Genomic DNA, 144,179 nt, shown 5'->3' with positions numbered 1-144,179 from the left:
ACCATTATTTTGCAAAATTTCATAAAATAATAGATATAGGCATTAACATCAACGGGCACTAACACTACAAAAATAGAGATAACTAGAAAGTATATGTTTTCTATAGATTTTGCCAAACATCATATAGGATCATGCCAAAAGGATCCAAATTTCTGGACCTAGCAGTCATTTTGCAGAAAGCACAGAGACAAAGGACCATGTTGAACTAGACCGTGAGCATGCAATCAACAAAATCCAGCTTCTTCAACAGGTAAACTATGACAAAAAGAAAGGTGAGAGGTATTATGTACAATATAACTTTATAAATTTATAACCTGAATGGCATTATTAAATTTAACTAATAAAAAATTAATTCCTGCTATATATCTGACGCTATCTTATTTTTAAGTTTCTCTTTAATGTTCGCAACAATCCTATGAGTTAACCATGTTTTTTTTTTATTTTACCAGTTAACAGAGAAGAAAAGGTTTATAAAGTTGAATAATTTGTTTAAAGTAGAAAGCTTACAACTTATAATTCTGAGATTCCAATCTATACAATTGGAATAAAAGCCTACAATTTGAATTCCATGATACATTTAGTACTCTATTATATATTATATAATTATAATGAATTCATGTCTTTAAGAAGTCAGAAACAGTGGAAGGATTTGGAAATTTAAACAAAATACTACAATACAATCATTAAATTTTTTTTACACTCAAAGTAAAGTGCCTTGTATTTCGTAAATGTGTCACAGTTAAGAACTTGAATCATTTTGTAAAAGCAAAATAATACTTTTCCAGTGAGATCATTTGATTCACAGATGAGATGAATTTGTAAAACCTCAAGAACAACTAGAAATTTATTAGATGGTTGGGTGTAGCTGGAAGTAAGGGAGGTCCAGGCAATGCACAGAGCATGTGTAAAGGCACAGAAGCATGGTATGCTCTCGAAACATTCATTTGGAGGAATAAGAATAAAAGTTGTTTCAGCAAGGAAGCTGTAGTATATAAGAATGAAGTCTGATTATATAGAGTCTTATAGTCCAGGAAGGATGTTGATGTTTTAAACCAGAAGATGACTTACTCAGAATTGTAATGTAGCAAATTAACTCAGGATACTATCTATAAGGAAGGAGTTCTTAATTGGCTGCGTGAATACTAAGAGTTCCTTAGACAAACCTTGATGGTTCTGGAGACTTGTAAAATTATAAGTGAAATTTTGAATTGTGTGTTCGTGCATCTCTTTTGGAAGGTGTTCTATTGCTTTCAACTGATTATCAAAGCATTCCATAAAGAATCCTGATATTAGACGTTATGGATGCCACTTGAGAAATGTTACTAGATTCCTAGGGCTGCTGTAATAAAGTAACAAGAACAGAGCAGCTTAAAAGCACAGAATCGTTTTCTTCCACATTCCTGGAGGCTAAGAGTCTGAAAGCAAGGTGTCAGGAGGACCATCCACCCTCTGAAAGCCCTAGGGAAAAACTCTTCTTTCCTCTTCCAGCTTATGGTGGCCCCAAACATTCCTTTGCTCATATATATAAGTCTGAACTCTGCCTGTCTTCCAGATGACCTTCAGTGTGTCTCTGTGTCCTCGTCTCTTCTTCTTTTTTTTTTTTTAAGATTTTTTTATTTATTTCACACACAGAAAGAGATCACAACTAGGCAGAGAGGCAGGCAGAGAAGGGGGGGAAGAAGGCTCCCCGCTGAGCAGAGAGCCCGATGTGGGGCTCGATTCCAGGACCCTGGGATCATGACCTGAGCCTAAGGCAGAGACTTTAATCCACTGAGTCACCCAGGCGCCTCTCCTCTTCTCTTCTTTACAAGGACAACATTCATTGAATTTAGGGCTTGCCCTAAATCCAGGATGAGTTCATCTTGAGATCCTTAACCAATAACATCTGCAGACCCTAAATCTGAATAAAATCATAGTCTAAGTGTCCAGGTGGAAGTGAATTTTGGTTGCTATTAAACTACAGAAAAACCTATTGTTTTAGTCCAGGAGAGCTATGATGCTGTAAAGAGTGGGAAAACAAAAAGGAGAGTGTTTAAAATATGAAATTTTTGAGTATTATTGGATTTAATGATTAAAGGAAGAAAAAATAAAAGATGAATCCCAGATCTCTAGCTTGGTAGATGAAGAAATTGTTATGCAATTAGCTGAGATAAGAAACAAAGGATATAGGGTTGTGAGTGGGTATGTCTGGTGAGTTTGGTTTGTGATTTAGATATGCTCTCTAGAGAGAGATGGCTCAGAAGCTTTGGGAAATAAGCCTTAAACAGCCTGAGTTGGAAGAAAAGTTTTGATAGCAAGACAAAATTGAAGAGGAGGGAATTCAGAAGGTGAAATTCTTACATGTGAAAATCTTTAAAAATAAGGCAGCTCTGGATAAGTTGTTTCACTGATATTTCAGGAGAAAATCCAGACTGCAGAGGAATCAAAATTCGGTGGGAAGAGAGGAAGGTATGACAGAAAATGTTGACAGACTTTCCAGAAAAGTCTGGAAAGAAAATGTTGACAGACTTTCCAGAAAAGTCTGGAGAGTGAGCAGCAGAGACAGGCAGAGGAGACTACAGGATGAATGAAGTTTGTTGAAGTAAAAGAAATATCATTATGTTCTAAAAGGAAAGAATCAGTGAAAAGGAAAGCAACGGAGAAAAAAATAGGGAGACATTTGATGGGCAAGTTATAAGATAATAGAAAGGAATGAAATCTTTAGCACATGGAGAAGTTTTAGCCACATTAAATCTATTCATAAACTATGAATAGAGAAAGCACTAAGCTGATTTTATTAAAAAACAAAAACACAAAACACTAACTTGGTGACAGAGGCAGGAAATGGAACGAGGTCATCCTCAGTGTGGGGAGAAGTTGAAGATGTTGCTTGTGGAGGGTGAGATTGCTAATAATTGCTTGAGGAGTGTGAGGTCAGTTTAGAAGAGTCTGCAACATGAAGAACACCAGCAGAAAATAGGGGGTTGCTACTGAGCTTCTCACTACACTTAATGGTAACATAATCAGGGAGAATCTCCCAGAAGGGTAAGCTTTCTTACCGGGTCTGGAGTGGTGCTCAAAGATTCTTTGGGGTTATTTATCTCTGAGTTGGTAGGTGAAATTGGCTTCCGTGCTTGTCTACAAGTACTGAAGAAAAGTCAGTTTTGTAGTTCATTATTTTCTAAAAGGCTGTTGGAAATTTATTCAGGAGATCAGCTTTCACAGAGCCTACAGATTGTATTTATGTCCCGCTGACATCAAGCAATTTATGAAGCTAAATAGATCAGTCTTGGAAGCAGGGTCATAATATTTCCCCATAGCTATCACCTAAATAAAGTGAAATGTACTAAAGAACTCATTATAAAGAAACTTATCATACACCAGGCCTTGGAAATGAACTCCAAAAACTTGTCAACTACTTTTGAAATTCAAACAATTTCTTAGAGTGCACTTGGTCTTAAATTTACTATGTACCAAAAGGAGAAAGTAGAATCTAATTCATCATAGCACTTTCCAGGGTAAACCACTTGATCAAACAGTGGTTGGTGATTAAGAGAACAGGCACTGGAGCCAGAGGCCTAAGTTTGACTTTGCCCCTTATTACTTCTGTAACCTTGTGAAGTTTACTTACCCTTTCTGTGCCTCAGTTATGCCATACATAAAATGAAGATGAGAAGAGAAGCTATTTCATGTCTTGTTATGAAAATTAAATGAATTTGTATTTATAAACTCAAAGCTAACACCTAGAAAATAGCATTATACCTTTAAACCATCCCAGGTCCTTCAAAGACAAAGAGATTTTTTAGGATAAAAATAAGTTTATAGGGGCGCCTGGGTGGCTCAGTGGGTTGGGCCGCTGCCTTCGGCTCGGGTCATGATCTCAGGGTCCTGGGATCGAGTCCCGCATCGGGCTCTCTGCTCGGCAGGGGGCCTGCTTCCTCCTCTCTCTCTCTGCCTGCCTCTCTGTCTGCTTGTGATCTCTGTCTGTGTCAAATAAATAAATAAAATCTTAAAAAAAAAAAAATAAGTTTATAGGGACACCTGGATGGCTCAGTCAGTTAAGCATCTGCCTTCGGCTCAGGTCATGATCTTGAAGTCCTGGGATCAAGTCCTGCTTGGGGCTCCCTGCTCAGCAGCAAGCCTGCTTTTCCCTCTACAGCGTTCCCTGCTTGTGCACTCTCTCTCTCTCTCTCTCTGACTCATAAATAAATAAATAAATCTTTTACACATATGCACATGTATATATACACTTGCACGCACACATACACACATTCACACATACTCTTGTTTTTTATTTTTGGGTAGTTAGGGAAGAACAATATCTCTTTAAGGTCATCAGGATGCAATTTAACCCTATTACAAAATAAGACAAATAGATTTCCAAATTATTTTTAGTAAATATATAAATGAGTCTCTGGACATTTATAAGAATACGTTCTTACATCTTGTGTCTTCTCTTCCTCCCAAAGGCGTTTAACAAATAATTGATTATTAGTAAATGTAAGATAATAACTTAGGTTCACAGCTTGTGCTGCTTAAAATCTTTTAATTCCTAGAGCACCTGGGTGGCTCAGTGGGTTAAGCCTCTGCCTTCAGCTCAGGTCATGATCTCAGGGTCCTGGGATTGAGCCCTGCATCGGGCTCTCTGCTCAGCAGGGAGGCTGCTTCCCTCTCTCTCTCTGCCTGCCTCTCTGCCTACTTGTGATCTCTGTCTGTCAAATAAATAAATAAAATCTTTAAAAAAATCTTTTAATTCCTTCTAAATGGGTTACATATATTATTTAATATATAAAATAATTTCAGAGGAATAGTATATATTATAAAATATCAGAAACCTTTTAAAGTCACTTATGAAACTGTGAATTTTGCATTTAAATATGCCAAGAGTCTATTCTTTCTGTATAAATTATACTTGTATGTGTGCACAGAATTGCACGTGTACTTATATATGTGTAGTGAAAGCCTGTGTGCGATCTGAACAGTTCTCCAAGATTTTCATTGGTTTCATGACATTTTGCTTTGTTTTCAAATTGGACATCTTTCACTTTACAGCCGATTTGCATGATTTTCACACTGTATTTTAAGCAGTGTACAATAGCCTGCCATCAATGAGGTATAGATCCACAAATATGTTGAGAGCATTGGGAGGATTAATTTTAATCAAAAGGTAATTAGTGAATATGTTTGTCGTATGGGCATTTATGCCTCATTTGTAGTCTCATAACTTTAGGGACCAAAATATAAACTCTTGCTAGTTAAATCCACGTCAGGGTTGCTATGGCTCCCTGAACTAAAAGCTGACCTTAAGAAGTGTAACACTGCACAGATGTTGTTCTCATTTAAGATAAAGAAGAGCACAACATATATCATTAATGCCTGATTTTAAAGGGACCCTACTTTTACTGAAACCCTCACTTGGTTTAATAGTATATAAGCTCATACTACTCTTCATTTGGTTTGGCCATTTTTCTTACTTTCAAACGTAAAAGATACTCTAAAATTTGTGCAAAAAGAATGAATACTGTTACGCTGAAAAAATAAATAAAATGGAAAAAAAAAATTCTCTGGAGTTCCTAACAAGAGATACTCCATGATACCCTAGCATAGACTGCTACCTCATTCTCTTGTCTGCCTAGACACATTCTGCGTATAGAGTAGAACTCAAATTCCCCATCATTCATTAGTGTCCATATTAATCTCTCCCTCTCCTGATTTCCACAGCAACACTCTATGTGCAATAGTTTGAAAATATTTTTTAAATATTCATATCCTAACATGTGCTCTTATTTGGAAATGCCATGTATATATGATTTATTTCCCCAGTTCAACTCTAAGCACTTTGGCATGCCTCATGTTTCTCTTGGATGGGCTACAGAGCTCCCTTCAGTAATTTGCATATAGCGTGAAACAATAAACACTTGGGGAACCAAAATTAATACAAGTTATGCATATGAAATATAGCACTCATGTGTCACTTTTTTTGTCTTCCATATTGTCTAAAATAACTGAGAGACCATTGTACATTTCCCAGAAATAAGTGCATGGTGACTGTTATCTAAGTGATAGCCCCATAGAAAATCTGTCAAGACATTCAGCTGGCTTTAAAGAAATGTGGCAGAGCATAGGAAAAGCAAATTATTAACTTCAAAAGCATGGTAAAATTCCCTTTAGTGATATATAGATGGTATGTATTTATGAGGAAAGGTATGCATTTATAGGAAAAGGCAGCTGTCATGTTGAAGAATAAACATGAAATTTAAAGTCTGATTGGAGTTTTATTCCTGGACCTGTGTTAATAGCTGTGTGATTTTAGACAAGGTTCTTTTTTTTTTAAATTTTCTGAGCTTCTTTTTTATGTAAGATAATGGAAATTGTTTCATAGAATTTTTTTCTAAATAAAGATGTGAAAATAACAAAAGTGATTGTAGCTATGTGAAGTTAGGGCTTCTAGAATTATTTTGATATCTGTTATTTCAAGATAATTCATATTTTAGTTATTAAAAATTTAGTCACTGTCTTACCTAAATTAACCTATAACCACATACAAATATTCTTCACCAATAAAAATACATAAAGAATTGATAATAAAAGTAAATAAAAGTCATCTTGTATTTCTAGAATATTTTCCTTTTTTAAATTTTTAAAAGATTTTATTTGTTTATTTGGCAGAGAGAGAGAGTGAGTGCACAAGTAGGAAGAGCAACAAGTAGAGGGAGAGAAAGTTGCAGACTCCCCAATGAACACAGAGCCCAGTGGAGGGCTCCATCCCAGGACTCTGGGTTCATGGCCTGAGCCGCAGACAGACGCTTAACAGACTGAGCCACCAAGGCGCCCCTAGACTATATTCTTTGTAACTATCTGTAATTCAGCTAGGATTAACTGAGTGCCTACTGACTACAAGACACATGGTTATCTATAAAGAACAGGAAGACCTCAAGAAATGAAATACCAAGTCATCCTCATATGCTATCTTGCATTTTTATTAATATCAGCACTTGAAATGAAAATGAAGACACTGTAAAACATTTATTATATTCCTCATCCATCTCCCCAAGTCCAAGAAAAGTTTGATAAATGCTTAAGGAAATCAGATTCTTACCTATTTTCTGTTGTCCATTCATTTATTCATTCATGTATTCATCCAGTAAATATTTACTGAACATTTATTTTTTGCCAGACATGATGATAAATTCTAGGTATATAGCTGTAAATTACACACACAAATATTCTCCATTTATGGAGTTTATAGTGTGTGTGTGTGTGTGCGTGTGTGTGTGAACAAAATCTGTATAGGTAAATAATATGACTTAATGTAAATTCGATTTGTAATAAATGGAAAAGGGAATAAAAACAGTTCAGCTTTCGAGATCAGCAACATAGAACGTACTTCAAAAAGGGGAAAAAAGTCTTCTCCAGTTAATTGACCTCTCTGTTCAGTGTTGAAGGATCAGAAGTCAGTATAGGAAGAACAGAGGAAGACCTTTCACAAAGTGCCTTAGGAAGGAAATGTCTTGGTTTACTTGAAGGTACGTCAAGAAGTTTATGTGGTTGGAGCAGTGAGAGAGACAGAGGGGAATAAGAGATGACAGTGGAGAGGTAGTCAGGATTGGGATCAAGGAAGACCTCATGTGCCATGATAAGGAGTTTGTGCTTTAGGCAACATGCAAAAGCTAGTGAAGATCTCGGAGGGTAAATAAACTGATTTATGCCTTTAAAAAATTGGACTTTATTTTAAATTGGAGAAGAGGAAATAGGGGAAGCAGAATAATAATAAGAAACCTATTAAAGAGGCCTGTGTTGCCTAGATGACAGGTGATAGTGGCTCGGACTGGTATGGTAGCAAAAAGTAATAGCATCTGCCTTTGGCACATTTTATATTTAGAGTGGAACTGGCAGTAGAAGAAATTGAACTGGGGGTTCACTTAAAATTCTTGAGTTATTTTGGGGAAAGGAGGGCACAGAGGTTTTTGTTAGCTTCACTTTCACTGGTACAAATATATTCATAGAAATCATATCTCTGGTTTGCCTGGTCCTAAAATACTTTATCTTGGAACATTCTATTACTTAAAGGAGTTATGATCTACAGATTGTCAAACATTATTTTTTACACATATATTTAGCACTTTTTATATGCCAAATATAGTGATGGGTGTTTTCTGTATATATTTTCAGCTAATTTCCATAATAACAATCCTACCTCCATTTTTTGAACTAAAGAAAGAAAACAAAAACAAAAACAAAAAACTTGCCCGAGGTCATACCACTCACTACATTCACTCTAAAACTAAATTTCCCTGTGCCTAACTTTAACCTCATGCTTTCTGTCCTAATTTACCAGTTATTTTTCCCACTCCCTCCTCCATTTGCCTCCCTTCCTTCCCTATTTCCTTCCTTCTTTCTATCCTTCCTTCCTTCCTCTTCTTTCTTTCTTTCTTCTTTCTAAAGAAACTATTAGCTTATTCACGTTTCTATTTTTTGACATTGATTTATTTGTATTATTTTATTTATATAATTTATTTTCTGTGTTCTACAAACAATTTCTTAATTTCTTCTTACCATTCTGAAACTCTAAAACACAGAAAGAATGTATTCACTGATAATTCATCCTGAAATAATTCTTAATTAGTGTTTTCATCCCAAAATGTCCAGGCTCCCCAGAGGCAGGTCTGGCTCTGCCCCAGCATGCTGATGGAAATTTGGATAAATTTACCACTTGCCAGTAGAAAAATGGGACACATAGTTGCTTACCAAACATTCCTATGTCTTTCCTACAAATATTTTATGTATTCAAGTGAAATGGCCCCAAAATGAATCCTACTATTTTGATTTCTTTAATATAATTCAATCCTCACAACTTGTTAGTAGGAAAACAAATGGATAAGGAGGTAAGCATTTTAGAAACCTTAAGAATCCATTTGAATGCAATGGGGAATCACCTAAAAGAGTGGTTTTAATACAAACAACTTTTAATAGAAAGATGTATCTTCAACTGATCTAAGTAATGGTTTTTTCAAACACAGCAATATGGACATTTGGGCCTAGATAATTCCAGGGGACAGTCCAGTGCATTATAGGGTATGTAGCAAGATCTATAGTCTCTACCTACTCTACACTCTTAGCAACACATCCCCCTCCACCCAGTTATGATGACCAATGATTTCCTCAGATACTGTCAAATTTATTATGAGTGCAAAATCAGCCCTGGTTGGGAACCATTGGTCTAGAGTACTGGATTCTACTCAGAGAAATACCCCTGCTAAAAAAAGATTATAGAATTCCCAGGATGTTTTCAAAGTGTTGAGTACTGGCTGGGATGTAGGAATGCATAAGAAAGTCACTAAGCTTGGAGAAGGTAAATTAATAACTACCAATGTACAATGATAAGATTTCTGTGTTAGTTCAGAAGGAGAAAAAAAATGAATAATTTTGACTGGAGTTTGGGCTGCTTCAAAGATAGCAGAGTCTGTGTGGCTGTTCTCCAGAAAGCGGGGCAGGGACACTAATGAGAATGATGAGAGACAATAATATTCCAGATAGAAAAGATATACCCTGGACAAAGATACCACTTGTGAGAATGTTTGTCTTTCTTTGAAGAAATGAACATTATTCACTGTTTAGTGTAGGAAAAAAGTTTGGTGACCTACTATTGATTAAATATAAAAAGGGAGGTTATGTCATATTCTGGAGCTAAAGAAAAGTTATTAAAGGTTGCAAGCAAGGATTCTGTTAAATACTTATAGAAACAGATAGATGAGTAAGTAGGTAAGAAAATTAGAACATTTGGGAGTCTATATTAAGGGTCAGCAAACTACAACCTGTAGGCAAAATCCAGCTCACTGCCTCATTTTTGTGAGTAGAGTTTTACTGGAACACAGCCATACTCATTCATGGTACAATGGCAGAACTGAATAGCTATAATAGAGACCATGTGGTTCTAGGGTTTAAAAAATTTTCTATCTAACCCTTTACCAAAAAAATTAGCTCACTTGTTATGGACTAAACTGCCCCCTATCCCCCATCCCCATCAATTAATGTGTTAAAGACCTAATTTCCAATGTGGTTATAATTGGAGATAGGCTTCTAGGAGGTAATTAAGGTTAAATGATTCATAAGGATAGAGACCTAATTTGATATACTTCCCTTATAAGAAGAGGAAGAGACAACAGAGCGCTTGCTCTCTATCTGTGCATGCACAGAAGAAAAGCCATGTGAGGACATAGAAACAGTGGCCATTTACAGCCTAAAGAGAAAAGCCTGACCAGAAATCAACCTTGCTGTCACCTTGATCTTGGACTTCCAGTTGCCAGAACTGTGAGAAAATGTTTAATTCCTGTTGTTTAAGCTACTCGGTCTGTGGCTTTTTGTTATGGCAGCTCAAATAGACATACACACTGTCCCTTAACCTAGATCATTTATTTACTCAGGAACATTACACACTTGCAATGTGACAGGAATTTTATATAGGTTTAAAGTTACAGAGATGAGAAAATCTCCTTCTCTAGATTATAAGCTTTAGTAGGGTAGAAACGATGATTTCCTACTAAGATAGGAAGTAGGGGGAGGGGTAAGATATTATTAGAAAAAAATCTATAGATGAGATTCCAATTATGGGATGATGATAGCACAACAACAATGGTAATAGAAATAAAGAGAGCAGTAAAGATGTAAGAGAGAACTGGAAGGTACGATTGATGAGATTAAGCTACTCACTGAATCTCAGGGAAAGGGGGTATGTGAAGAAGGGATTGAGGATACCTCCTAGAAAGAATGAGTGCAGAGAATTCAAGGTCATAGGAGAGGAAATTTTACATCTCTTTAGGACAAACCCAAGTTTCCAAATGCTTTGTACAAAGCAATTCTGGTAAAAGCAAAGTTTATAAATTGATGGCCATTAGGCTAAAAGTGTTGGTCAAATGGCTTTGTTCCTGGCAACATATGGACAATACTCTCTAAAATCAAAAATAAAAATTTGCCGGGGCGCCTGGGTGGCTCAGCAGGTTAGAGCCTCTGCCTTCGGCTCAGGTCATGATCCCAGGGTCCTGGGATCGAGCCCCGCATCGGGCTCTCTGCTTGGCTGGGAGCCTGCTTACTCCTCTCTCTCTCTCTGCCTGCCTCTCTGCCTACTTGTGATCTCTATCTGTCAAAAAAATAAATCTTTAAAAAAAAATAAAAATAAAAAAAATAAAAATTTGCCAACATTTGTAAAATCTTACAACATCTTCATAATAAATCAGATTTCTGAATCCTTAGGCCTGCGTTCTCACCTAAGAACAACAAAAAACAACTGGAGCTGAATAGTGGGAGCTTCTATAAGATGGGGCACAAGGTCTCCAGGTCACCATTAAGTAGAACTTCTAATTCTGGCCCCAGAATATAAATTTTAAAGCAATCATTTGTTATTATTATAAGTTATACACTCCAAAATTTGCATTCACCAAATAATTGTATAATCTTTACCTCTTCACAAGTTTTATCTCTTCTTCCTACCCATCTTGCTACATCCATGCTTATTTGAAAGTTATTCTCCTTTTGAGCTGAATTCCTCCAATACTAGAAAGAAAAGTGCTAAAGAGCAAGTCCATTTTATCACAGGAAGTTCACTGTGATGACATTCTTCTCCGATCTCTGAAAGTATTAAACTGTTTTGCACCCAACTTGACCCAACAGCTGTAGCTCTTTTGCTCTCACTCCCTAATTTGTTTGCATTTGGCTTATATTCCTAGCTCTTTGGAGTGCTGATAATTATGCTTGTCTGGGAGGCTTAGAAGCTGTAAAAAATCTGGACCTCCTCACATTTCAGCACAAGTAGACAAGACTCAGGCTCCAATTTGGAACTGCACAAACTTAAATGGGGCATATGAGCCCAGAGACATCCACAACAGCCTGCCAGCTTAAAGACGCTTCTCCAAAGCCACTCACCATATGTTTGGCTACAAACTGGACCAAGCTGGCCAAGATGTTACACAGGACTCAAATGGACCTCTGGTAACATATGTGGTTGGCATGGGACAGGTGAAGTGTTGATAGTTAAAACCTCATAATCTCAGTTACAATGTACCAGGGATATTTTCCTTCTCTTAGAAACACCTTCACAGTCTAATTAAAAAGCATCATAAAACATAATGATCATAGAGTGCTTTGAAGAGAAAGAAATGTAGGAATAATAAAATTTTACAATGGGGTTCATTTTTAAGAGATATGGACAAGAAACAATGTTAATATATTTAAAGGACAGTGATCATATTAGTTTGCAAAATTGTTTTTAAGTTGTAGAAAAAATTATTCAGGTATATCAGGAAAATTAATTCTTACTTATCACTTAACCAATAGATAATAATGAATTCAGTACTATTGCCAAGTACCCAGAGAAGTTTAAAACCTAGCTTTTCTTAGATTTATAATCTAAATTGAAAACCTGAACTGTGGTTTAAGTTCATGATAAAATGTTAAAATTTTTAAGCTGGCAGCCCACGGGTTCAGGGATTTGGAAATGTGTTATAAAACATTCAAACTTGGTTTCTTCTGTGTCACAATGACCTAGTCAACGAGGAATGAAAGATGACCTTAAGAGGGGACTTGCTTATCAGTATTGGGGTTATTTCTGTTCAGTTTTTGGAGAAGAAGCAGTCATATTGCTGACAAACTCATCTTAAAGTATTATACTTGTTGAAAGATAAACTAAAACCTTTTAAAAATCACCAAGAATTTGAGACTTTAAAAAAATTTTCCTAAGTGGAACCTTCTTACCTAGATTTGAAATTGACTGACTAGACAATTAGGAGAAAAAGAGATTACTTCTCATTTTTCAATCCCTTCTGTGAACAGAACTATTACCTTATACTTCAGAAATGTTAACTGCTTCAAAGAGCCATTATATTTACTTTTTTAAAAGGGGATTTTTTTGTTGTTGTTATTGTTGTTGTTTTCCAAAGATTGTAAAAATGACCCACCTAAGAGTTATTAATTATCATTAAACAGTGAACACAGACATTTTTAGAGTGTTTCTCAAAATCATGTCATGATTCCCAGGAAGAAGGGGAATTAGAGTTACATCAAGCATGAAACATGTGTTTTGAACAGTATCTTGACTCACAGGACTAGAACTTCACATGTGGGTTTGAAAGACATTTTGTTTAGTTTTAGCACTTAATGAGCTAAAGTTCTCAGTTTTGAAATGTGGCTGCCTTGGAAAATAACATTTGGAGAATGTATGAATCTATAAAAGCAAACACACTCTATAGAGAGCTTTTCAGCATGGCTGGAACTGACGGAAATCCAGATGTTCTTTTTTTATATTCTTGGATCACCACCAAAGAGCAAAAAATAGCATCAATCAGTGCTGACCTATAACACTTGAAGAGGAAGCACTAGCCATAGGACAGCAGGAATTATTTAACATTATTCAACAGTGGGCTGGAGATCCTCACAACTTGACACCACCATTTGCACATGTGAGTCCCAGTTACACTCGCTGTAATGAAAATATTCACTTGGTTATATACCATCTACTATCTAAATTTACTCATATGAGCCAAATTACCAGCTTTATTGAAGCTTCAGCTTTTAAAACAAACACTGAAAAGATAAGGGCTCTGGCTCTTCTAAATCAATGACAACAACAACAAAAAACCCAGAACCTAAGATAAACCTACTGGAAAAGCCAATGCTTGCTTGCTCATCAAGAGTGTGACAGTCTGCCAGTGTGAAGTTCGAACAAAAACACTTATTTTTGCATTCACCACCCTCCTTTTCTGTGTGTCCTCCAAAGGAAACATTCTGACAAAAGTGCTATCTTTTGGGGGGGGATAATTTCCTTTCTCCTCTCATTTTTGTAGAAAAGTAGAATTAAATGATGGCTTAATTAAAAAAGAAAAATATATTGCTAGTAGTTGAGAACAACTCTATAAGAAGATGTTTCTCATTAGTTGAGTGAGTGTGTGTGTAGGTTATTCATAATTTTCTGGAGTCTATGGAGACAAAGGCAGACCAAGTACGGAGTGTGTTGGTGGGTGGGAAGGATAGGCAGAGGATCAGAAAAATACAGAGTGTGGGAGGAAAATAAACAGAGTCTGAAAGCTATGGGAAATCTGCTACCTTTCTCTTCACAGAGGAATGAAATGTCTATGGGAAGATAAAGGACAAAAAAATGGAAAACTATTTCCAAAGTAAAAATAAAACATCTGGGGATTAAAAGGATCAGTAAAGTTTAAATCAGTGAAAAGACAAACTTTTAAGAGGAACACTAGTGACTCAACCAAAATTTAAAGTTAAATGAATAGTAAATTTTCATTACATTTTGTCTTAAAATATAAAAAGTATTTATCTAACATAAAACTTCATAGTAACAATTTTGAGTTACTAATTTTATCCACATATTCCAAAAGATAGAAGATCAAGTTAATAAAAAGGATATGGTCAGATTTTGTGATACTCCTTTCACTTGAAATGTACAATTGTTTATCCTATTGTTAATATATACAGAGAAGGAGTTTGAAGTCACGTACCTAATGAAACACAAGTATTTTTGGAAGACATAATACTACAACAATTTCATTTAAGCCAATTTGTTATGTGGATATTTATGTTAACAATAAATGTCATTGTCCCAATAAGCTTACTATTTTTTTTTTTTTTTTTTAGTTTCCCTAAAAATCATTCTACTTCTGCATTATGTAGAAAATGGTTTGGGCTAAAGTAATGTGTTTTTCTTTTTTAAACTTTTTAATAGTAAACTAAGATGACAACTGTAGAAAAAAGTGACAATTTTTAATACCTTTAAAAAGCAATGTTATTTCTAGATACATAATAAATATAGTATGAATACAAAAGAATGAGTCAAACTTAATGTATTTCATCATAATCCACAAAAAGAATTCTTAATAGGTGGCAGTCCCTTTCCAGTTAATGAGTTGTCTGACTCTCAGGACTTCCATCTGCATCAGCTTTTGGCAGGTTGATAGGCAGGCATTTAACTGGATCTCTAAAACTTGATCCTGTCAGCTAATGACAAAAACAAACTGATGGTATGCAATTATTTCAATCAATCAATCAACAAGAATTTTGGGCACACATCATTTCCTCATCATTGTGCTAGATGTAACAAAAGTATGTAAAAGATAAATAAAGGAAGTATAAGACACAGACCCACACTTAAAAAGCATGCAGATTGGCCTAAAGAGGTAAAAGCAATACACATGAAATAATTAGCAAAGTTAACAGAATATTTATAAAGGGCAATTTATGTTGAAGAGGCAAAAATGTTATAGAATATTAGGGATGGTAAAATAAATAAATGTCAGGAAAATCAGTGGCAATTTCAATACGACAAAATTTGGAAGGGAGTAGGATTTAGGTGAGTAAAAAAAGGAAGAAACTGTTTTCTTCCTAATGAATGGACATGCATAGCATAAACACTGGGGAGAGAAGGAAAATAAGTCTAAATTTGAAAGCTTATAATATGAGATGAACACTTTGATCAATGCAGTAGCATGTATCAGAAAGCAAAGCTAGGTACAGACTGACAACATACGGGACATACACGGAGAGCCTTGATAATCAGCAAGGATTTAGGCTTAATATAATAAGAAACTGGGAGTCAGTAGTAATTTTAAGGCAGGGGAAATCTGACAGGGTAAGCCTGACAGAGAATGCAGAGGAGAGGCAATTAAAGGGGCCATAGTATTCTTAATGAAGGCAGAATATAAACTAATACTACCCTGAATTTTCTAAGTAAACCTGGTCTTCAGCAATTAACTATGCAATGGTATAAGAAGTCAATTAACTATAGACTTAATGTCAGAGACCATTATGTGCTCATTCACAGTATTAGATGTTACCAGGGCTCAGAGAATGGTGATAAAAAGCATCAGTTCAAAGAAATGCTAATATGTTAGGAAATGAACAGTATAAGGGCACAACTTTACTCAGACCCCAATAATTTTACTGCTGACTTTAAGTAGGTGTTGTTTTGTTTATGTTTTGTTTTTGCCTTTGTTTGTTTGTTTGTTTATTTTGTAAACTATCTTCTAATGCCAAAAGTGAAAGAACACAATTTTCTCCATCTGTCCAATAAATTCTACCGATTTGGGAAGAAACTTTCACTGTTCTATGACAATATAACAAAGATCTTTTCATGAAAATATGGATGCAATTTTTCAGTCCATTATATTAGATTATTTATTAGGGCCCATATTAATTAGGTATAACACTATTTGAAAAGCTACTTGATAGAATATTCAAGTTCATTGTTGCTTTGACTGTTTTCGCCCTTTCATTCCTTTAAATGTTCCTGGTCAATTAAGACACTAAGAAATGACCATTAAGAAGAAATTATATATATGGTTCTCTGTTGACACCAAAGGGCCACATGAAAACAAATGTTTGTGCGTGTCTAGATGTAACTGGTTGTTCTTTCATGATATCCACTTTTATGACCACCTTGGGAACCAATTACACTGCAGCACATGTTCATACCTCCTAAAAGCTTTCAGAATGCCAGAACGACAGTAATCTGGTGAAAGCTCATTAGTAACACATCAGTTTGTCATGTAGCCTTAATAAGAAAGGAATTTATCAGTTTGACTCTCTTTTCTCCCAAACAGATGAAGTGAAGAATTAGACATCCAAATGATCAGTTTATGAATACTTAGAGAAACCTGGTAATATAAAAGAATAGTAATTATTTCATTGCTATATATTGTGAATGTATGTTGTATAGGTTTATTTTTTCAGTTCAAATATAGATGAATAACATGATACTAAAATTAGTATCTCAATGCATCAAGACAAAATATATTACAAATAGGTGTCAAAATGGTGCAAGAGACAATGAGAGTATGGGAGTTAGGACATCTTGTTTCTAATATTGACTATATTACTAAATATATACATATACATGTATAAACATATATACACATACATATATACATACACACACAAATAAAATAATAATATAATTAATAAAAATAACAAAAATGTTAATCCTTATGAAAACAAAGTATTTCTTTTCAGGGGTACTATTTTAAAACATCATTAACCATTCTTACCTTAGCTGAGAATAAAGTATTTGGGAACAGTATGAAATGAGAGAGAGACAGGACAGGAGACAAGATATAGGAAAATAATAAATAATAGATAGATTTCCTTAAATGTACTTTACCACCAAATCATTATGTTGAAATTTGGCTCCAGATGCATGGTTCTCTAACATTCTCTATTAAAAAAGAAAGTTCAAATATACTTTCTTGTTATTGTATTTTAAAAACAGGGATATCATCATTATTTGTAATGACAGTATGTTTTCTAAGAGTAGCTAAAACATTTCTTGATGCTATAGCGAGTCAATAAGAAAGTGACCAAGGTCTCAGAATACTTCCATAAGACTGATGAGAATTCTGCCCATATTCACCATAAAATTATAAGATTATTTGTAAAATGGCCAAAAGATACATGGGGAAATTTTATCCCCATCTGAATAGAACATATTTTGTTTTTGAAGTGTAAAGAGTTACTTTTTTTAATGAAAAAAAAAAGATAATTATTATGTAAGAAAAAAAACTGTCTCATAGCAATATAAATGTTGAACTATTAAATATGTGTTATGCTTTTGAAATTATAGTCCCCACAGTGACCATAACCCAGCTGTCTGGTAAATATGTAGGAGTTTGTGATATTTTATACAAAACAATGTTGTGTGCCATAAAATAAAATAATGTTGCTTACTAGTAGCTTTTGGAGTTACTTTAGTTTGAAAGTTTAAAGTTTATGCCACCACAGTCTGAATTGATTCATTTTCAATAATAAATTCACATAATCATAATCTTTTCTTATTTTGTTACATAATCACAATTCTTTGCATTAAACTTTTGTCCAGCAAAAAGGATAAGACAAAGAAGTAGAAGAGGTCATATGTTCCCACTAATTTTGTTATTAAAATTAATACTTTTGTTACTCTCTAGAATACTATTAAAGCAAAATCCAAATTTAATTTCATAAAAGCATATTTATACTTTGCAAGCTATTTTACTCTACTATAGGAAATGAAAAAAATAAATAAACGACAGGTGCTGCTTTAGGAATTAATGCCCCAGGAATTAATAATCAAGTAACTAGATAAGATGGTTACATGAATGAAACCAGGGATCCTTAGGAAAAAGCTCCAAGAGAAATACAAAAGACAGTTACTACATCTACTTAGGGACTCAGAAAAAGCTAGACTTAAAATGGTGAGTTGATCTGGGTTTATAGAACTTAGTGGAATTTCAACATGAGCGTACTATAGATAGATTGTACTTCAGTGTATCATAATTGCATTAGTTACTAGGACATGGTTTCAAAATAGCTGTTCTCTACAATAAGCTCTTTGGATTCTAAATCCACATAATACTCTCCGACAATGATGTTTGTAAAAATTTAAAAGAAACTAACTTCCTTTTTTTCCTATCTTTATTTTTTAACTTTTTATTTAAATTTCAGTTAATTAATACACAATTTAATATTAATCTTAGGTGTACAATCCAGTGACACTTACACACAACACTGGTAAGGGAGCTAACTTCTTAACAGCAGTGTTTGAATTTAGAATCATAAGGAACCATGAATAAACTCATATTCCAAATATATATTACCATCCGTGTATATGCATACACATACAAATATAGACACACACACACATAAATGGCACTAGGCTGCAAGCTTTTTTTTTTTTAAGATTTTATTTACTTACTTGAGAGAGAGAGCACTAGAGAGAAGGGAGCACAAGTTGGAAGTGGGAGGAAGAGGCAGAGAAAGAGGAAGAGGCAGACTCCCCACTGAGCAGGAAACCCTATACGTGACTTGATCCCAGGACCCCAAGATTATGACCTGAGTCCTCAGGACCCCAAGACCATGACCTGAGCCTAAGAAGGCAGATGCTTAACCCACTGAGCAACCCAGATGCCCCCAGACTGTAAGCTCTCTCAAAGACAGAAACAAGCTCAGGTCATTTCATCTCTTCACTATTTACAAAATTCCTTCTATAGGGTAAAGTGCTAAGTGTAGGAATTCAAAGGTTAAAAAGACAGGAACCTTCAAGAGATTAACTTTAAGTGCTCTTTTATTCAAATTACAGTCAGTTCTAGGAGACACCAGCAATGTTTCTACTCCAGTGGGATTTAGAGGGGAGAACGACTCTCTTAGCTGAGATCCAAAGGATGGTTAAATAGTAACCAGACAATATGTAAATAGTGATGGTGAGATATGTTCCAATCTACATAAAAGGGAAAGAATTTTCAAACGTATGTAAGTCTGAGAAACTGACATTAGTTATATATGCTGGTAAATACATTATGAGTTGTAAGAGGCAAGAGATGAAGCTAGAAAGAGAAAACCTAGGATTAAATCATCAAGGGCCTTATAATTTATTTTAAGGATACCAGATATTGGATGGAAAAATTCTAAATGCTCAAATAGAGCTATTAATTATGTAAAGCAGACTTAAAGAAAATATAAGGAGAAAATTATAAACAATGACATCTAGGAGATATTAATTTTATTCTTTCAGAAACTGATATATCAAAAAGGATGTAATTAATACAAATACAGAAATTTTGAACACAACACAGCAAAAGGTTCTGATGGTTATATGTAGATCACATATCCACAAATAGGAATATACATTATTTTCAAGCCCACATAAAACCTTTAATTATGATAAATTTAAAAATAAAAAAACTGATTTTAAAAAGCATGTTGTTGAAGAGTAGATAGAAAGTTAAAGAAATGGAATCAAAGTCAGGTACATGAGACAGTTCAAGTGTATATGTATGTTTTCATTTTCTTTTTTGAAAAATAAAATGTTGAAGATTGACAAGATTTGTAGTAAATATATGATTTTTTATTATTCTTAAAAAAAAAATTGGGGCACCTGGGTTGCTCAGTGGGTTAAAGCCTCTGCCTTCAGCTCAGGTCATGATCCCAGGGTCCTGGGATCAAGCCCGACATTGGGGGGGGGGGTCTCTGCTCAGCAGGGAGCCTGCTTCCTCCTCTCTCTCTGTTTGCCTCTCTGCCTACTTATAATCTCTGTCAAATAAATAAATAAATAAATCTTTAAAAAATAATAATTGCCTATGAACGTTAAATATTTAATAATTAGAAGAAAAAAAAGGTTAGATATAAAGGGAAAAGCTTATAAGAAGACAAAGATAACAGAACTAGAGACAGGTAGATTCCCAGAACATGGCTGTGGAAACTAAGGGAAGGAAAAAGTGTTCCAAAGATGAAATGATCAATAATATAATAATAGTAAATGCATGTGAAATAGCAGATAAGGTAATTGCATACATGCAGGCATACACACACACACACACACACACACACACACACACAGTTAATCTATAGATGAAGATGTTCTTGTTGAGAGATGTATACTATATTGATGGAGCATATGCCAGATTTCAATGCACTGCAGATTGAATGGGGACATACAATATTTTATTAGTTTCAAGTATACTACGTGATGATTTGACATTTGTATACACTGAAGAATGATCAACTAGACAATGTCATTACCATCTATCACCAAACAAAGTTAACACAGTGTTATTGACTATATTCCCCATGTTGTACATTATATCCACATGACTTATTTATTTTACAACTGTAAGATTTTAATTCTTGATCCTCCTCATCCATTTCACTTCCTTCAATCCTCTAGTCTCTGGCAACCTGTCTCTGGCAACACCAGTTGGCTTTCTGTATTTATGAGTCTGGGTTTTGTTTTATTTTGTTTATTTGCATTGTCCTTTAGATTTTACATGTAAGTGAAACCACGCAGTGTTTGTCTTTCTGTGACTGACTTTAACTTAGCATAATACTCTCAAAGTCCATCTATGTTGTTACAAATGGCAAGATTTCATTTTTTTATTGATAAGTAGTAATCAATTTTTTTAATCCATCTATGAACACTTAGGTTATTTGTATAACTTGGCTACTGTAAATAATATTGAAATGAGCATAGGGGAGCATCTATCTTCTCAAATTACTATTTTTATTTTCTTTAGATAGATATCCAATATTAGATTTCCAGATCATATGGTAGTTCTATTTTTAACTTTTTGAGGAGCCTCCATACTTTTTTCACAGTGGCTGTACCAATTTACATTCCCATCAATAGAGCAAGAGGATAACCTTTTCTCCACATCCTCACCAATGCCTGTTATTTCTTGTCTTTTTAAGAATAGCCATTCTGACAGGTGTGAGGGGATTTATTTGTTGTTTAATGATGTTGAGCATCTTTTCACATGCTTTAATCTATATATTTTCTTGGGGAAAAGTTCCATTCAAATCCCCAGCCCATTTATTAATGACTTTTATGTTGTTACTGTTGTTATTGAGTTGTATGAGTTATTTATATATTTTGGATACTAACCTCTTATTGGATATATAAGTTACAAGTATGTTCTCCCACTTAGTATGTTGTTTCTTTATTGTGTTGACAGTTTCCTTAGCTATACAGAAGCTTTTTAATTTGATGTTTCCCATGTGTTTATTTTTCATTTGTTGCCCTTGTCTTTGGAACGAGATGCCAAAAAAAAAAAAAAAAAAAAAATCACTAAAACTGGTGTCAAGGAGCTTACTGCCCATGTTTTCTTCCAGGAGTTTTGTGGTTTCAGGTTTTACATTCAAGTCTTTAATCTTTTCTTTTTTTTTTCTTTTAAGATTTTATTTATTTATTTGTCAGAAAGAGAGTGAGCATGAGAGAGAGAGAGAGAGAGCATGAGCAGAGGGAGGTGCAGAAGGAAAAGCAGGCCCCCCCAACCAAGCAGGGAGCCCAACAAGGCCCTCAATCCCAGAACCCATGGATCATGACCTGAGCTGAAGGCAGATGCTTAACCAACTGAGCTTTCCAGGCACCCCACATCTTTAATCTTTTTAAGTTAATTTTTGTGTATGGTACAAAATAGTGGTCCAATTCATTCTTTTGCATGTTGATGCCCAGTTTCCCCAACACCATTCATTGAAGAGAATGTCCTTTCCCAAGTGTATATTCTTGAGTCTTTTGTGGAAATTAATTGCCTATATATGCATGGGCTTATTTCTGAGCCCTCTTTTGCTCCACTGATCTATCTGTTTTTAATGCCAATACCTTACTGTTTTGATTATTGTAGCTCTGTTCTTTCTCCAGATTGTTTTGGGTATTCAGGGTCTTTTTGTTTCCATATATGTTTTAGAATTATTTGTTCTAGTTCTGTGAAAAATGCCATTGTAATTTTGATAGGGATCACGCTGAAACTGAATATTACTTTGGGTAATATGGACATTTTAACAATATTTACTTTTTCCACCCATGAGCATAAAATATCTTTTCTTTTTTTTTTATTCCAGTATACTTAGCATACAGTGTTGAATTAGTTTTAGGTGTACAATATAGTGATTCAGCAATTCTATACATTACTCAGTGCTCATCACCATAAGTATACTCTTAATCCCTTTTGCCTATTTTATCATGCTCCCACTCATCTACCCTCTGATATTCACCAGTTTGTTCTCTCTATTTAGGAGTCTGGTTTTTTGGTTAGTCTCTTTTTCCTTTTGTCCATTTGTTTTGTTTCTGAAATTCCACATATGAGGGAAATCATATGGTATTTGTCTTTCTCTTACTGATTTTATTTCATTTAGCATTATACCCTCTACATCCATCCATGTTGTTGCAAATGGCAAAACTTCATTATTTTTTATGGATGAGTAATATTCCATGTATATACATTTCACATCTTCTCCATTCATCTATCTGTGGACACTTGTTTTGCTTCCATAATTTGACTATTATAAATAACACGGCAATAAACATTGGGATAAAGATATTTTTTTGAGTTAGTGTTTTCATATTCTTTGGGTAAATCCCTGGTAGTAGAATTATTGGATCATATGGTAATTCTCTTTTTAGCTTTTTGAGACTCCTCCATACTGTATTCCATTGTGACTGCAAATAGTTTGCATTCCCACCAACAGTGCATAAGGGTTCCATTTTCTCTACATCCTTGGCAACACTTGTTTTTTCTTGTGTTTTTGATTTTAGCCATCCTAACAGGTGTGAGGTGATATATCATTATAGTTTTGATTTGCATTTCCTTAGATTAGTGATGTCGATCATCTTTTCCTGTGTCTGTTCACTATTTGTATGTCTTCTTTGAAGAACTGTCCATGTCTCTGTCCCCTATTAATTGATTTATTTGTTTTGTTTTGTTTTGTTTTTTGGTGTTAAGTTATGCAAGCTCTTTCTATATTTTGGATACTAACTCTTTATCAGATGTGTCATTTACAAATTTCTTTTCCCATTCAGTAGGTTGTCTTTTGATATTGTTAATTATTGCCTTTGGTTTGCAGTAGTTTATTTTTGTTTTGATTTCCCTTGCCTTAGGAAACATATGTAGAAAAATGTTGTTATGGTTTATGTCAGAGAAATTGCCACCTGTTCTCTTCTAGGATTTTTATGGTTTTAGGTAATTAATCCATATGAGTTTACTTTTTTTTTTAAAGATTTTTATTTATTTATTTGACAGACAGAGATCACAAGTAGGCAGAGGAGGCAGGCAGAGAGAGAGAGGAGCAGGCTCCCCGCTGAGCAGAGATCCCGATGTGGGGCTTGATCCCAGGACCCTGGAATCACGACCTGAGCCACCCAGGCACCCCAAGTTTACTTTTGTGTATGGTGTGAGAAATTAGTCCAGTTTCATTCTTCTGCATGTAGATGTTCAGTATTCCTAGCACCACTTGTTGAAGAAACTCTTTTTCTTATTACATATTGTTGCTTCCTTTGTTTTAGATTAATTGATCATGAATAGTGAGTATATTTCTGGGCTCCCTATCCTGTTCATCTATGTGCATACTTTTGTGCCAGTGTCATATACTGGAATACAACAGCTTGGTAAATATTTCTTGAAATTTGGGATTGTGATACCGCCAATTTGTTATTTTTTTTTTCAAAATTGCCTGCCTTATTTGGACTTTTTTTTCCTCTGTGGTTCAGTACAAATTTTAGGATTATTAGTTCCAGTTCTGTGAAAAATGTTATTGATATTTTGATAGGGTTTGCACTGAATCTGTAGATTGCTTTGGGTAGTATGTATATTTTAACAATATATGTTGTCCCACTCCAGGAACATGGAATATTTTTCCATTTGCTTGTCTCATTTTCTATTTCTTTAATCGATGTTTTATAGTTTTCAGAGTACAGGTCTTTGATTTCCTTCATTAAGTTTATTCCTAGGTTTCTTTGTTTGTTTGGGTGGAATAGTAAATGGGATTTTTTTTCTTAATTTCTCTTTCTGGTACTTCCTTTTTAGTGTATAGAAATGCAGTGGAGATCTGCACATTGATTGATTTTGCATCCTGCAACATTTCTGAATTAATTGATCAGTTCAGGCAGTTTTGTGGCAGAATTTTTAGGGTTTTCTATATATAGTATCATGTCATCCACAAATAGTGAAAATTTTCCCTCTTCATTGCCAATTCAGATGCTTTTTATTTCTTTTTGTTTTCTGGTTGCTTTGGCTAGGACTCCTGGTACTATGTTGAATAAAAGTGGTGAGATTAGACATCCTTGTCCTGTTCCTGATCTTTTAGGGGAAAAGCTCTTAGTTACTCAAAATTGAGTATGATTTTAGCAATTTTTTTAAAGATTTTATTTATTTATTTGACAGACAGAGAAGCAGGCAGAGAGAGAGGAGGAAACAGGCCCCCTGCTGAGCAGAAAGCCAGATGCAGGGTTGATCCCAGGACCCTGGGATCATGACCTGAGCTGAAGGCAGAGGCTTTAACCCACTGAGCCACCCAGGTGCCCCAGTGATGGGTTTTTCAAATATAACCTTTATTATGTTGAGGTATATTCCCTCTATATCTACTTTGTTGAGGATTTTTATCATGAGTGGATGTTGTACTTTGTCAAAGCTTTATCTGCATCTATTGAAAGGATCATTTTTTTTATACTTTCTTTTGTTGATGTGATGTGTCATGTATGCTTATTTGTGAATACTGAATCACACTTGTATCCCAGGAGTAAATCCCTCTTGATCATGGTGAATGATTTTTTTAAAATACATTGTTAGATTTGATTTGCTAATATTATGCTGAGGATTTTTATGTCTATGGTCCTTAGAGACATTGGCTTGTTTTTTTGTTTGTTTGTTTTGTTTTGTTTTGTTTTGTTTTTGTATCTTCTTACTGTTTTCGGTATCAGGGTAATGCTGGCCTCATAGGATGAATTTAGAAGCTTTCCTTCTGCTTCTATTTAATTCTTCTTCAAGGGTTTGGTAGAATTCACCTGTGAAGCCATCTGTTACTGGTCCTTTCTTTGTTGGGAGTTTTTTGAATACTGATTTAATTTCATTGCTGGTAATCACTCCATTCAAATTTTCTATTTCTTGGGGCACCTGGGTGGCTCAGTGGATTAAGCCTCTGCCTTTGGCTCCGGTCATGATTCCAGGGTCCAAGGATCGAGCCCACATTGTGCTCTCTGCTCAGTGGGGAGCCTGCTTCTCCTCTCTCTGCCTGCCTCTCTGCCTACTTGTGATCTCTGTCTGTCAAATAAATAAATTAAATTTAAAAAAATTTCTATTTCTTCCTAATTCAGTTTCAAGAGGCTGTATATTTCTAGGAATTTGTCCATTTCTTCTAGTTTTCCATTTGTTGGCATATAATTTTTCACAGTGGAATCTTACAATCTTTTGTATTTCTATAGTGTCAGTTGATATTTCTCCTCTTTCATTTTTTTATTTTGTTTTTTTGAATCCTCTTTTTTTATAGGTCTGGATAAAGGTTTATCAATTTGTTGATCTTTTCAAAGAAACAGTTCCTAATATCATCAATCTGTTCTATTGTTTTTTATTTCTGTTTTGTTTATTTCTGCTGTAATTTTTTAATTATTTCCTTCCTTCTACTAACCTCAGGTTTTGGTTGTTCTTCTAATTCTAGCTCTTTTAAGTGTAAAGTTAGGTTGTTTATTTGAGACTTTTCTTATCTCTTGATTGTCCTGTATGACTATGAAATTCCCTCTTAGAACAACTTTTGCTGTAATCCCCAAATTTTGGATTGTTGTGTTCTCATTTTCATTTGTTTCCATGTATATTTTGACTTCCTTTTTGATTTCTTAATTGACCCATTCCTTATTTATTAGCATATTATTTAACCTCTATGTATTTGTGCCATTTCCAGATTTTTTTCTTACGGTTGATTTCTAGTTTCATAGCATTGTGGTCAGAAAAGATTCATGCTATGACTTTGATCTTTTTTAATTTCTTGAGACTTGTTTTGTGGCTTAGTATTCTAGATAGTGTTCCATATGCACTTGAAAAGAATGTGTATTCTGCCTTTTTTTTTTTTTTTTTTTAGGATAGAATGTTCTGAATATATGTCATTCAAAGCCACTGTTTCCTTGTTGATTTTATGGTTGGATGATCTGTCTCTTACACGTAAGATATACATAGATTATTAATGTCCCCACTATTATTGTATTGCTATTGATTACTTATTTTATGTTTATTATCAGTTGCTTTATGTACTTAGATGCTCCCATGTTGGGTACATAAATATTTATAATAATTATATCTTCTTGTTGTATTGTTCCTTTTATGATTATGTAGTTTCTTTCTTTGTTTCTTTCTATAGTCTTTGTTTTAAAGTCTATTTTGTATGATGTAAGTATTGCTTCCCCCGCCTTCCTTTGCTTCCATTTGCATGATAAATACTTTTTCACCCCTTCACTTTCAATGTGCATGTGTCTTTAGGTCTGAAATGAGTCTCTTGTAGGCAGCATATAGATGGCTCTTGCTTTTTTTATCCATTTCATCACCCTCTGTCTTTTCACTGGAGTATTTAGTACATTTATATTCAAAGTAATTATTGATAAGTATGCACTTACTGACATTTTGTTACCTGTTTTGTGATTGTTTTTATAGTTCTTTTCTGTTCCTTTCTTCTCTTGCTCTCTTCTCTCAGGTTTTGCCAGCTTTGTTTAGTGATATACTTGGATTCTTTTTCTCTACTTTTCTCTACTCTCTATTAATGGTCTTTGGTTTGTGGTTCTTATTAGGTTTCTATATAATATCTTATGAATATAGCAATCTATGTTAAGTTGTTGGTCACTTAAGTTGGAACACATTCTATAAGCACTAAATTTTTACTCCTTACCCCCAACATGTTTTACCTATATAAAGCCATACTCTATATCCTTTTATTTTGTGAATCCTTTAACTTTTATATAGATATACTTAATTCTATAGATATACTTAATTTTATTGATTTTTGTGCTTCTTACTTTCTTATTCTTCCCTTTCCAATCAGAGAATCACTTTTACTCTTTCTTGTAAGCCTGGCTTTGTGGTGATGAATTTCTTTAGCTTTTGTTTGTCTGAGAAGCTCTTTATCTCTCCTTGTTCTGAATGATAGCCTTGCTGAATAGAGTATTCTTGGCTGCATTTTTCTTTTTTCAGAATTTTGAATATATCACACCACTTTCTTCTGGTCTGCAAAGTTTCTGCTGAAAAATAAACTGATAGCCTTATCAGGTTTCCCTTATATGTAACTATTTTCTTTTCTCTCACTGATTTTAATATTTCTCTTTATCAGTAGCTTTTGCCATTTTAGTTACTATGTGTCTTGGTGTGGACCTCCTTGGATTGATATTTGGGTGGGCTCTCTTTGTCTCCTGGATCTGGATTTCTGTTTCATTCCTCATATTCAAGATTTTTTCAGCTATTATTTCTTCAAATACAGACATTTCTGCCCTTTTTCCTCTCTCTTCTTTTTTTAAGTTGTCTAGAATGCCAATGTTCTTATGCTTGATAGAGACACTTAGTTCTCCACATCGATTTTTATTTATTATTATTATTTTTCCTTTCTGTTCTGTTTGGCTTCATTAGCTTTCCAATACTCTGTCCTCTAGATCACTCATTAATTCTTCTGTTTCCTCATTCTATTATTTATTCCCTTAATTTTATTTATTGAGTTCTTCATCTCTGATTGGTTCTTCTTTATGTTTTCTATCTCTATTGAGGTTCTCACTGAAGTCCTCCACTGTTTTCTCTATCTCAGTGAATATCTTTATGACCATTACTTGAAATTCTTTATCAGGCATAATACATATCTCTGTTTTATTTATCTTTCTTGCTGTAATTTTGTTGTGTTCTTTTATTTGGGACACACTCTTCTGTCTCCTCATCTTGTTTAACTTTGTGTCCATTTCTGTGTATTAGGAATGTCAGTTATGCCTCCCACTCTTGAAAGGTGTTGTCTAATCAAAAAGAGGTCCTGTACAGCCCTGCAATGCAATGTCCCCTATTCACGAGAAAGTGGTGTTCCCGTGGTATCTTCTGTGTATATTGCATGTACCTTACTGTGGCTGAGGTGCATTTGCCTTCAGTCCAGTCATCTGCAATTGTTCTCTCTCCCTGTCGTAGGTAGAATTTTGTCCCTGTGTTGTTAATGGAGTAGTCTGGGGTCACTTTGGGCTTGAGTTGGGTCAAACTAGGTATTTGCCAGATATGCAGCAGCACCAAGCTGCAGAGTACTCTCTCTGTGTTGGCTTCTGAGAAGCTGTTTTTAGTGGGGAGGGCCTATAGTCAGATCAGATGTCTGCTCCCATTCCAGTGCTGGGATCACAGTTTGAACTTTTGTGTGTAACTATCTTCCCCTCTCTCTGGGGCAGGGGTCACCCTGGAATGGTGTTTGCCCCTCTTGGGGTTGTCTGCTCACTACCATGCTTGTGACACAACTTTGGATAGACTCCAACCAAGGGTGTGTTGGATGGGGTGGATACTCAGGAAAATGTGGGAATGGCACATGAGGTTTTAGCAGGGTTTGCATAACCCAGCTGTGGAAGGGAAACTGGAGGCACTTTGGAGACCTCCTGCTAAGGCTGATTTTGAAAGGGCTGGTCTGCAGAAGACCATGAGGGCAGGGTGCATTATTAGCAATCTAAATGCAGAGTATTCTGGTTGTGCAGTTCCTACAGGTGGCTGTGTATCTAGGGTGGGGGGCAAAGGAGGAAATTGGCACCTGCTAGCTCTTTTGTTCTTGGAGAAGATTCCTAGAGATCACAGCTCCTCCAGCATAAGTTCTGAGATTAGTAATGTATCTCCTTCTGGTATAACTCAGACATTTTTCAAACTTCTATTTCTATACTGTAGCTCAGTGCGACTTTTATTGTGCTACCTCTTTAAGGGTGGGAACCCAGTTTCCTATCACCCTCCAGCTCTTCTGGAGCAGAGCTAACTGATTTTTAAAGGTACAGTGGTTAAGCCCCATTGTTTATAAGAACTCATGAAGCTAAACCCTTCTGGCTTTCAAAGCCAGATGTTATGGGGATTCGCCTTCCCAATGAGAGTCTCCCAAGCCTGGCATGCCAATATGGAATATGCTCTTTTCCCTCTTCTTACCTGCAATATCTTCCCCCCCTGTAGTCTCCTGGGTCAGTTTGGTTCCTGACCATGTCTCTGCCCTTCCAACCTTTTTGATGTAACCTCTTCTCTATATTTAGCTGTGGAGAGTCTATTCTGCCAGTCCTCAGATTTTTTTCTTGTTTCTTTACCCTGATGTGGGTGTTATCTATATAAATCTATGGGATGGGGTGAGCTAAGGTATTCCTACTCCACTGTCTTCCCCAGAAGCTTAAAATATATATATATATATATTTTAATTTGTGCCTTCTTCAATTTCTTAAATCATTTTCTTATAGTTTTCAGAGTACAAGTTTTTCACCTCCTTGGTTAAATTTATTCTTAGATATTTTATTCTTTTGGCATACTTGTAAATGGAATTATTTTCTTAATTTCTCTTTATGATAATGTTATTAGTGTTTAAAAACAAAACATATTTTTATACATTAATTTTGTACCTGCTACTTTATTGAATATATTTATTAATTCCAACTTTTTTTGGTGCAATCTTCAGGATTCTCTATATATGGCATCATGTCATTTGCAAACAGTGACAGCATCTATAATACTTTGTTACACATACATACATAAAAATATATACATTTAGCATCTATAATATTTTGTTACACACATACATAAAAATATATACATACATATTATACACATATACATATATATGCACACACATACATGCATATATTATATATGTATATTTTATATGTGTATGCATTTGATATATTTTATGTAGTATCTAGTTTATACTGTATGTTTTATATATGATATATTTTATATATGATGAAAATTACATTTATAGATTAAAATATGTACAAAGCCCACCCACCATATTTCAGTTTTTTTAGATCTGTTTTATAAAGCAAACTGTTGTCAAGTAAATTGCACCTTCTTCCCACAGAAACTTTATTAAAATTAAAGGCTTATACCAAAGTTATAAATTACTAATATAAAAATCTAGCTACTAAAAGAAAATTTAAAAAAGAATATCTTTATAAAATTGACGGTAATGAAATGATGCCTTAAGTTCCAAAATATTAGCATAAGTGTCACTTTGTAAGGGAGGAATGTGATTAGAAGTGTATTAGACAGCCTGAGGGACAATGGTCTCCAAAATGCAAAACCTATGCAATAGAGAGATTGTGGATTTGGGCAATAAAGAGTAGATTTCTTCCTTAAGTATCAAAACCATCTCTAAAAGGTCTGTAGTGTTATAAACTTAGAAAGATTCACCTTATTGGAAAACTTGGGCATCTAAGAATAAAATTAAAGAATTTTTCCAGAGTCTAGAGCAAAAATCAGAATGATTGCTCTTTCCCAGCCATTGGCCTTAAAAATCAGAATCTCACCTAAAGCCCATTTTCAACTCCTCTGACCTGATATAAAAACCTATACATTTAACATTAAAAAAAAAAAAAAATAGTCATCCCTCCAGTTGGCTGCTGCACGTTATTTGGAGCAACTTACATCAAACTAAGGTTCTAGCTGAGAAAAACTCTACAAACTAGATTTTTTTTTTTTTTAAAGAGGCACTGGAAAACAACCAAAGCATCCAAGAAGGGAAGATTTGAGGGACCAGGATTCTTGAGAAAAAGGAATCAAAGTGGAGTGAGTCTAACATTCTGCATGCAATTATCCCTTCAGGCACTTGCCAGATGTTATAAATGTGGAAGACAAGCACAAAGCACTTTCAAAAGTGTTAAGAAAGTTAAACAGAGTTTTGCTGTTGTTGTTGTTGTTGTTGTTGTTGTTGTTTTAATCTCATTCTCCTGGGGAGAAAACACCTGCTTTTGGGGCTCAAGAATAAAGAGGGGTCCTTATAGACCACCAGTTCTCAATTTAGGTGCTTGAAATATCTGTGGTTTGGGCATAGATCATTTAGAAAAGAAACTTTTTGAAAGTGTTTTCCATGTTTTATTTCCTATTATGTGTAGATAGAGTACATTGGAGCACCAATAGGCCAATTCAAATTGCACTAACGTGATAGTCATTTAAATCCTCCTTCTAACAAATTTATTATTAGAACTGTTTTTACAGAAGTTCTACTGGTTCAGAACCAAGTTATATTTAACATAATTTATCACAACCATGTATATGTCACTGCCAGGGTAATCATAATAATCTGAGTAGAGTATTATTTTGTCAAAATGCATTAGTTTATTAAACATTTGTTTAATAAATACTCATGGCTGGGACACCTAGGTTGCTCAGTCAGTTAAGTGTCTACCTTCAGCTCAGGTCATGATCTCAGGATCCTGGGATCAAGCCTGTATTGGGATCCCTGCTCAATGGGGAGTCTGCTTCTTCCTCTCCCTCTTCCCCACCCCCTGCTTGTACTCTCTTTCTCTCTCAAGTAAAAAAATAAAATCTTTAAAAAAAATACTCATAGCTGACATACAAATGGCTATCAGACACATGAAAAAATGTTCATCATCACTAGCCATCAGGGAGATTCAAATCAAAACCACATTGAGATACGACTTTACACCAGTTAGAATGGCCAAAATTAACAAGACAGGAAACAACCTGTGTTGGAGAGGATGTGGAGAAAGGGGAACCCTCTTACATTGTTGGTGAGAGTGCAAGCTGGTGCAGCCACTTTGGAGAACAGTGTGGAGATTCCTTAAGAAATTAAAAATAGAGCTTCCCTATGACCCTGCAATTGCACTACTGGGTATTTACCCCAAATATACAGATATAGTGAAAAGAAGGGCCATCTGTACCCCAATGTTCATATTTTCCAAGAGACTTCTATATATTTTTTGTCTATATGCACTCAGCATATATAGGACAATACTTTTTGTAAATACAAGTTTTTAAATCTTTGAACTAATAAATAGAATAACTATATCATAGTTATCTTTTAGACAGTATTTATCCTGGAAAAACAATCTATCAATGGTGAGACAGTGGTTACTCAGTACATTTAATAAAAATAGCTTCTTTTTGTTAAATGTTGGTACTTGTTCCTAGAGTCACCATGACCAAATCCATGCTAATGTGAGCTCTTCCTGAGAATGTAAATCTTTCTAATTCTAGTACTAAATTCTAGTTGACATAAAGCAATTTTGGGACTATTATTCATTTACACAAATGTGTATTAAATATCTATAATGTGCCGAAAACATGCTTGGCATTATTTGGGTATAGAATGTATACATATTAATACTCTTCTTTCAGAATTATAAATTCTTATAAAATACTGTTCCTAAAATTATTTGAGAGAGTTTTGAAAGCCATTATAATCACAATAAGAAGCTATTGTAAAAATGTTAATAACTTATATTGAGTATTATTTTTAACTATGTGTTAAGAGGTGGGCTAAATCGTTTAAATCTAATAATCACAATTATGAGGTAGATACTTTGTATCTCAATTTAAAAATTGTAGATACTGAGACATTTAGCTGGAACATGTTTAGCTGGAACATTCCTAACCATTACACTGGGATTTGAAAAAGTAAAAACAAAAGTACTGAAAGTAAGATGATGATTTCATTAGACTGGATATTTTTATTCCGTGCCTGGATTTATGTTAATATATGCTAGATTAATCCAACTTCCACCTCCAAAATCAACCATATTCAGTCAATTCAGATTACACAATTTTTTTTTTTAAGATTTTATTTATTTACTTGACAGAGAGAAGAAGAGAGCATGAGAGAAGGAACAAGCAGGGGAAGCAGCGGAGGAAGAGGGAGAAGCACACTCCCCACTGAGCAAGGAGCCTGATGCGAGGCTCAATCCCAGGACCTTGGGATCATGACCTGAGCTGAAGGCAGATGCTTAAGGACTGAGCTACCCAGGCGTCCGAGATTATACAAAACTTATTATCGATGTGATCACCTTGATTAAGCAAAACAAACAAAAACAACAACAACAAAAACAGCTGATCTGTGCCCATGACTGTCTCCATGGACTTGGATATAATCAGTAATGTATTCGTTAATTTAAAGATAAAGATGTTTCCACTGAATTACAATAATTCAGTAACACACACATACTCATACACCATTGTGAAATCTATTTAGCCATTACATTAGATTTGAGCTTCAAATTCAAATATTTAATCAGGGGTTGTTTTTATCTTTATGTTTTTTATCTTTACGATAACATAAAAACCATGTAAAAAGAGTCATAATGCAATGTTGTATGAGAACAGCCTTTCTTTTTAAACTCATGCTATTTAGCTCTCTCTTTTGAGAGTGAGAGTCAGTTGACAAGAGTAAGCTACATAACACAACCATTCATTTATTGTACTTTTTATTGACATAACTAGGCATTTTTTTTGTTTTTTGTTTTTTTGTTTTGTTTTTAAAGATTTTATTGATTCCTTTGACAGACAGAGATCACAAGCAGGCAGAGAGGCAGGCGGAGAGAGAGGAAGGGAAGCAGGCTCCCCGCTGAGCAGAAAGCCCAATGCGGGACTGGATCCCAGGACCCTGAGATCATGACCTGAGCCGAAGGCAGAGGCTTTAACCCACTGAACCACCCAGGTGCCCCCATAATTAGGCATGTTATTCAGGGAGAGATGACTTCAACTGAAAATTATCTCTAAGCTATAGAGAACATTTAGAAAAAAGTTATATGGGTTTTTGGGTTTTTTTTTTTAATTTTTTGTATATTTATTAGACATTTGTATTTTTCCTACAGTGCTTTGCTGCTTTGTATTTTTTTTTTTTTTTTTTGGTCTCTTGTTAAACTCTTCAAATAAGCTTTTCAAACTATTTACTGTTTTATTTTTTTAATTATTTCCCATCAGGAAAAAAATCCAAGTGTTTTTAAACATATAAGGTGGTAGAAATATGAAATGAGATATCTAATATGAATAATCTGAAACCAGAGTAAATTTTTGTAGGCATCTGACTAAAAAGGTGTTGACAGAAAGTCTACTATATTTGACATTCAAACAAACAGTAAATATTTAGAGAAGCTGTTCTTGTTTTTGAAATATTGATTTGGGGAGGAAATTTTTAGCATGAACTCCAGCTACTTGAAGTTCAAACCTGTGTGCATTTCAAAGCTATCTCAAATAATACAGGTTTCAGTTCCCCTCATATAGTTAAAAAGCATAAATACATTAGAAACAAGAAATAATTGTCATTAACATCAGGCCCAATATAAACATGTAAAATTTCATTGATATGGATAACTCAAAAGGCATTTGATGCCAATGTGCCTAAAACTGTAGAAATATCTAGGTATAAGCACAAAAAATTCCAAAATATTGATTTCCCTCATTAATCAAATAAATATTCCTATTTGTACATTATTCAATATGGTTTATATGTAATTAGATACTATGAACAATTCCTCAACTTAAAATAAAGCCCTTTTTTTAGAATTCTTAAAAAGGGGAAAACCATAGTCTACTTTTTTACTTAATTTTAAAGCTCAAAATTCATCCGATTTTCAAAGTAAAGCCAAAAGAATCAGTAAGATAATTAGAAGAAAAGTCTTTCCCTTCAAGTACCCGAGTAAGTTTGGGGGCTTTTACAATATTACGAACGATTTAAGTAACGATGACCTAAACTGTAAGAACTCTGTACTTGAAAATTCACCTATTTTTCATAGCATGGTTGCTACACCTGCCTGCAATCAGAAGTTTTCCTGTTTCCTTTGAGAAGTTCTTGCTATCTTTCCTCAAATATGCAAGTTCATCAGGTGTGCAGGATGTTAGTTTGACAGCAGAGTTAGGAAATCTTAATGGCGCCTTTCCCCCCTGTCACTTTGAACTGACTTCTTCATCTGTACTGTAACAGACTTGTGGGTAGTGGTGCATTTGTTATGGTCACAGTAAAATATCTTCAATCTACTTTAGACATTTCTCTCTTTGAGCAAAAAGAATGAAAAGAAGTAATTGTCCTTCAGCCACATGGTTTAAATTTTCCATTTCTTTAAAAACTATGATGTTTGTTGTATTTTTTTTTTCTATTGTTGGCTTTCCTTCATTTTCCTTTCTAAAGTTCAGTAGGGACTTTTTTTTTTTTTTTTTTTGCGTTGTTAATTACTTTACTATGAAGATGTGTCCAAACTTCTAAAGAATTTCCTGGTTTGTATTAAAACGCACTTCAAAAAGACCGTGAAAACAGATATTTAGTTGACAGGCTACAATGGGATTCAGAAAAAGACACAGTGAATATAGACTAAGGTGCAATATCATGCTAGTGATTTTTCTTTTTTAAAACGTAAGCCACTAATTTTTTGAGAAAAAAATTTTAAACCAAAGGTTGCATATTAATATTACACACAAACTGAAACATGTGACTTTTAGCACAGTGTATACATGTTTACATAAAACTCAAATATTTACACATTTAAAACAATTTCCATTTAACATATGAAAGTTCTGAAATACATAAAAGCATTAATATTTTCTATAAAACTACAATTAGAACATCAATTTGCTACAAGCATATAAAACATCAAGTGCTTTCTTGGAGTTTCAAGTTTCCTCTTTAAAACAAGATCTTGCTTGCATATATAATCTTTCTCCAGTCATCAGTAAGGACTTATTTTTCCCAAGAGATTATCTTCCAGATACATTATAAGCTCAAGAAAAGGGACCCAACAATTATGCGATATAATTAGGTCGTAACAACTTGATTGCACATATGCTTTAAAGTAGGTTTGGATGACGTTCTCGAACACTTTGGTATATGTTCTTCAGGGACTTCTATTAGAAATAACGGGAATTTTAAGTCCCCTCAACCCCCATTTTGCTTTAAAAATGGACAAGTCTTTGGTTAAAGTTCTGCATTTTGGGCATTTATGATTAATAAAAATGGTTCCCAAACCAATAAATGGCGCTGATGTGATATTATCAGTTCACAAGACTTCATTTAACTTGTTTCTGATGAAGTGGAAGGCTAAAGATATCCATTTATTATAACACATCATTGATAGTTTCAATCTTCCATTTATAAGCAGAGAAAGCAATAGGTGAGTCAGTATTTCTCTGTTCGCTTTGTGTTATAACCTCAACTGTACAGTAACTGCAGTAACTAGAGATACTGTTCCACAGTATATGTGATGACGATTGGAAAGATGTGTAGCATTAAATTTAGAGTTAGCTTACCGAGAGTAAGTCAGTATTAGACTATACAGTAATTCTGCATTAACTATAGAAGGTTGTCAGGTAATGCTTATTTAAAAACCCCATACCATTCCATTTACAAGAGAAATTGTTGCAAATGTATAAAACAGCAGATATACAAGGAGAACACCAAACATACTTTATTAGCACAAAAAAGCAGCCATAACAAGACACAGCAAGCAGAAACGTACATTAGCAGTCAAAGGGTTAGTGTTGCGTACAAATACAGCTTTTCTTTTTTGTAGCCTTGGCAATAGCCATCAGGATGTAAAAGAACTTTGTGTAGCAGCAGGTAAGGAAACCAAGGAGCACTCACCAGTGGTACAGAGCACACTAACAAAAAGACACAAGAATGGATTTGACTAGTGCAAAATGTCTAGGACAGAACTGTAATTTCAGTTCAATACTAAGAAGCAAACACTAGGACTTGGTATTACTTCCAAAATAGCTCACTCAATTAGTATTGCATAATATTCTAAGTGACAAAAAGGTGCTAAGTAAAGTTATTTACAGATACAACGGTTGTACTACCTTTTAAATCTGCAATTAGGGTTTCGGATTTTCCATTAGAAATTAACTGCTCAGTAGGGACTTTTAAAAAGTATGTTAAGAAGCAACATATAAAAACTTACTGAGAAACTTACCAAGTTCGCAAACCAAAATTGGAATGCACTTTTTTTTTTTTTTAACCACTGGGTGGGTAATTATTACTTTTTTTATTTGTTTATTTACAGCATAACAGTGTTCATTGTTTTGGCATCACACCCAGTGCTCCATGCAGTACGTGCTCTCCCTATTACCCACCACCTGGTTCCTCAACCTCCCCCCCCCCGCCCCCTCAAACCCTCTGGTTGTTTTTCAGAGTCCATAGTCTCTCATGGCTCATCTCCCCTTCCAGTTTCCCTCAACTCCCTCTCCTCTCCATCTCCCCATGTCCTCCATGTTATTTGTTATGCTCCACAAATAAGTGAGACCGTATGATACTTGACTCTCTCTGCTTGACTTATTTCGCTCAGCAATGTCTTCCAGTCCCGTCCATGTTGCTACAAAAGTTGGGTATTCATCCTTTCTGATGGAGGCATAATACTCCATTGTGTATATGTACCACATCTTCCTTATCCATTCATCCATTGAAGGGCATCTTGGTTCTTTCCACAGTTTGGCGAATGCACTTTTAAATGTGGTCCCAAAAAGAAAAGTAAAATAATCAATAAAGAAAAGTTTTTAAAAAATACCATTTTTCCCATGTCTCTTCATCTACCAGCCAGAAATTTTAGTTAAAAATGATGAATGGTGTGGATAGTAAGGAAGATGATCTGCATATTTTACCGAGTAATGGAAAAGAGAGAGATGACACAAAAGGTAACTCAATGGTACCCAAAAGTTAACCTGATTAAATTGTAGAGATATCTGTGGCCAAGTAAACTTTTATATAGAATCCAGTAAGAGCATGATACCAGTTGTTACATGTCAGGTTGTCTCTAATGTGTAATTTTGAATATTTCTTTATTTTTTTCTTTTATAAACTTATATTTAAGTATATATCATGATGTAAAAATATTTGCAGGGGAGTAGGAAATTTGGGGACATTGGCAATGGTAGTTTATAAGAGAGAACCATGAAGAATAAGTTAGTGTGGCAATGTAGGAAGGTGAACAATCTTTGTGAGGAATTATTATTTTACAAAACAATGAGCCAAAATACTTATTTAAGAAGATATTACTGAGCATCTGTCAAGGTATGGTGTATGTTGAGTGTTCAAAGAAATATGAGGAAAAGTTTCAATCCTGACTCTTAAAAGACATGTAATACATTTGGAATACAAGATAACAATAGCTTTAGAAAGTCATGATCATGTAGATAAATAAACAGGGAACTCGAATGATAATAATCACAATAACTATAATAATGGTTGTAGTAATACTGACAGTTATTGTAATAATTGGTAGTAGTAGGTGATAGACACAGATTAAGGCATTTTATTTAAACTAACTTAATTCTTGTAATAACTCTCTGATATAGATATCTTATTAAATTTATTTTGAAGTTTTAAAAATTGAGACACAGATTGAACTAATTCACTTAAGTAAAATAGGGAGACCAAATTATAATAATCATATATAATTAAAAGAATAATGATAAAGGCTGTGAGGTTATACAGGATAGGATGAGAACCTAGAATGGTCACACAGCTATGTTTATATCTTAAGTAACAGTCGAACTAGTCTGACCAGGACCTGAGACAGGGTAGGCATTGGCTTTAATTACACACTCTTTTTTTTAATTACACACACTTTAATTACACAAGGGTGGTGCTCCCACCACCCTTGGCTGAGGTTTGTCCTGGGGACATGGGGAGCTAGAATGTGCTCAGGTAGAGAAGATGAAGACAGGTGCTTCATGTAGCATGCTTTGAAGGTATGGGAGATTGTCCACAGCTCCAGGTTAACTCAGGTGGATGCATGGATTCGGGTGGATTTTCAAAAGGGTATCTGCTAGAGCTGTTCTGAAAAACCACTTTCCTGAGAAATCCCAACAGACAATCTGTACCACAGCATCCTGTCAGTGCTAAGAAATTAAGTCTAAAAACTTACAAATTCTATAAACTTGCAAAAATAAACTGAGGTCACAACTGGCTCTGGAGAGGCAAGATCACAAGATGCTCTAGACAACTACTGGTTTGAAAAGCCCAACAACTTGAAAGTGACTTTGGTCTGACTTGTTTCACCCAAATCCTATCTGTGCCCCATCATTCTTCCAAAATCCATCTCCTCAAATCACTCAAGTTCCAACCTTAGCCTTATCTCAGTAACAGCAGTGACAAAGCACAACACAAGACAAAACTTTGTAAAGTCTCCTTTTCAGATGTTTGCAACTCTGTTCTTAGTGTTTTCCCTTGCCAGGCAACAATATGAATAAATCCAGGGTGTTTGTTTGACACAAACTTTCCATATAATTTTTGTTGGGGTATAGAGTAAATGAGACTATTCCTTTCTTTCCCTCTTTAAGATATGTTCTATTTCTTGGGGTGCCTGGGTGGCTCAGTGGGTTAAAGTCTCTGCCTTTGGCTCAGGTCGTGATCCCAGGGTCCTGGGATGGAGCCCCACATCAAGCTCTCTGCTCGGCAGGGAGCCTGCTTCCCTTCCTCTCTCTCAGCCTGCCTCTCAGCCTACTTGTGATCTCTGTCTGTTAAATAAATAAGTAAAATCTTTTTTAAAAATAAATAAAATAAAATAAAATATGTTCTATTTCTTAAAATTGCATATTTCTCATATGACTAACTTTTTGGCTGCTGATATTTTTCATATCATCTTTCTCTTTATGATTTTCATTTACTTGCCAATTGGATACGACATATTGTCTTTTTCTCTGTACAAATTCTTACTTTAAAGAATGTTACCTCTTATTTTAATGTATTTGGCTCAATCATACTTTTAGTTTATTATTTGCTTTTTAATTTTTGTTACTGAATACAGAAAATTAGTTAATTTAATTTTGTTCCATCTATCAATATTTTCCTTTGTTGCTTTGTTATTTTCTAAAATTTTTATAAAACTTAGAAAGCTCTCTTGTTTTTTAAAAAAGACTTATGTATTTATTTGAGAAAGAGAGACAGAGAGAGAGAGGGAATGAGCATGGATAAAGGGAGGAACAGAGGGAAAGAACCTCAAGCAGACTTCTCGCTGAGCTTGGAGCCTGACATGGGGGTGGATCCCATAACCCTGGGATCATGACCAGAGCTGAAACCAAGAGTTGGAGGCTTTATCTGATGATCCAGGTACTCTGAAAGTTCTCTTTCTTTAGTTTTGTCACATTTATGCATAATTGGCTGTAGGTCTTATGATTTTATCACAGTTTTTCCATCAAACTTCTAATTTTTGATTTATAAAAATTGTATTTGGTACTTAAATGCCTTCTTATTTCAAACAATAGGTAAGTATAGTTAGTTAGCCATTTGATTTTACCAATACCATTCTCCTTAATGTTTCTCAGGTACCACTGTTTCCAGAGACATCATAGTTAAAAGTTTGATTTATTCTTTCCTAATATGTTTCATGAAATAAAATACATAGAGTGTGTTTTTTAAGTTTGTTTTAATTAACATAAATGAACATATGTTTTATATATTGTTCTTCAATTTATTTTTCTACTTATCAATATACTTTAGAGTTTAATCTAAGTGTACATAGAGATCATCCTTGTTCTGTTGGCCTTCTGCTATTGTGTGGACACACTATGATTTATTTAAGTACATACTGATGAATGAAATAGTTTCTTTGCAATTATTTTCATACATATCAAGAATTTAAATTATGCTATATATACACACACATTTTTATGGTTAGGTACAAAACGGAAATTTTACAAGATAACTAGAAACAGAGTTGTTAGGTCAATGTATTTGAACTAATTAAATTTATTAGGCACTGCTAAATTGTTCACTAAAAGGACTATTTCAATTTCTAATATTAGCAATGCAGTAGCATATTTATTTCCCATGAATAATATTTTAATATCTGAATGAAAAAATTGGCATTTCAGTGTTGCTTTCTTTAACCCTAAATTGTTATACTAGGTCATACTTACATAAATATATTGACCTATGTCATATTTTATTCTGGAAGTAGGGATTTTTTTACTTTTTATTTTTGTTGATTTGTAGAAGACCTTTCAACATATAATAGTGCCTTCAATAGATATTTAATATATAAAGTATATTATGTATATTTAAACTATAAATGGATTTAAATATAATTTTCAACACATCTGTAATTTTCCGTATGGTTTGATAGTTAGAAGAACATTTATTGAATACCTTACAGGCATTTTTGTTTGTTTTTTTCTGGTCTGGTTTGCAATTTTACCTTTTTCATTAAGTAATTTTCAGAAAAAGACCAGTCAATTTGTAAGATTATTTTATGGTTTCTCTTATTTGTTTATTGCAATTACTTGCTCTTTTAATTTCTATCATATCACAGTAACCCAGTTCTCCTTCACTGTTTACTTTTTGAAAACTGTTTAGGATATTTACCTTGACTTTCTTTGTCAAATATAATTATCTTTATAGAAATTCCTATTGTGGTACTGTTAAGAAGTACATTGAATATATGGATTTATATGGGTGAATTTGCATGTTCAGAATTTTTCCTCTTTTGACTCAGGGTTTTGTCATGTCTGCCCATCTCTTAGCTCTTTTAGGCTCTTTAGTACATTATTATTGTTTTACCTAATAAAGCTTTACTTATTTTTGCTAGTTTTATTCTTAAATATGTTATATATTTTCATGCAAGAGTAAAGTCAATTTTCTAATTTCATATAATTTTAAATTACTTAATAGTGACCTAGAGGAAATACAGTGTACTTCTTTTAACATACCTTAGTAAAAACATAAAACTAAATGACTAACCAAAGAGTGCTAACATCAATTATTAACTATTTATTTCCTAATTAACACTTTGCTTTCTTAATCATATGTGCTAATAGTATTAGTTTCAAAAACATAAATTAGTTTCTGCTTATTCTGTCTTCGTAATGTGTTGTGGGATTATGGTCTTTTCTTTGAGTATAGTTGACAAACAATGGTACATTAGTTTCAGGTATATAACTTAGTAATTTGACAAGTATATACATTATTCTGTGTTCACCACAAGTTTAGCTACCATATGTTCCATTTCATTACTGTTATAATACCGTTGACTGTATTATTATGCAGTGACTTTTATTCCTGTGATGTGTTCATTCCATAAATGGAAGCTTGTCTCCCTCTTCCCTTCACCCATATTGCCCCACCTCCCATTCCCCAACCCCATCTGCTCTGGAAACCATCAGTTTGTTCTCTGTATTTATAGTCCGATTCTGCTTTTTGTTTATTTATTTATTTATTTATTTATTTATTAAGATTCCCCTTATGAGTGGAATCACATGGTATTTGTCCTTATCACTCTAACTTATACCCTCTAGACCCATCCAGATTGTCTTATGTTGTCTCAAATGACATGATCTCATTTTTCTATGTCTGTGTAATATTCCATTACATATATACATACATATTTTCCTTACGCATTTGTTGACTGTTGAACACTTAGGTTGCTTCCCTATTGTGGTTATTGTAAATAATGTTGCAATAAACATGAGGGTGCCTATATCATTTCAAATTAGGGTTTTCATTTCATTAATGTAATTACTGGATCATATGGTATTCCTAATTTTAATGTTTTGAGGAACCTCCTGCTTTCCACATTGGCTGTAGCAATTTGCATTCCCACTAACAATGCACAAGGGTTTCTCCTTCTCTAAATCCATACAAACGCTTATTATTTCTTGTCTTTATGATTTTAACTGTTCTAACTAGTATAAGGTATTATCTCATTATGGATTTGACTTGAATTTTCCTGATAATTACTGATGTTTACATCTTTTCGTGTACCTGTTGGCCATCTGTATTCTTCTTTGAAAAAAATGTCTATTCAGTCCTCTGCCCATTTTTTAGTCAGATTTTTCTTTTAGTATTGAGTTGTATAGATTCTTTATATATTCTGGATATTAATTCCTTATTGGGTATATCGTTTGCAAAAATCATCTCCCATTCAGTAGGTTGACTTTCTGTTTTGTTGATGATTTCCTTTGGTGTGCAAAAGCTTTTTATTTTGGTGTGGTCCTGATATTTTATTTTTGCTTTTGGTTCCCTTGCCTAAGGAGATATATTCATAAGTATATTGCTAAAGGCAATGTCCAAGAGATTACTGCCTATCTGTTCTTTTAGGAGTTTTATGGTTTCAGGTCTTACATTTAGATATTTAATCCATTTTTAGTTTATTTTTGTGTATAGTGTTAGAAAGTGTTGAGTCTCATCTTTTTTACATGTAACTTTCCATTTTCCATTTATTGAAGAGACTATCTTTTGTCCATTATGTATTGTTGTCTCCTTTGTTATATATTAATTGACCATATAATTGTGGATTCATTTCTGGTTTCACTGATCTATGTGTCTGTTGTCTAGTAGCATACTGTTTTGATTAATACAGATATGTAGTATATCTTAAGATCTGGTATTGTGATGTCTCCATTGTTCTTTTTCAATATTGCCTTAGACATTTTGAGTCTTCTGTGGTTTCATACAGATTTTAGTATTATTTATTCTACATCCATGAGAAATGCTATTGGTATTTTGATAGAGATTGCACTGAATGTGTAGATTGCTTTGGACAATATTGACATTTTAACAATATTAATTCCTCCAATCTGTGAGCATGGAATATCTTTTCATCTGTTTGTACTATCTTCATTTCTTTCAGCAATTTTTTTTTGTCATTTTTAGAATGACAAGAGAAACAGACTCTTTCTCCCTTGTAAGTTTGTTCCTAGGTACTTTATTCTTTTTGGTGCAATTGTAAATGGTACTTTTTAAAAGTTTCTCTTTGTGCTACTTCATTATTAGTGTATAGAAATGCTAGTGATTTTCAGGTTTTAATTTTGTACCCTGTTACTTTACTGAATTTATTACTTCTAGCAATTTTTTGGTGGCGTCTAGGAGGAGCCTAGTACTATGTCAAATAATAGTGGTGAGAGTGGACATCCTTGTCTTGTTCCTAGCCTTTTTGTTTCATTTTCATCTTGATTTTTTAAAAAATAAATTAAGATAACTTTTCAAAAATTTAAAACAAAATTAAAGATTAGGGTCGTAATTGCATAATTGTTCAAGAACTTACATTGCAAATATTCAGACTTTCTCTTCTTAATGTGCTAAACCTCTCGTTTTCTTTTTCCATTTTATATAGTTTTGTATTTGATAGCTTTATTGCTTTCTTCACATATGACCAATTCTTTTATTCCTAAGTTTATTCCAACTACTTTGTGACTATATATTGTGAATGAAGGTTTTTTTCCATTATATATTTATGACTAATCTTTGCAGTATAAGAAAACTCTTTATTTTCATATTAGGATTTTTCTTATACCTACCTGTTGCGCTAAATTTTTTTCCAAATCTAACCAATTATCATTTATATATTATGTAGAAAGCTATGCTTTATGTAAAGTCAAGTTCTTCATCATTTAATGTTTTCTTTTGTTTTAAGTCTTCTTACATAAACTATAATATTTAGAAAAATATAGATAATACAGTTATATTCAGGATCATCTACTTATTCCTGAATTGGATAGAAATGCCTCTAATGTTGTAGTAATAATACATGAATGTCACAATCTCCTTTGAAGATCTTAAATTTTCAATGAGTCTTAAATCTTACTTTTATGAACAAATAATTATGGCTGCATTCACAAAATTTAAATGTTTATTGAAGACCCTCGAAGATTATTTACCTTAGTTTACTAGACACAGATATTTTTCATATTTGATAGTCTTATAATGTTATTTTTATTTGAATTTACAAATATGTAAAATAACAAAGTAGAGTCACTGCATTATTATCAGTGTATATATATATAATCTGTTAAGAGTTTTTATAAAGAAAATAGCATCCTTTTTTTTTTAAGATTTTATTTATGTATTTGACAGGCAGAGATCTCAAGTAGGTAGAGAGAGAAAGAGAGGAGGAAGCAGGCTCTTTGCAGAGCAGAGAGCCCGATGCAGGGCTTGATCCCAGGACCCTGTGTTCATTACCTGAACTGAAAGCAGAAGCTTTAATACACTCAGCCACCCAGGTGCCCCAAGAAAATAGCATCCTTAATATTAAAAGAGCAAAAAATATACTATGGATGTTCTTGAATTAGAAACTGGTTATGCATCTATTAAGGCAGGCTTTATTTTAAGTCATTGTTTCACTTGCCAGTTTTAATGTAGAATTCAAGTTTGATCAACTAATGTTGAAACGACACTGTTTAAACTGCATGGAAGAGATAACCATATTCTTAACTAGAAATTATTTAAGAATACACTTTACCCCAAATAGCACTATTTTTAGTACTGTAAACAAGAATAATCATATTGATAATTCTACCCTAAGAAAAATCAAACCAATAGGCACCTTTACCTGGAAATGTGTTGTAAATTTCCTGAATTGCAGGAAGATACTAAATTGGGATAAAGCAAATATGGGAAGTTGGCTGGTCAACTTTCTAAATTCTGCTGAACTTAAATTAAGATCATGATATTAGGCAGAGTCCTTTAGCTCTCTCATGGTTCTTTATCTGGAGAAGCCCTAGATTTTGTAAGTATCATCCTTATTTTTCTACCAGAGATAAAGCAATTATTAGATTGATAGTAACATCCTGAAAAGCAGTGTCTTTGCCTTTTGGATATTTATAATCTGATGCAAATACAGCTGTGAAAGCAGAACAAATGACAATTAAGTGATGCTCTGTTTCCATATTTATGATTCCTGACTTGGGCGCATGTTTATTATGCTTGTCTGAAAAATGTACTTCATCTCTTTCATCTCTCCCATCTAGCTGTGCTTCCTATCTCCAAATCAATAAACCTTAAAAGTGCCTTGTAATAGTTATAGTATGTTTCTCCAGGGAGAAATTGTTGTGTTAGGGTTTTGATGGTTTTTGACACTATACCAATTTCATTTGACAATGAATTGAAAATTGAACAATGCACTGAGCCATGCTGGTAATTTAATACTATCCTTGGAATACTGTCTTTCAAACTCGGACAGGAAGCCATTATTTGTGAAAACTGGCCTAAGCTTATTCTCATATCATCAGTTTGAATCCTACACAAGAGAGATTAAGAAGTAATACCTTACTCTAAACATGTTAAGCTCTTATCATTGTTACTACTGTTAATGTTTTTGAGACTGAATTTCTAAGACAATGTAGTAGATAATAACTCTTCATTAACACCATTCACCATACCTCTACCTCTCTCAGAAAAGCTTTAATTTTCTGGTATTAAAAATAGCCAGAAGACATTGCCCCACATCTCAGCTCTTCCCCAGTATCTATAGGGCCATAAATATGTCATTTCAATGATCTAAGATGCAGTTCCTTTGACCATAAAAGGAAATGAAGATGAAACAAATTTTGTCAAATTGAAATTTTTATACAAGTCCCATCGCCTTAATTTCATTGTCCCAGTATAAGAATCCTGTACTTTAGCATCTCATAAGTATAGCTTATTAGAATCCTTCCCGACCTTTAAAACTCTCATTTCTAATAGACAACATTTCTGTATCAAGAAGTCTAACATAGTAAACCTATAAAAAAAAAAAGATGTTTAAGATCAATATAGCACAGAGCTAAGATAGAGCGATATAGTACATAGACAATCAAAGGAGCTGATGAGAAATTTGTAAACTTCTAATAATAAATTTCCCATAATAATTACAGAAATAAGAACTATTACAGAAGCCAAAGGATGCCAGCGTTGCTCCCAGAACTGAGTGATATTCTAGGGAATGTAAAAATGTCATCTGATAGAAGTAGAAAGGACAATCTACAGGGATATTTTTCTTCGGAGCTTTCTTATAGATCTCGGAACTCTGCTGAAGAGGCAAGATGCAGGAAATACATTGTGAACCCTGATGGTCCTTTACAGTGCCATAGCTTTTCATGATCAATTTATTGATGATCGCTAATCTAATAAAAAATGCAGAGTGGTAATTTAAAATTATGGATATTTTCTGGAGACTAGAGGTGCTTTGGGGAAGTTTTAATTTGGATTTAACTCCTACTGATGATATATGTGTTCAGAGATTTACCAGAAAATAATTTATATGATTCTAGATCTGGTGTCCCTCTGATAAATTTGCATCTGTTTCACTTTACTAATCTAAAAATAAGATAGTGATAAAACACAAACCAAACAAGCAACAAATGTTTATTTATATTGTGCTCTTAGTTTATATTTGTTTATATTATACTCTTTGTTTATATTATACTCTTAGCACACTTGAAAGTTTATTGTTTTCACCTTTGTGTAACTGTGTCGTGGCTAATAACGGGAATGATTAAACATCTTAAATAACTTTGCTCACTGTTAGGAGTTAATTTTTGGAAATCTGGAATGCAAAAAGAAAAAAAAAAAAAAGAAAGGACTTGAAATAATTATTTCAGCAGGCTAAGCCCTTACGCCCTGATGGGAGTTTAAAAGATCAAAGATATTTTCTTATTTATTTCAAAACATAATAAGATATAAATATTTCCATTTGTAAACATCTGGAGAGATATATTCAGTATGTGAATAATTGCCTAGTGTGAAAAAATTGAGAAAATTGAATAAGAAAATATTTAAGCAAGATGAATACTTCACAAGCTACCACAATAATAAAAGCCTTATTTAGAAAATTGTAAATTTCTAAATAAAGTCAAGCAGAAAATTGTTACTCTATTCAGGGAAGTGGTTAAGGAGCCTAACTCTGCCATTTTAATGAGACCAACTGGAATGAAAAGCAGACTAGCTGAATTCTTTATAGAAGAAAAATCTTTGTCAAAAAGTGTGCAAACACACATGCATATGAACACACATGGTTTTAAGTGTCAGGAAGTTTAAAATATTTATTATTTGATTCTGCCAAGGAAATGAGAGAGAATCAGCCTTCCAATACTCAGATTTAGAGAGACACAGGCTTTTCTAAACATGCAGGATTTATTTCTCAAAGTAACTGTGAATTCTCCTGGCTTATACAATGTACAGTGTAAAATAGATAAATGCCTGTCAAAGAATTCTATATGTACCAATGTATAATCAATACAAAATATGATCACTCTAATATATAGAATTCCATGGTGATCATGCTTAATGTCTTCAAATGGAGTGGGAAAAAATAAATGAGTTTCTTAGATTTGTAAAGATAAGAAATGATGTTTTAAATTCCCTGGAAGGATCCTTGGTGTATCTCTTTGTTGGTAGATATTAACATCATTTATGGGTTGAATTGTGTTCCCTTAAAGTTTTTATGTGGAAACTCTGCCCCCTAGTCCTTCAGAATGTGACTGTGTTTGCTTATAAGGATTTAAAATAAGTAATTAAATTAAAATAGGTCATCAGGGAGGGCTCTCATACAATACAAATGATGCCTTACAAGAAGAAGTAATTTGTACAGAGATATATACAAAGAAAGTTTGGTGAAGACACAAGGAGAAGATGGAAATCTAGAAGCCAAGAAAAGAGCCTCAGAAGAAACTCACCCTTCTGATGCTTTGATATTGAATTTTAACCTCCAGAACTGTAAGAAAATAAATTTCTGTTGTTTCAGCCATCTGGTCTATGAAACTTTGTTATGGCAGCTTGAGCCAACGGCATCCTTAAAAGTAAAGGCTATTCCGTTTGGGAATGTTAATTGTCTCCTGTTTTTATCACAGACTGGAAAAAATGTAGTAAGTTGGATAAGGGAGATCTTTCCACACTGAGGTGGTGTGTCATAAGGTAGGACACTTATATTGGGCTGAAATTTCATGTTTAGGGAAGGAGGCAGAGCTTTCAGTGAAGATCATAGCAAACTTAAAGATGCTAAGAAGCCAGATTTTCAAGAACCTTTAATAGTCTTTTATATTTATATAAACATATAAATAATGTTTGAAAGAAACAATTTTGTAAAAATCTCAAGGTTACTGGCTTTTCTTTGAATGTTACTGTCACAAATATTTTATTGATCCATCATTGTCTCTAACCTTATTTATTGAAGTCATGGTTTAACAGAGCGTTGAGGATCTAAGCAAGTACTGTCACATGGTGTAGTGAATACATATTTGTGAAATGAATTTGCTCAAAGAACAATGCTCTACACACATTTTACTACCCAGATTTTATTGAAAAAAAAAGGTTAATTTCTGTGAAAAAGATGACCAAGAAAATTTTATTTTTAAAATTGCTAAAGTTATTCCTCTTTTTCAAGTGTTTACTAAAAATGAAAATTTAACCTTCGTATTCGTTTTTATCCTAGAGAGTCTATTAAATTATATGCTTACAAATTCTTGGCTTTATGTGATTATAGTTGTATAGAGAACAGGATTGTTCAAACAGAATACTGTATCAGTTATACAAATAAATTATGGCATCATAAAAATGTAGAACTGAAAATGTAGTAATAATTACACACATTGACAGGTGATATGTGTTACCATAAATAGTATCATGTATATAACTTTACGTTCTCTTTTTAATTTCAAAGAATTATACAAAACTAGATTTATAGAGAAGGAACTCAGAATTACATTTTATAATTTATTTACTGTAAATAAAAGGATGTACATTTACTTACTATCAATCAAAGACATAGGTAAATATCTTAAAAATTGAATTTCCATTTATTTTTTGAATAAGGGATATTAAGAACCAATTTAAATTGTAAATATTCCATTTAAGCTATTTCTTCTGACATTAATAGGAAAATATCACATTATTATTTAAAATCATTTTGCACAGTTATTTCAGGTTTCTTAAGATAATGAAGAATTATGCATGATTTTTTGATAATTGCTAGAAAAAGCATGGTGACCTTTCAGCAGCTCTGTTAACCTCTTTCAACCTGAGTCCTGATCTATCAACAGGAATAACTATACTGACTTCCTTAGTTTGTAGGGTTTTGTAAAGGTCGAATAAATTGATGTATAAGGAAGGCATTTACATTAAAGCACTATATCAGTACCTAGTTATTACTAACCAGTCTACCATGATTTCTGTAAATTGCTGGGTAAAATCAAGGTTTTCTTGGGCATAATCTAAACCAACATCTTTTCAGATGAACTTCATCATCACCAGAAGAGAGACTATTGTATGTGAACCAAGGAAATCTTTAGAGTATTCTTTCATAGGTAACTCAGTAGTGAAAATTAACAAGAACAACAACAACAAAATGGATGAAAGCCAAAGGGAAAGGTGCTGGCAGCAATGGAAGGGTAAATGGTACAAAGGTGAAACTAGAAGCAAGCATTTCAACGAAAACATGTCTTTTGCCAGAATCATTCCCAATGTAAGTTTATAATAATCCTGGAAATGACTAAATTGTATGAACCAGACCAGACAATTGAAGCAGGTGTCTGGCATTAGGAGAGATGAAAATGGTGTCTCTTCTCTTTGCTATCAAGATGAGGAAGATATAATAGGAATACATATTGATTCCAAGAAGAGCACCATGCCAGTTCTGTATTGCAGATGGAATTGTGCAGATCATCCCAAGTGATTAAGAATGAAAAATAGTCAAAACAAGGACTCATAGTGCACGATAAAATAACTCTTAGCTTTCCTCTTGCATGTCCATTACTTTTCAACAGATGTTGAGACCAGAAAGTGACTGTTTCCACTGCTAATGACCACTAAAACAAAATATTTGGTAAGTTGAGACCTAGTATGAATATTTTTGGATTGATTAAACATAAAATGAATGATAACTAATATGAATAATAACTTTGTACGTGATATTTCCTCCATCAGATGATGGAGGTGAAAATCTGGAGCCACTGTCTAATATAATACAAAAAAATACTTGAATCAACTTATGGTCAGATCCAAAAATTCCCTATTTTCAAAAACTTCTGGAGTTTTAAAAGGTTACTGAAAATTAAACACATTGACATTTATAACACCATCTTCTAATAGATTCCTAATAAAAGGTATTGTAATAACTATTCAAATTCATCTTGATATCAGAATGACCAAAGCTAAATTTTAATTCCAAGCAGAAGAACTAAAAAATAATGTTAAATAATATTTTTCTAGGATATTAACTTTATTCTATTTAATGAAGAAAAAACAAGTACTTATTTTTATCAAGTACTTTATAAGGCACTTAAATATACTTTTATTTTCCTAACCTAGTTTTGAAACCCTGAGTAGAGGCCAGCCAATTCTCCTTCATGAGTTGCTAATTAAGTCCACACCTCAACTTCGCTTATCAGGCTCTCACACTGAAGCCACCATACACCTGTTCTAATTGTCTCAGGCCAAGTTCCAGTAAACTAGAGAGAGCCTTGATTCCCCAGAGCCTGAAAAATTATGCAAATTAGCTGATCTATAGGGAGCCATGGAAACCTTGCTAACCCCATCCCTCTTGCTATATATAAGCTTTCCCTTAGGGCTCTAAATTGCTTTTACTTAGTCTTTGGGTGCAAGTGCCTCTTTGGCAGCCTTTTTTGTTTGTTTGTTTGTTTATTTGGAGACATAGAAAGAAAGAGTTCTTTTCACATATCTGAGTGTCATTGTGTTGTTTCTACTACTAAAAACCAACTTTAACTATTATAAAACAGACATTGTGGCTACAAAGAATGCACATTTCCTATAAGCAAATTTTAACATTATAATCATTCTGTTTTAGAACCCAATTAAGAGCCTATGGTCATTGTTCAGAGGAGGGAGCAAGAAAGAGAAAAGGAGGAATAGTGACAGAGAGAGAGAAAGAGTGAGAGCAAAGGATTCTAAACATGCATAAAGACACTTGGAAATGGCCTGGGAAAACTTTGGAGAAGACTTCATGATGGAGTAAACATTTCCATATAATCACTAAAACCCATTTTATTTTATTTTCCTTCTGGGCACGCAGGCAGCCTAAATTTTCCAACCACCATGCAGTTAGATAAAGTCATGAAAAAAATTCTAGTTAATAAAATTATGGCAGAAAACATATATGCTTTTCTAGGCTTGGTCCATAAAAACCACTGAAGAGTAAATTTCTGTGCTTTCTACTCTTGTTGCCTTCCTGGATGGAGGTGACTTCCACAATGACCTTGGAAACCAAAAGGAAGAGTTGGAGATGAAAGATTTAAAATATTACCTGTTTTTTGACTGTGGTGAGAGTGAGAAGGTATTACATTGAACTGAGCCATGAAGTTTGAGGGGTTTATTAATTACATCAACTAACTTATAAACTGACATCCATACTAAGATAAATGATTTCCAGTAGTTTGGATTTGTGATTAGGGACTGTGGTTGAGGTACATATCAAAATGGTAAATACTCAAAGAAAGAGGTTTGATACATATAGAGGAAGGTACTTTACAATGATCCTTAAAATGACAAGTGACTTCAGGAAAATCATAGTAATAAATGTTATTGTTAATTAATTAAGTTAATTAAGTGTTAATGACTCAAACAATGGATTTATATTTGACTAACAATTCAATTTTTAAAACATTTATACAAAGAATTTTTTTAATGCTACAATCAACAAATGCAAAATCTTTGCAATTTACTACATATTTATTGTATGTTTCATTCATCTAAGCAATTAGCAATAAAGATACAATCTTAGTTTTATTACTAGAGAGCTTACTGCCTAATACCTAGTGAGTTCACCAAATATCAGTTCAATAAATATATGACAGAGTGTAAAAGAACTATTGTGCCTTTGTATCCAAAATCCAATTCTTGCTTACTTGAAGCTTGAATTTCTTCTTTCTATTGATCCCCAGAATTCTCTGTAATCCTTAGCCTACATTACTACTTCTATAAGCTCTGAAAGAGAAAAATATCTAAGGAACATCTCTTAGCTTACTTAGATTTTAGTCTCTTTTATTAGCCAAAAGCAATGTAATCCAGAGCATTTCTTATGGTACAAATACAGCAAAAAATTATACAAGTTCATACAGTTTTAAGAATAAAACTGGCAGCATAAAAAATGGAACTTGTTTTCCAAAAGTAAAGAGTAGAGATATTTTAAGAGACAAATACGATTTTTTTTCCCCCAAAAGTTGTACTTTTAACAGGAGAAGGATGAAGGAAGTTTTAAATCTCATGACTTTTTTTGGTATCACTTCTTCACTGGTAAAAATATTTGCCTAAAATATAATTAGTAAGTGCTGAAGTTGGTGAGCTATAAAATTTGGGGAAGTTTTATTCTCAAATACCATGGGAAGACATGGGATTTGGTAAGCAATTGCTAATCCTTTAGTTTTCATTCCGGTGGCTAACCAAGGCATAGTGAAGGCAGAACAAAAAGGCTAACAATAATACACACCCCTTGACAATAACACACATCCCTCTTTCAAATACTGTGTAATCAAAATTTGAAGTGAATGATGCCCAGAATACACACCTGGGCATCACTGTTAGGTATTTTCCAAATATAATATTTTCGTTAGTGCTTGATTCATTTATAACATTTAAGAACTATGTCTGATCCCAGTAGCATTTAAATAGCAACATATTAGTTTATATCTCCAATGTGAGGCAAAGAGTAAGAATATATTCCTCAAAATCAAAACATTTTTACTCCCTCTATCTATCCAATGTCTGTGCATGTTTTGCTATGGCTGTCCTAGTCCTTCCAATTATGTAATGTTCCCAATAGCTTGAAATTGATAGTTCTTTTTAATCTGATGTTCTAGAAATTTTTCCAGTAAGGTTTATGACTTAGAATATATTTATAATATATACACAAATCTACAGAATCTTCAAAAGTTCATTTTTGTAGACCATATCAGCCACCTTGCTAATCAAACATTTTTTACTTTTTTTTTCATGGCCATCACCAGCTACCATACAAATTACCCGATAATCATGGTAAAGTAAAGCCTTATTTTGGATAGACATTTAGAAACAACAACAACAACTTCATAGAAAATGAATCATCATGAACTAAACTTTGTTGTCCTGATCCTCAAACAAAAATTGATTCAAAACATCACACACATTGACAGTTAAAAAAAAAAAAAAGTTATACCACTTGAGATATATAAAAGACCTCAGTAAAGAGAAACATGTGAGTGAACACATTTCTGTTCAAAGGATTTCATTTCTTAGACATAAAAGGCCCTCTAATTTTCTCCAAATGAATGCCAGTTCTAGTATATATTTATGAGTACCTTCATTGCTGTTAAATCCTGAAATATAATAAAATGACCTTAATATGGGATTCCTCAAAACATTTACTAGACTCTCCAGGAAGTTGTCTCAGCCCCAAATTGGAAGTACTCCAAGATTTTTACTTAGTAGCTTTTGGGGGAGATTTATTTAAAAGAATTTCATCTAAATAAGTAAATCTCATTTTAAATGATTATTTGAAACAGCATTCTTTCACGTTAGTGTCTTCCTCTCTTGAACCCATGTTAGTCATTCTCTGAAGATGGATTGGGTTCTGGCAACTTCTCTGAACACCTGGGAAGAGTAAGCCTTGGCTCCTTGCCATTGTTACAGATGCATTTATCTTCTGTCCACCTAATTAATGAGTCCTTATGCAGAGATCCCAATGTGATATAAGGTGTTAAATGACTGTGGACCACCCTGTGTGAAATAATGTCTACAATAATCACCATGAGGCACAGCATGCAAGTAAAACAGAAAAAAAACAAAATATTTCACCAAGAAGCTGTCATCTTAAATTAATATAATGTAAAATGTCAGAGCACAGATGTTTTGGTGTCTTTTTTATAATTAAGCCCATGAACATAACACTAGGTCCTGGTGTTCATGTTGTGGCAGTGACTTCAACTCAATGGGGAAACAGTGCTTGGATAGCAGGTTCAGAATCAAAAGTACTTATCACTCTCCTTTTTGTAACTATGAAGAACTGTTCAAGACTTGATTATGGATTCCTTTAGTAATACTGCCAGAGACAGGTCCCTTCACTTTTTGTTTGTTGCATTAAAACTTCATTTTTTTTTAAAGATTTTATTTATTATTTGACAGAGATATCACAAGCGGACAGAGAGGCAGGCAGAGAGAGAGAGAGGGAAGCAGGCTCGCTGCCGAGCAGAGAGCCCGATGCGGGACTCGATCCCAGGACCCTGAGATCATGACCTGAGCAGAAGGCAGCGGCTTAACCCACTGAGCCACCCAGGCGCCCCTAAAACTTCATTTTTTTTTAAATTTTGTTTTATTTAATTTTTTTCCAGTGTTCCAAAATTCATTGTTTAGGCACCACACCCAGTGTCCCTTCACTTATACCACAGAACAGGCTTGGGCTTTTTGCTCCCTTTTTTACCATACTCCCACTCCCATCACTTTGCTCCAAAACCATAGATAAGACAATAGGAAGATAACTTGTTTCTACTAGAAGGCAAGAGAAAAAAAAAATGTTTAGAATGGAATTGTCAGTAGGTTAATGTCTAGATTGCACTTAGAACTAGATATTAAAAACTGCCCAACAGAGTCACATGTCAACTTCTATCTACTTGATCTTCTGTAAGGTTCACCCATATAAGCTTGACTTGAGACCATCATAAATATTTTCCAGGCTTATCTCTAGAATGGCAAACTACTACCTGTTAACCTGTATAAATAATCATATATTCAATCTTAGAGTTCTTGATTTCTCCTTCCTTGTCATTGGCTGTTCCTAAGAACTCCAATCTCCCGGTGAGGTTTGACTTTAACTACTTTGTTTTGAACTTGTGGACCTTCACACCTTTCCAGTATACAACCAACAAAAGGGGAGAGATAGCTCCCTGCAGCCATGCATAGGCATCACTCAGATCTCCTATTGTGTGCATAATGTCCTGTTGTAGGACATTTCCATGGGGATGCCTGAGTGGCTCAGTCAGATAAGCATCTGCCTTCAGGTCAGGTCATGATCCCACCATCCTGGGATCAAGTGGTGTCAGTCTCCTTGTTCAGCAGGGAGTCCGTTTCTCCCTCTGCTTGCCCTTTCCCCTGCTTGTCGCTTCCCCTGCTTGTGATCTCTCTCTGAGAAATGAATAAAATCTTTAAAAAAAAAATCCATTTTGATGAAGGTAGAGGGCAGCAGACAGTGTTTGAGCCTTGATTTCCACAGGACATCAGTAAAAGGTCAAAATTAAATACTGTATTTCTCCTTAGATTCTATTAGGCAACTCAGTAATTAAATAGTTACTTTTCCTTGAATAATGTGAGAAATCAATTTTTCAAGAGAGGCTCACCTAATTGCCATTTAGAGTTATTTATATTTGTATATTCAGCACCTAATACCTTTCTAAGGAAAGATCAGTACCTAATAAGTGTTTTTTAACAAATGAATGTTCACTGAATTAACTGATAACAAGTTTTTAATGATCCACTTTCAGTGAAAAACAGCATTGTGTTTATCAGATCAAATTTTATGTGGAAAATCAGATGATCTGTGTTATATTTTTTAAATAAATGCATATTAAAAATAGATAAAAATAAATTTATAGAAGAAATAATAACTAAATAAGCATGAAAAGATTCCCAGGGAGTTTTTTTAATGATTTTTTATTTATTTGAGAGAGAGAGCATGAGAGGGGGAAGGAGTAGAGAGAGGGAGAGAGAATCTCAAGCAGACTCCACACTGAGCATGGAGCCAGACATGGGGCTCCATCTCACAACTGTGAGATCATGACCTGAGACATAATCAAGAGTTGGACACTTAACCGAGTGAGCCACCCAGGTACCCTAAAAGATCCTCAGTTTTCATAATAATATGAGAAATATACACAGATTTATAAAAGATATAGTTTAGCTATTTCTCACCTATCCAGTTAGTAAAAGTGAAAAATGGCCAATGCACTGATGTTAGGAAAATATGTAGAAGCAGACCACATTATACATTTCTGAAGTCATACAGTCTTTTTAGGGGAGTAATTTGACAATACCAAAATTTCAGATATACTCTTCTTTAAATATACAGCAACTCAAAATAAAAATATACAAGGCTTAAGTTGTCACTGTTATTAGTGAAATACTTTCTATATTAGCCATAGAATAGAACACAATACTACCTGTTGAAAAATTAAGAAGATATTCACATACTGATAAAGAAAACATAGTGTGTTGTACATCAGTATATAAATACCTGTTTAATTTAAAAAATGGTTATTTATGTGTGTGTGCATGTGCATATATGTGTGTATGTTTAGCTTTTGTTTCTTAAAAGATTTTGAGAACCATTATTTACAGCATGATTTCGTTTGGTTTTAAAATGATAATATAGGGGCACCTGGATGGCTCAGTGGGTTAAAGCCTCTGCCTTCAGCTCAGGTCATGATGCCGGGGTTCTGGGATCGAGCCCCGCATCGGGCTCTCTGCTTCGCGGGGGGCCTGCTTCCTCCTCTCTCTCTGCCTGCCTCTCTGCCTAGTTGTGATTTCTCTCTGTCAAATAAATAAAATATTTAAAAAAAAAAAAAGAGTGGACATCCTTGTCTAAAAAAAAAATGATAATATATATACTGTGTGCTAATAAAAAAGTCAGGAAAGATATGAATCATATCATTAACAGTGATGTACTTTAGGTAGAGAAGATTATTGGGGATTTTTACTTTGTCTGTTATGAATCTGTATCATTGGAATGTTTTGGTAATAAGCATGAGTTGTTTTTATGAGGAAAATAAAACAATTTCTAAATTCATTAAAATTATTTATTATACTTTTATAATTATAATGCCATTTTCTATACATTTATACTTTCATAATTATATTTTCATAATTATACTTTTATAATTATTACTATACTTATATCATTATTCTTATATTTGTAGCTTTCATTCCATTCTGTGAGTTAATGCTCTTATTTCTATTTTAATAATTTTTGGCACTGTCATTGAGCAGAAAATGCACTTGAATAATTTCAGTTCATAAAAAGTGGTGACTCATACAACTCAATCATGCCGTGTGTGGTTAATATATATCCATATACAGCTAATATAGTGTGTATGTATGTATGCACATATGTATGCGCATATGATTCACATATTTTTCAACTGTTTCATCTATAACAGGCAGGGGACTTCCTATGGACACAAAAATATTCTAAAAATTGCTGCTGCATGCTTTCATGTTCTTTTTAAGTACTGCCTTGTCATGGTGATATAAAAATTTACTACCATTCTGTCTAGAGTTCACCCAGCCTATGAGCACAGAGTCAAGCTATTGAGATAGTCATTCTTCAGGGTCAATTTCAATCTTCACTTTCCTTTTAATGATTAAGACAATTTCATTGCCACCTATGCTTCTAATTTACACAAGGGTACCTCAGAAGATCTCAAGGGCCAATCATCCAATCTGAAGGCAGGGATAAATGATCTATTTTATTTTCTTGAAGAGTTCTAAGGCAGAAACTGACTCACTGGGGGAGTTGCAGAGCTGTTAGGTCATTTCACAGAGAAAGTACTACATTCTTTTGCATGTCTCCCTTTTCCTTCTACAAAAATGATGATTCATACATAATTGAAGGAATGTCATTTCAAGACTACAGTTAAAATTCTGAAAATCTCAAACAGCTTATATATTTTCAGTAGACTACTAATTCTTTTTTAAAATTTCTGGGTGTGGGGGAGGAATGAGAAATTTGGCTTTTCCATTCATGAATGTTCTTGAAAAGAACAACTCTCTATTTACCATACCAGATGGAGGAATAACAGCACACTGAAGTTATTGGCAAAGAGGGAAGAAGAATATTGTAAATCATTCCAAAGTGGAGGCACATGGGGGAATCCCTGGGGAATTAGCCAAGACCATGTTATAGAAGAAAGTGGAACCAGGATTATTTACAAGTTGTTTTTATTCAGTAGATTTTAAAAAAGGCAGATATTCAAGACAAAAAGAAATGTGTAAAAGATTAATATTACGAAGAACAATCCAAACTGAACTGTGTCCTTTTCATAGCTTAGAAACCTAGACAAAAACTATATATATTTGAAAATACCTGTGTTGAAACTGAATTCACTATTGCCGTCCTCCTTACTAATGCAAAAATATAGTGGACTCCTCTTCACAAGGAATACAACAGTTTATTGACAGCATCATAATGAAAGTGGCTTGCTATATACTCTGGGATAAAGAAAATAGGTTTGTCTTAGTTTATCTTCAAACTGACCTCTTTTTAAAATAATAAATTTTTTATCACTGGCCAATAAAGTATTTCCAAATAATTGTCTATCCTGTATCATGAGAGAAAATAATAAACATAACCACTGATATCAGTTAATGTAGCTAAACATAAACTGAGAAATTAATAAGCATTAGAACAGGAAAAAAGAAACCGGTAATGTCAAAATTTTCATTATGGAATGAGCTATCTGAAGTTCAAAAAGCTAAGGAATTTGCCTGAGTTCACATAGCTAATAAATAATAGATCTGGAGCTTAAATGTGTATCTGTTTGATTCTAATGCTTATGTGTTCTATAACCATGGTACTTTGTCTTTCCCATAAAACTGATAAAATTTATTTTTTTTCCGGAAAATTTCAAAAGTGTTTTCTATGCTGCAGGAGAATGAAATTCCATTACCATTTTTATTCTGTCATGTTTTGGACATTTTAAAATTAGTTTCTCTAATGGTATTTTTAAAATTATTTTTTTTAACATATAATGTATTATTTGCCCCAGGGGTACAGGTCTGTGAATCATCAGGCTCACACATTTCACAGCACTCACCACAGCACATACCCTCCCCATGTCCAAAACACAACCACCCACTCCCTACCCCGCCACACCCCAGCACCCTCAGTTTGTTTTGTGAAATTAAGTTTCTTATGGTTTCTGTCCCTCCCAATCCCATCTTATTTCATTTTTTCCTTCCCCATCCCCCAACCGCCCAACCTGCTTCTCAAATTCCTCATATCAGAGAGATCATATGATAATTGTTTTTCTCTGACTGAATTATTTCACTCAACCTAACACCCTCTATCCACCCATGTCATTGCAAATGGCAAGATTTCATTTCTTTTGATGGCTGCATAGTATTACTATATATATATATATAGTGATATATATATGTGATATATATATATATATATATATATCACATATATATCACATCTTCTTTAGCCATTCATCTGTTGATGGACATCTAGGTTCTTTCCATAGTTTAGCTATTGTGGACATTGCTTCTATAAACATTCGGGTGCACGTGCCCCTTTGGATCATTACATTTGTAACCTTAGGGTAAATATCTGGTAGTGCGATTGTTGGGTCATAGGGTAGTTCTATTTTCAACTTTTTGAGGAACCTCCATGCTGTTTTCCAGAGTGGTTGCACCAGCTTGCATTCCCACCAACAGTGTAGGAGGGTTCCCCTTTATCCACATCCTCACCAGCATCTGTCATTTCCTGACTTGTTAATTTTAACCATTCTGACTGGTGTGAGGTGATATCTCATTGTGGTTTTGATTTGTATTTCCCTGATGCCGAGACACTTTTTCATGTGTCTGTTGGCCTTTTGGATGTCTTCTTTGCAGAAATGTCTGTTCATGTCTTCTGCCCATTTCTTGATTGGATTGTTTGTTCTTTGGGTGTTGAGTTTGAGAAGTTCTTTATAGATTTTGGATACTATCCCTTTATCTGATATGTCATTTGCAAATATCTTCTCCCATTCTGTCAGCTGTCTTTTGGTTGTGTTGACTGTCTCCTTTGCTATGCAAAAGCTTTTGATCTTGATGAAGACCCAATAGTTCATTTTTGTCCTATTTCCCTTGACTTTGGCAATGTTTCTAGGAAGGAGTTGCTGAAGCTGAGGTTGAACATGTTGCTGCCTGTGTTCTTCTCAAGGTTTTTGACAGATTCCTGTCTCACATTGAGGTCGTCCATCCATTTAGAGTCTATTTTTGTGTGTGGTATAGGGAAATGGTCCAGTTTCATTCTACTGCACGTGGCTGTCCAATTTTCCTAATACCATTTGTTGAAGAGACTGTCTTTTTTCCATTGGACATTCTTTCCTTCTTTGTTGAAGATTAGTTTACCATAGAGTTGAGGGTCTATTTCTGGGCTCTCTATTCTATTCCATTGATCTATGTGTCTGTTTTTGTGCCAGTACCATATTGTCTTGATGATTGCAGTTTTGTAATAGAGCTTAAAATCTGGAATTGTGTTGCCACCAACTATGGTTTTCTTTTTCAACATTCCTCTGGCTATTCAGGGTCTTTTCTGGTTCCATATAAATTTTAGGATTATCTGTTACATTTCTTTGAAAAAAAAATTTGAACGGTATTTTGATAAGAATTGCATTAAACATGTAGATTGCTTTAGGTAGCATAGACATTTGCACAATATTTGTTCTTCCAATCCATGAGCATGGAACATTTTTTCATTTCTTTGTGTCTTCCTCAATTTCTTTCATGAGTACTTTATAGTTTTCTGAGTACAGATTCTTTGCCTCTTTGTTTAGGTTTATTCCTAGGTATCTTATGGTTTTGGGAGCAAATTATAAAATGAGATATCACCTCACACCAGTCAGAATGGCTAAAATTAACAAGTCAGGAAATGACAGATGCTGGCGAGGATGTGGAGAAAGGGGAACCCTCCTCCACTGTTGGTGGGAATGCAAGCTGGTCCAACCACTCTGGAAAACAGCATGGAGGTTCCTCAAAATGTTGAAAATAGAACTACCCTATGACCCAGCAATTGCACTACTGGGTATTTACCCTAAAGATACAAACATAGTGATCCGAAGGGGCACGTGTACCCGAATGTTTATAGCAGCAATGTCTACAATAGCCAGACTATGGAAAGAACCTAGATGTCCATCAACAGATGAATGGATAAAGAAGATGTGGTATATATACACAATGGAATACTATGCAGCCATCAAAAGAAATGAAATCTTGCCATTTGCGACGACGTGGATGGAACTAGAGCGTATCATGCTTAGTGAAATAAGTCAATCGGAGAAGGACAACTATCATATGATCTCCCTGATATGAGGACATGGAGAAGCAACATGGGGGGGTAGGGGGATAGGAGAAGAATAAATGAAACAAGATGGGATTGGGAGGGAGACAAACCATAAATGACTCTTAATCTCACAATACAAACTGGGGGTTGCTGGGGGGAGGTGGGATTGGGAGAGGGGGAGCGGGCTATGGACATTGGGGAGGGGAGGCGAACCATTAGAGACTATGGACTCTGAAAAACAACCTGAGGGTTTTGAAGGGTCAGGGGTGGGAGGTTGGGGGAACAGGTGGTGGGTAATGGGGAGGGCACGTTTTGCATGGAGCACTGGGTGTTGTGCAAAAAGAATGAATACTGTTACGCTGAAAAAATAAATAAAATGGAAAAAAAAAATAAATGGGATTGACTCCTTAATTTCTTTCTTCTGTCTTGCCGATGCTGTATATAAATGCAAGTGATTTCTTTGCATTGATTTTATATCCTGACACTTTAATGAATTCCTGTATGAGTTCTAGCAGTTTTGGAGTAGAGTCTTTGGGTTTTCCACATAAAGTATCATATCATCTGCGAAGAGTGAGAGTTTGACTTCTTCTTTGCCAATTTGGATTCCATTTATTTCTTTTTGTTGTCTGATTGTTGAGGCTAGGACTTCTAGTACTACGTTGAATAGCAGTGGTGATAGTGGGCATCCCTGCCATGTTCCTGACATTAGCAGAAAAACTCTCAGTTTTTGCCCATTGAGAATGATATTTGCTGTGGGTTTTTCATAGATGGCTTTGATTATATTGAGGTACATGCCCTCTGTCCCTATACACTGAAGAGTTTTTTTTTTTCTTTTACAAACTTTTTTTAAATTTTTATTTATTTTTTATTTTTTTATAAACACATAATGTATTTTTATCCCCAGGGGTACAGGTCTGTGAATCGCCAGGTTTACACACTTCACAGCACTCACCATAGCACATACCTTCCCCAATGTCCATAACCACACTCCCCCTCTCCCAACCCTCCTCCCCCCAGCAACTCTCAGTTTGTTTTGTGAGATTAAGAGTCACTTACAGTTTGTTTCCCTCCCAATCCCGTCTTGTTTCATTTATTCTTCTCCTACCCCCCTAACTTCCCCATGTTGCATCTCCACGTCCTCATACCAGGGAGATCATATGAGAGTTGTCTTTCTCCGATTGACTTATTTCACTAAGCATGATACCCTCTAGTATCCTCTAGTTTCATTTCTTTTGATGACTGCATAGTATTCCATTGTGTATATATACCACATCCTCTTTAGCCATTCATCTGTTGATGGACATCTAGGTTCTTTCCATAGTTTGGCTATTGTAGACATTGCTGCTATAAACATTCGGGTGCACGTGCCTCTTCGGATCACTACATCTGTATCTTTAGGGTAAATACCCAGTAGTGCAATTGCTGGGTCATAGGGTAGTTCTATTTTCAACATTTTGAGGAACCTCCATGCTGTTTTCCAGAGTGGATGCATCAGCTTGCATTCCCACCAACAGTGGAGGAGGATTCCCCTTTCTCTGCATCCTCGCCAGCATTTGTCATTTCCTGACTTGTTAATTTTAGCCATTCTGACTGGTGTGAGGTGATATCTCATTGTGGTTTTGATTTGTATTTCCCTGATGCCGAGTGATGTAGAACACTTTTTCATGTGTCTGTTGGCCTTTTGGATGTCTTCTATGCAGAAATGTCTGTTGATGTCTTCTGCCCATTTCTTGATTGGGTTATTTGTTCTTTGGGTGTTGAGTTTGAGAAGTTCTTTATTGATTTTGGACACTAGCCCTTTATCTGATATGTCATTTGCAAATATCTTTTCCATTCTGTCTGCTGTCTTTTGGTTTTGTTAACTGTTTCCTTTGCTGTGCAAAAGCTTTTGATATTGATGAAGTCCTGATAGTTCATTTTGCCCTTGCTTCCCTTGCCTTTGGCAATGTTCCTAGGAAGACGTTGCTGCAGCTGAGGTCAAAGAGGTTGCTGCCTGTGTTCTTCTCAAGGATTTGGATGGATTCCTTTCTCACATTGAGGTCCTTCATCCATTTTGAGTCTATTTTCATGTGTGGTGTAAGGAAATGGTCCAATATCATTTTTCTGCGTGTGCCTGTCCAATTTTCCCAACACCATTTGTTGAAGAGGCTGTCTTTTTTCCATTGGAAGTTCTTTCCTGCTTTGTCAAAGATTAGTTGACCATAGAGTTGAGGGACTATTTCTGGGCTCTCTATTCTGTTCCATTGATCTATGTGTCTGTTTTTGTGCCAGTACCATGCTGTCTTGATGATGACAGCTTTGTCATAGAGCTTGAAGTCCGGAATTGTGATGCCACCAATTTTGGCTTTCTTTTTCAATATTCCTTTGGCTACTCGAGGTCTTTTCTGGTTCCATATAAATTTTAGGATTATTTGTTCCATTTCTTTGAAAAAGATGGATGGTATTTTGATAGGGATTGCATTACATGTGTAGATTGCTTTAGGTAGAATAGACATTTTCACAGTATTTGTTCTTCCAATCCAGGAGCATAGACATTTTCACAGTATTTGTTCTTCCAATCCAGGAGCATGGAACATTTTTCCATTTCTTTGTGTCTTCCTCAATTTTGTTCATGAGTACTTTATAGCTTTCTGAGTATAGATTCTTAGCCTCTTTGGTTAGGTTTATTCCTAGGTATCTTATAGTTTTGGGTGCAATTGTAAATGGGATTGACTCCTTAATTTCTCTTTCTTCTGTCTTGTTGGTGTAGAGAAATGCAACTGATTTCTGTGTATTGATTTTATATCCTGACACTTTACTGAATTCCTGTACAAGTTCTAGCAGTTTTGGAGTGGAGTCTTTTGGGTTGTCACATATAGTATCATGTCATCCACGAAGAGTGATAGTTTGACTTCTTTGCCGATTTGGATGCCTTTAATTTCCTTTTGTTGTCTTATTGCTGAGGCTAGGACTTCTAGTACTACGTTTAATAGCAGTGGTGATAGGGGACCTCACGGCCATGTTCCTGACATTATCAGAAAAGCTCTCAGTTTTTGCCCATTGAGAATGATATTTGCTGTGGATTTTTCCTTGATGGCTTTGATTATATTGAGGTACATGCCCTCTGTCCCTACACACTGAAGAGTTTTGATCATGAAAGGAAGCTGTACTTTGTCAAATGCTTTTTCAGCATCTATTGAGAGTGTCATATCGTTCTTGTTCTTTCTTTTATTAATGTATTGTATCACATTGATTGAATTGTGGGTGTTGAACCAATCTTGCAGCCCAGGAATAAATCCCACTTTGTCATGCTGAATAATCCTTTTAATGTACTTTTGGATCTTGTTGACTAGTATTTTGGTGAGAATTTTTGCATCCATGTCCACTAAGGATACTGGCCTGTAATTCTCCTTTTTGATGGGGTCTTTGCCTGGTTTGGGGATCAAGGTAATGCTGGCCTCTTAAAATGAGTTTGGAAGTTTTCCTTCCATTTCTATTTTTTGAACAATTTCATGAGAATTGGTATTAATTCTTCTTTAAATGTTTGGTAGAATTCTCTGGGAAGCTGTCTGGCCTCAGGTCCTTGTTTTTTCGGAGATTTTTGATGACTGGTTCAATCTTTTGGTTATGGGTCTGTTCAGATTTTCTCTTTCTTCCTTGTTCAGTTGTGGTAGTTTATATGTCTCTAGGAATTCATGCATTTCTTCCAGATTGTCAAATTTGCTGTCATATAGTTGCTCATAATATGTTCTTATAATTGTTTGTATTTCTTTGGTTTTGGTTGTGATCTCTCCTCTTTCATTCTTGATTTTATTTATTTGATACTTTCTCTTTTCTTTTTGTTAATTCTGGCAGGGGCTTATCAATCTTATTAATTCCTTCAAAGAACCAGCTCCTTATTTGTTTGATTTGTTCTACTCTTCTTGGTTTCTATTTCAATGATTTCTGCTCTGATCCTTATTATTTCTCTTCTCCTTCTGGGTTTAGGCTTTATTTGCTGTTTTCTCCACCTCCTTTAGGTGGAGGGTTAGGTTGTGTACTTGAGACCTTTCTTGGTTCTTGAGAAAGGCTTGTATTGCTATACATTTTCCTCTCGGGACCACCTTTGCTGTGTCTCAAAAATTTTGAACAGTTGTGTTTTTCTTTTCATTTGTTTCCATGAATTTTTAAATTCTTCTTTAATTTCCTGGTTGACCCATTCATTCTTTAGTAGGATGCTCTTTAGCATCCATATATTTGAGTTCTTTCCAACTCCTCTTGTGATTGTGTTGCAGCTTCACAGCATTGTGGTCTGAAAATATGCAGGGAATGATCCCTATCTTTTGGTACCGGTTGAGACCTGATTTGTAACCCAGGATTTGATCTATTCTGGAGAATGGTCCAATGTGCACCTGCGAAGAATGTGTATTCTGTTACTTTGAGATGGAATGCTCTGAATATATCTGTGATGTCCATCTGGTCTACTGTGTCATTTAAAGTCTTTTTATTTTCTTATTGATCTTTTGCTTGGATGATCTGTCCATTTCAGTGAGGGGGTGTTTAATGTTCCCTCTATTATTGTATTATTGGCAATGTGTTTCTTTGATTTTATTATTAATTGGTTTATATAATTGGCTGTACCCATTAGGGGCATAGATATTTAAAATTGTTAGACCTTCTTGTTGGACAGACCCTTTACATATGATATAGTGTTCTTCCTCATCTCTTGTTATAATCTTTGGCTTAAAATCTAATTTATCTGATATATGGATTGCCATCTCAGCTTTCTTTCAATGCCCATTAGCATGGTAAATTGTTTTCCACCCCCTCACTTTCAATCTGGAGGTGTCTTTGTGTCTAAAATGAGTTTCTTATAGACAGTATATCGATGGGTCTTGTTTTTTTTTAATTCATTCAGATGTCCTGTGTCATTGATTATCTTATATGTGTACAAAAATAAGGTAAACATGATGAAGGGATGGAATATGACTGTAAAAATAAAAATTTAAAAAGATTCTAAAAAAGGAATTGATAAGTTGGTTGGAAAATTTTAAAAAAAGAGGAGAGAATGTGATCTGGCTGGAGACTAGAACAAAGACATATGCTAGATTTGGGTATATTTTTATCTATTAGAAGAAATTGTTTCCCACGATTTTAAAGAAAATAAAACCCTATGCATATGTAAAAAGTAGGTGAAATACAATGAAGGGATAAAATATAGCTATAACAATGAAAATTTTAAAATATTTTTAAAATGTATTGTTAAGATAAAATAGTTTAAAATGTTAAAGAAGGAAAGAGGAGTTAAAAAATAGAATAAGAAAAAAATAAGAATAGAATAAGAAAAAAATAAAATTAAAAAAATTAACTTTGGAAGACTAAAGGGTTATGGGGAAAAAGCCATTAATTCTATGCGTTGCTTTCCCCTGGCTCTGGTGTTCCACAGTTCTCTTTTATTGGTGAACTTGATCTTGGCTGGATGTTCTTCTTGATCTTCTGGGAGAAAGCCCTGTTGCAGCAATTCTCAAATGTCTTTGCCCAAGGCAGAATTGCACCACCCTTGCCAGGGCCCAGGCTAAGTAATCTGCTTGGGTTCACTCTCAGGAGCTTTTGTTCCCTGAATGTTTTCTGTAGAGCTTTGGAGGATGGGAGTGAAAAAGGTGGCCTCCCAATCTCCAGCCCAGAGGAGCCAAGAGCTCAGGGATCCTCTCCTCAGTGAAGCCTCAGAGAAAAGCAGTCAATCTCTTCCATCTCCGTGGTCTCTGTCCACTCTCCATGTTCACCCTGCCTGTGACCAAGTATTTCTACCTCTTGCACACAGCCCCATTTGGAGTCTCCAAACCCAGCAGATTCCTGTCATGTGCTCCTATGCCACACTTCCTGAAGGAGGAAGGAGAGGGTATCTCTGGATCTGCCACTTCTGGAGTCTCTGCTCGAAGAGCAGTGGACTGACTGTGACTTGGATCATGGTTTAAGGTAACCCGTAGCTGAGAGCTCACTCCTCAGCTCCATCTCTGTAGCCTGCTTCCCTGCTCTGATACCTGGCAGCTCTGCCATACTCAGATACCCCTGGTCTTTCTGTGATGCATGGGTCTTGGGACCACAGTATCCCAGCGAGGGTTCCTCCCCTGCTTAGCCTCTGGAGTGATGTCCCTCAGTAGAGCAGACTTCTAAAAGTTTTGATCTTGTGCTCCACTGTTCCACCACATGCTGGGAGCCAGCCCTTCCCCCCCATGGTCTATCTTCCTGTTGCTTTGGGTTCACTTCTCCACACATCCTACCTTCAAGAAAGCGGTCAATTTTCTGCTCCTAGAATTGCTGCTCTTCATCTCTTCTATCTCCTGTTGAGTTTTTAGGTGTTCAGGATGGTTTGATAACTATCTAGCTGAACTGGGACCTAATGATATTTCAGTCTTCTACTCCACCACCATCTTGCTCCTTTTCCTCTTTAATGGTATTTTAAAGTATGTAGTTATTTATCTTCTACTTAACACCAAAATAGATTTAAATCAACTTAAAATATAAAAACAACTAAAATTAAAATGACAAGTGTTGTCTTAAGCAAATTTTATCCTTTTATTTCTTTGTAAAGTTTATCCTGGTAATAAAGAAATTACAATTTGTTTACCGAAAACAGTATTCAATGATTGCTGGGCTCACTATGTATTAAATGAAGAATTCACTAAATGTAAACTAATCACCTGAAAATACTGATCATAATTAAATTTTGTGGAAATAAGGAGATAGGTTTCCCAGACTGCATAAGAGATATTGAATTTCCTACCCCTAATTTTCTCAAATCCCTCATTTATTTTATGGAATACTATTCCTACTCCCTCATAGCAGTTTCTTTGAGTTAACTTTTACACTTTATATTGTTTACTAATTTTTCTAATTTCTCTAATCATTAAAAGCAAATTTTTCTCTAATCATGAACATAGCTATAACAAATGCTTTAAAATTTCTCTGTATGATTTCAACAATCTTGTATTTCAACATTAATTTCCATTGAAGTTCAAACTTCATACTATCCCCAGACATTGTGAATATTATTCTGTGAAAATTCTACATTCTATTTTATTCCCCTAAATAGTATTGATTTTTGTAGCTCTTTTAGCAATCAATTAATTTGGTTGGAGTCAAATTGCAAACTCTGTCTTGGATGGAAGCTCAAATCTCATTTTGTTGCTTTCACTTTTGCCCCAGATTGCTTGAAGTCTACCCCACAAATGCATGGTTCAAGAGCCAGTCAGAAATGTGAGTGTACTTTCTACCCAGAATTTAAGGTCCCCTATCTGTGGCTACAATTTTTCTGGGATTTTTCCCCCCTCATTTTCCAACAGTTGTGATTGCCTGACATCTGAAAGACTGTGGGCTTTGTATCAGAGAGTTAGCTGCCCTATATGGCATAAACTGGAATCCTTCAGACTAAAAACTGCAAAATTAAGAAATTCTCCCTCTGCCTTCCCTTTATCCAAGTGTTGATTTCTCTCCTAAATATCCTTGCTTTTTGTTATCATCCAGTGCCTTTGATATTTTTATTTGGATTTGTTTTTTTGCTTATCTAGGGACAAATTTCTATATTTTAACCTTACTTTATTCGTATCAGTTCTATGGCATATTAACATAATTATTGGATTACAAGTAATAGAAATACAACTCAGTCTATCTTAAGCAAAACAGGAGTATATGGCTCCTAGCACTGAAATATTTAGGATTAACTTCCAGAATAGCTGGATTAAGATTCTCAAACAGCATCACCAGGAATTTGTGGGGTTTTTACATACATTATATCTTGGTTCTGATTTGTCTTCATAGGCTTTCTTCTGAAGAGCTCCCTCCCCATATTGTTTTCAAAGCTCCTGACTTACACAATACTAAATTAAAGACCTCAGCAGAAGACAAAGCCTAATACTCACTGGTTCCAGGTGAGTCTTAGAACCAACTTCTGTGTTATTGGTTGATGACCTATTCCTAAACTAATCCCAGGGACTGTGATTGACCCTTTGGTCATGTGTTTACCCCTGGAATTGGCTTTGAGTTCAATCCCATCTAAGCCACAGAGCCTGTGAATACAGAACAGTGTTTCCCTAAAGGAAAATCAGATGATAATACTAAACAGAAGAGGGAATGGTAGATAGGTAAAACAACAGAATCTCTCTATTGGCACAGATAGAAAGAGGAAATCATGCCAAGTTGAGAAAAGGGAAATAACCAGTAACAGATGTGACAATGGTAGGTTCTTGTTCATTGTCAGCTTTCTCCTTACTCCTCTTAGGAACCAAGTCTGAACCCTTCTCTTGAGGACATTCCATTTTTTGACTCTCTTCATTAGAGTTCTGATCTCCCTTCCCTTTGCCAATAGAAACAGGGATTTATCTCAGTTTCATTTTACCAATATAATCAATCAATTTTTCCCTATGCTGCAGCACAACAGCTAGGGACATACATCTGGCAAAACTTGTCCTTTTCTAAGGATTCTGAGTAGGCACAATACCTTTGTTGTCAACAGTGACCATGCTACACTAAGAAAATACAACAAAATCTCTATATAAATTTTTTAAAAATCAGTAATACAGACATTTTATAAATAGGGATAGTTTAAAAAATAACTAGTTCATGGCACCTGGGTGGCTCAGTTGTTTGAGTGTCTAACTCTTGGTTTTGGCTCAGGTCATGATCTCAGGGTCATGGGATAGAGCCACTTGACAGATTCCTCACTCAATGGGGAATCTGCTTAAGAGTCTCTCCCTATGTCCTTCCCCCACTTCCTCCCTTTCTAAAATAGATAAATAAATTTAACAAAAAGGACTAGTCTTTTGGGTTACAAGATGATTTTTGTTCTTCTTGTGATTCTTAAAGATATGTAAAGAGAATGAATAATTTTACTATTATGGGATAAAAAATAAACTCTCTTTTATTTTAATGTGCACATTATAATGGGTGTCAATATTCAGCTAGTCACCACGGAGTCTGTTGCTTCATCCAGGTTGATCTTTCCTGGGTATTGTGCATTTAAAAGGTATCTTTGTAATATTCATGAATTCCAGTGAGTGAATTCAATTCTCATACTATTATTGTTTCTTTTCTCTCTGTTAATCATCTTTATGAGGAGAGATCCTTTAATTATTTTTACTGTTTTTTGAAAGTGTTTTCTTTTCTTTTATTTGGAGAGAGCTACTTCATGTCCCTACATTGATCTCCAGAAGACTGTTCAAACCCTCAGCCTTTTAATCTCCTTTTTACTTTTGTCATAGTCTGTTATAGAGAGAAGCCCAATGTAGCAAGTGAGAGGCTGGTTCTTATTTTTCTATTCTAAGAAGGTGTCTATTAAATAGAACATTCCCTCTAGATTTTTATATTAGAAAAACTAGGTATATATGTATTTCTTCCACTGCTAGGTGTTTCCTGTATAGAGGCAGAACCTCAAAGCAAGAACTGGGAACTGGAGTCTGTTGTCTCATTCATAGACCTTCTGATAGAGACATATTTTTTGCTCTTCCTATAAACAACATCATCACCCTGTAAGAACCATTGGTGCATACTCCACCATCTCAATTTGCCTATACCATTTAGTCAGAACGTTGAGCAAAAAAGGTTTACATTGTGATTGGGCCGGACATATAAGGCCAAAGTATAAACTGATTTTCAAAAGGTGGGTTACTTTAACCATTCACAAAAAGAAATAAACTATAACAGATTTTTTTTCCACTTATCCATGTATCATCAAATGAGAATTAGCAGAACTCTGCCAAACGGCATATATGGCATTTGTGTGTGTGTGTACATGTGTATGTTTTTCCAGTCATCCATACACTCATATAGATTGATATGTTTATCTAATATATATTCTATTACTCTGTGCTTAGTAACAGCATTTACAAAGTCTTCTATCAGCGATTTATTCATCTTCCCTGAGAGTAGTGTTAATTGCTCTATTATACTAATGGTTTTTATATATCCCAAATTTCAAATGAGCTTCATTTAAAGTTGGCAATGCTAGTTTACACCTGCAAAAAGGTGAGTATTTTTATCCTAGCTTGGGAGTAGAGGAAGCTGTTTCTCATCACTTGGCATATGCCTAAAGAATAATATTTTTGTTTGCTTTGATTATTATGCAAAGCCACAAGGCAGATTTTGTATTAAAAGAAATTTGCTAAAGAACTTTAGGGGAAAATCATGGCTCTTACAAAGTAACTACATGTTGGACAGGTGTTTATTTAAAACATTTGTTTGAATACATATGAGGCAGAGAGAATAGAATTACAGATCTATCCTGCTTGTAAATTCATCATTCCATTATTTAGATAATATTTGCCAACCTGAAAAATACACTAATTTTTGCCTTTATCAAGCAATTTTATCTTATCTATCACCATCATCTATCATTTATCATCTACATGTATCTATCTATCATCTATCTATTTTACAAGTGAGGTGATTTATTAACCCAGCATTTTTTTCTAATGCTTCTTGTTGGCATTTGCCACCTCTCCAGTGATTTTGTTTAGATCTCTGTCCCTCAGATGTCAGTTTGCCACCCCCATATCCATCCTTTCTTGTCATTTTCAACCCTGTAGAGCTTGGAGGGCCATGCAGGCCACACTCCTGGAACCTCTGCTGAAATTGCTAGAATGACCTTATTTCCGACATCCCCCATAGATTTTGGTCAAGGAGCTGACCCCAGTGCCACCTTGGTGGTACAGGTGCCATGTTGTGGAAGCAGCTCCTTTGTAGAACTGGTTCTCATTGTAAGCCAGTTTGACAGTGTCTACCCATTCAGGGACTTCCAGCTACCCAGCCTTTTTGAGGAAGGTTGCCAGAGCTCTGACAAACACCTGCTGGTTCACGTCTCTTACAGTAACTCTGGGCATCATGTGGCCTCTGTACTGCCAGCCAGGGGAAAGGCCAAGCTGTTTTATTAATGGAGACTATATTTTCTTGCTTTGTGTAACATGCATAAACAGCATTCAGCTATTCATAAGTAATCTCATTCTCACACTTAATTTGAATACCATAGATTAAATGATTTAGAGATATGTGGGGTAACCTAATTCCAGAGCACAATTTGTGACAGTTAAAATATTGTGTACTAGCAATCTCCACTGGCCTAAGACGAAACAGTATTAACGACGTGGAAGGCTTTCAACCATCCTGTGACTTTCAATGTGATCTTTTTATTTCCCATCTCAATGCTAAGGTCATTTTAAAGCTGTTGATCAACATGTAAGCTCTTTGAGGGCAGGGGCTTGTCCAACTCGCACATGTCTATATGCAAAGTCCTTAGGATGCTACCTGGTTCAATACATACCTGCTTAATAAGTAAGTGAGTGCATGAAAAAGAAAATCTAAATATTTATCTAGAATTTCAGGGTATGTGTGTGCATGAATATGTACATGCATGTGTGTGTTTGAAAGAGAGAAAGACAAAGAGAAACTGAATATTCACCGAGATTCCATTTTTTTTAACATTAAAAACTATTCTGTCCTCAAAAGTTCAGTGAAATCTTTCTTTTTATAAGAATTGTTGAGTTGATGATTCGGAATGATAAATTCTGATTGTGTTTCTTTGTTGAGTAGTTGTATCTTCCGAGAGTTTGCATCAACACAGTGTTTATTGAACATCTGCTCTGTGCCCACAGGGACTCTGAGAGGGACTAGGGATATAAGGTGGAAAAGCTTATATGTTTATCTCATTATTTTCATAGTATGATAAATAAATGTTGCCTTAAACTAACTACTTCAGCAAGTAGTAATATTTTAAGGTATTTCCTAAGGAGTTTTAAAAAAAGAAAACAGTCACTAGAGTGAAAAGCATTGCTATTAGATTCAGTTAGTTCTTTTCCATTACAATAGTTTAGTTTTCTTTTTCAGGTCTCCAAATGATTAACAAGATAATAGGTGAGATAGAAGAAATGTTGATCCCTTGATTTCATCCCCACTGTTTGTCTTAATAATGCTTTCATGAGTTACTCAGTATGACTGTTAAGATAAATCCAGATACATAAAAAGTGTCTCCTTTCTGTGTATAAAGCCAGTTAATGCAATGAATAAAATGGGTGTACTTAGGAAAAGAAACCAAGAAATACTTTTTATTGTGACAATAACTGCAAGATAGCAGAAGTTGCTAAAAACCAACATAGATTTGTTTTTTCAATCAAGTTGCCTAGATAAGTAATGATTCAAACTTAGAAGAGCTTCTGTACTATGCTGGTCTGAATGGAGAAAATAGATGCACAGATCATAAATTAATGCCTGGAAACAGACCATGAACTTTTGCCAGCAACAGCTAATTTGCAACAATGGGGGCTTGGTGAAAATGACAGTTTCTGTCGGCATGGGGAGGCAAGCAGAGCCATTTGAGAGGATGGAGAGCATTGCGCCTGCCAATTGATGTTGGCAGGGGATTGTCAACCCACTGAGTACCAGGACTCATCAGCATATTTAATGTTATGAGCATAGACATTGTCTTTTAAAACATAAGCCATGAGAGGGCAATGTGGGCTGCAGACTGCAGACAATAGCATTTCAGGCAGGTGGATGGCACAAACACTAATTCAAGTTGTGGCAAGTGGGAAATAGAAATAGAAAGGAGCCAGATACAAGGAGAAAGAGGTGAAAAGCCCAAAGTAAAAACTAAAAGTAACAAATGTTCAATGCAAAAAAGAGAAAAAGACAAATAATAGAAATTGCAGAAAAGCATGAAGGGAATAAAAGTTATTGTACCACTATCACCACAAATAGTACTGTTAAAACTTTATTGTAAGATTCTTTCAGCATTTTTAGCTCAAGAATTTAAAATAACTTTAAAAAGTGGCATTAAGAGTTATATTGGACAGATCTATTATAATGAAGATAATATTAACATTCCCCACATGTCTTATATTATGAGCTAATGTGTAAGTTAGAATAGTTTCAGCCTACTACAACTATCAAAAATGTTATGGAGGGGCGCCTGGGTGGCTCAGTGGGTTGAAGCCTCTGCCTTCGGCTCGGGTCATGGTCCCAGGGTCCTGGGATCGAGCCCCACATCAGGCTCTCTGCTCCGCGGGGAGCCTGCTTCCTCCTCTCTCTCTGCCTGCCTAGTTGTGATTTCTCTCTGTCAGATAAATAAAATATTTAAAAAAATATGTTATGGAAACCTTCTACTAATTTATAATCTTACCTACATGACAGCAAACGTATTTTGAGAAGAGTTGCCCATGTGTATATATTGATAGAAATTAATGAGACTATAAGCCAGTTATAATTACATTACATCCCTCTGTTTCAAAATACTTGTGAACAGGTGTTCTATGTCACAAGATAATCTTTCAGTTGTTCAGTAAACAGTCTTACAAACTTTTACATATGTCATACTTTTCATTCAGTATTGAATATATAAGTAATAATATGTAATCAGGTATACTGGGATAAAGTTGCAAAGCAATAACTGATGAGTTTTCATACTTTGGGTTCCTGCAATTCCTTTATCCATTGAAATTACAATTTTTCCTAGAAAAACTATACTTGTAGAAGCAGTGACCCCCATCTGCCCCACAAATTTTCCATTCTCAAATCCAGAATCAGTGAGGATACTCTTTCTAAGGAGAGATGAAAAGAGGTTAGAGAAAGAGTAAAAGTAGACTCCAGGGGCTTTGCAGAAGTGGAATGAGATTCTGCAGTGTAACAGGATACCTGACTGGGATGCTGAAAAAAAGTTGGAGTGGAGCTGATCTTTCCACATTCTTTGCATCCCGGAATATCATGGGGAAACACACACACACACACACACACACACACACTTTCCAATAGATCCAACAAACTTTCAGACTTTAGGTAAGAGAAAGAAGCTATTGAGAGACTCAAGGATATGATGAGGGTGAACTACAACAACAGTAAGTATAAATATTAAATTGAACAAGTATCCTTTACATCTTCAGAACTATACACTCCATGGACTCTGGCAGGGGAGAGTATGGCCTCAGGTCTACTGACCCTGCACCAAAACTAATGGTTAAATTAGGGGGGGTTGGTCATCAAGTAGAATAGGGCTTGAATTTTTTTTTTTTTAAGATTTTATTTATTTATTTGACAGACAGAGATCACAAGGAGGCAGAGAGGCAGGCAGAGAGAGAGAGGAGGAAGCAGGTTGTCCGCAGAGCAGAGAGCCCGATGCGGGTCTTGATCCCAGAACCCTGAGATCATGACCTGAGCCGAAAGCAGAGGCTTTAACCCACTGAGCCACCCAGGCGCCCTTGAATTTTTTTTTTTTTTAATCCAGTTACAAAGTAGAAAAAATAACTTCAGTTGCACCCTTGGGTATCCAAACTCAACAAACCTGCATACTTCTAGGGTATTTTAAAGCTGATACTTACATTCTTAATTAACCTTACAATAACTATATTGTAGGTATTATTAGTACCTGCTTCTTAATCATTCATCATTAATACTGTATTAAGGCTATTAAGTGCCTAAATCTGTACTAGTTTCTAGAAATTCCCTGTAATACTAGATTCTTGTGCCTTACCCAACAGCTACTGGGCTCAAATTAACACTAGTAATTTTAATGTCAACAAAGGTCTAGATGATGGAATCTGACAGCTACTTATATTTCAGCATGTGGATACCTCACATGCATACAGATGCAATCTGGAAATGTAGGGTTATTTTATGGAGTGACCTTTGACTAGTGGGGCTTGGGAGCTAGTAGATAAAAGTTCTACCTGGAATAAATAATTCTGAAAAACATAGTCTGTAGGTTTTTAGAATCTCTTGGAATTTACTGAACCTCAATTGTACATAGCAGTAACCAACTCCTCAATGAACCTCCTTCTTTTGTCATTCTCCCCAGTTCCTCAATCTACTCCTTCCCAAATAAAATATCTATACACAAGTGTGGTGTATGGTGATATTTGTATATGTGTTGGAAGGAGAGAGCTATGGCATTAATTTAACAAACCCAATATAATGCATGGTCTCAGGAGGCTAATGGTTTGTGAAAAAGATCTTAAAAGTGGAGAGAAGTTTAGAGACCTTCTTTAATTTAAATTCAGTTAGCCAAGTTATAGTACATCATTACATAATGTTCAACGTTTCATTGGTTGTTCAATGTTCAATGATTCATTAGTTGAGTATATCAGACAGTGCTCATCACAGACACTTTTTTTGAGGCTAAATAACTATTGAGAGGTATAGCCAGAATTGGAACCAGGACTGCACATTCTCAAAATATGTTCTTTCCTATATAAAATGGAAATAACCTATGATGCTATTGCTTATGTTGCAGTGTTTTTGTTTTTGTTTTTCTTAAAGATTATTTATTTATTTATTTAAGAGAGAGAGTGTGCAAGTTGGGGGACAGAACACAGGAGAAGGGAGAGAGAAAGGGAAAAGAATCTCAAGCAGACTCCGTGCTAAGCTCAGAGTCTCTTGCAGGACCCTGAGATTATGACCTGAGTGGAAACCAAGAGTTGGAAGTTTAACCTACTGAGCCACTGAGATGCCCCTATTGCAGTAGTGTTAAAATTTTCCTCATTAAGTATATTTTCTTCAAAATAGGAAGTGAAGCTGATGGGATATAATATCAAATGATTTAGGTTGAGATGTTTGGTAGTGGGTTCCAAAGAAGGAAGTTTGGGTCAAGAGCCACAGTAAGAGGGTCTTGGAAAATAAGAACAAAAATAAATTCTGCTCAACTTGCAGAGGAGATGAAGTAATGAAGAAAGACATCAAAGAATTCACATAAACAATTTAGATTTGCAAATCCAAATAACAATTTCTTTCCATCTAAATATTAAAAAGAGACATAAGATAAAAAGGTACTTGAGGGGCACCTGGGTGGCTCAGTGGGTTAAAGCCTCTGCCTTCGGCTCGGGTCATGATTCCAGGGTCCTGGGATCGAGCCCCACATCGGGCTCTCTGCTCAGCAGGGAGCCTGCTTCCCTCACCCCTTCTCTTTCTGCCTGTCTCTCTGCCTACTTGTGATCTCTGTCTGTTGAATAAATAAATAAAATCTTTAAAAATAAAAAGGTACTCGAAACTACAAAATTAATTAGTCTTAAGATCTCTACTAGAACTTTGGTGGTATGGCTATGTATTCTATTGCTTCTGCCAACAATTTATGGACAACTTACTAGGGACTGTAATGAAAGAATATTTTTCAAAATTAGTATATCTATCTTTAGTTTTATGTATTTGAATTTCAATGTAATTAACAACACAGGATGATATTCTAAAATGTATGCACTATTCATGTCATTTTCCTTCAAAGTTTCATTTTTATCATTATTGAAGTATAGTTACCACACAATATTATATTAGTTTCAGGTATAAAACATAGAGTTTGAAAATTCTATACATTGTTTAATGCTCACCATGGTAAGTGTAGTCACCATCTGTCACCATACAATGTTATTACAGTATTATCAAATACAAGACCTGTGCTGTACTTTTCATTCCTGTGAATTATTTATTTTATAACTGGAAGTATGTACCTCTTAATCCCCTTAACCTGTTTTATCCATTCCCTAGCTCCTTCCCCTTTGGCAACTACCAGTTTGTTCTTTATATCTATGAGTCTGTTTCTGTTTTGTTTGTTCATCTATTTGCTTTTTAGATTCTATTTACAAGTGAAACCCTATGATATCTTTCTTTCTATATCTGACTTATTTCAATTGGCATAATATACTCTCAGTCCATCCATATTGTTGCAGATGGTAAGATCTCATTCTTTTTATAAGACTGAATAGTATCCATCCATCCATATCCTACATCTTCTTTATTCATCCATCAGTTGACCCTTAGGTTGCTCCCATCTCTTTTTTTTTTTTTTTTTTTTTTTTTTTTTTTTTTTTAAAGATTTATTTATTTGACAGATAGAGATTACAAGTAGGCAGAGAGGCAGGCAGAGAGAGAGAGAGGAGGAAGCAGGCTCCCAGCCAAGCAGAGAGCCCGATGCGGGGCTCGATCCCAGGACCCTGGGATCATGACCTGAGCCGAAGGCAGAGGCTTTAACCCGCTGAGCCACCCAGGCGCCCCGGTTGCTCCCATCTCTTGACTATTATAAACAATGTTGCAATAAACACAGGGATGCATATAACTTTTCAAATTAATATTTTGGTTTCCTTTGGATATATATCCAACTGTGGAATGCCTGGTCATATGGTATTCCTATTTTTAATTTTTTGAGAAAACTTCATACTGTTTTCCGCAGTGATGGCACTAATTTATATTCCCACCAATAGAGCACAAGGGATACGTTTTCTCCATATCCTCACCAATGCTTATTTCTTGCCTTTTTTTATATTGGACATTCTGATGGGTGTGAGGTGGTATCTCACTATGATTTTGATTTACATTTCCCTCTTGATTAGTGATGTCATTCCTGTCTGTACTTAGTCATGCCAGGATTTTTGGATCCCTGCTGCTTCTCTATGCCTCCTACCCTTTTCAATGTGTCCTTCTCTGTACAAGTAGCTGTAGAAAATTTGTTCTTGGGGCGCCTGGGTGGCTCAGTGGGTTAAAGCCTCTGCCTTCAGCTCAGGTCATGATCTCAGGGTCCTGGGATCGAGCCCCACATCGGGCTCTCTGCTCCGCGGGGAGCCTGCTTCCTCCTCTCTCTCTGCCTGCCTCTCTGCCTAGTTGTGATTTCTCTCTGTCAAATAAGTAAAATATTTAAAAAAAAAAATTTGTTCTTCCCGTCTCCAGGTTGTTTACAGAGTTAGTTGCAATACATGTAGTTGTTGCCTCTGTGTGCCTTTCATACACAGAGTATTAGAGTCTTCTTATATGCCTTGACATCACAATTAAAAGTCTGGTGGATATCATGAAGCAGTAGCTAGATGAATTCAAATGCTCCTACCTGGTTTCAGCCAGAACAGCCTACCTTTAATATGTTGCACTGGAACATAGAAACATTTTAATAAAATAATTAAAAAATAGAAAATGAAGTGATTGAAATGATGATACTAACTGAAAGAAACATGTTATTTAAATTTGAAATAATTGAGACAAAATTATAGATCAAGATGTATGAAAAATTTTAAGTCTTTGGCTTGATTTGCAAAGTAATTAAAAGAGACTGTCTATGTGATTGGTACTGAAAGAATATGCACAATTAAACAACAAACATGACATACTAGCAATCTGGTGTTAAGCATTCTATATAAAAGATAAGTTAAAATTAGGGATATTCCATAGTTTTAAAGACTAGGATTTTAACAAATTCCGTCCACACTTATTGAGCAGCTTCCTGTGTCAATCATTTTCTGACAAATAGGTCCAGAGTAGTGAACAAAATATCTTCATGGAATATTGTAGTGGAAAAAGGAGACTACAGTAAGAAAGACAATAAGTAAATTGTATGTTAGGTTATGTATTCATTTCTTATGGCTACTGTAACAATTTACCACAAATCTGGTGACTTGAAACTAAGTGGATTTATTCTCTTATACTTCTGGAGAACACATGTCTGAAGGGATAAAGGCAAGGTTTTAGTGGAACTCAATGGGAGAATCTGCTTCTTTTTCTAGCTGCTGGAGATGACCTGCATTCTTTAATTCATGACCCCCTTCTCATATCACGCCAACCTTTATTGTCATCACATTTTCTCTTCTGCACTGAAATATTCCTCTTTCTCCATCTTATAAGTATGCATGTGATTGCGTTTAGGGCCTGATCCATACGAATAGTCCAGTGTAATATCCCCAGCCCAAGATCCCCAATTTTATCATATCTATTTTTAAGTAGTGTCTTCAAAGTGAGCTTCATTGAGTAAAAAACAATTGACCAAAACCTAAAGGTAGGCTGGAAGTGGTTATGTGAATAATCAAAGTAGAGCACAGCAAGCAGAAGTAATAGAGTTTAAGAAGGTATGTCCATGTGTTCATAGTTGAATCAAAAAAAAAAAAAGGGGGTGGGGGAGAAGGCAGATCAGAGAGTAAATGGCGGTGTTATGTGGGATTTTTAAGGAAATTGGAAATTATTCTGAGTGAAATGAAGAGCTATTTCAGGTTTAGCGGTTGAGAGGTGATATGATTTAATGTATAGTAGGATCACTCTGGCTACTGAATTGGGATAGTATAATAAGTAGGACAAGAGTGAAAGAAGGGAAACCTGTCAGAGATATATTACAGAAAACTGAGAAAGATATTATAGCTTGTACCAGACTGGTATGAATGAAGATGGCAAGAGGTGTTCAGATTCTGATTATGTTTTGAAGACAGTGCCAACGTAATTCGTTGACAGTCTGAAGGTAGTATAAGAGAAAAACTAAGGAGGAAAAAACAACTCCAGAGTTTTTGACTGAGCATTAGGAAAAGACTGTAAAATGATAGATTTGAGAATAAGGACAAAATTCATCTTTGGATGCATGTGTTAGTTTGAGATTTCTGTTAGGCAACTGAGTGGAAATATAGAGCAGCCACCACTTGAGGAAGTAGTGTTTTCAGGGGAGATCCATGCTTTCAGAGAGTTTCAGAAAAATAGTGGAGGACATACAGAATTTTGCTAATAATACTCCATGAATTCTAGAGGATATCTTAGATGGGTTTCACAATTGAGGATGAGTCAAAGAACGGGACAAAATAGGAGATATGACAATCCCTGCATGAGGTGAAGTCTAGAAAATAAGGTGTAAAATGGGAATCACTCTTGTTGCCTTTTAGGGAAGAAATAAATTTAATCAAAGGGTATATTGATGAGGTTTATGTCAGGTAATCAAATAATGTATTGATCATTCTTGGATGGTCTTTGGGGACTAAAGAAGGCACTATAATTCCTGGGATAACAAGCCCAAACCAGGACTATTTCAGGCAAGCTAGGACCCATTTTCTTTCTATGTTAAGAATATCTAGGAAACTTAGATTTTATTCTGAATGCATTGTCTTCTTTTGGTCCCTGGTGATGGGAGTAAATGGTATTAAGGTGAGTGGTATTGGTCCCAAATGCAAGATCCACTCTTTCTTTTTTTTAAGATTTTATTTATTTATTTGACACAGAGAGACATAGCGAGAGAGGGAACACAACAGAGGAAGTGAGAGAGGGAGAAGCAGGCTCCCTGTGGAGCAGGGAGCCCGATCTTGATCCCAGGAACTTTGTATCATGATCTGAGCCAAAGGCAGATGTTTAACAACTGAGTCACCCCGGCACCCCAAGATCCACTCTTTAACTCTCTTAGGGGTACAGCAGAGTTTTAAAAAGTTTGTATTGAGGAAGCCTGATTTTAATCCTAGTGCATGGTGCTAAGTGTTGATCTGACTGACAGGATTGCTTGGAGAAAATATGACTCCCTCTTAAAGATGATTGATGAAATCGAGGACATCTGGAAAATGTACTCTGCTTAGCTTGTGTTTCTCTGGATCCCTGTGGTTATAAGGTGGAAGGCCTTGGGGGAAGCATGGTCTTGTTCCCAGTGTATAGGTTCACACAGAATATGTGTCTATACTTAGACTTATGTTTATTAGTGCACACCATTACTTTATATAATCTAATTCAGCCTAACTAAATTAAGTTATTCAAAGTGTGCACCAAGTTCTTAATTTTGATGATGACATATGTTATTTCTAGGCATTCCAATGGGTACTTTTCTAAATCTTTTTGCTATTTTTTTATGACAGGTTTTATTTTCATTATAACATATTTATTTTTTATCTCTTTAATCATTTTAAAGTGTAGGTTATTTATGGTCTCTTTTGGGTTGCTTCATCATCTCCAGTTCTTGAAACGAGTGCCAATCCTCCTATTTGTCTGTCACTCACTCTCTTTAGATTGAATGGATCCAACTTTCTTTTCTTTTTTTTCTCTTTTCCTTTTCTTTCCTTTCATTTTTTTCTTTTCTTTCTTTCTTTCTTTCTTTCTTTCTTTCTTTCTTTCTTTCTTAAATTCTTTCTCTTTCCTCCCTCTCTCCCCCCCATCTCTCTCTTTCTCTCTCTCTTTTTTTTAATCTTTTAGCTCATTAACAGCTACTTTTTGTGTGAATCTGTGTCTGAGAGGTAGGGTCGCATATCAAGCCTGAGAAGGGTAAGTTGTTACTTAGTTTTGTTTCCTGTGTAATTCACATGAGACCTGGGATGAGGAATTTTCCTTGAAAATCAGTTTGCATTTATTTCTATAGAATAAATCAGAGGGTTTGTCCTAAACTTGGCTTGATCTAGTTTTCTTGGTAATGTTAATTTTTAGGCTAGCAATTCCTTCAAGATATTTTACATTCTAAATCCACATGTAGTTCGGGCCTCTGTTTTTAGTTATTTATGTCTCCAGCCATGGATGGAGACATACTTCCCCGCTACTGTCCTGAACCAGTTCTCTAATCTTCAGGTAGCAGTTCTCTAGTTCACTGTTCACTACTCACCCTTTGGTACCTTTTTTAGTGTTTTTGATGTGTATGAGGATTCCAATTCCAGCTGCTCATCTTTTTCTCGACCCATTGCCAGTTTACAGTCCTTGTGTAGGCACTAAAGCATATGTCTATGAAGGCCAACATCTGGTCCATCCTTCCCATAGGTTCCTGCACTGCCTTCTCTGCCTATGACTCCCTCTTTATTTTAGGCATTGAGGAGTTCTCTTATATTACATATACAGCTATATAATTAATTATTTTGTAATATTTGGAAGCACATATATTTTTGTAGTGAGAAGGTAGAAGGTGGCTAAAGTTCACCAACTTTGTGGTACTGACCTTTCTCCCACTTTTTTTTGGTTGGTTTGTTTTGGTTTTGGTTTTGGTTTTATTTCTCCTTTTGGATGTGGCTGGGAAAGAATTATTTCTTTAAATATGTTAAATTTAATATAAGCTTGCTTTTCATTTTTAATGATTTTTTTTACCTGTTTTGGGTTCCTCTGATTTTATTAATGTTTTTCAATGATTTCTACACTGCTAAAGAGTGATTCTGTATGCACATGTTTTCAAGACAATATTTTTCCACAAAATATTTCCACTATGGGAAATACCAATGTAGTAGTCTCATTATATGATAATTATATGAACACTCAATAAATCCCTACATGAAAACTAATTAGACCACTTACTTCTCAACAAATGTACTTTTTTAGCAATTGCATTTTTAGATATTTTAGGGAATAAGCCATTATTTTAAACTACTCAGAATCTAAAATATGTTAAATCAGGAAAACTCTTATGGGGAAAATTATTGTACTATTAAAAATAATGACAAAATATTTAATCCCTGTTCCTTAATTCTATAAATTCAATTTGCTAATTACATTAATGTTAGCACCCTGTTTCAGAATAGATGTGATGCAAAGCAATGTTAAATCTTATTGATATAAACAGTAAAGATAAAAAGCTTCATCACAAAGGTAATTATCTGTGTAAAAGCATGAGAATTATGTGCTTTGAGTATTTTTTAAAATTCCCATTAGCAATTGACTTGTTCAAGTCATATTTGATTTTAGAAAAATAGAAAACATTTTAAAATTTTAACTCACCAATTGGAGTGGATTACAAAAATATTTGACATTAATTCTATATATTGAACCCTGTAACAAATAGTGTAAAACTGAATCATACTTAAGCTTTAAACTTTAAGCTTTAAGACAAAAAACAAAACAAAACAAAACAAAAAAACTTCTGACGATTAAGATCATTAGAAAACACTGTGACAAAGTAGAGAAAAAGAAAATACTGTAGACCAGAATATGAAAAAATAGCATAGGGTAGAGAAAAAATATAACAGTACTTCAAAACCTTATTTAAATATGACATAAAATTTTTAAAGGAGACTATAATTTCAAACATAGCAAATATAACAAATGATGCATCATACAACCAGTCAAAAAGGTACTCCAATTTAATAATAATGTGGTGGGTGTGAATCTCTTTTTAAGGACGTCCGTGGTCCTTATAAGTGATGTTAATCATCAATACCATCATTTTCTCATTAAGGTTATTATAATCATTTTCATCATCATTAAAAACACCCAGGGATATACAGTAAAAAAAAGACACTACACTTATTTCCCAAGAACCCATTTCAATTTCTAGTCCTACACAGTTATTAACTATACGGTGTTGGGTTAGGTCCATAAATCCTCTGAATTTTTTTGTTTCTAAAAAATAGTGATAATAATACCCGTCTTACTAGACTCACAGTGTTACAGGAATCAATTTTAAAAATGCATCCTAAAATACTTCAAAAGAATGCTATTATGTTTTCATTAAAGAAGAAAAGAGAATCGAGTCTCCTTTATATGCCTAGAATTTGAGTTTTATGTTAGAACAACTTCAGAGAATAAAATAATTTCATTTCATCCAATATAATATATCTAAAATGTAGCACCACTTTTTACTATGTAAACACTTACAATCTTGTTTTATCCTGGTTATAAAGATAAAGCAAACTCATTTGGCATATGTAGCGTTTCATCACTAAATATAAAGCCATTGTTTGGACAAAGCTACGTTACTTGCTTCATTAGTAGCAGCAAACTTTTTATATCTATGCTTATTTGGCTAACTTGTCTCCCAGCTGGAGTATTCATTATGCAAAATTTTCAGAAAATATTCATGGGTGACATAATTTCTAAGCCTTTGTGTATATAATAACTGATTTCTGTTGTCATTGCACATGATGTATAATATTTGTTTGTGTATTCATTGAAGAACAAGTAGCCAACAATGATGAGAAAAAGAGAGATACTCTGCTTACTTTCAGTGTTGGTTACTTTGGGCTCAGTATCTGCATATGGCTAGAGGTTACCATACTGGGTGGCATAGATGTAGAATATTTTTAATATAGCCAAAGATCCATCAGAAAACTACTCTAAGGTGTCTGGTCCAAAGATCTCTCATAGGTACAAATTCAGAACCTAATTCAAGGAATTGTATTTCACTTTTACAAAGTTTAGACCCTTAATTTTTCTACGCATCCTTTTAAGTCTCTATAATAATTGAGTGTCTTTCCCCAAGCATTTAAGAGCTCACTAGTTGTACAATGATCTGTTGATTCTCTAGTTGTTGTCTTGATCCATAATTCATCCATTCATTCACCATGTAGTTTAACATTGCCTTGGAATTTAGGGTATTGAAAAAAAAAGGAAGTTGTTGAGGATTTTCAAGACAATAAGGACAGAAGAGACATGATCTTTAACTAATGTAAAAATATAAGGGACAAATTCTAAATTTTTTAGTTCTGAATGGCCAAGTTCCAGATCTATTATATTATAAAACTGTACCACTTCAATTCACTATAATCACATACATGGCATCTTCATCTGTTTTTATTTTTTTAATAATAAAACCTAAATTAGTTCATTCTTTTTTTTTTAAAGATTTTATTTATTTATTTGACAGAGAGAGAGAGATCACAAGTAGGCAGAGAGGCAGGCAGAGAGAGAGGAGGAAGCAGGCTCCCTGCGGAGCAGAGAGCCCGATGCGGTGCTCGATCCCAGGACCCTGAGATCATGACCTGAGCCGAAGGCAGCGGCTTAATCCACCGAGCCACCTAGGCGCCCCAGTTCATTCTTGATTTTTTTAACTGTCTATGCTTATAAAATATACTTTCAAGTGAAATTCATTAAATTTAAGTTCACTGATGTATATAGGAATTACTGCCAAAATCAATGATATATTTTTTTCCCTTCTGGAAAAACCAAAGAGCACATATTGTGATGTTTTGAGTAAAGAATGATTTTCAACACAATTTGAGAAAACTGCAATATAAAAATAAATGTATTTTCAACCACAGATGTACACTATAACTGGATTTCTGCAAAGCCAAACTGAATAAAAATAAAAGTTTTCATCTAGCCAGTTATTTGGCACAACAAAATTCAACAAAGAAAAAAAAATTTTTTTTCTTAACGAACTCATTGGAACCAGACTGCACAAAGACAGCCTATTTTGTCCTGAAATAAAGTAAGAGTAAATGGGAAGCTGTCATTTTATTAAGTTTACATATTTACTACATGAAAAGATCATGGTTATGAAGGTTTGATAAATGCTAATTGCAATTGTAATGATTATACCAAAAGAGAAGATCAAGCACATTAATCACTTAACCATAAATGTCAATGGAATTGGACCAGGAAGGGAAAAATGAGAAACTAGATCTTGGACCTGATTAAGGAGAAAACATAAAAAAGAAGTTAAAAATGATATTTGATGTGAGAACAGCAGTTTTGCTATTTCAGAAAATAAATCATAAGTAGTAATATAAAATAAATAATTATCTCTCTCTCTCTGTACTCTTTTCTTTCTCCCTTCCAAACTATTCTTTTGTAATCATAGAGGAAGTTGAGTACATAGCTGAAAATGGGTCAATTGTCCCAGAGCAGTTTCTATATACCCAAATGCCCACAAACTGGAAGACTTGTAGCCTAACAGAAGCTGGAATTGTGAGCACTAAGTGAAAAATAATACTTATGGAGGTGGTAGGTTCCAAAAGGTAGTAGGTTAGAACAGGTGAGTTATCTTAAGTGAAGCACAAAGATCAGGACCTTAGAAACATGGAGAAATACCTGTCAGTTTTATAAATTTATTCTTGGTTAATGTTTTTATTTCTTATTCTCTGACAATAAAACTTGCTTTTAATGATACTACATAATCATAGTATAAAGATGCAAGTTTTATAGATAGGAAAAAATATGCTTGGGTTTTGATGTAATAGATTTTTCTAAGTTCACTTCATAAAAGGAATATTCACCTACATCATAAAATTGGATCTTTGTAGAAAATCACATATCATTGAGGGATAACAACTATACTAGAAAATGTCATACATTGTTTCTCAATAGATATGTTACTGGCATTTAGGCCACAAAAGTTCTTCATTTTGTAGGGTTCTTCCATGCATTGAAGTATATCTGATATTCCTGAGCCACAGTGTCCCATAGCGCAGTGATGAAAAATGCCCCTTCTCAACACATACACCAAGTTTCCAAATATTCCCTAGGGTAGGAAGGTGAGCTGGTTTCACCTCCATTAAAGTCAACTAAGAAGGATTATAGAAAAAGAATCCCTGACCATCCGAGGGTATGAGGGTGGTTAGGAGAGGTGTGAGAGAGGGAACTTAAAAGATGTTAACATATAATGAATAAGGAACGGATAACTATTTTAGGTCAGTGTTCTTAAAGTCATTTCTCCTCTGTAATTTCTTTACTCACTTGCTGTTCCAGTGATTATTTTTTGATTCTATCTATCTATCATCTATCTATCATCTATCTATCTATCTATCTATCTATCTATATCTATCACCTATCTATCTATCATCTATCTATCACCTATCTATCTATCATCTATCTATCTATTATCTTCTATCTACCTATCATCTATATCGTCTAGTGACTTGGTAAATTATTTAAGTATGAAAACACATTTGTTGCAAAATGAGAGAGAGAGAAATCAAGCACAAGAGGTATATACAATAAAAGTGACGCCCCTCCCCCAATTTACTACCTCTCCTGTTCTATTCACTAGAAACAATCTCTTTACTTGATTTTAAATAACCTTTCTAAGAATTATGAGATTCTGTTTTAAACTCATTTCAAGCTTCACTTCTCTGTGTAAGGCTAAATCTAGCTACACAGAAAGTTCAAAGATGTTATTGGTTCCGTAGCTAGATTAACATGGTTTCATAACTAGATGGAGAAAGTAACATTTCACGGAGGTAATGATATAGCTTGTTATGATACTTTCTCCCCCCCCCCCCCCCCGGGGGCTCCCTGACCTCAAACCTCACGTCTCCAGTTTGGGAAAATTGTATTGTGTACATACAGTCTAATCCAATGCAATAAGCATTTTTTTAATTCCCTATATTTTGTGGTAGTCATATGCAAGACTCTGTAAGGGAGTGAATGATAGACCTCAAAATGCTGTGTTCAGGTGAATGGACTGACCCTAATAAAACTTGGTAAGAGCTCTAACTGTATAATTGCTGCTGCTACCCCCAACTCCCAACCAATTCTAGTTTAGCCTAAGTGTTATACTATCAGGTGTCTGTGACTCCACAGAATAATCTGATTCAAACAATAGAAGCTAATATCTCAAAAGTCTCTTAGAGATAAAAAATTCCAAGTATCTCATTTTATAACTGGAGAAAATATGATCCAAAGTGATGATGATCTGTACACATTCACTCAGTAAGCGTATCCATGATAAATGTTCTTGAAAGAGGGTTAAAGGGCATCTAACAACATATGTGCATTCTAGACAGACTTTCTAAAGGTGATGTGTTCAATTTGTTTTTGTTTGTTCTTTTCTACTTTATTTATTTATTTTCTTTAAGGATGGTTGGGGAAACATAGAGAATTATTTGGAGTGCAAGTGAGGCAAAACAATAATTGGTCTACAAAAAAAATTTAGAGAGTATTTCTTTAACCATGATGCATAAGCAATTCACCTTTTTATGATCTCAGTTTATCTTTTTAATTATTGTGCCCATAAGGTCTTCAATTTCAGAATTATAACTTTTTTGTAAAGTAATTTTACTACACATTTTAAAAATTCCACAAGTTTAGGAAGTATGTTGAAATGCTGCATACCCTATAAGCTAACTTCATAAAAACAAAACAAACAAACAAACAAAATCCATATTCTTCATGGTAGAATTGAGGATGGTTCACTGTGGATCTGCAAGAAAAAAATAAAGACATTTATACATTTATTATTAACTCATTGATTATATAGATGAAGAAGTCTCATACAAATGAATAGACTTATTTCATTTTCTCCTAAACAATATCCTTCTCCTTAAAACACTAAATGGGATATTCTGTACAATAGTATAGTTTTATTACAATAAATTGCTTTCTGCTAAGAGGCTCCTTAGTAGAAGACTTAGATAATGTGAGTTGCTATCTTGCTACTTTTTCATTTTAAAACAAACATGATCAGGAAAAATGTATGAGGGTATTTTTATTGAAATAAATATTACTTAGCAAAATCTCGAAGCTTTATATGGTCTTTTGTTTTGTATAGCTGTGGCATCTTATTCAACTAAACTACAAATAGGATACATGGAAATTATTTCCTATATCCTTAGGCATCTATTCTCTTCTTGTTAATGCAATGCCTGAGAGGCTCTATTGGGAAAATGAAACATTTTCTCAAATAGGATTAAATGGTTGTATACTTCATTGTTTTGGGGATATAGTAGCAGAAGTATCTTCTAATAGCACTTAATAGTGCTTATTAAATACAAGTTGATGAAGATGATTGATACAGGCCACAGTTGGGATTAAGCTATTATTGTTACATTGCTTGCCTATACACATTGTAGGAAATGTTTATACACTGTAGATATCCCTGAAATATGAGAAAATGTTGATTTACATGATGTACAAAAAGTATAGCAATTTAAAAAATTTCTGCTGGTGATCATAACTCAGTGTGGTTGTGTTGTCAGTCTCCTTATATTTTGACCCCAAGATGAAAATTTTAGAGTAAAGTGAGTACAGGCAGTGTGTCAGGACTTATATCTGAGTGAAAAGTTGTTATGGTTAGGGATATGTATTTCAAGGATAATAAATCTTTAACTTTTTATTCTGGCATATGCTAAAATAATACTGAGAAATGCATTTTGATTCAGCTTTTTTTTATTTTTTAACATAGTCTGCTTTAGTTTAAAGGTAGTGACTCCAATATTCTCCTCATCTCACTGAGCAGATAACCTTGTTCCTATTTTAATGTTACAAAAACAATCAAACATGGACATGCTCACTTACATCCATTAAATATCCCAGCTCATTTGCATTTGTATATTCTGGCTTTCTCCAGTTAAAATTGCAGGAAACATTATCACTTTTATCAAATGCTAACCTCTCTTCCTCTGGATGTCCTCTGCTGTTCCTTCTTAAGGATTTTGTGTCTTGATTACCCCTCTTTCTTGCAAGATTGTTTTCTCTTTCTTCTCTCTACCAATTCAGTTAACAAAGAAAAATGCAAAAAAACCTCTGGTCAAAAAAAATAAAAATAAAAACTTGTAAAAATCCTCATTTCATCTCACTTTTCCCATTTACTGCTATATTTTTCTGATTGTCTTTACAATAAAACCCCTTGAAAAAATTGTCTTCAGTTGCATTTCACTTCCTCTTCCTCTTCCATTTTTTCCTAAAATCATTCCAAAATGACTCCACATTTTGCACTTCATGGAGGCTGCTTTCATAATAGTAGCATCGCAAAATTCATCAATTGTTTGAGTTTATCTTTACCTTTCAACAGCAGTCAACACAGTTGACAACTCTTAAACAATTTCTTTTTTAACTTTAGTTCTACTATTTTCCTGGGGCTTCCTTCTTCCATTTTGGTTTTTCTTTCTCAAATCTCATTGCTACTTTCTTGTATTTCTACTGGGCATGCAATGTTGAAGAGCCCTAGAGCTCAGTTCTAAGTCCTTTTCTTGGCTTCAAGTAATTTTTTCTCTAGATAACTAATCTCATTAAGTTTTTCTCTAGACAATTAATCTCATTGATCTCACAGTTAATCAACAATGGCTTTAAATAATATCTACATGATCTAAGATTTATTTCTCTGTAATTGAAGTGCAGAGACTCATTCCCAATAAGTCCACTCAATTCTCTCCCTTGGGTGGGAAATATCCATATTAAATTTAATAGAACCAAACAAAAGTACTTGTTGTTACTCCAAAATGTGCACATTCTGCAGTCTTCTTTGTATCAGGAGATGCCACCATTACCTATCATGTTGCCCAAATCAACACTAAGAATAAGTCTTGATTTCTCTCTTTCTCTCAGCATACTATCCAATCCACTAGCAACTTGTGTGATATAACTTCCATGAAATGGAAGTATCCAATCCACTAGCAACTTGTGTGATATATTTCCATGAAAATATATTCCCTCTTTATTCAACACTCTAACTAGCAAGCAGAACATTCTTTTAAGAACTTAAAGCCAAGCCAGGTTATATATCCATACTTAGATGTCAGTTTAAATACTTTGACTTCAGTGACTCCTTATCATCACATAGAATCTTTACATCAAGCTTAGGATTTTAATATTTACTTCGAATAAACTTCTGATTCTGGTTGTAGAGTCCCAATTTGGTACTTTTACGTCTCTGTGCACATCTTTCTGTGCTTTCATCAAACTGGCATTCCTTGTATCTTAGCATGTTGTAGAAGCTTTCTTCTTTGTATAGAATACTACTCCCTCTTCCTGGAATACTTTCCCCTTAATCTTAGAATATCTGGATCTTTCATATAAGTTAAGCCCAGAGATGTAGTGCTGATTATACAGACCATTCACAGTGGCCATATTCAGGTCTTAGTTCAAATTTCAACCATGGACAGAGGTTTTCTTGTCAATGAAGCTAAAAACAAAAACAAAAACAAACAAAACAACAACAACAAAATACAGAGTAATTTGTGGAATGTGGGAAAGGAGAAATACAGATGAATGACTTAAAACTGTTATCTTTACTTGAAAGCCTCTGTTGATATTTAAAAAAAATTATTTGTAAAAATCATTGATTTTGACTCCCCTCTCCTGACAAGAATAAGCTCTACAAAACCATAGAAGTTGACAATCTTGTAAATTACTCTAGTTTCATCCAGATAGAAAGCAAGTACATAAAAGTGAATTTGTTGAACAATAAAAAGTAAATAAATTAAATAGAAAGAGCATGTAATTTTATTTTTTAAATTTTTATTTATTTTTTTTATAAACAAATAATGTATTTTTAACCCCAGGGGTACAGATCTGTGAATTGCCAGGTTTACACACTTCACCGCACTCACCATAGCACATATCCTCCCCAATGTCCATAACCCCACTCCCCCTCTCCCAACTCCCCTCCCCCCAGCAACCCTCAGTTTGTTTTGTGAGATTAAGAGTCACTTATGCTTTGTCTCCCTCCCAATCCCGTCTTGTTTCATTTATTCTTCTCCTATCCCCCTACCCCCCCATGTTGCTTCTCCATGTCCTCATATCAGGGAGATCATATGATAGTTGTCTTTCTCCGATTGACTTATTTCACTAAGCATGATACCCTCTAGTTCCATCCACATTGTCGCAAATGCCAAGATTTCATTTCTTTTGATAGCTGCATAGTATTCCATTGTGTATATATACCACTTCTTCTTTATCCATTCATCTGTTGATGGACATCTAGGTTCTTTCCATAGTTTGGCTATTGTGGACATTGCTGCTATAAACATTTGGGTACACGTGCCCCTTCGTATCACTACGTTTGTATCTTTAGGGTAAATACCCAGTAGTGCAATTGCTGGGTCATAGGGTAGTTCTATTTTCAACATTTTGAGGAACCTCCATGCTGTTTTCCAGAATGGTTGCACTAGCTTGCATTCCCACCAACAGTGGAGGAGGGTTCCCCTTTCTCCGCATCCTCGCCAGCATCTGTCATTTCCTGACTTGTTAATTTTAGCCATTCTGACTGGTGTGAGGTGATATCTCATTGTGGTTTTGATTTGTATTTCCCTGATGCCGAGTGATGTGGAGCACTTTTTCATGTGTCTGTTGGCCATCTGGATATCTTCTTTGCAGAAAAGTCTGTTCATGTCTTCTGCCCATTTCTTGATTGGATTATTTGTTCTTTGGGTGTTGAGTTTGCTAAGTTCTTTATCAATTTTGGACACTATCCCAGGATAGTATTTTTTGAAAGAGTGAAGGAAATTCTTAGAAGTTAAAACTATAAAGAGTTCTCAGATTTTAAATTCAACCACTCTACAACCACTATATTTCTCTGGAAAATTCTATATCCATTCTCAAAAATGATACTTTCACACTTTGCCTTCTCTTTTCAAGTCTCTCACTTGCCTCCTTCCATTCTTAGCTCATGATCTGACTCATATTTCATGGATAAAATGTAAACAATTAGGCAATAGTTTCCTTACATTTTTATCACCCAAATCTTCAACCTACTTACCTCTGCACCCATGCCTTCTGCCTTCTCTCTTGGTGCAATGTTTGACACGTCCCTTCCCCTGGAAGGGTATGTCAGTGTCCAGTACTTCACTTACATCCTAGATCTTACCTCCTCCTGCCTACTCAAAAGTCCTTCTCTGGTAACTTTCTCCTTTATCTGCTGTACCATCAGATTCTCCCTCTATAATGGACCTGTCTTCCAAGTGCACAAATACGCCTCAGTATCTGCCATATTAAAAAAAAAAAAAATCTCCTTTGCTCTCTACTCTCTCCCCACCTACCACCCCATTTCTTATTTCTTCTTCTCAATCATATTGTCAAGTGACTGTCTCTACAAACTTACTTCCTATATTCCCCTTTACCTTCTTTAGTCATAGCTTAAACCATACTCCACTGCTGAAACTACTCCTATGAAAGTGGCTAAGGACCTCCCTGTTGCCAAACCTATGGCTTTCTTTTGTCTTTCTATTACTGCTCTTAACAGAGTTCAACTCATCTGACCACTCTTATACCTTCCTGAATACTTTCTTTCCCTATCTTCCATGATAACTCACACTTCTTCTTACTTTCAGTTTACTTTTATTCCTCTGTTGATTTCTAAATCTTGATATGCCTCAAGGGCTTTGTCTTAGGACCACCTGACTTTACTTTCTATACCCTTAGAAATACCATGCAGTTTGAGGCAATAAACATCACCTATATTCCAACAAACCCTACATTTGTTTTGTTTAACTCCTGATCTCTGTTCTGAGTTTCCCACTCATTTAACATATTGCCTATTCCATATAACAAAATTTCCATTAGGATACTCCCAGCAATTGTACAAATCAGTATGTATACTGAATTATGTGGTCCTGATTGGAAAGTGGCCCTTTTTCTTAACAGGTTTCTTTGAAAATATCACCTATTAACTATTTTAATATCACTCCTGACATCACAAATTTAACAGATCCCAAATCAAACTCCTCACTCTCAAAACTGTTCCTCCTCCAGTCTCTGCAACTCGGTGAAATGGAACCACCAGGACCCAGTTGCTCAACCCCAAAACCTGCTCACTCCCATGCTTTAACTTACTCTGCTCTCCCTACGACCACTCACATACAGTGTATCACAACAGTTTCTGTTGATTCTACTTCCAAAATATGTACTTAACCCAACTATTTCACCCCATCTCCTTTCCTTTCTTCCCAGTCTCCCTTACTTCCATTTCTTCCCTGGACTACTGCAACAACATCTCCCAAATTCTTCCCAGTGAACTTAAAGATAAAATCTAATCTCTTACTGAAACTTAAAAATCTCAACATGATCTGAGCACTGCCCTCCTTTGATTTCATTTGATATCTCTCTCTTTTTTCTTTTTCTTTTGTTTTGTTTCCAGCAGTTTCTTCCTGCCATACACAATGGCTGCAGTTCAAATTTTTCATTTTGCTTGGAAGAGTCTGAGTTTTTTCCTAAAAGTGACTTGATATTTATTTTCATTTTTGCTGTGATTGTTGTTGCTTAAAACTTAGTGGAGTAGTTCTTACTCTCTGAATTCTCATAAAATCAGGACATATCCTGTAGTTGATAAATCCATAATGATTTTATTTGAATATACTATACCCATTTAATCTGTCAATTCAACCTTTCCTTGATTTCAGGAAAGCTATCTTAAATTATATCTCTGGATATTTTACTTCTCCATTTCTTATTACTCTTCTTCAGAGATACAAACTATACATACCCTGTATCTCTGTGTGCATTCATATCAATGACTTTCTCTTTAATTCTTCTAAAAAATTGCTTTCTTAGTTTAATCTATTTTTCAAGTATATTATCCCCATTGCTATTCTATTTTTATCCATATCCTTCCTCCTTCTTTCTGTAGTTAGTATTACCTTGTTTTTTTTGTTTGTTTGTTTAATTTTTTTTCTTCCTTCTCTTTTTTGAGTGCCACCAACTCACTTTTCATCACCTTTTTTTAAAGGAGGTTGAAATAAAAAAATTATTTATTTTTGCAAGAGAGAGAGTATGAACAGGAGGAGAGGCAGATGGAGAAGCAGACTCCCTGCTGGGCAGGGAACCTGATGCAGGTCTCCAACCCAAGACCCTGGGATCATGATCTGAGCCAAAGGCAGAAGATTAACTGACTGAGCCACCCAGGTGCCCTCATCATATTTTATTGTTTTCTATTTTATCTTTAAGCCTTGTGTCTCTGCCATAAGTTCCTGTTTCATAGAGGTTAGGTGTACCAACCAGTTTTTGAATACTTAGACAATGGCATGGCATGATTTTCCCTAATCCACAAGAACATTATTCTGCTGTGTGCCTTATGTTTATTATATGTTTTCCTTCTTTCCTTCCCCGCCCTTCTCTGCCTCCTTCTCTATTTATGGTTTGTACTTTAATCCTCAAAGACCCCAAAGACATGGAATGGCCAGTAGCATCTATGATGGTGCCTTTACTCAGCCACATCCACAGTCAGCTGGGAACTCTTAATGCTTCCTTCACAGTCCCTTTCCCTGACACTCTGGCCCAACTTCAGTGTCTCCTCTAGTCATTACACATACTGTTATCTTATTCAAATGGGGGCCATGGGATTAGTTCATAAGATCTGGACACTTGTTGCATAATAAACGCTCTGCCAGCGTGATCTTTACCCAGCAGATATACCTGTCCCAAATCATCTCCTGGATGCAGGCCCTAGATGCCTGCATCCAACATTGCCCATCAGACACTTGCATCCCATAATCTCTGTGCTATCCATACTTCCACATCTGTCAGATCTGCACATCCCACATCATACCCTGGATCAGTTGTTCTATTATCAACTGTCAAATGCCCATGTCCCACATGGTCTCCAGGATCTACAATCTTACATCTTTCTCTAATGGGTGGTCTTTGTGTGCAGGCCATAAAGGAGGAATCTTGTCCTATGATCCAACTGGTGACAGTGCTTCCATCAAAGAACAACAGACAGAGAATGGCTACAAGAACCCACACACAGAACCTGGGTGGGACCTTCCATGCTCAGATACTGGAGTCCAAAGTTGTTTTAAGATCCCTGGGACTGGGGCGTCTGGGTGGCTCAGTGGGTTGGGCCACTGCCTTCGGCTCGGGTCGTGATCTCGGAGTCCTGGGATCGAGTCCCACATTGGGCCCTCTGCTCGGCGGGGAGCCTGCCTCCCTCTCTCTTTCTCTCTGCCTGCCTCTCTGCCTCCTTGTGATATGTCTGTCGAATAAATAAATAAAATCTTTAATAACAGGAAAAAGGAAAAAGGAAAAAGAAAAAAAAAAAGATCCCTGGGACTACTTGCAAATCCATTTTTGCTAGCAAAACCTTTTCCCTGTGCAATGTAAGCTCCATGAAACTACCTGCTAAGACTTTCTTGAGATACTCTGTCTTAACAGACATCCATACATGATCTGACTCTGGTCAGCTACCTGGTCTCTGGTCTTACCTGAAGTGGAACATGGCAATGTTCTGATGAAGCCATCCTACCATGATATACATGACATAGGTAAACGTACTGATATCATGGTCAACAAGAAAATATGTATCACTCAAAGTCCAAAATATGAGCTCCTGACTGAAGGTGTATCCCTTTCAAAGACAACTCAAGTGCCCAAGTCATTTACTTCTTATAGCTCCATTAGTTCCATTTTTGGGGGGCTTCCAAATTCCCCAGTGATCTAAGTCAAGATAGTGGAAGATTAAGGCACAGTGGGAGGTTTATGGGAGGCTTTATGGGTCAGCCCTAGCAAGACAAGCATCTCTTCTGCTCATCTTTCCTGACCTTGATCTTATCACTTGGCCACACATCCACTAGGATGTGGAGTACTTGTTCTGGCTGTGCATCTAAGAGGTCCAGGATGCATACTTGGCTACAGCACCTAGTCTCTACCCTGAAGTGTCCATGATAATAGACATGGAACAAAGGCAGTGCTGTGTGCAGGGTTAGCTTCTGTTGTGCTGTCAGGAAGGGGCTGAACTCTACTAAATGGGTTCCAGTGTCCCTGTTCTGCCTGTAAGTGCTTAGCATTACTGCTAAGTAAAGAAGAGAAGCAAAGAAAGAGAAAGGAAAGGGAAGGGAAAAGAAAATGAAAAAATGAAAGGAGAGGGAAGGGGAAAGGAGAGAAGGGAAAAGGAAAGGAGAGGAGAGGTGAGGAGAGGAAAGAAAAGGAAAAGGAAGGGAAGGGAAGGGGGATGGAAATAAGGAAGAGAAAGATGAGAAAATAAAAAAGAAAAAGGAGGGGAGGAAAGAGAGAATCGTGTTTAAATGTATTGAGGAGAGATTTATTCTTATGATGAAAATTGGGGAGTAATTTGACTATAGGGGAAAAATAAGGCAAGTTATTAATCTCCAGGAAATCAACAGGTTGTAAAATAAAAGGAAATGTTATCATAATAAAGCATTTGCCATAGAGTACATTATAATTGTGAAATCATAAGGCAAAGAGTGACCAAAAATTATCACATAGCTATTTGGGAAGAGAAGACTTATTTAGGTGTAGTGAGGGAAGAGGGTGTGATAAAGGCTTTCTTAACCAAACTTTAGACAGTCTCTCCTGAGTTCTCTTTCCTTTTAGGCCTCATTTTTTCTTTGTCCTCAGCCTGCATAGTCCAATTCTAGCAAGAATCCCCAAGTCAGTTCTGCAAGATTTCTTCCCATCCTTGATGTCTGGTCACTCTTAATAACCGATCAAACTCCAAATTCCCACTCTTGACATCTGCTCACCCTGGCCTGCCTTTAGCTAAATTCCTGTTAAATTAATTTAGCAATAAACCTCTTACCCTTGATGTCTCCTCTTAGTAATTTTACATCCATTGACTCCATCACTCTGCTCCTGGGTTACAAATCCCCCGCTGTCCTCACTGTATTCAGAGTTGAGCCTGAGGTCTCTTCCCTATTGTGATAGTCTTGACACCTATTGCAATAGTCCTAAATAAATTCTTCCTTACTGTTTTAACAGGTATCAGAATAAACTTTCTTTAATGGGCATATATGAAAAAATAAATATTAATCTTACATAGGGAAAGCAATATGCCTAAAAAAGATATCAAAACATAGTAGCCTTAGAATGTTTTTAAACACATGGAGGTAAATCTCCAAAGAAGAACTAAAGTTTTAAATGGTTGCCCCTGGAGGTGAGGGGAAGTAGGGAGAGTTGGGAATTACTATGGGAAAGTAGAAGAAGACTCTGTCGCTTCTTTTTTCAACCCTGAGGAATTATTTGAAACTATGTGCATGTATTACTTATATAACTTCAATTTTTCTTTAATGCACATAATACTGAATTGAAAAAGAAAATTACAACAAGTGTGTTTATATATACACACATAGATTACAACCTATGGGTTCTTTATATTTGGATAGATCAAACCAAAATCATTGTTTATCACCTATTGCATTCTTAATTACTAAACAATTGGGGTGAGCTTTTGAGTTGTTTAATGAAGAATTAGGCTATTTTCAGGATAGATGTCTTATATTTAGCTAGATGATTGTCAGTTGTCCTAGAAGATCGGAAGTTAACAAGGTAAGATGAACTGACCTGACATTTCTAGTCTGATGTACTTCAAGAGCGTTCCTCTTCCTGGGCAATAGAAAAGAGTTTTCCTAGAGATGAACTCCTCCATTCAGACTGCACAGGAAATCCCAGCTGACACTTCTCACCCTCAGGCCCTTGCCATATGGCTCTTACATTCTTTTCTCTTTCATCTGTCCCCCTGCCACCCACCCACAAACACACAATAGCCAATTCAATCAGCTGTGACTAGGAACTATCCACACTTGACACAAATCTCTGAGACTCACTCAGCCTGAGTTAGTCTTTGTCTCTCAACAAATGGAAATAAAAGGAGGGAGGGTGGGTAGAGTATATGCCAATGCAACAAAGGAAAAAGCTCCCAAATAATCTCTCTACATGCTTGTTTCCCTTTTCTCCTAAGTCTAATTGGAAGCTGTGACTATCCTCCAGCTCACTGTTTCTCAGAAGTCTAATTAGAAGCCAACGTGGCCCTGAATTAGAATAAGTGCAACACTTGCCAATGACGTCTGTGTTTTGCAGGTGTCACAGCCAAGTGCCAATGTTATCCAATATTTGCTCACCACTGCCCACGTGGGCCCGAACCCACACTTAAGAAGACAGGGACTGCATTGTCCTGACATATGTGCAATAATATTCCCTGCGTTTAAGCCCCAGAAGCATGGTTATTGAGCTAACATAGTCTTCTGCTATAATCATAGCAGTTTTTCTTCCAGCAGTAAAAGTCTCACCAACTACAGTTAGGCATTTTCTGCTTTCCAATTACTTGCTGATGCTACGCCAAGCACAGAGTAATATTTTCATGTATCATTAAACAAATGCAGTTGTGCTCCCCAAACAGGTTTCAGTTTGGGCTAAACGACATCCATTAAAGCTTTCATAAATGGCACACCCTTCAGCTTGTAGTTTCTTTTTACTCATAAATATTTAAGCTGCATGGATAATACCTCAGCTTCCCAGCAAGTGCTGCATTAGCTGGGCAATCTTTAAAATAGAAAACTTTGTAGCAAGAGAAAGCTAGGAATGGAGAAATAAGTTGCACTACTAGCAAAAAAGTACCAGAATCCTAATATTTTCTTATTTCTGAGAAATCTATTTTTCTTTTCTATGTGTGTACCAAAGTAATCATTTGAAAGATACATATACCAATGATAGTGTGTTTAATGTTGTAGGTGCTACAGATTTATATTGAAAGATGGACAATATTCTTCTTTCTGAACACTTACTAAAAGTAAAAAGTTAAACCTAAGTGTAGAGATGTGAACGTAATAATTATAAGAGTAGAGTGAAAGGATCAATTTAATGCTACATTTTTGTCAAAGAATGTTGGAAGTGAATCAAGAGATGTTTCATACAGTGGGTGAAATGTCGTAGTCCAGCCAAGGATCCTTTGGTTGTTAAGAACTGAAACCCATATCAACTATTATAAGTGAAGAGGGATCTATGATAAGAATATAAGACAGCTCACAGAACCCAAATGTGGAAAGTCACAGGGCAGCAATTCTCTTTATTCCAGGCTAGACCCTCTGGCAGCCAGGCTCTACTTAGCTCTCCATCTCTCCATCTTTTCCCCTCTGTCCAGAGGACATTCATCTGCAAGGTTCTTTGTTTCACTTTCCTTATAATTTTGGTTTACCAGAAAATTTGGGCAAACCTTGAATCAACTCTGACCATGACTTTATATAATCCTATGATTCCAGAGCCATGATGTGAAAAGTACTTTGTGTTAACTCAATTCAAATCCTTAGCAGGAAGATGACAGTGTCAGCCTGGATCATATGCCCAACTCTGTTCAGTCACATGGTACAAGCATTGATTTCTAGGTTCATCTTCAACTTCAGCCACTAGAACAATCTAGTCTATCTATCTCCCATCCTGGTCTATTTTAAGAAATATTTCAGAGGATCAGCTGTTTATCTGTTAGTTTGAATATGCTTCAATTTAGTGTGACCACGTAACTACATGCTAAGCCAATAAAACTGTAAAATAAAAGGGACATTATTGATGATGAAGATATGATGACAAGGGGCGCCTGGGTGGCTCAGTGGATTAAGCCGCTGCCTTCGGCTCGGGTCATGATCTCAGGATCCTGGGATCCAGCCCCGCATCAGGCTCTCTGCTCCGCGGGGAGCCTGCTTCCTCCTCTCTCTCTGCCTGCCTCTCTGCCTACTTGTGATCTCTCTGTCAAATAAATAAATAAAATCTTAAAAAAAAAAAAAAAGATATGATGACAAGCATAATCCTTAATTGTCCTATGTTAACCAAGCGGTATCCCCACCCTTCTTGAAATAGATGTAGTGTTGATGGCTTCTTCCTTCTAGAATACAATTCAAATTCATGGATCCAGTCACCTTTCCTGAAGAGAATTGAAATACTTTGGTCAGTCTGGATTTCAGGGACTGAAATAGAGTGAATATTGTTACAACAGGAAACATCTTGAAATGTGGCCAGGCTCCTGAATTTTTAGGGCTTTCCACCTGTCTCTTACATGCTAAAGACAAGCCTGATTTTCCAACCACACAATGATCAAAATCAAGGCCTCCTTATCTTGGAAATACTTGGGTTATAAGGGTTACAGAGAGTTTTTCATTAAATATAAAAGCCCTTTATAAAAAATATTCTAGGTTATTTATTATTGAATTATAAGTGTTCTTTTTTATTTTGGACTAATCGTTATTAGATATATGATTTACAAATGTTTTCTCCCATGATATGGGTTGTCCTACACTTTTTAATAGCATCCTTTGATGCACAAAAGTTTCCAGTTTTGATGAAGTCCAACTTATTTATTTTTCTTCGCTTGTTTGTGCTTTTGGTTGTTATAGCTAAGAAATCATGGCCTAATCCAAGGTCACTAAGATTTATCTATGTTTTCTTGTAAAATTTAATATTTTTAGCTCTTACATTAGGAATTTGGTTTCTTACTTTTTCCATTTGCATTTTGCTGAACTTCTTAGATATGCAAATAAATATTTTTCATCAAATTTGGAAAGTTTTTGGCTATTAATTTTCAAATATTTTTCTCCTCCTTCTCTTTCCTCTCCTCCTGGAACTCATTATATATATGTTCATACACTTAATGATGTTTCACAGGTCTCTGAGGTTCTGTTTCTTTTTCTTAGACTGGATAATCTCAACTGATCCATCTTTGAGTTTGCTGACTTTTTCTTTCCTCTGTTAAAATTTGCTGTTGATTCTCTCTAGTAAATTTTCATTTCAGTCTGTATACTTTTCAGCTCCAGAATATCTATTTGATTCTATTTTATAATTTCTCTATTCCTGATATAAGGGGCATTTTTGGTTAGTTATTATCCTAATACTTTTCTTTAGTTTTTAAATATGACCCTTTTAGTTCTTTCAAATAAATGATTTAATGCCTTTGTCTAATAAATCCAACATCTAGATTTTCTTAAGGATAGTTTCTATTCACTGCTTTTTTCACATGTAAGAGATGTTATTTATTGTTTCTTGCATACCTCATAATTATTTGTTGAAAACTGGACATTTTAAATAATATAGTGTGGCAACTTAGAAAATCAGGTGTTTCTCCCTTATCAGCTTTGTTGTTTTTGCTGTTTTTTGTTATTTATTTGTTTAATGACATTTCTGAACTAGTCCTGTAAAGTGACTTTGTTATGTGTGGTCATTGAAATCTGTGGCTTTCAGCCAATGAATGGACAAAGTTTTTTCTTTTATGTCTCAAACCAGTAAGCATTCCAGTTTTTGCCAAGTGGCTATGTATGTATTCTGGGACATGCCTTCAACACCATCCAGAGTTTACAACTCCATCTTAGCCTTTGTTTTTACACAGAGTCTCAAGATTAGCTAGAAGGGAGAGAGAAATTAGGGTCTTCTTAATTTTTCCAGATCATGCAGACTTCCCTGTGTTTATGCATAGCTGCACATATGTGTATAACATTCCACATCCCCAAGAATATGATATAGCCTTTCAATGTCCCTTGTAGATAAATATCTCATTCCAAGGCTTTTCCTTTTATGCTTTTGGCTAGCCTATTTGCCCCAACTATTATCTATCTTTTCAATATTCAATAACTGCCTCTGGTTGTTTTGTGATATTCAAGAATTTCCTCTGATTCATCTTGACAAATGTCTCTGAGAAGAGCTGTTTGCAACAAACTTAATAGTTATAGTTTTACAGTACATAGGTGATTATGTCCTCTGAAAATACAAATTGTTTTACTTTCTTTCCAATTTGTATGCCTTATTACCCTGGGTAGAACTTCAACTATCAAGTAGGAGTGGTGATAAAAGTCCTCCTTACTTTTATTCTGATCATGGGGAGATGGAATTCAGTATTACATCATAAAGTTGGTGTTATCCCTGGGATCAATTACCTTTATTTAATTAAGGAATTTCTCTTCAATATCCAACTTGCTGAGAAATTTTTACGACAGGGTGTTGAATTTTGTCAAATGTTCTTTCTTTTGCATCTATTGAATTAATCATAAAATTTTTACATCCTAGAACCTAATATAGTGAAATAAATTGATTTTTTAAAAGATTTTATTTATTTATTTGACAGACAGAGATCACAAGTAGACAGAGAGGCAGGCAGAGAGAAAGGAGGAAGCAGGCTCCCTGCGGAGCAGAGAGCCCGATGTGGGGCTCGATCCCAGGACCCTGGGATCATGACCTGAGCCTAAGGCAGAGACTTTAACCCACTGAGCCACCCAGGTGCCCCGAAATGAATTGATTTTTAAATGTTAAGCCACCCTTTCATTCCTGCAGTAAACCTCACTTGGATATAAGATATATATACATGTGTATTTATATATACATATATATATGAATTTATATAAAGGAATTTTTGTATCCATATTTGTAAGATATATTGCTTTGTAGTTTTCTTTCCTTTCCTTTTTTTGGGTAATATCTCTGTGTCTTCTGTTTTGATATTAGAGTAAGGCAGACCTCATAGAATGGTTTGGAAATTGTCAAAAGAACTTATGTAAAATTGGCATTATTTCTTCCTTAAATGTTAGAATTTAATACTAAAGCCATCTGGGCCTGGAATATTATTGAGAGGAAAACTTTTACCTTCTTAAATAGATAAAGAGTCATTCTAGCCCTCTATTTCTTTTTAAACTGATCTTTGGTAGTCTGTCACTTTCAAGGACACTGTTTCATTAAAATCATTGAATGTCATCATAAATTTTTTTGAATAATGAAGGACTCTGTAAGGTTTTTCTTATAATAGTTGTAGATATCTTACTAAATTAGAAATTAAAAATAACATTTGAATGCAAGAATACACAGATTACCATGTTATTGCCCCAAAGAGCAATCATGTTATCATATGATGAATAGTCTTTGAAAAATTCCACGAAACATTCATGAGAAAATGAGAATGAAAAAGATATATAGTGTCTTAAAATTATGAACATGATTTTGATTTCACAGATCTGCTTAAAGTCTCAGGGACTTCCAGAGGTTCATTTCTATCAGAAATTATCATCACTCTTCACTAAGTTCCTTAGCTGAGAAACCTAAGAAAAATTCTGCTTTCATTTTTCTTTCTTCAGGGAACCTGACTGGCTCAGTTGGTTATGTGTCTGACACTCAGTCTCAGCCCAAGTCTTGATCTCAGGGTTGTGAGTCCAAGCCCTCCTTAGGCTCCATGCTGGGTGTGGACCCTACTTAAAGGAAAGAGAAAAAAGAAATCTATATTCAATTTCTCAATAAGATATACTTAAATATAGTAGAATCAAAGTGTTTGTTTTAGTTGGCTGTATGTTCAATGTGAGTTAAGCATCATATGACTACCATGTTCTGTATCCCCAACATTATTTATCCATCTAGTAGACGCATATCCACATTTTATAAAAATTTCTTTTATTTCCATATACTCTTCTTCTCTTTTATGTGATTTCAGGGAGGAAAGTCATCATCTTTAGGAAGGCTAACATATAATCCATCTACACTACTACCTGCTTCATGCCACTACCTCTTCCCTTGTGGTCTCCTTTTACTTCAAGTTCTCACACTTTCCTCCTGATTGAAACACCCAAGCATAAATACATGAGAGAGGATCACAGATCTCCTAAGGCTATTTGTAACCATTTCTGTGTGACCATTTCACTGGTTCCAAACCTACTTTCAAATTTACTCTGTCTCTTACTTAGTTCAAACTATTGGATCAATACCTTATTGGATCCATGGCAGAGTTTGTGTTTTTGGTCTTAATAGGTTTTCGTGAATTGATTTGTTACTTCAAATTATTCAGTTCTAGTTTTCCTTAGAAGAGACTTCATTCCTGGTTCCATCCTCTGAAAACCCAGCCTCTAACATGGACTACCAGGTTTTTGCCAACATGTAGCCCTATGGCAGAGGCTGAGGTTTAAACATCTTCATCTTCAGTTCCTTTATCGGCAGGATTCTTCCTCTCCTGCTCATTAACATGTATGCTAAAAAGCACAAAAATTCCTATTCTTTCATCCATCTTCACTTTCTTTTCCCTTTATTTTGCTTTTAGTATGATCTAATAAAATGTTACCTATAAAAAGTAGTTTTTCTAAGTTTGATGTTTTAAAGGGTAGAACTTAACATGCTCTTCTAGAATGTAATGTTTATAGATAGCCAACAGATTTTAAAGTACTATCCAAGGTCTGCCAGCAACATATGGTTTTGTTTAGAAACTATGTTCATACTGAAACAGGATTTTGCACATTCTTTACACATCCAACGCAAATTTTCAAATGCGGTTTTTTAAATTGTTTACTGAAACCAAATAACACGTTCTGGCATGACTCCAATGATCCATTAAATTGAAAGAATCTCATCAAAATGTCATAAGAAATTACTCAAAGTCAAAAAGGCAGTAAAAAAATCACATTTAAAATAATTTTACAGTTTTTTCCCTGACTTATAGTTGGAAAAATTAAATGTGCAACATAAAAAGAAAAAAAATAGCAATTTGCAAAATATTTTACGTTTCAGGTGGTAAGTCCTTTTCCATTTTAGAGTAGGCATCTTACATGGCTATTAGAGTCAAGAGTGGGATTTGTATGATTCAAACTTTGGTAGAGTCACAGAAAAAAAATGTCATTTGGATTATTTGGTTCTACAACAGCTTAAAATTGGTATTTTTGTTTCTAATGAAGACTAATATTTTAACTGTTGATATTAATAAAGCTATTCTGGTAACAATTTATTGTAAGAATCTATCATACTTTATTTATTTGACACACTGGGCTAGGTAATTAGAATCTATTTCTTTCCACTTGACTGCTGTCCAGATTCCATTTATTTGTACTCTTAACCACTCAGTGTTTTAATACCTTATTTTCTAGACTCTAACAATGTATAAAATGAGAGTAATAATCTGTGTTTGCTAGAGGCTTATAGAGAGTAACTTGAACATTTGTTATGCACTTTGAAATTTTATAAGAAAGTGATTTTCCCATGGCAAGCGTTTATATTTATCAAATGAACATTACATTATCTTCATGAATGCTATTATTTGCAGACACCTGTGTATAAAAACACAGTCTGTGACTATTTTAAATCCATGTAATCTGTAGTTTTAGTTAATGTATGTTTCAGACACTTCACATTGTTAGAGGACATCATCAGGAAATAGTTCTCAGGACCTGGTTCCTTTAGAGAAAAAAAGAGCATCACTGAGGTGACATGGGAGACCTGGAGTAATGTATTCAAAACTGTAACATCAGTTCACTTTAAGTTTGGCCCTACACAGTGAGCACAGTGTGCAAATTTATTACAGTGAAATCCACACCATTATGCTGACAAAGTCCAAGAACTGTTATATATTACTTCATAAAATAATTGTTATGATATTATCAGCTCACCTCATTGTAACTCAAATCCAATATAAAATTAAGTTTTGTTATATTGATCCTCTAGATTAGTTGTTGCCTTCCCTGGACTGTCTATAAAGAACTAATTAATATAATCAAAATTAAGTTTTAGTGAGAACATAACATTTAAGTGAACAAAATTTGTATTATATCTATAAACCCCTTTTTTCAAAATGGTTGTACATTAACAGCATACCTAAGAAATAGTATAAATAGCATTAGGACAATTTTAAATGATTTAAAGCTATGCTTATGATAATTTAGTCCATCATTTATAATATCAACAAAAGCCACCCTAACACTCATAACCTAGACCACAAGTGATTTTTTTTTTCCAAAACACAGATTAGAAATCATGATTTTAAAGTTCCTGATATTTCTATTAGCTTTTTAAAAATCACACATAAGGAGCACCTGGGTGGCTCAGTTGGTTAAGTGTCTGCCTTTGGCTCAGGTCATGATCTTAGGATCCTGGGATCAAGCCCCAGGTAGGCTTCCTTCTCAGTGGTATGGCTGCTTCTCCCTCTCCCTCTGTTGCTCCCCCATTTGTGCACTCTCTCTCTCAAATAAATAAAATCGTTTAAAAAATAAATTAAATAAATAAATATCACAAGATTTTTGGGGGCTCTTACTGTAATACTAAGTATGGTCCATATCGTTTGTAATAGGCTTAGCAGCCATAAGGGAGAAATACTAGTATTCTCTTTAATAGATGTAGTTTGGAGGAAGAAAGTCACTTGCATAAGAGTAAGGCCTTAGTAATCTTTAAAATGGACCTCCACTCCAATACAGACCATATTGGTTACTATGGAGTTTTTATGTGATGAGGATTCAGCAAGACTTTGAGTACTTTTTAAAGACTCGGAATGTTCAGTATATATTTTTATGCAGTTACATAGAATTTGTGATATACGAACCAATCAAAATAACACTAACATAATGTAAGGTGTTTGTAGAAAGAGGAATGAATGGATGGATAATGAAATTATATTTAGTAGCTGTTGCTATTTTTCTTAGTGATAGTAAGTTAGAAGGTTCAAAGTATAGTAAGGCTTGAAGAAAAATGCCAAGACAAAAAGTTTATTCTGTAACATTAAGGAAACAACTATTTGCTGTCAAAACTAGCTACTAGGTACTTCACATGCAAACCTGTGATATTTAAATATCAGCATCTGATTAATCCAGTTTATAAAATTTCCATAAGACCTGTTATTTGAAAGTAAAGATTTCTTTCTTTGATAATTAATGTTATTATTCCTTCAAATAAGTTTGAATCTGAAGTTTAACACTGATCTTTAATCAAATCAATCATAGCATGATGATGTCGTTATAAATGGAAAATGTACTTGAAATGTTTTCAGATATTTTCTTTCAAATGTAGATTCTGATATCCTGAAGAAAAGTGGGTCTAGTGTATTAATTAAGGAAATGATTATATATTATATATATTTTTTTAAGATTTTATTTTATTTATTTGACAGAGAGAGAGATCACAAGTAGGCAGAGAGGCAGGCAGAGAGAGAGGAGGAAGCAGGCTCCCTGCGGAGCAGAGAGCTCCACGCTGGGCTCTATCCCGGGACCCTGAGATCATGACCTGAGCCGAAGGCAGCGGCTTAATCCACTGAGCCACCCAGGCGGCCCTATATCTATGTGTTTAAGAAAGCTCTTCTAAATAGAGTTTACATTTTATTTTCATTGTAAATCTCAGACTTTTCCACTAAACTGATGTTTCTTATGATTTTCAGGAAAATAACACCTGATTTTCTTTTGAACTCAGGGATTAGAGAAACATTTTAAATTCACAACAGAACACCAAGAAATATGGCTATACCTTGGTGTATTTCGTGCCCTACTTAAATTAGCATACCAGTATAAGGGAGAACCTGAAATTAAATAGAACATCCCTGGTTGATTGTCTCTGCGTCGGTGAAATGACTTTTATAAAGGTGTAAAGTGAAGCCAGACACAAACACATGGTTGAAAGGAACAGGTGCTGATAGAGCAATCTGTCCGCACGCAGGGCTGCGTGTGCTCTCCGTGGCATGGCTTCCGTGGATATGTGTGGTGGCACCGAAGCGGTGTGACTTAACGTGCAACCAAACCCATATGTGCAGTCGCTACCACAGCAGTGATTGTTTGACTTTTCCAAACTGTTAACGGTCACTTTTTATACCACTTATAAAAATGATAATTTAACGTATTTATTCATCCAGTCAATCTCAAGGCTAACCGACAAAGCCTTCAGAGAATTTATTTACCTTAAATCCATATTTCCTAAGGCAAGATGTGGTCAGAATTTTAAAGAAGCCAGAGAGCATGCAAACAGATATCTTAGAATTCCCTAGGGCCTCCTAGCGGGAAATATGTCTAAATTCTAAGATGAAATTGCGCATTCATAAGTCACTGAGCGGCGTTGTGGGAGCTTATGGCGTTTTCCCCTTAAGAAGAGTCCGTCAGGTTGACCCACACACAAGAAGGGTAATATATACTCATTATCCCTAGGGCATGCAAATCCAGCTGTCGGAGAGCACCTGCTCTGTAGCCTGACAGCCCACGTTCATGTACCACTCTGCTACCGGCTGTGAGAACTTGTGGGGCCCCTTCAGCTCCTCAGTGCCTCAGTTCCCTCCCTTGAAATGCAGGAAAAATATAATACTTACACACGAAAAGAGCTTGTCGTGAGAACTGAGTTTATACATGTAAAATATTTTGACTGTAACAGAACATACTATGTAAACTATTGTTAAACTAGTATCTTCCCTCAGTTTAACTGCCTGTGGCAGACTCTGACCTGAGACAGAAAATAAGGGAATATTCCACTAAGGGAGCTGTAGGTTATGAGTGCAGTCCTCAGGGTAATGTTATGAGGAAATGCAGTAATTGTCTTGTTTACGGGTGAAATGACTGCCTGGGTTTGAATTTTGAGTTTGCTACTAGCAGTATTACCCAGGGAAAGATATTTAACTACTTTGCATCTTAGTTTCCCCTTCGTAAAATAGGAGAAATACATCTCAAAATTTGGGGGAAGACAAAATGAATTATCACATCCACCTATGAAGAATTTGGGACATCGTCTGGCACATGGTAAATACAGTCGCCCACTGACATTCGTTTGACTTATAAGTTTTCAACTTCGTGATGGTGCCAAAGGATACACATTTAATAGAAACCACACTTTGAATTGTGAATTTTGATCTTTCCCAGGCTAGCAATTGCGGTGGGATCCTCTTTCCTCACACTGAGCAGTGGCAGCAAGTCGAAGCTCCCAGTCAGTCGCACAATCACGAGGGTGAACAACCAATACGCTTACAGTCATTCTGTACCCGCACAACCATTCTGTTTTTCATTTTTAGGACAGCATTCAATAAATTACATGGGATGTTCAACACTTTATTATCAAATAGGCCTAGTGTGATTTGATCTTGCCCAACTGAGAGCTAATATAAGTGTTCTCACACGTTTAAGTTCAGCTAGAATAAGCTAAGCTGTTCGGCAAGTTATGTGTATTAAATGAATTTCCAACTTACACCATTTAAAGCTTACCACGGGTTTATCAGGACATAACCCCATCAAAAGTTGAGGAAGATTGATAGCCTCTAAAGGTTGGCCATTTTTAATCAAAGACTACAGGGCAGACATAATTTGTATGGCTCTAAGCAGGAAGGAGGGGAGAGAAGCAATTAATAATGGGAAAAATAATTAACTAACAGTAAGTATTCTCAGAAAGGCAGGGAATAATACCTGATGGAAGAAAGAGGTGCAAGATTGAGTGTGGGTGGTCTGGAGTCTAAATTTTTTAAATCCAATGGTGATTAGTCCCAACATTGATTAACAAATTTGTGTGATTATTTTACCTCCAGATTTAAAGTTTAAGGTCTAGTTTAGATTTTCTTCTGATTTTTCCAAACTTCTATTTTTAACCTTGGTTTCATATTTTTATCACCGCCTACTAATACAGTCATAGATATTTCCACACTGTTTTAAATGCTTCGAAATCTTGACGATTTCTTATACTTGAAGGAATAAAAAAAGGATTTGGGACAATAGCAAGAGTGAAGCTTACCACAAGATGAGTAGCTTAGTCTCTTCTTTACTGTTACAGCCATGACAGTACTGTCATCTCAATTGCTGAAATATGAAGGTGATACATAAATGAAGAGAGTTCAAGTAAGGCATGAAGTCCACTTAGCTCCATTATACACGTACACTCACACAAACTAATGCCTTCCTATTTAGAGGTTAACTAAATCATAATCAAATCACAAATATTGTATTTTCTACTTTAAAATGTTTTGAAACCCTGAATACTTGGTGGGTAGGGGGAGTGAATGATAATTAGTCAACAAGATAATATAAAACATTGTATTTACTAAGGACAATATCAAGGGTAGTGATACTGATACGTGACCCAGGCAAAGAGTCTCTTAAAATATTTATAGCCTAAAGAATATACCTGACATTTATTTAAGCAATACTGTTCCATAAACTTTTATTATATTAATTATAATCACATAATTAGGTAATTAACTACTTTCATTTAGATCCTGCTGCTCAAAATGTGGTTTATGGAGCAGCAGTATTGAAATCACCTAGAAGCTTGTTAGAAAATGGACGTTCTAGGGCCCCATCCCATACTTACCAAATTAAAATCTACAGTCTGATCAAATCCAGGGGTGATTTTTAAATATATGAATAAGTTTGAGGCACCTTAACCTAGGACAATGTTTTTTAATACATGCTTCATATCAGAATCATCTAAGATATATAAGAAATAGTAATGCCTAGGGTTTCCCAATAGGGTTTTTTTTTTTTAAGATTTCATTTATTTATTTGACAGAGAGATCACAAGTAGACAGAGAGGCAGGGAGGGAGAGAGGAGGAAGCTGGGGTCTCTACTGAGCAGAGAGCCAGATTCGGGGTTCAATCCCAGCACCATGAGATCATGACCTGGGCTGAAGGCAGAGGCTTAACCCATTGAGCCACCCAGGTGCCCCACCAATAGAGTTCTTATTTAGTCTTTTTGTTTTTAAGATTTCGTATATTTAGGTTCTTTCCATAGTCTGGCTATTGTAGACATTGCTGCTATAAACATTCGGGTACACGTGCCCCTTCGGATCACTATGTTTGTATCTTTAGGGTAAATACCCAGTAGTGCAATTGCTGGGTCATAGGGTAGTTCTATTTTCAACATTTTGAGGAACCTCCATGCTGTTTTCCAGAGTGGTTGGACCAGCTTGCATTCCCACCAACAGTGGAGGAGGGTTCCCCTTTCTCCACATCCTCGCCAGCATCTGTCATTTCCTGACTTGTTAATTTTAGCCATTCTGACTGGTGTGAGGTGATATCTCATTGTGGTTTTGATTTGTATTTCCCTGATGCCGAGTGACATGGAGCACTTTTTCATGTGTCTGTTGGCCATCTGGATGTCTTCTTTGCAGAAATGTCTGTTCATGTCCTCTGCCCATTTCTTGATTGGATTGTTTGTTCTTTGGGTGTTGAGTTTGCTAAGTTCCTTATAGATTTTGGATACTAGCCCTTTATCTGATATGTCGTTTGCAAATATCTTCTCCCATTCTGTCAGCTGTCTTTTGGTTTTTTTAACTGTTTCCTTTGCTGTGCAAAAGCTTTTGATCTTGATGAAATCCCAATAGTTCATTTTTGCCCTTTCTTCCCTTGCCTTTGCCGTTGTTCCTAGGAAGATGTTGCTACGGCTGAGGTCGAAGAGGTTGCTGCCTGCATTCTCCTCAAGGATTTTGATGGATTCCTTTCTCACATTGAGGTCCTTCATCCATTTGGAGTCTATTTTCGTGTGTGGTGTAAGGAAGTGGTCCAATTTCATTTTTCTGCATGTGGCTGTCCAATTTTCCCAGCACCATTTATTGAAGAGGCTGTCTTTTTTCCACTGGACATTCTTTCCTGCTTTGTCGAAGATGAGTTGGCCATAGAGTTGAGGGTCGATTTCTGGGCTCTCTATTCTGTTCCACTGATCTATGTGTCTGTTTTTGTGCCAGTACCATGCTGTCTTGATGATGACACAATGGAATACTATGCAGCCATCAAAAGAAATGAAATCTTGCCATTTGCGACGACGTGGATGGAACTAGAGCGTATCATGCTTAGTGAAATAAGTCAATCGGAGAAAGACAACTATCATATGATCTCCCTGATATGAGGACATGGAGAAGCAACATGGGGGGGTAGGGGGATAGGAGAAGAATAAATGAAACAAGATGGGATTGGGAGGGAGACAAACCATAAATGACTCTTAATCTCACAAAACAAACTGGGGGTTGCTGGGGGGAGGTGGGATTGGGAGAGGGGGAGCGGGCTATGGACATTGGGGAGGGGAGGCGAACCATAAGAGACTATGGACTCTGAAAAACAACCTGAGGGTTTTGAAGGGTCAGGGGTGGGAGGTTGGGGGAACAGGTGGTGGGTAATGGGGAGGGCACGTTTTGCATGGAGCACTGGGTGTTGTGCAAAAAGAATGAATACTGTTACGCTGAAAAAATAAATAAAATGGAAAAAAAAAAAGATTTCGTATATTTACTTGCAGAGAGTGAGGGAGCTCAAGCAGGGGAACAGCAGGCAGAGGAAGAAACAGGCTCCCCACAGAGCAAGGAACCCAATGTGGGACTAGATCCTAGGACTCTGGGATCATGACCCAAGCAGAAGGCAGACACTTAACAGATTGAGCTACTCAGGCATCCCAGTATTTTCTTTAGTCTTGAGTGGGAAAATACTTTTTTTTTTTTAAGTTTCTCATAAGTGTCCATTGTGCAGCCAGTGTTAACAGCTGATCGAGGAAAGAAAAATGAGTAACTTTGGGGAAACCCAAAATTTGTTTAGAAATAAGAAAAAAGGGGGGAGGAGTCAAGATGGCAGAGAAGTAGCAGGCTGAGACTACATCAGGTAGCAGGAGATCAGCTCAATAGCTTATCTAAACATTTCAAACACCTACAAATCCAACGGGAGATTGAAGAGAAGAAGAACAGCAATTCTAGAAACAGAAAATCAACCACTTTCTGAAAGGTAGGACTGGCGGAGAAGAGAATCCAAATGACAGGAAGATAGTCCGCGGGGGGAGAGGCCGGCTCCTGGCAAGCGCTGGAGCAATGGAGCACAAAATCAGGACTTTTAAAAGTCTGTTCCACTGAGGGACATTGCTCCAGAGGCTAAGCAGGGGTGAAGCCCATGCAGGGTCAGCATGGCCCCAGGTACCGCAGGGTCACAGAAGGATCAGGGGTGTCTGAGTGTCGCAGAGCTCGCAGGTATTAGAACAGAGAAGCCAGCTACAGAGTGAGCTGAGGACTGAACTCTCAGGTCCGGGTTACCTTGAACCAGTCACGGGCTGGTGAGCTCGGAGCGTGGCTGGAGGCTGGGGAAATGGGAGTGATTGGGTGCTGTCCTCTGGGGGCGCATTGAGGGGTGGGGTCCCAGGTTCTCGGCTCCTCCGGGCCAGGGACTGGGAGGCCGCCATTTTCATTCCCGTCCTCCGGAACTCTACGGAATGCATTCAGGGAACAGAAGCTCCCAAAAGTGAACCCAAGCAGATTACTTAGTCCGGCCCCCAGTAAGGGCGGTGCAATTCTGCCTTGGGCAAAGACACTTGAGAGTCACTACAACAGGCCCCTCCCCCAGAAGATCAACAAAATATCCAGCCAGGATGAAGTTCATCTATCAAGGAAAGCAGGTTCAATACCTAGAACAGCAGTGGAATTCCAAAGGAGGAGAAAGCAAAGCACGGAAATCATGGCTTTCTCACCATGATTCTTTAGTCATGCGGTTAATTCAATTTTTTTTATAATTTTTTGTCTTTCTTTTTTCTTCTTCTGCTAAAGTTTTTAAAAATTTTATGCTTTTCTTTTTTAACATTTTTTGACTAGTTTATATAAAATATATATTTTTTCTCTTTTTTATATTTTTTCTTTATTTGTTTTATTTTTTTATTTTTTGCCTTTTTTTTTCTGAACCTCTTTTTATCCCCTTTCTCCCCCCTCTCACAACTTGGGGTCTCTTCAGATTTGGTTACAGCACATTTTTCTGGGGTCTTTGCCACCCTTTTAGTATTTTATTTTAATCCTTCATATCCTCTTATCTGGACAAAATGACAAGGCGGAAAAAATCACCACAAACAAAAGAACAAGAGGCAGTACCGAAGGCTAGGGACCTAATCAACACAGACATGGGTAATATGTCATATCAAGAGTTCAGAATGACGATTCTGAAGGTTCAAGCCAGGCTCGAAAAAGGCATGGAAGATATTAGAGAAACCCTCTCTGGAGATATAAAAGCCCTTTCTGGAGAAATTAAAGAACTAAAATCTAACCAAGTTGAAATGAGAAAAGCTATTAATGAGGTGCAATCAAAAATGGAGGCTCTCACTGCTAGGATAAATGAGGCAGACCAAAGAATTTGTGATATAGAAGACCAAATGACAGAGAATAAAGAAGCTGAGAAAAGAGGGTCAAACAGCTACAAGACTACGTGGGGAGAATTTGAGAGATAAGCGACACCATAAGACAAAACAACATTAGAATAATTGGGATCCCAGAAGAAGAAGAAAGAGAGAGGTGAGCAGAAGGTATATTGGAGAGAATTATTGGAGAGAATTTCCCTAATATGGCAAAGGGAACAAGCATCAAAATCCAGGAGGTGCAGAGAGCCTCCTCAAAGTCAACAAGAATAGGTCCACACCCCGTCACCTAATAGTAAAATTTACAAGTCTTAGTGACAAAGAGAAAATCCTGAAAGCAGATCCGAGAAAAGAAGTCTATAACATACAATGGCAAAAATATTAGATTGGCAGCAGACTTATCCACAGAGACCTGGCAGGCCAGAAAGAGCTGGCAATTTAAATTCAGAGCACTAAATGAGAAAAACATGCAGCCAAGAATACTCTATCCAGCTAGGCTGTCATTGAAAATAAAAGAAGAGATAAAAAGCTTCCAGGACAGACAAAAACTGAAAGAATTTGCAAACACCAAACCAGCTCTACAGGAAATATTGAAAGGGGTGCTCTAAGCAAAGAGAGAGCCTAAAAGTAGTAGATCAGAAAGGTACAGAGACAATATACAGTAACAGTCACCTGGCAGGCAATACAATGGCACTAAATTCATATCTCTCAATAGTTACCCTGAATGTTAATGGGCTAAATGTCCCAATCAAAAGACACGGGGTATGAGAATGGATAAAAAACCAAAACTCATCCATATGTTGCCTAGAAGAAACTCATTTTAGACCCGAAGACACCTCCAGATTTAAAGTGAGGGGGTGGAAAACAATTTACCATGCTAATGGGCATCAGAAGAAAGCTGGGGTGGCAATCCTTATATCAGATAAATTAGATTTTAAGCCAAAAACTATAATAAGAGATGAGGAAGGACACTATATCATACTCAAAGGGTCTGTCTTATAAGAAGATCTAACAATTTTAAATATCTATGTCCCAAATGGAGCAGACAACTATATAAACCAATTAATAACAAAATCAATGAAACACATCAACAATAATGCAATAATAGTAGGGGACTTTAACACTCCCCTCACAAAATGGACAAATATCTAAGCAAAAGATCAACAAGGAGATAAAGGCCTTAAATGACACACTGGACCAGATGGACATTACAGATATATTCAGAACATTTCATCCCAAAACAACAGAATACACATTCTTCTCTAGTGCACATGGAACATTCTCCAGAATAGAACACATCCTGGGTCACAAATCAGGTCTCAACAGTTATCAAAAGATTAGGATCATTCCCTGCATATTTTCAGACCACAATGCTCTGAAGCTAGAACTCAATCACAAGAGGAAAGCTGGAAAGAACCCAAATACATGGAGACTAAACAACATCCTCTTAAACAATGAATGGGTCAACCAGGAAATTAAAGAAGAATTGAAAAAATTCATGGAAACAAATGATAATGAAAACACAATGGTTCAAAATCTGTGGGAAACAGCAAAGGCAGTCCCAAGAGATAAATATATAGAGGTACAAGCCTTTCTCAAGAAACAAAAAAGGACTCAAGTACACAACCTAACCCTACACCTAAAGGAGCTGGAGAAAGAACAACAAAGAAACCCTAAAGCCAGCAGGAGAAAGAAATCATGAAGATCAGAGCAGAAATCAATGAAATAGAAACCAAAAAACAATAGAAAAAATCAATGAAACTAGGAGCTGGTTCTTTGAAAGAATCAATAAGATTGATAAACCCCTGGCTAGACTCATAAAAAGAAAAGAGAAAGGATCCAAATTAATAAAATCATGAATGAAAGAGGAGAGATCACAACTAACACCAAAGAAATACAGACAATTATAAGAACATACTATAATCAACTCTACGCCAACAAATTTGACAATCTGGAAGAAATGGATGCATTCCTAGAGACATATAAACTACCACAACTGAACCAGGAAGAAATAGAAAACCTGAACAGGCCCACAACTAGTAAAGAGATTGAAACAGTCATCAAAAATCTCCAAACAAACAAAAGCCCAGGGCCAGACGGCTTCCCAGGGGAATTCTACCAAACATTTAAAGAAGAACTAATTCGTATTCTCCTGAAACTTTTCCAAAAAATATAAATGGAAGGAAAACTTCCAAACTCATTTTATGAGGCCAGCATCACCTTGATCCCAAAACCAGACAAGAATCCCACCAAAAAAGAGAACTACAGACCAATATCCTTGATGAACACAGATGCAAAAATTCTCACCAAAATACTAGCCAATAGGATTCAACAGTACATTAAAAGGATTATTCACCAGGACCAAGTGGGATTTATTCCAGGGCTGCAAGGTTGGTTCAACATCCGCAAATCAATCAATGTGATACAACACATTAATTAAAGAAAGAACAAGAACCATATGATATTCTCAATATATGCTTAAAAAGCATTTGACAAAGTACAGTATCCCTTCCTGATCAAAACGCTTCAAAGTGTAGGGATAGAGGGCACATACCTCAATATTATCAAAGCCATCTATGAAAAACCCACCACAAATATCATTCTCAATGGAGAAAAACTGAAAGCTTTTCCGTTAGGGCAGGAACACAGCAGGGATGTCCATTATCACCACTGCTATTCAACATAGTACTAGAAGTCCTAGCCTCAGCAATCAGACAACAAAAAGAAATTAAAGGGATCCAAATTGGCAAAGAAAAAGTCCAACTATCACTCTTCACAGATGATATGATACTATATGTGGGTAACCCAAAAGACTCCACTCCAAAACTGCTAGAACTTGTCCAGGAATTCAGTAAATTGTCAGGATATAAAATCAATTCACAGAAATCAGTTGCATTTCTCTACACCAACAAGACAGTAGAAAGAGAAATTAAGGAGTTAATCCCATTTACAATTGCACCCAAAACTATAAGATACTTAGGAATAAACCTAACCAAAGAGGCTAAGAATCTATATGCAGAAAACTATAAAGTACTCATGAACAAAATTGAGGAAGACACAAAGAAATGGAAAAATGTTCCATGCTCCTGGATTGGAAGAACAAATATTGTGAAAATGTCTATGCTACCTAAAGCAATCTACAGATGTAATGCAATCCCTATCAAAATACCATCCATCTTTTTCAAAGAAATGTAACAAATAATCCTAAAATTTATACAGAACCAGAAAAGACCTCGAATAGCCACAGAAATATTGAAAAAGAAAGCCAAAGTGGGTGGCATCACAATTCCGGACTTCAAGCTCTATTACAAAGCTGTCATCATCAAGACAGCATGGTACTGGCACAAAAACAGACACATAGATCAATGGAACAGAATAGAGAGCCCAGAAATAGTCCCTCAACTCTATGGTCAACTAATCTTCACCAAAGCAGGAAAGAATGTCCAATAGAAAAAAGACAGCCTCTTCAATAAATGGTGCTGGGAAAATTGGACAGCCACATGCAGAAAAATGAAATTGGACCACTTCCTTACACCACACACGAAAATAGACTCAAAATGGATGAAGGACCTCAATGTGAGAAAGGAATCCATCAAAATCCTTGAGGAGAACACAGGCAGCAACCTCTTCGACCTCAGCCGCAGCAATGTCTTCCTAGGAACAACGGCAAAGGCAAGGGAAGCAAGGGCAAAAATGAACTATTGGGATTTCATCAAGATCAAAAGCTTTTGCACAGCAAAGGAAACAGTTAACAAAACCAAAAGACAACTGACAGAATGGGAGAAGATATTTGCAAACGACATATCAGATAAAGGGCTGGTGTCCAAAATCTATAAGGAACTTAGCAAACTCAACACCCAAAGAACAAACAATCCAATCAAGAAATGGGCAGAGGACATGAACAGACATTTCTGCAAAGAAGACATCCAGATGGCCAACAGACTCATGAAAAAGTGCTCCACATCACTCAGCATCAGGGAAATACAAATCAAAACCACAATGAGATATCACCTCACACCAGTCAGAATGGCTAAAATTAACAAATCAGGAAATGACAGATGCTGGCGAGGATGCGGAGAAAGGGGAACCCTCTTACACTGTTGGTGGGAATGCAAGCTGGTGCAACCACTCTGGAAAACAGTATGGAGGTTCCTCAAAAGGTTGAAAATAGAGCTACCCTATGACCCAGCAATTGCACTACTGGGTATTTACCCTAAAGATACAAACATAGTGATCCGAAGGGGCACGTGCACTTGAATATTTATAGCAGCAATGTGTACAATAGCCAAACTATGGAAAGAACCTAGATGTCCATCAACAGATGAATGGCTAAAGAAGATGTGGTATATATACACAATGGAATACTATGCAGCCATCAAAAGAAATGAAATCTTGCCTTTTGTGATGACCTGGATGGAACTAGAGAGTATCATGCTTAGTGAAACAAGTCAATCAGAGAAATAAAACTATCATATGATCTCCCTGATATGAGGATATGGAGATGCAACATGGGGGTTAGGGGGATAGGAGAAGAATAAATGAAACAAGATGGGATTGGGAGGGAGACAAACTATAAGTGACTCTTAATCTCACAAAACGTACTTCGGTTGTTGGGGGGAGGTTGGGTTGGGAGAGGAGAGGGGGGTTATGGACATTGGAGAGGGTATGTGCTATCGTGAGTGCTGTGAAGTGTGTAAACCTGGCGATTCACAGACCTGTACCTGGGGGATAAATATACATTATATGTTTATAGAAAAAAATAAGAAATTAAAAAAAAAGAATAAAAAAAGAAATAAGAAAAAAGTCCTTTTCTTTAAGAATTGAACTTATCACAAGGGGATAGTGATCTTCAAACAAAATTGAGAAAAGCATATTTAATCACAAACCAGAGCAAACCTTTTTCTCACTCCTAACGCCACAGGCTGGTTTAAGGGAGATTCATATATGGAAGAAGGAATCTGGATCAGGGACAAAAAAACAAGACTTGATCTGTAAAGAACACACATGGATAAAGCTAAGTTTTCATATGTCATGATCAAAGTAGAAAGAGAACCTGGATATATCAAAACATTTTAGAGACAGAGAACATGAAATTACTCTGTCTGGAATAAAACAAAAATTAAAACCAAATATAAAATTCAAGGGAAACAAAAATCAAAGGGGAGATAGTTGATCAAAAAAGAAAAATACTCAGGAACCAAAATATTCACCAATGAGTTCTAGATTTTCTGATTAATTTCTATGCTTGACAATATATTTTTATTGGTTTATTTTGAGATATTTTTTTTCTCTTCTATTTCCTGCATATACAAAGACCAATCCCAGCTATAGATATCTCAGAACCCAGAGATAAGGACAAAAAAGTATTTGCACTGGAGCACTGAGAGTCGGGATGGGAACACCATGCTAAATTATCCTATGTCTTCCTTCATTTCATTAACTGACTCAAGACTGGGTGTTCTCATTTCTGGGTTTATTTTTTTTTTAAGATTTTATTTATTTATTTGACAGACAGAGATCACAAACAGGCAGAGAGGCAGGCAGAGAGAGAGAGGAGGAAGCAGGCTCCCTCCTGAGCAGAGAAACTGATGGCGGGGCTCTATCCCAGGACCCTGAGACCATGACCTGAGCTGAAGGCAGAGGCTTTAACCCACTGGGCCACCCAGGTGCCCCTCATTTCTGGATTTATTAAAGGGCACTTGTGATGGTCATCACTGTAATACCAGACATTATATATAAACCTTAAGTAATGTATAAGTAATGAAAATTAAATTTTTTAGATAAATATTACCCGTTTGGTAAGAGAGATGTACTTTTATAAATTCTGCAAGGTTTAGGTAATGACTTGCAGATGTGTGGAAGGAGAGAAATGTCTTCACTGTTATTATTGATGTTGTTGCTCAAAACTTAGTTAAATTTGCATTTGGCCACATATTTCCAAGGTCGTAACTAAAAGTAAATAAAATTAACAAATAATCCAATACAAATGAAAGAATCACACAATTTGTGAATAAGCTTCTAGCAAAGTAGTAGGCAATGAAACTTTCATCAGCCCTCCTTAATAAGAAAATAAAAACTCCCTTTTTTTGGTTATACCAATAACAATTTTTAATGTATTTATGGGAACAGGATGTATGAGAAAAGAAAGGCTAGAAATAGTGAGAAGTCTTTTGTAAATGGAAGACTGAGATATTTACAAAATTATTTTTTAAAGCAATGTTACACCATTTGTTTTTGCCATCATTTGAAGATATTATATTACTGACATTTCTAATAATTTTCATGTGGGGTCAGAACTATTTTTGATATAGGCCAACATTGTGTCTGTTCTAACCCCAGGTAAAAGTCTGTTCAGTTTAGGATTAGAACATCTAAATATTAAAGAAAATTCTGAAATATCAAAGTGTTCTCAGGTAATCCATTTTGAATGAGTCACTGAAAAAGATACTTTTTTTCTGGAAGCTGGTTTAATATTCAGTGGTAAGTAAATTAAACTTAAAGTCCCCATGAAGTTTGAAAATATTTAATTTATCTTTTTCATCTATTTTAAGAGTCACAGCAGAAATAAAAATGTTTGAAAATTATTTCTGCAGTGTTTGGAATTCTTAATAAAACAAGCAGCCATAGGCAATTATAGTTAGACTTCTCATTGGAAATCTAATCCTTACAGGATCGTTTTATGGACTAGAGAACATTTAGTTTTCAGGGTCCCTTTTAATCACAAAATGCTGTCTATTTCTGGAAAGCATGTGTGACTGTGAAAAATAAGATATAATTTCTCATTTTTGTAAAACTTGACTCTTGGCAACAATAAAATATACACAGTGGCCCTCTCTCTTTCTCTATTTTGGATGAGGATAAAAACATTTTTTTTTTGTCCTGCCTTTTCCATTCTCTCCTTCCTTTCTTTGATCCTTTAAAGTTTTCCAACAAAATGTTTATTTTATTTTATTTTTTAAAACATTTTATTTATGTATTTGACAGAGATCACAAGTAGGCAGAGAGGCAGGCAGAGAGAGAGAGGAGGAAGCAGGATCCCCACTGAGCAGAGAGCCCAATGTGGGGCTAAATCCCAGGACCCTGAGATCATGATCTGAGCCGAAGGCAGAAGCCCAACCCACTGAGCCACCCAGGTGCCCCAAAATGTTTTTTTTTTTAAACTTAGTATGCATTTTAAGCCTCTTCTCTGGCATATTTATACCAAAATATTTCTCCTTCTTGTGTCAACTCATTATATATAAACGTTAAGTAATGTATAAGTAATGAAAATTAATTTTTCATGAAAATTATGAAAGTCGACTCTTCCTTCACTGATGGCAAGCCAGAAGTGAAATTACTATGGAGAGGTTTCTTTTAGAGTAAGGCAAGAATTTCATGGCCTCTTCATTTGGTTGTACAAATAACAACCCTCGGACATTTTAGTTACCTTCAGAGGAATGATTTAGATCTTGAATATAAATGTCCTGTCACTAAAGGAAATGCTGTGATCATTGTGGGGCATACAACACTTTATTTTTCTAATGAAACACTTTTAAATTTGTTTCAGAATCTGGAAGGCTAGGTGGCAGGCACACAAAGTAAACTCTAACTTAAGTGTTTCTGTAGATGTGAGTGTAGGTTCATTTGAAAAACAAACAAAAGTCCAAAGAAAAAAGGATCTTGATAATGAAAGAGAGAAATGTGGTCAAAGTTCTAGGGAAAACCAAAAGAGATATAAACAAGAAAAAAACAAAGATTACTTAGTTCATAAGTCATCCAACCAAGCAGTGCCTGAACAGGATTTCCAGGAAATTGATAGGGAAAAGAGAGGGAAAATAAAGGTGATGTGGTAAGGATATTGGGTGATGTGAATGGGAAGTAATTATTGGAGGGTGGTTTATACTGCTCCAAAATGAGAAGTTAGAATCTATCTCCTAATGTGTTTCCTGTCTTGAATCTAATTCTCTATCCATCATAAATTATATCCCTTTATTTCAGTTATAAATAATTTTAATGTTTTATGATGTGCTAAGTCCAAATTGTCCAAGATTTATAAGTTTTTCAAATAGGTTTATATCTTGAATCTGAATCATTTCTCATCTCAAAATTCAAATCATGTAATAAACACTATGTTGTGTTGCTTGAAGTATCATGTCATAGCCTTGAAGTAAGCAGCTTTTTCTCATATTTTTTATTTGGACATTTGGAGGTTTTAAACATGGCCCCTAATCTTTGACACATTTCCTGCTAAGCCCTGCCCAAATTGCAGATTTGTGAGCAAAATAACAAATTATTATATTAAGTCACCAAGTTTCAAGATCGTTTGATACATGGTAATAGGTAACTGACGGATTTTATTACCCAGAAGGATGGCAATTACAACAACAAAACAATCTGTTATTCGTTCGGGGTTTGACAGCAGGTGGAAGCCAGAAAAGCTTTGAGGAGACTGTTAGTGAGATAATCCAAAGACCATGGAGGAGGTTGTTGGTGTGTGCTTAAAAGAACATGAAGGATCACTATGTTTGTATCTTTAGGGTAAATACCCAGTAGGGCAATTGCTGGGTCATAGGGTAGTTCTATTTTCAACATTTTGAGGAACCTCCATGCTGTTTTCCAGAGTGGTTGCACCAGCTTGCATTCCCACCAACAGTGTAGGAGGGTTCCCCTTTCTCCGCATCCTCGCCAGCATCTGTCATTTCCTGACTTGTTAATTTTAGCCATTCTGACTGGTGTGAGGTGATATCTCATTGTGGTTTTGATTTGTATTTCCCTGATGATGAGTGACGTGGAGCACTTTTTCATGAGTCTGTTGGCCATCTGGATGTCTTCTTTGCAGAAATGTCTGTTCATGTCCTCTGCCCATTTCTTGATTGGATTGTTTGTTCTTTGGGTGTTGAGTTTGCTAAGTTCCTTATAGATTTTGGATACTAGCCCTTTATCTGATATGTCATTTGCAAATATCTTCTCCCATTCTGTCAGTTGTCTTTTGGTTTTGTTAACTGTTTCCTTTGCTGTGCAAAAGCTTTTGATCTTGATGAAATCCCAATAGTTCATTTTTGCCCTTGCTTCCCTTGCCTTTGCCGTTGTTCCTAGGAAGACATTGCTGCGGCTGAGGTTGAAGAGGTTGCTGCCTGTGTTCTCCTCAAGGATTTTGATGGATTCCTTTCTCACATTGAGGTCCTTCATCCATTTAGAGTCTATTTTCGTGTGTGGTGTAAGGAAGTGGTCCGATTTCATTTTTCTGCATGTGGCTGTCCAATTTTCCCAGCACCATTTATTGAAGAGGCTGTCTTTTTTCCATTGGACATTCTTTCCTGCTTTGTTGAAGATTAGAAGGGGCACGTGTACCCGAATGTTTATAGCAGCAATGTCTACAATAGCCAAACTATGGAAAGAACCTAGATGTCCATCAACAGATGAATGGATAAAGAAGATGTGGTATATATACACAATGGAATACTATGCAGCCATCAAAAGAAATGAAATCTTGCCATTTGTGATGACGTGGATGGTACTAGAGGGTATCATGCTTAGTGAAATAAGTCAATCGGAGAAAGACAGCTATCATATGATCTCCCTGATATGAGGACATGGAGAAGCAACATGGGGGGTTAGGGGGATAGGAGAAGAATAAATGAAACAAGATGGAATTGGGAGGGAGACAAACCATAAATGACTCTTAATCCCACAAAACAAACTGGGGGTTGCTGGGGGGAGGTGGGATTGGGAGAGGGGGAGGGGGCTATGGACATTGGGGAAGGTATGTGCTATCGTGAGTGCTGTGAAGTGTGTAAACCTGGCGATTCACAGACCTGTACCCTTGGGGATAAAAATACATTATATGTTTATAAAAAAAAAATTGGAAGGGGAGGCGAACCATAAGAGACTATGGACTCTGAAAAACAACCTGAGGGTTTTGAAGGGTCAGGGGTGGGAGGTTGGGGGAACAGGTGGTGGGTAATAGGGAGGGCACGTTTTGCATGGAGCACTGGGTGTTGTGCAAAAACAATGAATACTGTTATGCTGAAAAAATAAATAAATTAAATTAAAAATTTCAAAAAAAAAAAAAAAGAACATGAAGGAAATGTCATTGGAAGCTGAAAGAAAGAGGGTTCTTATTATGCAGTGGAAAACATGTCAATGACCACTCTCCTATAGTAGATGTGGAAAATGGGAAATGAACCTCATGAATTCAATGGTATAGGAGAATATATATATAAAAAAAAGTCCCACATAGCTGCTTCTTGCTCTTGCCAGTTATGATAAAAATGCAAAAGAAGTGAGGATGTGGGATGAGGGAGTGTATGTAGTATTAGGTCTAAAGGAGACAGAATTTGCTAAGTTCAAAACCAAAACTCTCTCTTTCCAGGCCTTTTCATATGACAAACAATTCTCAAAATAGTAAATAGCCTGATGCCCCAAATCTAATTCTGTGTGACACTACAATATTGTTTTTAATATTGCAGAAACAATTGAGATGGCAAATCAGGAACCCCGTCAGACACACAGAAAGGTTTACAAGAATGAAAAGGGCATGTCTTCACATCCTCTCCATTTAACAATAGAGTTTCTAAGTCTTCAAGCTGTTGTCTCACTGAAGCTCTGCAGTGATCCCAAAGTAGAGAAGGACTGACTGCAAAAAGACTCTGGTGAGGATTTTTTGCCTAATAGAGAACCCTAATTTCATTCAAGGCAAACCCACTCAACCTTTTTTTTTTTTTTGTCATTTTAACTTTTTTAAAAATTTTTTATTTTTTTTTCTGCGTAACAGTATTTATTGTTTTTGCACGACACCCAGTGCTCCATGCAATACGTGCCCTCCCTATTACCCACCACCTGGTTCCCCCAACCTCCCACACCCCACTCAAGCTTTAAGAGAGTTATTCTATTTAAAATAACTCCAACTTACAATACAATGGAAGGAGGTATTTGGATCCTTAATCAAAAGGCTGGAAGCTGATTGAGAAGGATTCAAAGGCAGAACCACGAGCCCAGAGAGTGTAGACAAGAACCACAGAGAATAATTTCTGGAAAGCCACACTTATGCCTAATTATTAAAGACCTGAGCTGGAGCTCACAATTGTGATATTACAGTGCCTGTCGTGTGCCTCCTGTTACTCCCTATTTAATGGGACCATCCAAGGCAATTACCTTATGTCTGTTCCCTTGATCTGTGCTGTGTGTGTGTTATGGGAAGATAACTTACTTGTTCAGTTCCCAGGTCTTCAGATTAGCAGAATCATACTCAAGGAGCTGTTGCCAGAGGCACATGGGTGATTCTGTTGGTTAAGTGTCTGCCTTTGGCTCAGGTCATGATCCCAGGGTCCTGGGATGGAGCCCTACATCAGGCTCCTTGCTTAGTGGGGAGCCTGCTTCTCCTCCTACTGCTCCCCCTACTTGTACTCTCTCTTTCTTTCTTTCTCTCTGTGTCAAGTAAATAAATAAATAAATAAATAAAATCTAAAAAAAAAAAAAAGGAGCTCTTGCCAAGGAGCCAATCCCAAGGAGGTCTTCCTGCACTTGCGCCTGTTTTAGTTGATGAAACTCAGGGCTTTGAGCCTGAGACCGATTCTGTGATGGGATAAGGCATTTTAGGATCTTCGAAGAGAGTGAGTATATTTCACAGATGGAGGGAATGTAAATAATTTGTGGCCAGAGGGCATATTGTAACAGTTTAAAAGAAGGACTCCAAAATATTTTGATGTTCTTCCCATTTAGAAAGAAGTTTAGTTTTTCTCCTTGAATTCAGATTCTTTGACAGCTTGACCAATAAGTATATGACTTAAGTGATTCTATACTAGTTTCTGGAGCCAGAGCTTAAAAACTGGTGGATTCCATTTCCTGTATTTTGTGACTGCCCCTGGGATCCAGCCACTGTGCTGTGGGAGGAAGAGACCCACGCAGCCTGTGGAGAGGTCCATTGAGGTCCATATAAAAGAAAACCAAGCCCTCAGCCATCCATCAGCATTAATTCACTGGCCTGTGAGCAAGCAACTTCAAAAGTAAATCCTGTAGGTCACAAACATCCTCTGTGGAGAAATAAAGAACTGAGCTCACTGAATACTGCTCAGATTGCATGAGAGTAGAACAAATAATCTTTGTTGTTTTATGTCACTAAATTCTGGGGTGGTTTGTTATGCTGCAATGGATAACTGATACAAATTTACGATTGCAAACCAAAACAAAATAATCCTTCACATCTATTAATTTAGGTCCCTATGCCTTTCCTAATTCTTAAACCTCAAGCACTTTCCAAGGATCTCTCTGGTACTTTCTCTGCTAATTGACATGTTATCCCAATACAAATCTATTGCAATACCTTATTTCTACCAGTTCCTTATAGTAGCTTAGGCACGACTCTATTATTACCATGTGGGACAGGCAAAATTTAAAATTTACACAGAAATTAATCTTTGATAAAGGATAACTATTAATCATGATTCTCTAGAGAAACAGAACCAATAGCAGCTCTCTCTCTCTTTAAAGTCATAAGGAATTGGCTCATGCTATTATGGACTGGTAAGTCCAAAGTTTTTACAGGGTTGATAATCCTACTTGGAGTCTGAGATCTGTTGGTTTCTATAGAACAAGGAAGAGCTGACTGATGTCCCAGTTCAAAGGCTATCAGACAGGAGACTTTGACTTGAGGGTCTGACTTCTGTTCTATTTAGTCTTTTAATTGATTGGATCAGGTCCACCCACATTTTAGAGTGAGATCAGCTTTACTCAGTCTATCAATTTACAAGAATCTTATCTAGAAGCACCCTCATAAAACCATCCACTGTTAACATTTGATGAAGTATGTTAGCACTCCATGACCCAGTCAACTTGACACATAAAATTAACCAGCAGAATGAATATTTAGAACAAATATTTTGTGAAATATTTTATAGATTCCCCCAGTCACCTCTTAGATTCTGTTATTGTCCAACTGTTTCTTTTTCCAGCTCCACCCTTGAAAAAATTTCATTTTTTCATACTCTTGGAGGAATATGACTATTTAACTTCTATGTGTGCCTCACTTTTCAGTCTATCCTTGAAAATACCTCATCATTACAGGCTTGCATTACTTCCTCCCACTGGAAGTCTTTAATTGGATGCCCCACTGCTTTGTAATTATACATGTAAAGTATAACCTGGTCTTGTAACCGGATTCATACTAAAATTTTCTCTAAACAAATACACTATAAGATAATGTCACATTTCCAAATACCTATAAAATTTTTAGAGTAAAACTTATTTCAGATGAACATATTTTCAACTGTCTAAATATTTTACAGATCCTTGACTAAGTCAAAATGTCTTAGCAATTGTCAATCGCTAAAAACAGCTAGTGATTACCCTTTGCTGTTTTCAAAGATCTTGTACTTCTTTTGAATGTTATGCTACATTTTGCTACCAGCATTTATGGCAACAAGTTGTCATTTGAAGGGTAAGAATGTAAATGTCCCAAAGAATATCATGTACAATCCAGACAGAATTACAGTTGTAACTTGCTTCAAAATTTTGAAAACCTCTTTCTTGTTTTGTTTTTGTTGTTGTTTGTTTTGTTTTGTTTTGTTTTTTAGAATTGGAAAGTATGCTATCACTTTTGGTAAGTCCCAAAATTTTACTGTGGCATAAAAAATTATACACCCTCCATTATCTTCAGTCTCATTTTAGAAATCTGCCTTCCTTTCCAGAGCCAGTTATCATAGAAACCTTTATTACATATATTCTTCACTTATTTTCTTCTTGGTTTATCAACACTGCATTTTATAATAGAGGTTAACACAGAACTGGGTCTAATAACTGGATCTGTCACTTATTAGCTATTCGACCCTGCAAAAATTAAGATTTCTGAAATGGAGTTTTCTTGACTGAAATGGGGGTAATCCTTTTCCTTTACCTGATTGAATGACAGTAAGGATTAAATAAGGCAGATATCTGAAATGTTTAGCAGAGTAGTGTCTAGAACATATTAAAAATAATGATGTCTATTATTTTAAATGTAATTTAGGGTTATTTGTGAAAATTAGAGAATATATTTTTATATCTCAGGAAATTCTCTGTTTTAAGAAAGGCTTTAAGTCATTCAGAATTTGGGCTTCTGTAACTATATGGGTTACAATGTGTACTGACTTTTTTTTTCCAAGTTTGTTTTAATCTTAATTCTAGTGTAGTTAATATACAGTGTTAAATTCGTGTTGGGTATACAACATAGTAATTCAACAATTCCATATATCATTCAGTGCTCGTCAAGGTAAGTGTAATTTTAATACCCTTCACGTATTTCACCCATCCTTCCACCCACCACCTCTTTGGTAACCAGTTGTCCTCTATAGTTAAGAGTCTGTATTTTGGATTATCTCTTTTTAAATTTTTTTTTGATTCCACACTTGAGTGAAATTATACAGCATTTGTCTTTCTCTGACTTATTTCGCTTAGCATAATACCCTCTAGTTCCATCCATGTAGTTGCAAATGGAAAGTTTTCATTCTGTTTATGGCTAGTAATATTTCATATATATATATGCATGTATATATACATACATGCACACACACATATATGCCAACACTTGTTTTTTGTGTACTTAATTTTAGCCATTCTGACAGTTGTGAGGTGATATCTCATTGTGATTTTGATTTCTATTTCCATTATAAAGAGTGACATTGAGCATCTTTTCATGTGTCTGTTAGCCATCTGCATGTCATGTTTGGAGAAATGTTTATGTTTTCTGCCCATTTTTTAATTGGATTATTTGTCTTTTTGGTGTTGAGTTGTATCAGTTCTTTATATATTTTGGATACTGTGTGCATTGGTATTTATAGGTGAACATGAAAATAAATTCACATATCCTTTAGTTTTTTTACTGCCACCCTATAAGATGTAACCGCATTTATTTTACTTCTTACATTCTTCATGCACAGTTTCTGGTATTTCCTATTTGTTATTTTTGAAACTTCTTCACCTTCTTTGTTCCTGTTCTTGTTCTTTTTCATTCCTAACCAGGCATCTCTGTTAGGTGGATGATGATTCATATACGCCAGGCACAAATTTCTCTTTATCAGTAACACTTCATAAATTGAGGAAGGTATAGAGTCAAGGGTATGCAATAAAATTTAAACACTTTTTGTGAAACAGATAGGTATTAACATATTTCTTTACATTGGGCAACTGAAATAGTGTATGAGATATGTATGTTCTCTTTGTATGATGTTGCAATTCAATTACTCCTGTCAAACATGGAGTTAAATAGAATTCAGATGACTATCATTACTACCGGCATGAATACACACATACCCAACAGTCTTCTAAAAACCACAACATTCAGGTTTTGATTTGTCAAAAACTTGGGTAGCCTAAACTCAACAAGAAAGTTTTCTTCCTTGGAAATATTTCTTATTGTTTTGAATTAGGAGTTAGTACACTATCTTCATCTAATAATTTGATTTGTGGTTATTATTTTTGCATTCTTATATATTATAAAACAAGGTAACTTATTTTAAAAATGTTTTGGAGAGTATTAAAATTTTTGCTTTCCTTTTGGCACCACAGTGCATGGAATACTTGCTGAAACATGTGGATATCACACATGAATCTTCCATGAATCCACCTGATGAAAGGTGAAGATTTTTATTTAAGATTCATGAAAGAAAAATTGTTGTATGCTTGCTAATATAGTTCTTCTTTATCAGTATGGTCACCCAGCTATTTCAAGGACAAATCTCAACTCAGGTCTGTGTTTCCCAAATGGAGAGTAACATAGGACATCAGGCTAGCGCAGGCTGAAAAGGCTCTGATCTTTTCATGGAGCATCATGTTTTGCTGTGCTTAGTCCAAAGTCATGTTCTGATGAAAACGCAGGTGGGGAGAAGACTCCCTCAAGTGATGCTCGGGGATCTTTCTATGCTGATACCTAATGCATGTTGGAACTAGCAGATAACACAGGGATGTTGAGAAAGGTCCTACTTTTAATTTCTGTGACTACTCTTTTTTGAGCTATTAAGAGTGAAAACACAGTAATAGGTGCTTTGGACCTTTTTCTAGAATTCAAGATAGTTTTGTTTGTCTGCTCTACTAGGCTAAATTGTAGGTGGCTTAAAATATCTTGTGCCACCATGCTAGAGCAAGCAGAATAAAGTGAACTCTGAAGCAGCAGTAAGAATCAGGTTGGTAGCTATGTCTTAGGTTCCACAAATAAGTTAGTATCATTATATTTAAATTAAAAATGTAAATGTGGTCCAGAGCTAATAAGCTCCTTTTAAAAGTCACTGTGAGATTACTATACAAGAGAAATATTATTTTACCTTGATGTCTTATAATTCCTTCCTCCTGATTTTGTCATATCATCCATTTCTTGATCTATTTTAAAGAAAACTTGTAATGACTTGCTCACTGTAGGTTCCTCATAGTACTTCTAATAATCCTGAATAAAATTTCCAGAGTAAACAATGAGAAGTTTGTGACTCATGAATATGCATTAAGATAAATAAGACAAAAATTAAAAGTTGATTAGAAAATAAGTTTTTGATATGGCAGCCATATCACTAGCCCTGCTCCCATATTACTGTAAAAGTCCTACCAATTATAAAAGTTTTCTACCACTACTACGAATGTAATTTGTAAAATCTACTTCTCTCTGAAGATTATATACCCAGCAATAAATAAAGTGGCAACATGTCCCATCTTAACTATTAGATATTCATATTGTAATATGAATTATATTAACATATAAGAGTATTAAAGGATGGTTGTAGACATACTTAGAGGAATTTTGCTGGTATTTAACCAGACCTCCAGGCCGCTGAGTAGATCAGTGGGTTGAGCCTCTTACTCTTGATTTCAGCTCAGGTCATGATCTCAGGGTCCTGGGATGGAGCTGCCTCAGGCTTCACGCTTAGTGGGGAGTCTGTTTGAGCATTTTTTCTCCTCTTCTCCCCAACCCTCCTTCCACTCCCAGCCCCCTCCACTCTTGCTGTCTCTTTTTAATAAATAAATTAAAATATTTTTTAAAAACATTTAAAAATAAAGAAACAAGGCCTCTTAAATGGTATACAAGATGACCTTGTATAGGAAGAATTCTGAATCAAAATAGGCCAGTTCTTTTGTTCAATCAACAAAAATAACACAACTTAATGTTTAGAGGGTAGTTACTATAGGCCAGGCATTATGCTTAGTTCTTCAGGAAGATTATGTTAGTAAATCCTAACTACGATTATTAGTTCTATCATCATTCCTATTTACATATGTGGAAGTTACAGCTTGGAAAGTTAGATTATATAAAGTCGCAAAGCTTAGTGTGGAAAAAACAGGATTGTGCTTATCTTACTATCAAGTGCAACTTCTTGAACCACTGTTCTTTACTACTGTATTAATGTTTTGAATACAAAAGTCTGAATATGTAGACAACAACAGGATAGAGGGTGGCAAGGTAGGTTTGTATGTGAAAACACATGGAGTATGGAAAAAATGCTGCAGAGTGCAGATGTTCAAAGAATGATAATTTTGCCAACAGGTTGCTTTATCTGGTGTCAAATCAAGGAAATCAAACAGGCTAAAAAGAGAGAATTGAAGAATCCAGGACCAATCTTGCCTGTCATGCTAAGGAATTTGCATTTTACTCAGTGGATGATGATAAGCAATTGATGTTATAAAGAGCAACATTAGCAGGCTTGGATTTTAGAAAATGATCTCAGGTGATAATTTGGAGAAAATACTAGAGGAATACATATTTTGGGACCTCAACTAAGCATCTGTTGTGATAGTGATTTTCAATTGAGGGAAAAAAAGGAAATTGACTCCAGCTAGGTTTCTGATCCTGGTGATGGGTTTGATATTAATATTTTTTTAAAGATACTTAAAAATTTTATGATTTTTCAACTCTAAAGCAATCCCTTGACTTACAAACCTGCACTAATAATCAGTTAACTTCTGAAACTGGGCAGCCTCTAAGAGGCCTCTAGTGTATATCTCTGTATGACCAAGAAGAATGATAAATAAGGAAGAATCAACTAGAATGAAAAGCTAAGGCCGTGGAGGCTGGCTGAAGGGGAGTTTCTGCAAAACGGTAGATGCAAGTGCCTAACCAAGAATTTGTTTTCCTGCCATGGTGGGAAATGTTAGCCTACACAGCTGGATTTCAGCAGTGTCATTGACTGATGACCACCACATGACACTGAATGTATTACTTTAAGTATGTTGTTCTTACTTTGGTATTATAATAATATTTGGATACCATCATACATTGACTGTAGGGGTACAAATTACTTATTTGTAGATCACTGGACCAAGAGGAGCCATAGTTAGGAGAAAGAGGGGTGTACAGTACCCAGAGATCCTTCATTTTGATCATAATAAAAGATAGGAATTAAAGAGTCCATAGTTTCCAATCTGTACATTTATAGAAAGGAATACATGGATATGGGAGTGACCAAAGGGGAAGATGGTGACAAAACAGTCACCTGATCACCAGGTTCTAGTCTACTTGTTTTCTTTAAATAATATAACCACATGGATGGCCCAGTTGGTAAAGTGATTCTTGGTTTCAACTGAGGTCATGATCTCAGGGTTCAGAGATTGAGCCTGGCCTCAGGCCCAATGCTCAGCACAGAGACTGCGTGAAATTCTCTCTCCTTCTCCCTCTACCCTTCATGCTTATGCACACATATGCTCTCTCTCTCTCAAATAAATAGATGAATCTTTAAAAAATAAATAATATAACCACTTACTGAACCAGAGACTACATTACTTTCTCTGAAGGAGCCTTGGACCAAGCTGTCACGAGTATGATGTGTGCACATTCTGTAGGATTTCCATAAAAGACTTCTTTCTATTTTTTTCTGCTTTGTCCCTGTCTTCCCCACAAAGTAGAATTCAAATGAGTTGTTGCTGAACTAGTTTTAAACAAGTGAATGAGGGTACCCATTAGGCATTGGTGGGCAAGACCTGGTTTGTCCTGTTTTGCAAGAACTGATTGTTAGATTTTGAAGAATTTTATAAGTTGATTGTTAAAAATAAATAGTATTTAACAATATTATAAATGTAAAATTACACAAAATTATATTTTAAGTGTAATAAACACTCAAAATCCATTAATTGTAATTTTGAGTATTACCCATGCTCTAATGTTTGTTTTCATATGGTGGAAATACTATATAATGGTGTTCTACTGTCTTTCTCTTCCCAATGCTGCCTCCAGTAATGTGACATTGGTAGCTTGAAATTGAGCACGTTGGAAATATTTCTATCCTAGAAATCAGCAAATTTTATAAATTAAGGCATGATTTATTGGTTTGTAGGCTGTCTAGAGTTAAGATACTAATGGATAAAATGTTAATTCAGGTCAACTAAACTTTAAAGTGCATTGCATCTTTAGCTTTTACATTGTGAATAGTACATGCATTAAAAACAACAACAACAACAACAAAAAACCCTGAGGAAAATGCCTTCCAGTAGACAAATGTGTTCTGATTCAGCAAATAAACCATCCAAGATATTGACTAATAAGTAGCCAAAGTCTATTTAAATTTTCATTTTTTCACTTTTCATTGTTTTACTTGGTTTTTGGTCTTTCTTAATGCAAAAGAAATGTAAACTAACATCATATTAGTACTATAGTTAAAAAGCTGGCTCTTAAACATTTACAAACCTACTACTGACCCTAAGCGATGGCAGAGCAAAAAGAAGAAAGAATCTGGATAGCCAGAAGTACACAGGCAGCCTCCTGGCAGTCATGATGTGTACACCTATGAGGGAGAACTAAAGTTCTACACTCATACCACAGTATTTTAGAATATCTTTTTTGTAGAATTTTGGCCTATGCCTAAAAATAATACAAGTAGCTAAAGAGATCCAAGCTGAAGATCCAGGAAATAATTGATCAAAGGATTAAGTGTGCAAATGCTGACTTCTACACTCATATGGTCAAGACCAGACCTTGTTTCTTTCTCCTTTATCAGTATCCCTTGAAGAGTCTCTTCCCAAAGTTTGGTAACATGATATGTGAGACATCACCCCTTTCTCAGATACTCAGTACTCACCTCTACATCTGAGTGGTTGATATATACTCTTCGAATGTCCCGTCTAGGACATTCACATTTCATTTCAGTATGTACACTCTACTTTCTTTGATCCTCCTACCCAGAAGGTGTTCTTGCTAGATATGTCATTCCTTCAAGGTCTTGCTGGTTAGATATCTAATTTTATGTGCATTTAATCTATATTGTTAATGAAAGAATTACTAGTCCCAAAGAACACTGATGATTATTTTAACTTATAGTAGAGCATGCCATGGCTAAAACAAAGATAATATTATTAATATAAACAACCATAAATTGTTCCACAAATTTTTTCATGTTATTGACCAAACCAAAATTTATATGTTGAAGTTCTAAACAGCAAATACTCCTCAGAATGTACTTGTATTTGGAAATTAAATTAGATTTGCCTTTAAATAGTAAGTTAGGTTTCATGAAGTCAAATGAATAGTCCCAAAATCTAACATGGCTGGTATCCTTATGAAAAGAGGAAGAGATATTGGGATTTGTGGGTAAAGAGTAAGCTGTCTGAGGACACAGCATGTAGGTGCCCATTTGTAAACCAAAAAGAGCCTTCAGGGGAAACTAAAATACCAAAATACCATTATCACCTATAATGTATAAGTTTTCCAAAAACAGACAATTGCCCATGAAATATAACAATTACTATATAAAAGCTAGTGTTAGTTTGATGCCAGAGTGAAGGCAAAATGAAGAAGATGCTCACCCTGTTTTATATTTAGGAGATAGATGTACATAAGAAATGTTTATATCTAAGTGTTGTGTGCTATATAATCATTTTGCTTGTCAAGTGTATTATTACATATGTATAGTCCCCAGAGAAAAATCTTCACAAGAGTCATGGCCACTTATATAGATCTGCCTATGCAGAAAGAGATTCAGATAAATGTCCTTTGTCCCACTTTCTACTTCTCTAGCTGTACTTGAGACTTCAGTTGAATAGCAGTGAGTATATGTAGCTGATTTGGATTATCTTGGTTAATCTTGAATAATCACAGATACAAAAAGACTTTACATACCCTACTTATGTTATTATCTCACTAAGTGGTATTTTGAGTATAGCAGAAAGCATATCCTGTTTGTAGAGGTTTCTCCAAAATTGTCTATTCCCTATTTTCTTCAATGCTCATGTTATCAGCTGTGATTCATCTTCAGACCCAATCAGACTCAGAGTAAATATGTCAATACATTTCCCTTAAAAATAAAACTATTATATTACTCTTATCTATTTAAACTAATTAAAATAATTTTTGACCCTTTAATCTAGAAAAGTATATTGTAAACATAAAATTGAGAGTTACTGAGTTAAAGGAAGGACAAATTATAGCAACTGTAAGTTGCATTAAATTCATTTTGGCATTTGCAATGACGTGGATGGAACTAGAGGGTATTATGCTTAACAAAATAAGTCAGTCAGAGAAAGACAATTATCATATGATCTCTCTGATATGAAGAATTTGAGAGGCAAGGCAGGGGATCGTGGAGGGCAGGGAGGAAAAAATGAAACAAGATGGGACCACGGAGGTAGAAAAACCATTAGAGACTCTTAATATCAGGAAACAAACTGAGGGTTGCTGGGGGTAGGGGGAGGGAGGGTTGGAGTGCCTGGGTTATGGACACTGGGGAGGGTATCCATTATGGTGAGTGTTGTGAATTATGTAAGATTAATAATTCACAGACCCATACCCCTGAAGCAAATAATACATTATATGTTAATAAAAAATTTTCATTTTGGCAGAATGTGTAATGTTTAAATTTAGATAGATCCAACTGAGTTTTTTAAGAACAATTTCAAACTATCCCTAAAGCTATTTTCAAGACATTTTTAGTTTGTAGGAAAACATGAAATAAGAGAAATTTAGTTGAAGTGATTGGATTCTGACAGTTTGGACAGAATGGGAGTTAGCTCCCATCAAAAGCAGGTTAGATATATTATAAAGAAAAGGAATCCAGGGGTGCCTGGGTGGCTCAGTTGTTTAAGCCTCTGCCTTCAGCTCAGGTCATGATCTCAGGGTCCTGGGATCAAGCCCCACATCGGGCTCTCTGCTCTGCAGGGAGCCTGCCTCCCCCTCTCTCTCTGCTTGTCTCTCTGCCTACTTGTGATCTCTGTCTGTCAAATAAATAAATAAAATCTTAAAAAAAAAAAAAGGAATCCAATATGAAGGTACTCAGTTTTTAAACAATCATTTACATAGTTTTGCATTGCTTTTCAAATGTGTACCATTCCATCCAGTCTGTATCTTACTAAACTTCAAATCCTGTCTCCAATAGACAGCAGTATTTTAAGGCAAATCATTTAATAGACTATACTAGTTGCTCAAAATTACATTTTTCTTAAAATAAATCCTATAAATAGCTTAATTTTAAGTTTGTCCCTGAAACTTACATTATTTCATCTAGAATTTACTGCACACACTTTATTGAACATAGTCAAATTTTATTTTCCAAAAGCCTGAATATTATCCTATTATGACATTCAAAGAATGTGAAAATCAGGAAAGTTGCCCATACTTCTCTGCTCAATTTGGAAATAAACATCACTCAAGGGAACAGGTGTCCTCTCCATTCTCACTGCCAGCTTGCAGCCCACTGCCAGATCTCTAGTTCTATCCGGATTTGTTAACTGTGCACCAGGGGTTGATGGCCTTCTCACATTTGGCCGGAGCCCTTTCTCATATTGCTCTCAGAAATGCATGTATAAAGGGCAAAGATGAAAAGTACCTACCACAACAGCCTCTGGGAAAATGTCCCAAATGTCTGAATAATTGTAATGGAAAAAGGGAGGCAACGATACTGCCCTCTTCTGATTCAAGGAGTAAGGCAAATTATTTCAGATGAATTCATGAAGGGAGCCATCCTCTGGCTTTACAGTGCTATGACATTAAGTAAGAAAATAAGATTAAATATACGCATTATCAAAGGAATCAGAAAAGGAAAAAATATTCTGAAATTGTTTAATCCTCTTGTGTGTGTGTAAAATGTTAAAATGTTCTCTGAGCATCTGTATAGGAAAAGTCTAGTGTAACTTTTTAAACTTTTATCAAACAAAAAAATGTTTTCTTTTTTCCAAACTAAAAATGCTTTAACAATGATTTATTGAAGCTGAATCTGGTCTATAAGGATAAATAATATTTAGGAAAAGAGAATCTTACAGAGAAGAGTCACAGGATCAAATATACGCAGATGGAAATCTGCATGAAATTTGGTGGGGTTGGGGTAGATGGATGATGCCTTGGTTTTAAAACCAATCTGGCCAGATTAATCAAGACTTGGAAGAGAAATATATAACACTAAATTTTGATAGTAATTTAACTGCTAGAGAACATTCAAAATGGAAAACATTCAGAAACAAAGGACCTTGTAAAACTTTAACCAGGGAGCAAAATGATAGTGATATTTAGCAAAAATAGGCAGACAAACCATGAGAGATTCTGAACTCCAGGAAACAAACAGAGGGTTACAGAAAGGAGAGGGGTGGAGGGATGGGGTAACCAGGTGACAGTTATTAATGTGGACATATGTTGTGATGAGCATTGGGTGTTATACACAACTAATGAATTGCTGAATACTACATCAAAAACTAATGATGTACTATACAGTGGATAACTGAACATAATAAAAAAGAAACACACACACACACAAGTTGAAAGGAATAAAGAGCAGTGAAGCAGTTGATACAACAATAATGTAAATAATTTACAGTGGCTGTAAATTTACAGTGGGGGACTCAGTCAGTTGGGTGCCTGCCTTTGGCTTGGGTCATAGTCTTAGGGTCCTAGGAGGGAGCCCAAGCTTTCTCAGCAGGAAACCTGCTTCTCCCTTTCCCTCCACAGCTCCCCCTGCTTGTACTCTCTTGCACTCACTGTCAAATAAATGAAATCTTTTAAAAAGTTAATAATTTACCTTATTTCACTGAATCTTAGATGCCAATCAATTGAAAGATGCACACCTGTGTGTTGATTATTCTAGAATTGGGAGAAAAACTCATGCACATAATCTATGTCATACTATTGATTGTAAAACACAATCTGATTCCCCGTATGTTAAAATGTGAAAAAAAAAAAATGTGTCCTTTAATAGATGAATACAATGATACCTACTATTTAGTGAATGCTTTTACTTCAACTTGTTATAAATTATGCTAAACACCTTATATTTACTCACTCAGAAAAGTCTGTATAAATTATTAATATCAGGTATAACTATTGTCCTATTTCTATTATCCTATTGCCCTATTTCTACAAATTGAGAAAACCAGCGCTTACAGAAGTTATGTAGCCTCCCCTCTTTCCAAGTTTTCAAATACAGGGAGCCCAAACTAAAAAGGTTAAGCTGGCAACAACAGGGATATTCAGAAGGGTAACTGATTTCAGGGAAAATAACATTTGTTTAGGAAAGGTTAAGTTTCCAATAATGTCAGGGTAACAAATCTGTATGGTCTTTTAGCCGTTGCATATATGGGTCTGAGCAAAAGTGAAGAATCGGGAAGCCCTGTGTAAAGCGGTACTTGAAGCTTTGAGAAGACATATCATGTGAGCGTTTAAGGAGAAAAGGAGACATAGAAACCAATTAGACTATAAATCACAGTTATGAATCAAGAAAAGTGCCAGCTATAGAGAAAAGAAACTAGTAGAAAAAAGCAGAAGGGCAAAAATAATAAAGAGGCTTAAAGATCAGGAATCTAAAGAATTTGAGAGATTAATAAAACACAAATTGAGAAAAGGTTATTGAATTTGGGGAGGCAGGTGGTGATATTAAGAGAATTATTTCGGTAGTGGGGTGGTTTCAGAAGCCAGATATGCGGGGATTAAAAAGCAAATGAGTAGAAGCTGTGGCACAGGTGTAGATCACACATTTCAGGAATTGGCAATAAAAGTTAGAAGGAAAATAGAATGTTGACATGGAGCTCTTTGAAAAGGAGAAATTCAAAATGTCAGCAAAGGAGGCATGGGTGAAAAAGAATCAAACACAGAATGTAATTTGAAATATGCTATAGAAATACATGAGAAGTTTGCTAGGGAGACAGTTCTTCCATCCATTGCATAGTGTTTTATTGAGTAACTACTGTGAATAATACTGCAAAGGCTAGGTTCCAAAGACAAAGCATAGTTCTGTAGGAGCTAGGGTAGGATGCCCCAAGATGGACCTCTCTGACAAGATAACTATTTTGAGTTTAAAAAAGCAATTGAAACTGGGTTTATTCAGAAAAAGTTCTATAGCTCCCCCTTCAACTCCCTAAGAAGAATTTAGAGAACCTGTTCCAGGAAGCAAGCTATCACCATAGATAACTACAGTATGATAAAATCTAGGTGCGGTAAGGGGGACACAGCAAGACTGTTTGGTCAAAGTCCCCTATGTCCCACTGTTTGAATGGCCCACTGAAATTTTATTTACCAAGTATTTATTCTTGTTCATCTTCCTAAGGATTGTATTCTTTCCCTTTAAGTTCCAGGCCCTACCCCTTTCTCCTTAATTAAGAATGGAATATAAGTCAATCGGAGAAAGACAACTATCATATGATCTCCCTGATATGAGGACATGGAGAAGCAATATGGGGGGGTAGGAGATAGGAGAAGAATAAATGAAACAAGATGGGATTGGGAGGGAGACAAACCATAAATGACTCTTAATCTCACAAAACAAACTGGGGGTTGCTGCGGGGAGGTGGGATTGGGGGAGGGGGAGCGGGCTATGGACATTGGGGAGGGGAAGCGAACCATAAGAGACTATGGACTCTGAAAAACAACCTGAGGGTTTTGAAGGGTCAGGGGTGGGAAGTTGGGGCAACCTGAGGGTTTTGAAGGGTCAGGGGTGGGAGGTTGGGGGAACAGGTGGTGGGTAATGGAGAGGGCATGTTTTGCATGGAGCACTGGGTGTTGTGCAAAAAGAATGAATACTGTTACGCTGAAAAAAATAAAATGAGAAAAAAAAAAAAAAAAAAAAAAAAAAAAAATGGCATGTATGCCTCATTTTGCCTGACTGTCTTTGGAATTTTCATAGGGAACCTTATACATAGAAAACAAAATTTGATTTTCTCCTCTTAATATGTCTCATGTTAATTTGATTCTTAATTCAGCTAGAAGGACCTTGAAGGTGATAGGAAATTCTTGCTCTCCAATAGTTCTTGCCCTCAAGTTGTTTAAAATCTAAGGAAAACTGAGATGTTAAAAGGCAACTAAACTCTATCAAGTAATATGTAGCAGGCAAAAGAAACACAAAGGAAAGGATAGTGAAGTTGTCAAGAAGTGATGTCCAGATGAGTTTTAAAACCCAAGTGAATGGAAGGCAGAAGGGGCAACAAGAAAAAGGCAAAACTTAAGAAAGAGCTTAGCTGTTTTAGAAGACTGAAAGTAGTCAACTGTGTCATGTATCTTGGATAAGAGGGGGATAATGAGAGATGCAGTTGAAGACATTAGTAGGGGTCATGCCAAAGTGGTTCATGTTTAGTTGACATCTAGCTCTACACCATTTAATGTTGAGGTTGCATATACACAGAAAACATTGTATAAAATTGAGGCTGCATAGGAATATACTGTTCACATGACTTAATAGAAAATCTCAATCAATTTTCCATAAAAGTCCTTTTTAAATATTTTTAGAAAATGTTATATTAGTTGCATATTAATTTCCTGTGGCTCCTGTAACAAATTATTGGCTTAACAAATAATCAGCTTCATTAACAAATTAGTGGCTTCAGAAAACACAAATGTATTATTTTACAGTTCTTAAGGTCAAAGTATGAAATTGGGTCTTGCTCGGCTAAGATCAGGGTGTTGATAGGGATGCTCTCCTTTCGAGAGACTCTAGAAAGAAAAAAAATCAACCTTTTTTTTTTTTTATTTTTATTTTTTTTTTTTTTTGCGTTTTCCAGCTATGAGAGCCTACCAACATTCTTTTATTCGTGGCCCATTCCTTAATCTACAAAGCCAGCAATACTGGTAAGTCCTTCTCATACTACTATCTCTCTGGTTCTCTCTCTTCTGTCTCCTTCTGCTGATTTTAAGAATGCTTGTGATTTTATTGAACCCACCCAGTTACTCCAAGATAAACTCCCCATCTCCTAGTCAACTGAACCTGCAACCTTACTTTTTGCATTTAATCTGACCTATTCATAGTCTCTGGGGATTAAAACATGGACATTCTTGGGAGATTACTATTCTGCCTACTACAGAGGCTGTCAAAAAAAGTCTTAAAAATAATAAGGCAATATGCAGTGGGAAAGACCAGTTACTAAATTGACAAACATTCAGTAAATATTTATTATGTGCAAACAGTTTTATTAAGTATTCTAAAACATCAGAATGTACTATGCCTTGAAGAGCTAAAGGAAACAAAAGATACAAATATAAAAGAAACTGTAACACAGTAAATAAAAATAGTATAGTGAAATTTGGCTAAGTATGAGAAAAAATTAATTTAATTTTTATTACTTCAAAGATTAAGATAAAGTCTACCCAAAAATGATATTCTAAAGATGTGTGGGTCTTTTTAAGGGAATAATAGATATGGAATAACAACAACAAAAAATTTCAGGTTGAAGGTAATAAATATATATGTATTAATGTGGTCAAGTAACCCATTACTCTGGAAGAAAAGTGTCATTCTGGGGACATTTGGTATGTATGCTCAAATTACTCATTGTATTTTAGAATATCCATATTTGAATGCAGAAGACTTAAATTCAGATTGGGGCATTGTGAATTGCCCTGTTACCTTGGAAAATCACTCTCTCTCTCCAAGGAAAATAAAGCATACTACCTATCCCTTAAGATTGATGTCATGACTACAATATGAATCTGCTTTGTAAACTTTACAGTATTATGAATATTGGTTTGTGCTGTTAAAATTACAATAATTATGGTGAGCCTTAATTCTAGATTGAAGAATTAAGACTGTAATTTATGGATAACAAAAGCATACTTTTGGTTTCCAAACTAGGAGTACTATGAAGTATTATAAACATGTATTACAGGGGCGCCTGGGTGGCTCAGTGGTTGAATCCTCTGCCTTCGGCTCAGGTCATAATCCCCGGGTCCTGGGATCAAGCCCCACATCCGGCTTTCTGCTCAACGGGGAGCCTGCTTCCTCCCCCTCTCTCTCTCTGCCTGCCTCTCTGCCTACTTGTGGTCTCTGTCTGTCAAATAAATAGATAAAATCTTTAAAAAAAATAATAAACATGTATTACATAACTAAAAAAAGTAAATCAAAGACTACTATGTGAAGTCCACAACAGAAGTAGAGGAAAAAGATGAGAATTCAGATTTGGATTAAGAATCAAGAACTTCGGGGCGCCTGGGTGGCTCAGTGGGTTAAGCCGCTGCCTTCGGCTCAGGTCATGATCTCAGGGTCCTGGGATCGAGTCCCGCATCGGGCTCTCCGCTCGGCAGGGAGCCTGCTTCCCTCTCTCTCTCTCTGCCCGCCTTTCTGTCTACTTGTGATCTCTCTCTGTCAAATGAATAAAATCTTTAAAAAAAAAAAAAAAAGAATCAAGAACTTCACAGACAGATTTGCAGCTAATACATTACAGCCAAAGTCATCATAGGAACTGGTGACTGATTTGGAAGGGAATGGAAAGAAGAACAAATCCATAACACTAAGGGGGTATTTAAAAACAAACAAAATGTGCAGATAAGCTT

The 144,179-nt window shown here is 35.5% G+C and overlaps 1 pseudogene; it reads right to left on the bottom strand.

Moving 5' to 3' along the window:
* Positions 1-72,360: 72,360 nt before the first annotated feature.
* Positions 72,361-72,771, bottom strand: LOC123930704 (annotated as a pseudogene).
* Between the last annotated feature and the right edge of the window lie 71,408 nt (positions 72,772-144,179).

This window comes from Meles meles, chromosome 2 (genome assembly GCF_922984935.1).
Source record: "Meles meles chromosome 2, mMelMel3.1 paternal haplotype, whole genome shotgun sequence".
Lineage (NCBI taxonomy): Eukaryota > Metazoa > Chordata > Mammalia > Carnivora > Mustelidae > Meles > Meles meles.
The sequence above is the reverse complement of the archived record's forward strand: the minus strand, read 5'-3'. Positions and strand labels throughout refer to the sequence as shown.